This window comes from Medicago sativa, chromosome 7 (assembly GCF_051527215.1).
Source record: "Medicago sativa cultivar Bolivia chromosome 7, Bolivia_mono, whole genome shotgun sequence".
NCBI lineage: Eukaryota > Viridiplantae > Streptophyta > Magnoliopsida > Fabales > Fabaceae > Medicago > Medicago sativa.
Genome location: NC_140755.1, coordinates 24099979 through 24244157, shown reverse-complemented (window position 1 = coordinate 24244157; position 144179 = coordinate 24099979). Strand labels below are relative to the sequence as shown.

General features: G+C 34.4%; 8 protein-coding genes, 1 long non-coding RNA gene and 1 pseudogene across 16 annotated transcripts; 5 read left to right on the top strand and 5 right to left on the bottom strand.

Moving 5' to 3' along the window:
* The first annotated feature begins 27732 nt into the window (after nucleotides 1-27732).
* LOC146905051 (E3 ubiquitin-protein ligase SINA-like 10) lies at nucleotides 27733-30700 on the top strand. Of its 5 annotated transcripts, none has more exons than XM_085729565.1 (4): nucleotides 27733-27782; nucleotides 27904-27997; nucleotides 29160-29807; nucleotides 30158-30700. In XM_085729565.1, exons 2-4 carry the CDS (start codon nucleotides 27917-27919, stop codon nucleotides 30389-30391), a joined length of 963 nt encoding a protein of 320 aa, XP_085585691.1. In that variant the 5' UTR covers nucleotides 27733-27782; nucleotides 27904-27916; the 3' UTR covers nucleotides 30392-30700. The 5 variants fall into 5 exon arrangements, with proteins under 5 accessions (XP_085585691.1, XP_085585688.1, XP_085585689.1 ...); XM_085729562.1 differs by having other exon boundaries at nucleotides 27733-27783; nucleotides 27912-27997; XM_085729563.1 differs by having other exon boundaries at nucleotides 27733-27783; nucleotides 27912-27997; nucleotides 28152-29807.
* A 405-nt stretch (nucleotides 30701-31105) lies between these two features.
* Nucleotides 31106-31714, bottom strand: LOC146905050 (uncharacterized). The gene is made up of 2 exons (XR_015020283.1): nucleotides 31534-31714; nucleotides 31106-31319 (listed from the first exon to the last, which is right to left on the bottom strand). It is a non-coding gene; the product is annotated as an uncharacterized LOC146905050 (long non-coding RNA).
* A 138-nt stretch (nucleotides 31715-31852) lies between these two features.
* LOC146905049 (enoyl-CoA delta isomerase 1, peroxisomal pseudogene) lies at nucleotides 31853-32956 on the top strand (annotated as a pseudogene). Its single transcript, XR_015020282.1, has one exon. The product of XR_015020282.1 is annotated as an enoyl-CoA delta isomerase 1, peroxisomal pseudogene (transcript).
* Nucleotides 32957-50331: 17375 nt separating this feature from the next.
* Nucleotides 50332-68197, top strand: LOC146905048 (uncharacterized). 3 transcript variants are annotated; one of them, XM_085726179.1, is made up of 18 exons: nucleotides 50332-50673; nucleotides 53981-54060; nucleotides 55496-55546; nucleotides 56384-56908; nucleotides 57115-57366; nucleotides 57510-57575; nucleotides 58217-58396; nucleotides 59262-59313; nucleotides 59406-59690; nucleotides 60410-60520; nucleotides 62468-62659; nucleotides 63080-63355; nucleotides 63879-64502; nucleotides 65008-65510; nucleotides 65611-65671; nucleotides 65763-65831; nucleotides 66778-67305; nucleotides 67766-68197. In XM_085726179.1, exons 1-17 carry the CDS (start codon nucleotides 50503-50505, stop codon nucleotides 66862-66864), a joined length of 3585 nt encoding a protein of 1194 aa, XP_085582305.1. In that variant the 5' UTR covers nucleotides 50332-50502; the 3' UTR covers nucleotides 66865-67305; nucleotides 67766-68197. The 3 variants fall into 3 exon arrangements, with proteins under 3 accessions (XP_085582305.1, XP_085582307.1, XP_085582306.1); XM_085726181.1 differs by having other exon boundaries at nucleotides 67751-68197; XM_085726180.1 differs by having other exon boundaries at nucleotides 57115-57370; nucleotides 57514-57575.
* A 623-nt stretch (nucleotides 68198-68820) lies between these two features.
* LOC146905047 (protein MAINTENANCE OF MERISTEMS-like) lies at nucleotides 68821-72580 on the top strand. The gene is made up of 5 exons (XM_085726182.1): nucleotides 68821-69267; nucleotides 69343-69709; nucleotides 70129-70502; nucleotides 70812-71552; nucleotides 71645-72580. Exons 3-5 carry the CDS (start codon nucleotides 70131-70133, stop codon nucleotides 72401-72403), a joined length of 1872 nt encoding a protein of 623 aa, XP_085582308.1. The 5' UTR covers nucleotides 68821-69267; nucleotides 69343-69709; nucleotides 70129-70130; the 3' UTR covers nucleotides 72404-72580.
* A 1524-nt stretch (nucleotides 72581-74104) lies between these two features.
* Nucleotides 74105-78298, bottom strand: LOC146905046 (uncharacterized). Its single transcript, XM_085726178.1, has 3 exons — nucleotides 78169-78298; nucleotides 75792-77723; nucleotides 74105-74799 (listed from the first exon to the last, which is right to left on the bottom strand). The coding sequence occupies exon 2, from the start codon at nucleotides 77330-77332 to the stop codon at nucleotides 75959-75961; it is 1374 nt and encodes a 457-aa protein (XP_085582304.1). The 5' UTR covers nucleotides 77333-77723; nucleotides 78169-78298; the 3' UTR covers nucleotides 74105-74799; nucleotides 75792-75958.
* An 8510-nt stretch (nucleotides 78299-86808) lies between these two features.
* Nucleotides 86809-90878, bottom strand: LOC146905045 (THO complex subunit 4A-like). The gene is made up of 4 exons (XM_085726177.1): nucleotides 90672-90878; nucleotides 90444-90587; nucleotides 87446-87888; nucleotides 86809-87222 (listed from the first exon to the last, which is right to left on the bottom strand). Exons 1-4 carry the CDS (start codon nucleotides 90804-90806, stop codon nucleotides 87018-87020), a joined length of 927 nt encoding a protein of 308 aa, XP_085582303.1. The 5' UTR covers nucleotides 90807-90878; the 3' UTR covers nucleotides 86809-87017.
* Nucleotides 90879-98944: 8066 nt separating this feature from the next.
* LOC146905044 (heat shock 70 kDa protein 4-like) lies at nucleotides 98945-101582 on the bottom strand. The gene is made up of 3 exons (XM_085727474.1): nucleotides 101499-101582; nucleotides 101167-101410; nucleotides 98945-100831 (listed from the first exon to the last, which is right to left on the bottom strand). The coding sequence occupies exons 2-3, from the start codon at nucleotides 101384-101386 to the stop codon at nucleotides 99183-99185; spliced, it is 1869 nt and encodes a 622-aa protein (XP_085583600.1). The 5' UTR covers nucleotides 101387-101410; nucleotides 101499-101582; the 3' UTR covers nucleotides 98945-99182.
* Nucleotides 101583-108179: 6597 nt separating this feature from the next.
* LOC146905043 (zinc finger C3H1 domain protein) lies at nucleotides 108180-120042 on the top strand. Its single transcript, XM_085726176.1, has 10 exons — nucleotides 108180-108405; nucleotides 110302-110395; nucleotides 110680-111585; nucleotides 112254-112363; nucleotides 112975-113896; nucleotides 114582-115097; nucleotides 115502-115824; nucleotides 116962-117060; nucleotides 117149-117274; nucleotides 117865-120042. The coding sequence occupies exons 1-10, from the start codon at nucleotides 108268-108270 to the stop codon at nucleotides 119653-119655; spliced, it is 5025 nt and encodes a 1674-aa protein (XP_085582302.1). The 5' UTR covers nucleotides 108180-108267; the 3' UTR covers nucleotides 119656-120042.
* Nucleotides 120043-120371: 329 nt separating this feature from the next.
* LOC146905042 (uncharacterized) lies at nucleotides 120372-121955 on the bottom strand. The gene is made up of 2 exons (XM_085728431.1): nucleotides 121785-121955; nucleotides 120372-121733 (listed from the first exon to the last, which is right to left on the bottom strand). Exons 1-2 carry the CDS (start codon nucleotides 121953-121955, stop codon nucleotides 121098-121100), a joined length of 807 nt encoding a protein of 268 aa, XP_085584557.1. The 3' UTR covers nucleotides 120372-121097.
* Between the last annotated feature and the right edge of the window lie 22224 nt (nucleotides 121956-144179).

Below are 144179 nucleotides of genomic sequence, written 5' to 3'. Positions count from 1 at the left end.
TACTCCCCCTTTTTGATACACCCCTTTTTAGGTAAAACACAAAGGAGTTTCTCAATATTTTTCAAATATTATTAATGGGGCTCAGAGCCTTTAAATACTATCACATAATACTCCCCATTTTGTCATTAACAAAAAGAAATAAACAAAAGAAGAGATGAGAAAAAGCATAACATAAAGGTTCAGAGCATTATATAACCACATAATGAAAGCATATTAACCATCTTCTCAACCGTAAATACACTAAACAGAGCATATCAAACAATATTATCAGAGCATAAACTAGTATACATAAGATATAGACAAGTAATATCAATCAGAAGCAAAAAATCAATGTACACAAAGTTCAGAAGCAAGAAGTAAACAGGAGCGAAAAATTAAGTCAGAAGCAGAAATAAAACAACATGTATTTCAGAAGCATAAAGAAACAAAACAAGCTTTAGGTGTGCAACTAAGGGTTTGGCTTATTTTGATTCTCTAAAATCTTCTTCAGAATCTCTTGTGTCTCTGCATATTTCAGGTTCATTTCTGACTTGTATTGCTCCGTATCAGTTTCAAGCTTAATAATCTTCAGCTTCTGATCTTGTACTTCTCTTTCCAGCTCTCTGTTTCTTTCCTCCAACACCTTGTTCTTCTGAAATCAGATTGATGACCCTTTCCTTGATCCTCCTTCATTGCTTCTGATAGCTGACTTTGTGATCCAAGTCACTTTTGCTTTCAATCAGCCTGTGAGCTTCAAAAGTAATGTCTTCCCACACACCTTGCAATACATGAGAGTCTAGGAATATGGTGGGTGGTGAAGGTTGTTTGGAAGATTTAGGAGGGGCTATGGGTACAATGGCTTGGCTTGTTGTTGTTTGGTCATTTGTAGTTAGGGTGTTGCTGGTTGATGGTTGGTCAGGATCTATAGCCATGGCAGAGGCGTGATCATCTTGATTATCCTCAGAGTCAGTATCCATGTTTGTGGCTAGGGAGATCCCATCAAGGCGTGTTATCTGAAGGGGTACTGAAAATGGAAGAATTTGAGTTGGCTCAGGAGCAGGATGTTCAGGAGCAACAGTTTCAGTATCAGGCTTAGGTTTAGGTTCAGGAACGGGTTTAGTAACTGGTTGTTCAGAAACAATGTGTTCAGGAACGGTCTGTTTTGGACATGTTTGTTCAGGAACAGTGGGTTCAGGAACGGTTGGTTCAGGGACAATAGGTTGTTATTGTGGTGATGAAGTTTGAGGTTCAGGTTGTTGTTGTTGGGAGTTTTCTGAAATGACCTTTTCAGAAGCAGTTGCTTCAGAAGTCATTTCAGAGGCTGTTTGTGGGTTTAGGTTATCCTTATCAGGTGCAATCATGTTAAGAGGTTGGATGTTTAGAGGTTGAGGGTGATGGCGAAGGATACTATCAATGACTTGGTCTCTTATTACAGCTATTTCAGCTAACTTTTCATTGATAATATGACCAACTGGCTCATAGGTGCTTGTCTGAGAAGGCTTTGTGTGAGTTTTGGCTGGTGTTGACTGGCTGTTTATTAGATTTGGGTAGCAGTGACCTATTGGTTTATCATCATCAGAATCAGAAGATGATGATGAGCTTTCTAAAGAGATAGAAGGGGAGTCACTGGATATCTCATGTACTACAGGTTCTTTGTGAGAAGGAACATTACCTGTTGTAGAAGGTTCTGAACATTCAGCGGTCCTCTTCTGATCATCGTTAGCAGTACCAGGTATTGTAAGAAGTTGTGAAGCTTCGGTCATTACCATCTCTTGAAGTTCAAAAGCAATCTCCATAGCTTTTCCAATAGCTTCAGATGCAGTAGCAGCAGCTTCTGCTTTCTCAGTAACATGAGGAAAGTCCTTGATTCTCCTTACTGCTGGCTTCCTCTTTTTCTTTGGTATTGCAGGTTGATCAGGAGCAATCCAAGAAGTAGGAGCTTCTTCAATTGATGGCATTGTAGAACCATCAATTTTGAGCTTGTCAGAAGCAACTTTTGCTTTCTTAACAGACTTTTCAACTTCCAGATACTCTTCTGCAGTCATCTTCCTTTTTGATCTTCTGCCTCTGGCTCGTGGCAGAGCACCACCATACATCTCTTCAGGTACATCTTCCAACCTGATGACCTTGTTGGTTGCCTCATAATGATCCTTGATGTAATACATCTGCACATCAAGAGGATCCTTCTTGCAGATGGGGGAAAGTCTCCCATAAGATCAGACTTGGCATTGGATTCACTCAAGTCAGTTACAAGCTTGGTGACCTCGCTGATTAGCTTCATATTCTTGAGTGTTTGAGCATTTATGAACTTCCCAGTCTTAGTGTCGAGCATCTTATCTATGTAGGCTTCAACATTACTTAATCAAGTTCACACACGTCGGCCCATTCAACATCTTGAAGTACTCAGAAAGCTTCTGAGCATCTACCAACGCCTTAATGTCCACATCATACTTCTTGAGTGAAACGAAGTCCACTGGTGATTCTATCTGGACGATCAGTGATTTAAGAGGAATAGACATTGTCCTCTGTTTGCAAACGGACCCAGATCCTGGTGCTTGTTTTTGTATACTTAAGGTTGATTCTGGAACGCTTGAGCTTGAGGTTGCCATTGATGAAGATTGAAGAAGATTGAAGAAGATTGTGGGTTCTAGGGTTTTTGCGCTTACTTCGCAAGAGGTTTGAAAGCAAATGTGTTTGTTGTGAGTGAGTAGTGTGTGAATTGACAAAGTGTTAAAAGTAAAACGATTGCAATTCAAAAGAGACAAACAAACATAACATTAATGACAAATTGGGGGCGCGTGAAAGTACTTTTCAAAGCTATTAAATCATCATTGCCCTTTTAAGTTATACACCAATACAGATAAGCCACGTTAGAAGTTCTCAGAGTAACTACCAAGTTAGTGGGCCAGAAGTTACCATAAAAAGTAACTCCCAACGTTTCCACTAATTCAACTATTCAGGAGCATAAAATCCAGCTTCTGAACTTCAGATTCTGACGTCAACATCAGAAGCGAGTTTTCCTCAGAACCTCAATGAAGAGCTTCTGATGGACTACTGCTTCTGAACTAACTTTAGAACCTAAAATCCTATCCAGGAGCAAGCAAGCATTTAATCAGACACAAAGTGCATGTTCAAATTTTTCTTTATAAAATCAAACCTTTCAACAGTTAAAGGCTTAGTAAATATATCAGCCCATTGATTCTCAGTATCAATGAATTGTATATCTAAAACTCCTTTTTGAACATAATCTCTGATAAAATGGTGTTTGATTTCAACATGCTTAGCTCTTGAATGCAAAATTGGATATTTAGACAAGCAAATAGCAGCAGTATTATCACAAATGATGGGAATACTGTTAGCAATTATCTGATAGTCTTCCAACTGATGTTTCATCCAAAGTAGTTGTGCACAACTACTTGCAGCTGAAATGTATTCTGCTTCTGCTGTAGACATAACAATGGTTGTTTGTCTTTTGCTAGCCCAGGATATAAGATTATCACCCAGAAATTGACAATTGCCACTGATTGACTTTCTTTCAATCCTATCACCAGCATAATCAGCATCACAGAATCCAATTAGCTTATAATCTAAGGATTTCCTATAAAGGAGTCCAAGATTAGTTGTTCCTTTCAAATACCTGAAGATTCTCTTGACAGCAGTCATATGAGATTCTCTAGGAACTGATTGGAATCTTGCACACAAGCATACACTGAATAAAATATCTGGCCTAGATGCAGTGAGGTATAACAAAGAGCCAATCATACCTCTATACAACTTCTGATCTACTTTAGCTCCTTCATCTTCTTTGCTTAAGGTGCACGTAGGATGCATTGGAGTGTTCATCACTTTACAGTCTTCAAGCTTGAACTTCTTCAGAAGCTCCTTTGTATACTTTGATTGATGAACATAGACTCCATCTTTGCATTGATTAATTTGAATGCCAAGGAAGAACTTCAGCTCTCCCATCATGATCATTTCAAATTCATCCTGCATTAACTTAGAAAATTCCTTGCAAAGAGATGCATTAGTAGAACCAAATATTATATCATCAACATATATTTGCACAACAAGAATATCTTTCTCAAGGGTCCTTCTGAAGAGTGTTGTATCAACTTGTCCTCTTTTAAAATCATTTTTGATTAAGAAATTACTTAGTCTATCATACCACGCTCTGGGAGCTTGTTTCAAGCCATATAGTGATTTCTTCAGTTTAAAAACATGGTCAGGATATTTAATATCCTCAAATCCAGGACGTTGCTTGACATACACTTCTTCTTCTATGACACCATTAAGAAATGCACTCTTGACATCCATTTGATATAATATTATGCCATGATTAACTGCATAGGAAAGAAGTAACCTGATTGCTTCCAATCTTGCAACTGGAGCAAATGTTTCAGTATAATCAATGCCTTCTTGTTGACTGTAGCCTTGTGCAACAAGTCTTGCTTTGTTTCTTGTTATTTCTCCTTGCTCATTCAACTTGTTTCTAAATACCCATTTTGTTCCAATAATGTTCTTGTGCTGAGGTTTGGGTACCAGATCCCACACATCATTTCTTTGAAATTGATTCAACTCTTCTTGCATAGCTAAGATCCATCCATCATCTGAAAGTACTTCATCAACTGTTGTAGGTTCAATCATTGAGATCAGTCCAATCATTGACTCTTCTTGTCTGAAGTAAGATTTTGTTCTTCTTGGACTATCTTTGTTTCCATTGATTAGCTCCTCGGGATGTGAAGACTTGTGCTTGAATGTGTTTCTGGGAGGATCTGCTTGATGTGAGCCATCTTGTGCTTCATCAGAAGAAATTTCATCATGCGCTTCTAATGTGGGTTCAGCTTCTGGACTTTCCTCAGATTCAGCTATCTGATCAGATTCTGGAGTAACTTCAGGAACCTGTATCTCTGCAAAACTTTCACCTTGCTTTGAAGTTTTATCTTCAAGCTCTTTGTCATCAAATTTCACATGCATAGACTCTTCAACACAAAGTGTTTCTGAATTATACACTCTGTATGCCTTTGACCTTTCAGAGTAACCTAAGAAGATTCCTCTTTGGGCCTTGGCATCAAATTTCTTTAGGTAGAGCTTGTTATTCAGAATGTAACATGTACATCCAAATTGATGAAAGTAAGAGATATTGGGTTTTCTTCCTTTAAAGAGTTCATATGTTGTTTTCTCCAAAATAGGTCTGATATAGATCCTGTTTTGAACATAACATGATGTATTCACTGCTTCTGCCCAAAAATGTTTTGCCAAATTGTTTTCATGGATCATGGTTTTGGCCATTTCTTGTAAATTTCTATTCTTTCTTTCTACAACCCCATTTTGTTGTGGAGTTTTAGGAGAAGAGAATTCATGGACAATTCCATGTTTTTCACAAAAAGCTTCAAATGACTCATTTTCAAATTCTCCACCATGATCATTTCTGATTTTCAAAATCTTTGACTCTTTTTCAGTTTGAATTTGTGTGCAGAAGTTACTGAATACATCATATGCATGATCTTTACTTTTCAGGAATTTCACCCATGTCCATCTGCTGTAATCATCAACAATGACTAATCCATATTTACTTCCATATAAAGATGCAGTACTTACTGGTCCAAATAAATCAATATGGAGTAATTCTAAGGGTCTGGAGGTTGAAACAATGTCTTTGGTTTTAAAAGATGATTTCACAATTTTCCCTCTCTGGCATGCACCACAGAGTGCATCTGAATGATAGTCAATGTCTAGTAGCCCTTTGACAAGTTGTAACTTACTAAGCTTAGAGATGAATCTCCAGTTAGCATGTCCCAACCTTCTGTGCCACATCCATTTCTTATCATTCACTGACAAAAGGCAAATTACCTTCTGGTCAGCCAGTTCAGAAAAATTGATTTTGTAAACATTTTCCACCTTCTTTCCCTTGAACACAATGGATTTGTCTTCCTTGTTGATTACAATACAATTGGTTTTCTCAAGAAGCACATCATAACCATTGTCACAAAATTGACTAATTCTCAAAAGGTTATGTTCAAGACCATCTACCAACCATACATTATTAATTGAGGTAGAGGAATTACCAATAGTTCCTGTACCTATGATCTTGCCAGACTGGTTGCCTCCAAATTTCACACTTCCTCCTTCCTTCATTGTTAGGCTGAGGAAGCTGGACTTCTCTCCTGTCATGTATCTTGAGCAACCACTGTCTAGGTACCATGACTTTTGCTTTGGCACTGCTCTTAGACATACCTTCATTTTTGACATTTTCAGATTTAGGTACCCATTGTCCTATGGGTCCTGGAAGGTTAGTACTTGAGGCTTTACTCTTCACTTCCTGTACCTTGTGCTGTGAGTTGGGTTGCTTCTGATTAACCATCACCTTAGATTTAACAACCTTTGGTTTTGGTACTTCAGAAGCAGCAACTGTCTTCTTCTGAAACTTAGACTTCAGAACCTCAGATTTTGGTTTCACCAGATTCTGAGGAACAGGTTCTGATCTTTTTAGGATCCTGATCTTTGAAGTCTTGGAATCAGATTTGATCATAGCCTTTGGCTTAGAGTTCTTTGGCTTTGAAGTAATCTTAGCCTTAGAGCTAGAAACTTCAGGTTCTGATTGAACAACAGTTTCCAACTCAGCACCTTCAGGTACAAAAACTGTTTTCAGACCTTCCTTGATGCATTCACAACAGGATTTTAGATTGGTTTTCTTAAGTTTCACTTCTGGAAAACCAATTCCTCTGCCATTGTTCTTGTAAATGCTATAAATCATAGAAGCCACTCTGCTTCTGTCAATGCCAGATATGATAAAATCTTCAAGAGCAATTTCATGGTTGCTTAAAGGTTTTTCCTTACACTTTTCTTGTAGCTTCTGACATAAGAACCTGAGCTGATCTTCATAAGTTTTACACATGAAGTCAAAGCCCCTAAGTCCTTGTTCAGAAGCTTTCAGATCCAATAGAGTTGATTTTTGCTGTTTTACCAAATCAGCATATTTTTCTTTTAAATCCTTCAACTCATTGGTTCTTACTTCAAAATGTATAAGAAGTTCTTTAAGTGACTCAACAAGTTCATCTCTGGGAATCTTAGAATATACCTCATTTTCATCGTCTGAGTCTGAATCTAATCCAGCTTCTGAAGTTGCTGTTGCTACCAACCCAACAACTATCTTTGCATCTTCATCAGCTTCCTTTTTATCCGATTCAGATTCACTTGCTAAATCATCCCAGGTTGCCATTAAACTCTGCTTAATCTGCTTCTTGAATTTGCTTGGATTGAATGTTGACTTCTTTGACTTGTCCTTTGACTTTTCCTTCTGAAGATCAGGGCAATCAACAATGAAGTGTCCAGGCTTCTTACAGTTGAAGCATCCCTTCTGATCTTCTTTCCTTGAGCTTCTGGAGTTACTCCTTCTAGTTAGAAACTTTCTATTCTTCTTGGCCAGATACTGAAGTCTGTTGGAGAGCATGACCATTTCAGCAGCATCTGGTTTAGAATCTGAACTTGATTATTCTTCCTCTTCAGATTCAACCACTTTGAGAGCTCTTGATGACTTGCCTTTGGATGGAAGAGCTATTGATTTACTCTTCTTAGTAGACTCATGTTCATTAAGACTTAACTCATGAACTTTAAGAAAACTAACAAGATCTTCGACACTTAAAGTGTTTAAATCTTTAGCTTCCTCAATGGCAGTCACCTATGGTCTCCATCTAGCAGGCAAGCTTCTGAGTATCTTGCTCACATGGTCAGAAGCAACATAGCTCTTCTTTAGAATTTGTAGCCCAGAGACAAAGGTTTGAAACCTTGTGTAACACCTCGTTTTCCCAACGTAAAAATTTCTTAAATAAAATCAGAGTTTTTCATCATAAAACGAAATGTCACATTTCTTAAAAAAACGTAAATGGAATAATAATTTATCCTTTAAAAATATAACAACATAATCTTTAAAACTTCGCAGCGGAATAGTTTGACAACTTAAATAATCTTTGGCACAAGGGCCTCAATATAAAATTTCATAAAACTTAGTTCAACATCAATTCTTGAAAGATTCATAAAGTAATACGTAAGGAACAGAAAGTAAAGACATAATCCCATCCCGTTACGTATCAGAGCACCTAAGACACACTTGTGAGGAGTCCACTCACGACCGCAACTAATCCTGGTTACCTGCAAGTTACCCATACGAAGAGCAACATTTCCAAGCAGAGGGGTGAGATTTCTCAAACAATAATATAAAGCATATAAATCATATAAAGTACATTCAACAACTTAAACATCTTATAATTCATTAATCATATCTAACAACTTAAACTTTCTTAACTAGTGTCACTATTCTTCCTATATTAGTCATATACTTCATCTTATATTATCAATAATATCACATACATCATCACATATCATCATTAGTAAACATGTAGCATCATATCATAAATCACATAACATCATACCATAAATCACATAGCATCTTATCATAAACAACTTCATAATCAATCATCATAAGCAACTTCGTAATCAATCATCATACACATCATAATCATTCATCATCTTAAGCATCATAATCATTCATAAAGCACTTCATTAATAGCTCATCAACTTGACATCTTAACACCTTAACATCTCGATAACTTGACATCTTAACAACTTGACCTGACAATGCATCTAGACTCGACTATGCAACTCTTAACGTCTTAAACCATCTTTGATCATCATGAAAATGCAAATGCATGTGGTACCATTTTAGGGCATAAGCCCTCATCATCGTGGTTGAGCATAAATATACTCCTAGGGCATAAGCCCTCATCGTCGTGGTTGAGCAAAAGCTCCATCGTCGTGGTTGAGCAAAAAGCTCCATCGTCGTGGTTGAGCAAAAGCTCCATCGTCGTGGTTGAGCAAAAGCTCCAGGGCATGAGCCCTCATCTTTAAATGAGTATGCATGGACTCAACATCTTACATCTTAGAAACTTTATGAACATCTATGACATCCTAACATCTTGATATCTTGACAACATAACATCTTAACAACTTGAAGACTTCATAACGACTCGACGACTTAACAACTCTTATCATCTTAACGTCTTAACATCTTAACATCTTGACAACATATGGATCACATAAATAATTCATGTCATATCATAATATAACAATATCAAATGATAATAAACAACATCTTAAAACATCATATTCATCAATCATAAACAACTTCATATAACATCGTATTTAAACATCGACAATAATTCACTATGTATCTTTGTAAAAACATAATAAATTATCCACAACATATTTTCATGTCAAACCAAAGCTACTGGAAAGATATCACAAATATCAACAACTTTCATGTTTAGAACAAAGATCAATTCAAAACAGAAACATATGAACAAAACGCAAAAACATGAAACAGAGAATGCTGTCACCGTACAATTTCGCTAAGACCTCCCTGTAGTATTTTAATCATAACTCAAAGACCAAACATTATTTTCACGTCAAACCTAAGCCACTAGAAATCTAACAAAATTATCTAAAACTTTCATGTTTACGCCTAAGACCAATTATGTACCGATCAGTACCAGTTTTTATTTTAAATTCAGAAAAGTTGTGCTGAAAGTCCATAAAAATTCATTGTGACCTACGTGCAGTAATTTGACCATAACTCAAGTTCTATATATTGTTTTAACGTGAGACCAACGACATTAGAAAGCTAACATCCATACCTACAACTTTCGTGTTTACACCTAAGACCAATTCCGCACCGATCAATACAGGTTTTAATATCAAAATTCGAGCAGAATGCAGATTTTCTCCAAGTTTCACCTAATCTCATGGTTCTAACCTCAAAACTACTTCCAATAATCATCCTATGGATTATCTAAGGTCTGTACACAATTTCTACATCAATTCAACAAGTTTTCATCATCTAATCATCAAAACTCTCTCAAAACCCTAATTCTCAAATTCTCACAAACTCTCCCCAACTTGTTAGATGTAATCTAATGATTTAACAACTTAATATTAATGCAAGATAGTCTCACCCTCACCTTAGATTAATTCCTGAATCAGCGGCAGCGTTCTTCTTTCCTAAGGTCTTCTCCTCTTCTCGTGACTTTTCTCTCCTCTTCTCTTCTTTCTTGTTCTCCTCTTTTCCAAAAAGCGGTTTCCGGTAAACTCTTTCTAACCTAAGCTTCTCTATTTATAATACTAAACGCTCTTCCTAAATCTATTTTGGCCCAACAACTTATTCTTCTTTCTATTCTAACCCCCTTCTTATTTCTCTTACACCTCAAAACTACTCTATTCCTCATAATCTTATTTATTTCTAAATTAAATATATCTCTCCCCCACTTAATAATAATAATACACCAATAACAAATATATCTCTAACAAATAACAAATATATTTCTACACCAAATAACAAATATATCTATAATAAATAACAAATATATTTCTACACCAAATAACAAATATATCTATAACAAATAACAAATATATTTCTACACCAAATAACAATTATATTATGCTAGTAAATACCAACATATAACATAAGAAAATATCACATAAATCATGTAAATCATACCAATCATATAAATATATTCTAAAACTAATTAAAATAATTAAATAAAAAGGAGGGCGTTACACCTTGAGTACATCTTCTCAATAGTTTCATCATCCTTCATCTTGAATAACTCGTACTGATGTACAAGCATGAGAGCTTTAGCTTCTTTGACCTTCTTGCTGCCTTCGTAGTTTGAACAGAGAGAAGCAAACATAGCTTTAGCAGTAGACTTGTCACTCATCTTCATGTACTCTGCTTTAGGAATAGCAGTGACAAGTGCTCCTCTGATAATATGATGCTTCTTGTAGAGTTTCTTCAGCTCAGGAGTATGTTTCTTTCTATCAACAACAGCTCCTTCTTCTTCAAGAACCAAGTCACCAACTCCTTCTTCTAGTATATCCCATAGTTCTTGATCTAAACTCATGATATAACTATAGAAGTTGGTTTTCCACCAAGAAAATTCTTCAGCATCTCCGTTGAACTTTGGAATCTTTCCAACACTTGATTTCTTACTGTCATTATAATCATGTGAGACATTATTACAGCTAGTATGACCAGATCCAGTAGGAGTAGGAGATTCACCAGACATGTTTTTCTCAGATCTTGGACTGTTACACTGTTAGGTGTTATCAACAGAACCAAGGCTCTAGATACCAATTGAAGGTGAGAAAAACACAAGAAGGGGGGATGAATTGTGTTTTGGAAAATTCTTCGTTTCTCCTAAAACTGAACACAGTGATCAGAAGCTAAGTGAAACAGCTTCTGAAGTGATAATCAGAATCTGAACGCAGCGGATAAAAACAGATAGAGAGAAGAAGAACGACACAAAGCAATTATACAGGTTCCTTCCACAAACCGGAAGTAGTCCTGTCCCCTTGCACTTCCAAGGAGAGTTCACTAGAATGTAATATCTGATTACAAATGTTCAAGCACACAGCAAGAGACTTCCTTTGCTCAAGCACACTTTGCAAGAGTCTTCCTATGCTCAAGAACACAATCAAGAGACTTCTATGCTCAAGCACAACTGCAAGAGACTTCTAGACAAACAAAATTACACAGAAAATTGTTTGAGGTTGAATACTTGATATACAATCAGAGGTGCTCACAATACAAATCAGATACAGACTCAATAACTTAAGAATTTCTAAGATATGACTTTGAGACACAAAAATTCTAAGTGAATGCAGAACAATTTCAGCAGAGGTTTGACACTTGTAACAATGTTGAGAGTCTTTCGTTCAGCATTACCAAATCTCTAAGTCTTTACTCCTTTATATAGAGGTGTGAAAGAGACGTTGTGAAATTGCCAGCACATCAAAGAGTCGTTGTTGAAGCTTGATCTTTCACCAATGATCTTTTGCCTGATTTGGTTGTTGTCCTATGAAGAACAAATTTGAAATCCATTCCTTATCCAAAGGAACATCTTTGCAGGCGAAGCCGTATTCTGGAGCTGTTTTCTTGTCTTGTAGCGTGGACATAAAACAGAGTAGTGGAGAATGTGGTTGTACAGTTCGTACAATAGTACAATGTTAACGCTTTCGTCCAAATTGCAAGCACATGCCTTCAAACACCTTTGAAATGACCGTTGCAAAGTTCCACTAATCTTCTGATGTCCTTTGATGAATTCCAATCCATAAAACAACTCTTGAATCCTTGAATTTCTCAAATTCAGTTGATCTTCAGCTTCTGGTGAAATGGCTTCTGATGAGGCAGCTTCTGATAACGTTGCTTCTGATGATGTCGCGGCGCTTCTGGACCTCTAGTCTTCAGGAGCACTAATCTTCAGGAGCACTTGACTTCAGGAGCGCTTTACTCTCTTCAGGAGCAGATTAACTTCAGGAGCGCTTTTTGTCTTCAGGAGCACTTAGCCTTTCTGGAGCGCCTAAGCTTCAATTCCGTTGATTCCTTTTGCTCTTTATTTGTTCTTCCGTACCAATAAATGATGTAAAAATTTAACTATGGTCCTGTACACTTGAACAAATATTAGCTAGTTCCAATTTACAATTTTTAATACCTTGTTATCATCAAAACTTTTTAAGGTTCATTGTTAAACACATTTTGTTCCAACAAACACTACTGGTACTTTCTAGGTGCCTATGAAGCTAAGTTCAGGCAAGGGTGTAATTCTCAATACAAATTACAAAAGAGTAGTAATCAAGCATTTGACAGTAGTGAAAAACAATGTTTTAATATAAACTCTTTTTTAAAGTAAAAAAATATATAAACTCTAAACATACGTGTTAGTTTTGTGCAGTAAAAGATAACTTTTGACGCAAAATAGTTTACATCGATGTATATTTGACCTAATTCATTTGACGAGGATATGTGGTATTTGACCTAATTCATTCTAACAAAGTGGATCTCTGTGATAATATTTATCGATTCAAATTAAAATAGCAAATCAATCTAAAAGTAAAAAGTTTAATATTTTTAGATGTAATTGAATATCTTTTTGTGGCCACTCTTAAAGACCGCTTTAGTGACTGATTATGTTAACAACTGCATTAGTGACCGATTCTAGCAACTGAGCTATTGACTGATTTTGACAAAACCGATCACTGATTCGGTTTTAATTTGTGTTCTCAAACAAAAAAAAATATAATGCTTTAAAATTCTTATTTTTTTTAAAGATGATAACTTTTTTTTTTCAATCAATTATACTGAACTATATAATTTGTGTGCTCATTGTACAAAAGGTGCGTTAGTCATAACAAATTAAGTGCTCATTGTTCTAAACTGAAACTACTACTAAGAATATTGTCTCTGCTCATAGTACATAACCAATTATACAACACATCAACACTAAAATTTATGTAACAACCTATAAATCACAAAAAGACATCCTTGGTAGGCCAAAACTTTGCAACAGAGCCACATAGCAGGGAATGCTTGATATTCCATTGAATGAGGAGCTCCCTGCACAACATTTTGTTGGGAAATTCCTGCATAATTTCCCTCCTCCGTGTACTCAAAATAGGCACTTTAGCGGAAACGTAAAATGACACACAACAAAATTTTAGCGTGGAAAACCTTCTCAACATGAGTAAGGAAAAACCACGGGACCCGTAGATCTCTTAAATCTCCACTATAATGATAATGGGAATACAAATCTTCACCCTCAGGTGGACCTAACTATGTATCTCAATTTGTAGATACAACTCTCACAAATTGGCTCACTGTATTTTTCTCTCACGCTCTTATAAGGAACTCTCTATTTTTCTCTCAACTCTCTGTCTTTTTTTTTAAATCGGCATATATTAAATGAAGCCACGCACCAGAAGTGCTAAAATGGCATGCTGTTACAAATCAAAGAAAGCCACTGCCTACTGCTAAAAAACAGCAGGAACACATGGCAAGTGCAGAAAAATCACGGCAACAGGAAGCACCAAATGGAACCATAAAACAGATATACAAAAGCCCTCCTAATACCGAATCAGCAATAAAAACCAGCACAAACAGCAGAGCTATCCGAATAACACAAACACCTCTAGCAGATCCAAAAAAACAGCTCCGTTCATCTCCTATTTAAGCACTCTCTAGGATTCCAAGTCCACTCATAAAAGAGGAAAGAAGCTATCTTTAGTCTACTCAACGTCCAAAACCAAGAAATAGCTTTGATCTCATCTACTAATTCCTCCACTTCTTTCACTTTGTTGTTGAAAATCCTTGCATTTCTTTCCTTCCAAATAGTCCAAATTGTCGCATGCCAAATCAACCAAAACCCCTTTTTAAGCCTTTTGGAGCTCACTTCACTATCCCAACAACCAAAATGAACAAACAAGTTTTGTGGAGTAATAAAATTGATCTCAAGCCAATTCAAAATACCACGCCAAATTAACGAGGTCACATCACAATGCAAGAAAAGATGTGTAGATGTCTCAACATACCTACCACACAACACACAAAGGAGCGATGAATCCGGATCCAAAATGTGTCGAATATCAAGATTTGCCCTCGTAGGTATACGATCAAGGAGTAAAGACCACAAGAATGCCACTACTTTGGATGGTGCCGGACTCTTCCAAAGTAAAGAGAAAATCCACTCATTGAAAACACTCACTCCCCCTTCCTCGAGAAAAAGTTTCTCCAAAATTGCATATGCGGATTTAACCGAGAAAACACCACCATCATCCGGAATCCACACCCACCTATCCTCCACACCTCCAAAAGTCACCCCCTCCAAAAGTGCCATCAAATTAACAATTTGATTAGCTTCCCAAATAAACGGATTTCTCCTCCAAGTTAAATTCCAAACTCGCCCCCCTTCATATACCTCCACCACCGAAAACACAAGCCTTCATCCACCTAACTCATTTCTCCTCCTTCCCCACTCTAATCATCATATATTCAAGAAACCCCCAATAAACCGAATCATAAGCCTTTTCAAAATCTACCTTAAAAATCAAGCACTCCCGCTTCGCCCTTTTCGCCAAATCCACCACCTCATTAACAATTAACACTCCATCCACCAATTGCCTCCCTTTCAAAAAAGCCGATTGAGAAACCAAAATAATTGAATTCATCACCTTTGAAAGCCGCTTCACAAGAACTTTGGCGAGAAGCTTGTATAAACTTCCCAAAAGAGAAATGGGTCGGTATTGACTTAGAGACAACGGGGAATCCACCTGATGACACTCTGTCATTACTAGTTTTGTAGACACTTTTTCATGTATTTTTAAGGTAATTCATCAAGGTATTCAAGCTGAAAGCACTCAAAAACGAAGATTTCAAGCAAATGGAACACTGGAAAAATCGGGCCCTGATTTGGTAAAATCGGGCGCCGATTTCAAGTTCGTCTGGACACGTTTTTCTTATATCGGGCCCCGATTTTGAGACTCGGTGGCCGATTTTAAGTTGCCTATTTATAGAAAAGTGCGTTTCTGAATTAAGGGTTCACGTTTTTGGAGATCTAAAGGCACAAAAACACATAGGAAGCAATTGGGAGCACAATTGGAGGAGATTCATCAAGAAAAGTTCATGAATTGTTCTTGTAATATCTCTTTTACCTTGTTTTCTTGTTTAATTACTATGTGTAACTAAACCTTCAATTGTTGGGGATGAGTAACCCTAGATGAACATGATTGTTATGACCTAATTATAATTATCGATGAAACTCATTGAATTGCTTTTCTTATCTCTGTTCTTAATGCTTTTATTGCTTGGCCACCTTTAAATTGATTTACGGTTTATATTGTGATACAGAAGTGGAATTTATAAACGCTTGAGATAAGAAATCCTTGCCTTTGTAATCTAGGAATAGATGCAAACCCTTGGAACCATTTGAGAATCCTTGTTCGTTCATGCTTAATTTTAATCTTAAAACTCACTAAGGAATTAGGTGTTTATTTTAGAATTAACGTTTCTGTCACTAAGGAATTAGGGCACGAATTTTATAGAGGATTTGGTAGCAACTAGATGAGTCGATTCATTAGCGATAATTAGGTTGTTAACATGAAATAGTCATCTAGTAAAACTCATCTCCAACACTTTTCTCCTATTAAAGTTTGAACCATAATATTTTGTTTACTTTTCAATATTGCGATAAAAAAACCTCGTAACCTTTTGTTCAATTAAGTTCTAAATACGATTCAACAGTATAAATCGATCCTCGAGTTCGACACTCGGTCTTACCGATTTAATTTTACTACTTGCACGATTTCGTACACTTGCGAAAATCGCCATCAAGTTTTTGGCGCCGTTGTCGGGGATTGCCAAATCACTGTGAATATTATTTTTCTTCTTAATTGAAATTTTTTGCTCTGCAATAAAATTTTTGTTTTTATTTTATTTTTATTTGTTAAGTTTTCTGATGTCGAGTTCTAGTGATTTTTTTCTTCTCCGTTGAGATAATTAACCACCGCATAGTATGGAAGAATTTGATGATTATCTTCTTCTACAACTTTCGGAAGAAACTGAAACTTGTCTTCTATCTGCACAATGTCGTATATTGGAGGGGCAGGTCATGAGAGATACATTTGAAAAGGACCTCCTTCGATTTTTACCTCATAGATTTGATTTTTGTATAGAAGGGCATAAGAGTGACACTTTTGATTGTTATGTCCCACCACCAGAAGGTGAAGATCTATTGGTTTTGGAAGCACAAGATGAGTTTCTCATGGAAAAAATTAATTGGGAGCAAATGCTACCTATTCAAATTCTTCCCAACGAATCATATGACAGAAATTTTCACATCAAGAATGTTTTGATTGAATTCATGAATAATAATCAAGGTTCAATTGAAAAATTTGAGCGTCAATGTGAAAGGTTATTTGAGCAAGTTGTTGAGTTTGAGAAGCTCAAGATTGTAGATAAATTCAGCATTGTGGAAAAGAAAGAAGATGAGGGGGAATCGCTAAACAATAAGGATGGTCTTGTTGGTAAGGAAACTCAAAAGTCCCAACTTTGGAGAGAGTTAGATGTCCAACCAGAAATTCCTCAACAAAACATTCCTAAAAAAAAATTAGCGACAAGGCAGGGAAAAAGGAAGAGATTGATGAAGTCTTAGATGCCATTTATGCCTTGTTCATTGTTGTCCACTCGAAAAGGATATGGAAGCAACATCATCTATTTTTCAAGTTCATGGAGTTCTTACCCAACAAAAGGAAGAAGAAGGATGATTCGTTCTTTGTATCATATTTGCCACCTTAACAGTGGTTGATGCGTCAAGCTCAATGACGTAAAAGAAAGCGCTTGATGGGAGGCAACCCATCCATTTCCCTGCTTTGTTATTTGCTTCTGTTATTTCCTTTGGTATGAACTTTTTTATGGAGTCAACATGAGAAGTGTCTAGTTTGTGATTTGATGATTCCCCTATTTTGTAATGCATTTGAACTTGTTTATTATTAATGAACTTACTTTTCTTGAAATTTACCAGTTCAGTAACAAAGACATCATCAACGGTCTGTCAAAAGTTCAAAAGGAGGTAGTGCTTGCATGATTCTATGAGGGAAGCGTACGGCATGAAAGATGCTTAGGTAGCCACAACTTCCAGAAACCTCAGCTTGTAAGGTTATGGCCTAAATTTATTTTTCAATTTTTGCAAATATGAGTGTTTCCATGTAGGTGCTATTTCTGAGATTTGCGATTTTTCTTTGTAATTAACTGGTCATATATTGTACACACTAAGGCAAATTGCTTGTACCTTGAGCCTTTGTAGCCCACCTTTGTTTATATTGAATTATCCTTTGTTTAAACCAAGTTGAGCCACTAGGATTTAGACCCCTTGTTTCGGTGACTAACCACATTACAAGCCTAGAGACCTTAGGAATGCACCCAAAATTTTGTTGGAGTTAGGCATGTTTATGTGTGTTATATTTAAAAAGTTCAAGTTTGGGGTTGCTTTTGGAACTAGCAACATTCTAAGTTTGGGGTAGGGGTACTAGAGAAAGAAAAAAATAAAGAGATCACTTTGTGCTAAAAAAAAGAATATAAGCATGATAAAAATAAGCTGAATTGTTAAATTTTCAGCTCAAAAAAAAAACAAAAAGAATGCTTCAAGATAAGTGATCTGTTGTTCAAGTTATTAATAGTTCTCTCTAGTCCCCGGATGTAATTGTGATTTGGTGTTATGGTGCGTTGTGTGTTTTAGATTCGTAGGATGATGTCTAACTCTGTGTTTTTCTTAAACCTACTTTCCAAATGATCCCACCCCTAACCTAAGCCCCGTTATAACCTGGAAAGTCCTTAAAAGTGTGTACAGAATATTGACTTTGATTGATTCTTAGAAATTTTTCAAGTTTTGGTAATATAATAGTTCTACATGTCGACTGAGTGAACCCTGTTATATTCAAAATTGTTGCGAGAAGTTGTGGAACGGATGTGTTACCAAGCAAGTTAGCTCATCATATTGCTAACAAGGGAGATGAACTTTTGACATGATCATTGGTGGGGTAAGTGTTACTTCTTAGTTATTTTTCATTTTAAGTTGGTTCCTTGAGGACAAGTAACGATGCAAGTTTGGGGTTGTGATGACACTCTGTCATTACTAGTTTTGTAGACACTTTTTCATGTATTTTTAAGGTAATTCATCAAGGTGTTCAAGCTGAAAGCACTCAAAAACGAAGATTTCAAGCAAATGGAACACTGGAAAAATCGGGCCCCGATTTCATGAGTTCGGACGCCGATTTTCAAGACTTTGAAATGGCTATTTTACTGGAAAAATCGGGCGCCGATTTTAGGTTCGTCTGGACGCATTTTTCTTATTTCGGGCCCCAATTTTGAGACTCGGTGGCCGATTTTAAGTTGCCTATTTATAGAAAAGTGCGTTTCTGAATTAAGGGTTCACGTTTTTGGAGATCTAAAGGCACAAAAACACATAGGAAGCAATCGGGAGCACAATTGGAGGAGATTCATCAAGAAAAGTTCATGAATTGTTCTTGTAATATCTCTTTTACCTTGTTTTCTTGTTTAATTACTATGTGTAACTAAACCTTCAATTGTTGGGGATGAGTAACCCTAGATGAACATGATTGTTATGACCTAATTTTAATTATCGATGAAACTCATTGAATTGCTTTTCTTATCTCTGTTCTTAATGCTTTTATTGCTTGGCCGCCTTTAAATTGATTTACGGTTTATATTGTGATACGGAAGTGGATTTTATAAACGCTTGAGATAAGAAATCCTTGCCTTTGTAATCTGGAATAGATGCAAACCCTTGGAACCATTTGAGAATCCTTGTTCGTTCATGCTTAATTTTAATCTTAAAACTCACTACTGAATTAGGTGTTTATTTTAGAATTAACGTTTCTGTCACTAAGGAATTAGGGCACGGATTTTATAGTGGATTCGGTAGCAACTAGATGAGTCGATTCATTAGCGATAATTAGGTTGTTAACATGAAATAGTCAACCAGTAAAACTCATCTCCAACACTTTTCTCCTATTAAAGTTTGAACCATAATATTTTGTTTACTTTTCATTATTGCGATAAAACAAACCTCGTAACCTTTTGTTCAATTAAGTTCTAAATACGATTCAACAGTATAACACGATCCTCGAGTTCGACACTCGGTCTTACCGATTTAATTTTACTACTTGCACGATTTCGTACACTTTCGAAAATCGCAATCACCACCTTTGGGATCAAAGTCACAAAATAAGAAAGAAAGCTCTTTGGAATCACTTCATTCGCATGAAATTGATCGAACAAGATGCGGATTTCATACTTCAAGAGGTACCAAAATTCTTTGAAAAAAGAAAAATTAAATCCGTCGGGATCCGGACTTTTATTACCATCACTATTCTTGATCACCTCTTCAATTTTCAACAAGGAGAACAGAGCAACAAGAGCGCTATTTTCCTCCAAGGAGAGCATTGCAAACTCCACCCCATCTAAAGTAGGCCTTTCACAACGAACATCCGCCACTTGAGAAGTAAAATAGTCCACCACCGCCCTTCTCACCTCCGTTGGAGTTTCCACCCAAATATCATCTACCTTAATCGCTTTAAGTGAGTTACGAGATGCCCTTGCCTTTACACACCTATGAAAGTATTTAGAATTTGCATCCCCCTCTTTAAGCCACTTAGATTTGGATATTTGGAATATACTAGCATCTTTACTTCTAAGTAGCCTCCACAATTCTCTCAACTCTCTGTGAGTGAGGATTGTGTTGTGTTGTGGTGTGTGTTTCATTGCTGAAACTCTTCTCTATTTATAGAGGGTTTTGAACCCTGTGCATTAAATGCTTGGTTCTTATTTTCCAATCCTTGCTGCACCATCTTTGACAATAGTTACCAATTGCCAAGTTTGTCAATTTGTTACTGACATGGTAGAATTTTTACCACCGCAAGCTATTGTCTATAGGCATGCTAGTGGAGAAAAATTCAACACTTCACATTTGTGCACCATTGTGCACTATTGTTGGCTGGACCCAACAATTCTCCCCCTCCAGCCAAAGGGAAACTATCCTTTGATTAGTTTGGGATTGCTGCTATGCATGCAGCCTTTTTACAAAACTCTATCTTCTCTTTTGGTAGAGCTTTTGTCATCATATCTGCTCCATTGTCATTGGTGTGAATTTTCTCTATTTGCCGCAGTTTATTCTCCAACACATCACGTATCCAATGATACCTCATATCGATGGAAACACATGTTCTAAGTTCTTCACTTGTTCAACTAAATCCTTCTCTTTTTGAATACCCAAACTGACAACAGTTTCCCCCCCATGTGAAACTTCCAACATTTGTGTTGTTGATGGAGCCAAAGGTTGGAGTAGACAAACCAACTTCCAAGGAAGAGAGCTTGATGAAGAGTACAACGAAGACTTCCAAGCTTGAGAAGCCAAACAAGATCAGATGATGGAATCATCAAGGATCATAATATATGAAACCTTGGTTTCATCTGGAAACAACTTCTTAGAGAAGATGACCAAAAATTGTTGATCTTGTGGCATGAGAAGAACTTGTTGCTCAAAGTCATCAAAATCTGACGCCTTGGAAGGATTAAGGTTTGGGGTAAAAGGATTAGGGTTACACTAACAATTTTGAAAATGAGTCTTTCTGAGGAGGAGAGAAATTGAAAGTGGGATACTTTTCATAACTGCTTATTACACTTTTCCACAACATCACTAACTAGAAGTTCTAAATACCTCATGAGTCAACATATATGATCCACGTCACCACGAAGTCACTATGCTCTAGAGTTTCATTAGGCCAGAGGGTTAAGGAGTCGAGAGGATCAATACTTCAACAATGCTTACACTACACCTGAGATTAACAATTTCACTTAAACCTCTTAATCTTTTGATAAAATGCATATTCAAATTTTTCTTTATAAAATTGGGTCTATCCTAAGCAAGGGGTTTTGTATAAATATCAATCCATTGATGGTATGTATCAACAAATTTTATATCAAGAATATCCTTCTGAATATAATCTCTGATAAAATTATGTTTAATTTCAATGTCCTTTGCTCTTGAGCGCTGATGGAAAATTTTGACAAATGTATCAAATCGTTATCAAGTAATAAAGTGATAAATGAGTATCATATCTACAAAGATTGTCGTTCCAATTAGGATTGCCAAAGTGCAACAATAGTTGCAAAACTTTTTAAAGAGTAAGAACCTTTGCGTGTGCATCAATCATGATGAGGATGTTGCTTATGGTGCAGCTGTTCAGGCTGCTTTGCTTTCTGAAGGCATTAAGAATGTTCCAAACTTGGTGTTGCAAGATGTTACACCTTTGTCTCTAGGTATGATTATAAAAGGATATTTAATGGATGTGATGGTTTCTAGAAACACCTCTATTCCTCAAGAGGACAAAAACTTAGTGTCTTAATTCCTCCTACTCCTCGAGACCATATTCCTTTCAAAGTATGCTTTTCTATAGATGTGGATGGTAGTTTAAACTCTTAGAAATTGTTATTGGACCTAACTCATTCTTACAAGAAAATTGTTGTTGACACATTTGAGAGGGCTGAAAAACACATGTAAAAGACGAAAACCACCGGCTGCAGTTAACTGCCGAGGAATAAAAGAACCGACGGCAGTTAATTGCCGAGTAATCCGGCAGTTAACTGCCGATGCGCTCCTGCTACAAATCTGGCAGAAGCTCTCTCATCCATTTTTACTCTCATTTTACCAAAAAAATTCAAATCTCTCTCAAAATCTCTCTAAAAAACCCAACCAAATTTATTCAACAAAATCACAAGTAAGTACTCATAATGCTATTAACTTACATTTTAGTTGTTATAAATGTTTTTCTTTTTTTTTTTTTAGTTTTTGAGTAGATTTAATTTATTTTAGTTTTTGAGTAGATTTACACGTTATAATTCATTTTTAGAGTAGATGTTAGTTGATTAATTTAGTTAAAATGTTGCATAATGTTTATGTTATAGTTTAAAATTTTAGGGTTATTTTTTATTTTGGTGTTTTATATTTATTTTTTTTATTTTAGTTTTTAAGTAGATTTACATGTAAGAGTATATGATTTATTTTAAGAGTAGATATAAGTTGAATAATTTTGTTATATTTTACATTTTTTTTTATGTTTTTTTAGAGTAAAACATTTTAGGGTTATTTTTATGATTTTTAGGGTTTATGTATAATTTGCACATCAAGTGTTTGATGAAATGTTTGAATATCATTGATTGTTTTTAATTTATTATTGTGTAGATCTGAAACAATGGTCGGGTGGATCGACGTTCATGCACAATTCAACGGTGGAGAACCTCAGTGGTTGAAGGTTCGGTGCCTTGGTGTAACGTTAAGATGTCTCAAGGATGAACTGAATGAATTCAACCAAGGAGTCAACCCCGGAGACACAAGGAGGGTGGAATACGTTCGGTACAAACGTCCAACACTCGACGAGGGGAGAGTATCATTCAGTTGGGTGGAATTAACGAACGACGAAAACGTGACGAGCATGTTTAGGGAGCACAACATGTTCCAGTGGATCGACATGCGGGTAACATTGCTGAGATCAACTGAAGATATTATCAAGAGTCTGATTCCGCCAGAAGATCGTGATTAGGTAGGGAAATGCACCTTCCAACTACAACAATTGTCTTACTCTGAAATGGGGTAATTCAAACTTGTTAAACGGCAGTTCTCAAACATTCACCCGACATTCCTATTGTTTCTTACAAAAGATTAAATTCTTGTTAGGCTGGTTTAGATGAAGGTATTGAAGTGTCAAGGAATGAACCTCATTCTTTTGACACTTGAATACCATCATTTAAACCAAGCATACCAATAATTTAATCTTTTAAATGGAACAATAGAGATGTCGGATGAATGTTTGAGTCCTGCTGTTTAGCAAGTTTGAATTTATCCCATTTGAGAGGTAAGACAATTGTTGTAGTTGGAAGGCTCTACCCGAATGTAATGTAATGATAGGACATATTTAGGAGCTTGAATGGAACAATAATTTATTTATTCACTATTCAAATTTATTTATTCATTACACAATTTTTATTCCAATTCACGTTAGATTTAATCAGTCTTTATTCGAATATACAATTTTTAATCGAAATTATTCAAAACATGATTTTATTCAAAGTACCATAATGTCATATAAAAAAAACAGAAAAAAAGATCCAAAACAATTAGGCATTAGAAGCCATTACATTCATTCATCTTCCTCGTCACACAAGTCAATCGGGTTGCCCGCTACAGTCCCCGAGACACCTGCTTTTGGTTGAGGACCAAAATAACATGTCCTCCCGCTCCTTCTCAACCTCAACTGATTGTACACCAGCACCTTCAAATCCTTCTTTTTTTCAGAACCATCACAAACAATTATGTGCCATGTCATAGGCGATTTTTTTTTCTTCTTCTCATCACCCTGATTCTGATTCTGAGACATACCTATATAAAAAAAATTGGCGATCAAAACCTAAACTAAACAACAATGCTATAAAATCATAAAATCAAAACCTAAACCTAAACTATCATCAAAACCTACACCTAAACCTACACAATTCGAAAAATTCTACAACAATTCATCAAAACCTAAACCTAACAATTCAATAAAACTTCTATAACAATTCTAACAGTTCTAACAATTCATAACAACCTAAACCTAAACCTAAACAATTCTAACAATTCTTACCTAAACTATCCTAAAATCATAAAATCAAAACCTAAACCTAACAATTCTAACAATTTTAACAATTCTACAACAAATCGTCAAAACATAAATCTAAACTATCATAAAATCATAAAATCAATAAAACCTCTATAATCGAAATTTAATAAAAAAAAAACAAACAATTCAATCACAAAACAACAATGCAATAGGATTCAAAAAACTTACTTGTTTTTGTGCTTGAAATTGACTTGGAATGGCTTAAGCTTGGTGAAAATCGCACCTAGGAATATCAAAAACGTAACAATGGAGTTTTGGAAACTCCTATGTCTGTTCTGTTCTTATAACAGATCATCGACAGTTAACTGCCGAGGTTTTCCTCATTTTTATGGGTTGATGGTTGTAAAGAAGGTGTTGGGGGGTCATAAAATGGATATGTAATCACAAATGCCTTTTTTTTAGCCACTAACACTCATTTTTATTGTGTTTATTTCCATGTTTGATTACTTTCACATAATTTAATTTATGACTTTGATTCCATATTCATTTTTGTTGATGCAAACTAATGTTTTTAATTTGCTTTTTTGAGATTTTGCATGTCGACCACATCTTCATCCATAAGCATGTGTTTGGTATAGAGGTTACAACCCCAAAAGCACGTCTGGCGTGAATATCAAAGCAAAACTGCCGTGACTTTATGAAGCTAGCCTTTGGAGCTTTTGTGCCAACGTGATAAATTCCGTGGTTTTGTATAAAACGTGGTTTGACAAACGCAATGGCAAAAAGGCTATAATCGGTTGAATAACTTATAGTTAAATTTATAGTTTAACTTATTAAATTAGTTAAATTTATAGTGTTTAGTTAATTAATAGTTGAAGTAGTTTATAAATATGAATTAAAATAAAAAGATATGTTTAGTTAGTAAAAAAAAATTCAAATAAGATGATAGAGGTAAAATTGAGAGAAAAAAAGATAAGTTATAAGTTAATTGACTTGACTTACTAAAATAAGCTATAATCTAGTAAGGGTAAGCTATGAACAGATTTAGATTAGAAGACTTGCTTTGATTGAGAAAGGAAGGGGGAAGACCGTTGGAGGAAATAATTGTGTCACCAGAGGTTGCGGCGACGGAGAGGATGAGTTTGTTGTAGTGGTGGGAGGTGAAAGGTGGATTTATTAGGAAGAAGAGACTGGTTGAGTTAGGTTATGGAGGAGATGGAGAATGAGAATGTGTGGATTTAAAGGTTTAAATTGGAGTTTGTTTGGACGTCATGCTGATGATGATGCAAAGAAGAAGCAAATTGAAATGATGAATCATTGGTGCTGTGGCCGGAGCTTTGAGTGTTTGTATAATAGAAAAACTTTGCTACCAAAGGCATAGAATTTTTTCTAGAACACTTGTAAACTAATCCAATTATCAAATAAATTAATCCTTTATATTTACGGAAAAGCAAATATCAAGGATTTCTGCTTGGATATTTGTTAGGTTTGTGAATTAGTTCCTTGATGTAAGTTTATTCATTTTGTGTAGTGTCTTGGTTGTATGTCATAATTCCTTATATGTTAGGTTGCGGAAAAAGAATTTGCTTTTCCGCATTTTCTTAGTGTTATGAATTAGAGGATTCCATGGTTCTAGATCAAATGCAATGGAGAGATAGATTGTATAGTTCTCTCTAGGAGTCATCACAAAGATGTAATTGAATAAAAGATGTGAAATAGTACATAGGTGAAGCTTATTTATAGAGTTGAGTTAGTGTAACTAACTCCTAACTAACTTGCTTGCTCTCCAAGCTATCTAGATAGCTTGCTCTCCAAGCTATCTTCTTCACTATACTCTAATACTTAGTCAGACCGATAATTGTTTGTGGCAAGGAGTGAGACCTAAGATGTCTGATTTTATTCTCTTATCTCATAGGACTGGTTTGCAATGCAGTGTAGTGCAGTGCAGTTTGTTGTCATATTGTAATGCAGTGTATTCATTCAAGCCGTCATACTAAAAAGTTTAGATCTTTAGGGTTTGAGTCTTCATGTATTCTGTTCTTGTATCGTTTGTGATGCAAGTCTAGAATCTATTGTGTGTTCTTTCATGTATCGCATGTGATACTTGTGTGGGACTGAGTTTGTGAGTATTGATACTCTTGTGCACCAAACCGAAGTTGTGAAACAAGGTTTGGTTGTTTGTGTTGGAAGGTAACTTCTATCTTGTTGTGTTTGAGGTCTGATAGGTCACTGGGGCAGTGACTGACCATTAGGATAGTGAGATGGGATCTCAGATCTAGGAGTTCCTAGGTTGAAGTCTATATGGGTAGGTCCTAGGTCATATAGTGTAAACGAGGAGTTTGCTGAGAGCTATTGAATAAGGACTACACTAGTGGATTTCCTTCCTGGCTTGGTAGCCCCCAAATGTAAGTGTGTTGTGCTGAACTGAGTCAACAAACTGTCTGTGTTCTTTACTTTTCTGTTCTTTATTTTTCTTGTTTTTATTTCTGTTTTATCGCTCGATGTTGAAACATTAACTGGAACATTGCAAACGTTAAAACATCTGACAGAACATATAAAACAAGTACGCTAGAATTTCATATTGTATCTGTGATCGTCGAAATAAAGCATTAGTATCTCTCTCGCCAAGGTTTTGGTGGCTGCAGCTGTGTTTTAAAACTCTAGTGGTAGTTTTATCCTAGTATTCAAGGGCATTGCCCTTCATATGGGAGGGGTAGTCTTGGCTACCCAAAAAAAATATTATTCATGAAGCGGTCGGTATGTATTTATATCCGGCTACCCCAAATAATAAACATTGAGCTACCCCAAATAAATTTAGTTGCAAAAATTAGCATAAATAATAAAGTAAAAAAATTACTACAAGATTGATATATTTATTTGTATTGGTTTGATACTTTCGGTCTCAATAACAACAATAGAGAAACCTTTTTCAACAATAAAAATTATCAAGACAATAATTATAGACAAATTAAATGGATAATGAGTTTCTTGCAAATAACTTATTTATTTACATTTGAAAAGACAATATTAATATATTATTAAACAGACAATTATTGATGAAATTGGGTTCTTGAAACGCATTTTTGTTAGAGATTGATTAAATTCAAGACTAAAACCAATTTTTCTTTTTTGTAAAATTTTAAAAAACTGAGACAAAAATTGGATAATTTTTTTAAGGACTAAACCTAAAAAATTATAATTTATGGGACTACAAATATATTTTATCCTTAAATTTAATATGTTTGTTTTAAAAAAAAAATTCTTCTTTATAGTTGGCCCCTGTATAAATTTTTTTCGAGCTTCGCCGCTGCTAGTATTGAACTTTGTTTTGGTTTAGTAAGGGATAGTTGATTGGTATCAGGTTCAGGGGTCTAAAGTTTGTATCGAGTTTCAGGAGTTTTTGGTTTCTGTATCAGGTTCAAATTTGTTTATTAGGCTTGGTCATGTTTTGTATTGTTTTTGTGTTGGGGGTAGACTGTTGTGTCGTTTTGGTTTGTGCCTCTTATTTCTTAATAAAAGTTTTTTCTTATCTTTTCTAAAAAAAAAAAACAAACAGAGCCTAATAGTGCCCATAGATTCCTTCATAACTAAGATTACAAACATGATAGAAAAAAAATGGTGCCCACATTTTCTTTTTACGTGTCATTGCCTTTAAAAAAGGAAGGGATTATAAAAGTACCAAACGTCCACCAACTATATGAAAGACCAAAAATCAACACATCAAGCCACCAAGGATTCTACAACTTCTCAGTGAGTATTTTGTTAAATGTTATTTTTAGCAGCTTAATTTGACTAGTTTAACTTGTTATTTTTTTAGACATAAACATGATTTTGATTATATAAAGTTGTAATGGTTTTTAATCACTATTGGTCAAAAGGTGCAATGGAGCCTCTAACGATTTCAAACTCTAAATTGCTTGATTGCTGCAATTGTTTTCAACCTCTAAGTATTCCTGTCTTTCAGGTATGCATTTGATTGTATTAATTGTTTTCTACATGTGAGAAAATTTTATTTCTTGTCATATATATGCAATATGTATCTGGTCATTTAATTTAAATATTTAATACTCTTTTGTAGTATGTTTCAAACTTTATATTCAATAGTGTCTGCTATACAGTTCGCGCACGACGTGAAACACAAGGGTATGACTCTTAACACAACCCCACGTCGTGAACCGGACATCTTGAGCGTAATCCGATTGGCTAATAGTGGTGATCTGGTAGCAGGTGGTCCAACGGATTTTTTTGGATAGATTCTGATAATATCTTAGGATTTGTGTTGAACCTAACTCAACTTTACAAAACTGACTTGTAAGGTGAGGAATGCCCCCAATTATATACTCATATTTAGGCTTTATTTCATTTAATGCAATTAACATAGAATTCACTTCAAGTATTATCAACTATTAATTAGAAAATACAGGATTGATATTGGAGGTACATCATTACAATCAAGAGTTTTTAAATTAGCAACACTTGATTTTCTCACTTCAAAGGAGATTTTCCATCCTCATCTTATGCGGCTTAGTAGGAAACAGAAAAGAATGGAGAAGCAAGATGTCCCTATAGAGACACAAAACATTTGGGGAGAAAAGAGATAGATGCATAACAAATGAGGTCTAGTAGTGAAGAGCGTGATCATGATGATGAATAAGTGGTTAAAATAGAGATAGTGATACTATTTTACGAATCACTTTTATTTATTTTAATTGCTTAGATGTGTTTTTTAAGCCTTAGAGGCAAAGACTTGTTTGATTTACATTGGGTTTGAATATAAGTTACAATGATCTCTCATAAATAATGATGAATGTCTTTAATTTTGTATATCCTTCTATTTTGGAGCTTTTATATGTGTATGTAATGAACCTGTATTGTTTCTCTAAACTTTGGTATTGTGGCCATATTGCTACCTGCTATACCGCTATAGTATTTTGGGTGTCAGCTGCAATCCGTCTTTGAGTACATTGATTTTGAGAATAATAAATTAAGAATGATTAGCTTTATGTTTATTATACTTATGATTGCATAACTTGATAACAAGCTTTACAAAAAATCTCTTACTTTATTTGATTCTAGCAAATGGTTCAAAGTTTAATTTGATGGTTTTCTTTTTTGTTGTAATTCAGTGTAATAATGGTCATATTGTTTGCTCTACCTGCTGTCCTAAACTTAGGAACAAGTGTCAGAAGTGCTTGTTGCACATTAGCTCAAAACGTTGTAAAGCCATTGAGAATCTATTGCAATCTATCGAAATGCCATGTCCGAATGCAAAACATGGTTGCAGGGAGAAAATGAGTTACACTGGAAATAGGAAGCATGAAGAAGAATGCATCTATGTACCATGTTACTGTCCCCTTTCAGGTTGTGACTTTGTTGCAGCATCAGAACTGTTGTCCAACCATTTCAGCCATAAACATGGGGATTCTCAAATCAAATTTTCTTATGGTCACTCCTTCATTGTCTCTTTGAAGTCTAATGGTGAAACTGGTGAAACCATTGTTCTTCAAGAGGAAAATGACGGCAAACTATTTATTCTCAATAATAATACTATGAGTTTGGGAAATGCAGTCAATATTTGCTGCATTGGTCCTAACTCTTCTGGGTCCGAGTATAGTTATGATATATTGGCTAGGTCTGAGATATGCAAACTGAAATTACAGTCTTTTGCAAAGAATGTCCAACAGTTTACTTTAGCAACTCTTTCATCAGAGTTCCTTGTGATTCCTTTTCGTTCTTCTGAACCTCTCAAGCTAGAAATTTGCATAACACCCATGGTACCTCCTATCTCCTTTTCTCTGTTTTTTTTTTTCTTCTTCCAATTAAAGTCTTATTATTTTCTTTTGTGTTTTGAATTTATACTCTAGCGTTTTATCTCAAATTCATCGGTTTTGCATATCCCAAAATAAGGTTATTAGTCTTTTCTATTTTTGTATCAGTTCTTAAAATATCTGTCTCAATTTCTTAAATTGATTTTGATCATGAATTTCTTTTGCCCAGTTGTACCGTGATAAATTTTGCAAGGGGTTTTGCTTTCTATATGATGCTTTTATCATTGATTAATGTGTTGTCAATTGCGGTGCATATGCAAATATTCTTTTATTGATTTAATGGCAATGGTGTACAGATGCAAATCTACGTAATCACCCCGACTAGGAAGACTATCCCCCTGAGGGTTAAGAGTTCAGACACAATAGCCAATGTGAAGGAGATGATTTTTGACAAGGCAGAAGAGTACCAGGTGCACGTGCAACGTCTGATCTTTGATGGTAAGCAACTAGATGATAGCCTGACCCTTGCCAATTACAACATCCAAGAGAAGTCAACCCTCCACCTCGTCCGCCGCCTCATTGGGGACTAGATGACCACCGCACCATCACCGATTACTAAATCCAAGAGCAGGCAATCATCCACCTTATCATCTGCCGCCGTTGGCAACCCTTATCATGAAGACAATCGCCCTATGAGTGGAGAAATAATACATTATTGTTCTTTCTGTTTTGTCTTGAGCCGTATAGTAATTTGTATTCTTATTAAGGATTTGACTTTGAGAATTGAACAAGAAGGAACTGTTGTGATGATAGTATCTATGTTGAAAAAGGATAGTGATGATGGCATATTGTAGTTAAAAGTGTGACTATGCTAAAATCTTAGTTGTTGATTCATGCAATAGTATATGGCAACACAGTTGGATTTGGAGGCCCTGCAGTATGCTAAAAATTGATAGGAGAAATTATAAGAGTTACTTGTTACCTCAATGAAAACTGAAACATAAACACTACTAGTACTTTCAGGATGCCTATGAAGCTAAGTTCAAGTAAGGGTGTAATTCACAATACAAATTACAAAAGAGTAGTAATCAAGCATTTGACAGTAGTGAAAAACAATGTTTTAATATAAACTCTCTTTTTTTAAAGAAAAAAAATATAAACTCTAAACATACGTGTTAGTTTTGTGCAGTAAAAGATAACCTTTGACGCAAAATAGTTTACATTGATGTATATTTGACCTAATTCATTTGACGAGGATATGTGGCATTTGACCTAAAGGTGTGTTAGTCATAACAATTAAGTGCTCATTGTTCAAAACCGAGACTACTTCTAAGAATTTTGTCTCTGCTATAGTACATAACCAATTATACAACACATCAACACTAAAATTTATGTAACAACCTATAAATCACAAAAAGACACCATTGGTAGGCCCGAATTTTGCAACACAGAGCCACATAACAGGGAATGCTTGATATTCCCTTGAATATGGGTTTGCACATGCATCAGCCATGATCCCTGCACAACATTTTAGATTATCACTCAAAACTCATAGTAGCATGATATAGTCTATATTGTACGCTATTAAGGTCATGTTTGCATGAATGGCTTAATTAAATGTTTATAGCATAAGCGCTTATCATATAAATGTTTAAGTATAAACAGTTTCTATAACAAAAAATAAAATAAAATAAAGTCATTGCTTTCATAAACTAAAAAAAGTATCTTTCACCTTGAGAGCATTGTTGTAAACGTCAATATTTCCTTTCTCAGTCTCAGCAATTTCTTTTCTAATTTCTAATGGGAACAAGAGCATCACAAAAGCTATCCAACTCAACCTGCAATAATGTTTAGTTGAATCAGAGAAGAAATTATAGGAGAAATCACAAAGCAAAAGAGATACAAACAAGGATAATATAGTTTCTTCCTAGGAAGGTCCATATACACACACACACAAATAATAATTTCTTTTCAATAACAAACGGATCCACACTATTTTTTTTGGGGGAAATAGGTCCAAAATTATAGAAAGACTTTTCCATCATTTATACAAAGACTTTTCCATCTCATGTATTTTTTTTGTTAGAAAATTCCTCACTCTTCTTGAAATTAATTTGCTTTGTACAAAAAATCATGAAAAAGTCTTGGTCCAAAAATGATAAAGTTGGACTAATCAACTATGAAATTATTGATATTCAAACTTATAATATCTTCTCACCCAATGTTCATACCAAAATTTTGTATCATTTCATTTCATATAGTATATACTCGAATAATCACGTAAACTCAAAATCGGATTATTTGACTAAAAAATGTGCAGTATACGTAAGAAAGGCAACATCTTCTTCATGACAATAAACAACGACGAACGCTGTCTCCACCCGACACTTCTCAATTCCATCAAATCCACTCTCCACCGTATCCGTCAACAAGCCACCACTTCCTCCGTCCTCATCACCACCGCACAAGCAAAATTCTTTTCCAACGGCTACGACATCGACTGGGCACAATCCAACAAATCTCGCTTCATCCTCATCGACGATTCACTCCGTTCCGTCGTCTCTGAACTCATTTCTCTCCCTATGCCTACCATCGCTGTTGTCACCGGTCACGCCTCCACCGCTGGTTACATCTTCGCATTATCTCACGACTACGTTTTAATGAGCTCCGATCGTGAATTTCATTACAAGAAGGAGCTTGATATTGATATTGATATTGATATTGATCATGTTATTCCAGCGTCGTTTGTTGCTGTTTGGAGATGCGGCAGCGATGAGGAGGATTGTGAAGGAGGCGGAGAAGGTGACTGCGGAGGAGGCGGTGAGATTGGGGATCGTTGACTCGGCGCATGATAGCGCTGAGGAAACGGTTAAGGCTGCAGTTGAATTGAGTGGTAATTTGGTGAAGCGTGGATTGAATGGAGACATGTATGCTGCGAATAGGAAGAAGCTTTTGGGTCATGTGATTGGGACTGTTGAAGATAACCCGTTTACAAAACAACCATCGATGTTGGTTTTACTCATGCTACAATTAGCACAAGCAGTAGTTTCTTGTTTTTCTACAATGTAAGGGATGAACAATCATTTTAAATAAAACACACCATTTTGTTGTTGTTAGGGAGTGTACTTACAAGAACATCTTGTAGTTTTCAAATAGGCATGGCAACAAAACCCCGTACCCGTGGTTACCCACCCGAACCAAACCCAATTTGACGGGTTTTCCCCATTTTGACTGGGTTTGGGTATGGGTTTGGATTTTCCCCGATTTCAAAACACGAGTATGGGACGGGTAACGGGTATATAGGTACCCACCCCGAACCCATACCCAAACCCGTCCTGAATGCAGAAAATTACTTTATGTTAATATGCCATGTTATTTTGTTTAATAATGGTCGTGTTATAAAAACTACCATTGATATTTAAAGGAGCAACTAAATCAATCGGTCTAACAAATGTTCAAGTAAGCATATTATTGGATAATGCATTACAACATTTCTCTAGGGGTTTAAAAAAACTACTATTTTTTATTAAAACAAATTATTCAATGCGGGGACGGGGATGGGGCGGGGATACCCGAACCCGTCGAGGATGGGGATGAGGTTCAATTTCTCATCCCCGTTGGGTATGGGTAGGGTAACGGGTAAATATATGAGAATCGGGTATGGGGACGGGGAATGTAAAACCCGTCCCCACCCCGCCCCATTGCCATGCCTGTTTTCAAATAAAGAAAAAACTTTTCCCACGCATTGAAATTCTTACTCACTTTTGTGTGGACGAACCTATGAAGCTCAAATACATACATGATTTAGGATACTATATGACTTAGATATGTTTACAATTTTTTTATTTATATAGACACAGACGCGCATAAAATATAAATAAGTAAGAAGTTTTTATATACAAACAGAACGCGTAAAATATAAATAGTAGCAAGTTTTTCTCTTTTGAGTTGGCAAATTTTATTTAAAAAGTCTCGGCTCAAAGCATAAGGAGTACCTTTGAAATCAGCCAAATATTCAGCATTAACTTCTTTACAAGTAAAAAAAATAAGATTGTCTTCCTTCATGTAGAGTCTTATGAATTTTTTCAGCCCATTCACTCTTTCCGTTTGTATCCACCATGAACATACAATGGCTTCTGCATCTGATAGCCTTTGCAACAATAGCTTATGTGATGGTAATCTTGATCCCCATCACTGCAGACTTGATTTCAGTACCTTTAAATTCCTCTAATCCCACCTCAGTTCTTGTCTTTATCAGATTGTCTGTCTTCATGTAGAGTCTTACATGTCAAGCATTTACAGTGGAGGGTAGTTTACCCTTACATTCAAGAGCACGACACTTTCTAGGGCTTGCTACTTAAGGTACTTATAGGATCACCATCTCTTTTTTGAATAGCATAACCGGTGAGATTCAAAGCCAAATATTTTCATATCCATTCTAGGTTGTTTATATACTTAAATACTTCCAATATATGAGTGTTCCATATGAATGCTATTTTTCCTCAAATTTGCAGTCATTCTTTACGGATTAGATTATAATACACACGAGACATTTTTTCTTTGGTACCTTGAGCCTTTCTAGCCACCCTTTTATATTCTTATTATCCTTTGTGAAACCACTTTGAGCCTCCAGATGAAAATTTCTTTTCTGTTACTTAGTGACGAATCATGTCATAGTCCTAAACCTTAAATGTACCCGGTTTGATTTCTCTTGGAGTTAGATAGGGATTATTTTTACTGAGTATGGTTTAAAGCTAAGTTTGGAGTTGCTCTTTGGAATTAACAACATTTTAAGTTTGGGGTGGGGTAACAGTAGAATATATTTGTCAGAAAAAGAAAAAAGAAAAAATGTAGATTGCCATGGGTCTACACACAAAAAAAAATAGAAAAAAGAAAAAAAAATCAAGTGCTAATTTTTTTTTTAGTCTCTTCAAAAAAATATGTTTATGTTTCTGTCATGAAAAGATAAATTGTTCTACTGATACCCATCTTTCACTATTTCAAGGAAGGAGAGGTTGGCAGCACATTAATGCTTAGTAGGAATCTCTAGGTTAGTGAACTAACTCCAAGTTTCATTGTTAGCCTACTTTCCCAAATTTATCCACCCTTAAACTAAGCCAAGTTATAACCCTTAAAGTCATCAAAGTGTGTATATAGTTTAACTTTGACTGTCTGTTTAGAATTGTTTCAAATTTACAGCAAGGTACATTCATGTGACGACTGGAGTAGGCAAATGTCGCGATCATGCCCTAATGGCTTTAGGTGATACATAAGTGTATCATAGAAAACAGAGTGGTTGAGAGTATAGGACTTTCTCCTAGCCGGACCCGCTTGAATGTAGCGTGGTAAGTTGATGAAAGTCGTTTTTAGCATCAAACAAGATAAGTATTTGTATATCGTCTCCACAGGGAATAGTGCGTTATCAAGGACAGTTTAACATCAATTATCATTCCAAGTATTAAGAGTACTTGTTTGTTTGAATTGAAATGTAACTAGCTAAACTAATTGCAAAAAGTAAAAGTTGAGATAAATAAGGATTGAAACTTGTTAGGAGTAGAGTTCCTTAACCAAGCGTCACACGTAACCTAATGATCCATACGAATTCTAGCTTTATAAACAACATTATCACAATCAATTCTAAACTATCCTTCGTGTCCAAAGTGATATAATTAACTCTAAGGTATCGTTTAAACATTCGTGTCCAAATCCCTTAAACGATAACAAAGTTGATCAAATAACCTAATCGACCGTGTCCAGCCTGATTAAGTATCCGAAAGCATTTAACTCTTGATTATGGTGATTATCACAAGATTAACAAAGATGTCAAGTAAGTTAACCTAAGATATATTGCTACTCTAGCTCTAGATTCAAGAGTTTGTGTCCAAAGCATCTTGAATCTCATTGAAAGCATTAACACAAGAATAACAACAATATTGAATATAAATTGCTAGAACCATATATTGCAAGATCAAAAGATTACATGTTTAGCAAGGATCAAGTACCTCTCATCCCAACAAAGGGTATTTAGCTACACATCATCATGGAAGCCTTGCAAGGATGGATTGAAAAGGAAGGAACCATTACACTTGTGATGTCTCAACAAAGGAATAAAGATCCAACTTCCAAAACCACTCTCACTCTATATGATCTACCTTACTTCTCTCTATAAAATATCTAAAGCTAAAACCTAAGAGAGAAACTAAAAATATCAAGCTAAGATCCCAACATAATAATATCTTCAAGGAATAGCAAGTGGGCTATTTATAGAGGTCTGCCATGCCTGAGGTCGCAGCTGCGAGCTACACCACTCGCCGATGCGAGTTGAGAAAATACAAAGGATTCTAGAGAGATACGCTATTGGCGTATCTGGGCAAACCGCCCTTACTCGCAGTTGCGAGTAAATGAGCTCGCAGATGCGAGCACACATTTCCTCATGCTGATGAACTTTTGCCAATTGTACTTTTTCATGATTTTTGGTCTTCGCTCAGTGTCTTGGGGTAAATTCCTGCATAAAAGGATAGAGTAAGATATATAAAGCGTAATAAGGCATTTCACACTTATTTCTCGGCTTTTCCTTCAATAACTTGCAAAACAAGCAACAAAAAGTGCATGAAATACAACATGAAATTAACACTTCTTGGCACTTATCAAACTCTCCCCAACTTAACTCTTTGTTTGTCCTCAAACAAAAGATTGAAAATCAAACAAGTAAATGACAAGACACAAGTACAAAAGGCTTTGAAAACATCTTCAGATGAATGATTTAAAAGTGAATGCGCGGGCAAGTCTAAGTTTCCAACTAATCTAAAATTCTACTACTAACATGAGATGAGTCCTAAGTACAAAGTTCATGTCAAATATTTCAAAACAATAATACATTTATTTACGAACCACACCTAACACACTTCTTTGAAAGTAGATAAACAATTGAAAACATATCAATGAGGGTTATGAACACACATCCGGAAATCAAGTTAACATTCCAATCAAGTTATGTGTCCATCCAAATATCATTTCAAACGGCATAAAAACATGGATCAAAAGGTCTTTGAGGGTTATAACTTGGCTTGGCTACAAAAGAAATGTCATATGTGGGGCAATTGAAATCAAAAAGCCTATCAAAGAGGAACATTCCTTGTATCAACCATTAAAATTCACAATCTTATCTACCAATCATTACAATCCCTTGGTGCTTAAACATGACAAACTTTGATCTTGACAACTTATTTTCTTTTTGGATTTTTCTTTCTTTTTCTCTTTTTCTTTTTCTCTTCATGTACACATTGTTTTTCTTTTCTTTTTGTATTTACAACAACATGTTGTCTTGATCAAAGATAAAATTACACCATTATACTTGACATAAGATTTACATCTACCTTCTCTCCCCAACTTGAATCAAAATACCCTATTTGAATGTTCCCTTACTCTAAGGCAAAAGGGACAAATAAACAATGAAATTTTAGGGTTCAACAATTAAAAACATATCAGAGTTCTAAAGTGCGTCAAAGATGAACTGAATTTTGAAAAAATTAAAGGCAACTTCATCAAGCATTGTGCTTATGAATTAACAGTTCATAATTGATGACTCCAATTTATTTGGCTCAAGTGGGTTAGCAAGTACTCGCTCTTCTCACAAGGTAGGCTATTTGTGGTCAAGTATGTTTCACTCATTAACAAAAATGTGCCTTGATCACTTCCATGCCTTCACACAATTAAAAACAATTATTAGATTTAAAATAACAAAATCGAGTTAAACAATGAATTCCGGTCTCCTTGCATATGTACAAACACTTGAGGTTTCCTCACTTTTAGGCTAGAACTAAGTGGTTCAAAAATAAATAAATTATTGCGAAAAACTAAATGAAATGAAATTTGTACAAAGTACTCGTTCCATATTCGAGTAAAAACCTAGAAAAGCTGGAAACTTGTACCTTGGCTTTGCGCTTTAATCATAACTATGAATCATTATCAATCATCTGAGATTTGAAATTAAGCAAGAGTGATACGCAAGAAACTTCCACAATTTTTAAATTAAAACCAAATGAAGTACTTGAAAAACGCTAACACATTATTTTACTACAAAATAAAATTAAACCATACTAATATAAATACGACCATCACAATACTAATTAAAACGAAACAAAAGTTACCATTCATCAATATCCAAAATACTTAAACAAAGTACTAAATAAGTAACAAAGTACGAGTACATGTGCTAAAATAAAAATAACCAACAAAATATTGTTCAAAGCTAACAAAAGAGAAAGCAAAATAAAAATAAGGAAGACAGCAAGAATTGATTGAAAGCTTGATAAAATATCATTCAAAAAGGATGAGCTTTCAAATCTTTTCTTCCTCCTCAAGACTGCATATCATCATCATCTGACCCATGGGGGGTTGAAGTGGCACTTGGAACATTTGCCGGATCATCATCATCATCACCTACACCACCTATATCTTCCTCCATGCTCGCATCCCCCTGACCTCTAAAGTCTCCACCCCCTCCAAAAGGTTTTGGCGTGTCCTCAGGCCAATTAGCATACTCTTGAAAAGCTGGAGGTGCCATGAATTGTGCCATAATCTCCGGAGGGTATCCAGATTGCTGCTGCATAAGGTATTGAGATTGCTGAAAGTACATGTTTTCCCGATGAATGGCTGACATCATATTATAATTAAGCACATTATTCTCATGTTGCCATTGAACATAGCTAGCAAAATCAAAACCAGCTGCTGGTGGGAATGGAAAAGGTGCATCTTGAGGCTCGGATTGTGAGGGAGGTGCCCTAGAAGATGAAGCTTGCTTACCCTTACCCTTTTTAGATTGACCCATGATGTAACAGGTAATGAAGGCATCATCAATGGGGTTTTTTATTATTTCATGATAATCAGTGGGCATCCTCATGTGGGTGTCTTTGATCAAACCCATGATCAAACCAGGAAAAGATAGGCGAGTTTTTGGCTCACCATGGCCTTGAAACACCACCTTTTTCAGTTGCCAAGCAATAGTTTGGGCTATATCCACCTTGATGCCTTTGAGAATGTAAAAAATTAATGGGCAGACATCAATGGTACAATCGAGCATATGACTATTAAGCTTGACATTATGGAGGATGAATCGAAACATCAGTTTGGCTGGTGGTTTCATCAGTTTATATTGGGCAATGTCTTCTCTACCCGCATCACTTTTGTCATAGGTTTCCCCCTCTAGCATTATGAATTTTTTTATCTCATCGTGGATATTATCAAGGAGAAAGTGACCTAGGTTTTGTTTCTTGTGGAAATCATCAATCCCATCCTCAGTCTCAACATCTAGGTCGAAAGGATCTCCTAGGAATGTGTTTATGGCATCACGATCAAACTTGATTGTCCTACCCCTCACAAAGGTTTCAAAAGTGAAAGGGTCGGTTTGAGGGTTTTGAGGAAGGGCATTGGCATAGAATTTTCTCACCAACTCTTGGTTGATTTTGGTTATTGGGTTTAAGAGCCTGGTCCACCCTTGATCAAGGAAAAGTTTGTGAAAGTTGCCATATGGTCCATCCGGTTTAATGTGAACAACTCTCTCAGTCTACAAGGACTGTTTAAGCAAGGCATTGTATCTGTTTTGGTGGTACCTAGACCTAAATTTTTCCTGATCATAGGACTGGTTTTGGGGTGGGGGTTGAGATACGGATGACTCGCCTTGCTTTCTCTTACCGGTGTTAATTCTTTTTGGTGCCATGCCTGCAAAACAACCAGAAAAATACCATACAACATAGACTATACAATTAATACCAGTATGGAACATTATAAAACAAATGCAGGCTCAAAAAGTTGAAAATCACAGAAACATGCAGCAAGTTCTGCTGCAACTCGCAGTTGCGAGCAGTTCATTCGCAGTTGCGAGTTTATGAAGATACTCGCAGATGCGAGTTGATTCACTCGCAGATGCGAGTTGCCCAGAAAATGGCAAAACTCAATCCTTTTCAAAATTTATTCAGTGCCATGGTTCCCTAACTCTAATTAAAGTCTTTGCGACCCTTGTATTTACAAAGAGATGATCAAAATCATGCTTTAAGTTGGAAATTTGAATTGGTCCACAAACCCTAATTTTATTTAAAAAGTTTTTACAGAAAGGTTAACCAAAAACTGTGAATTCAATGGGAAAGGATTACGAAAATGTGCATGATTTTACTCATCTCAAACAAGTGGGTAACAAATTAGAACAACAATCAGCAGAACAATCATCTACTATCCTAGAGTTTGAAACATGCACTGGAAAGGTAAATGAAAGCAAGGGCTCATAACACAAACCTGATTGAAAAGCAATCAAAGTGCAGAAATGAAAATGCAATGCAACTTGACTTGGATTGACTTGAATGAATCTTTGAATGATTTAGGGTTTGTGTTGCCAAAGGTGTGTGTTGAGAGAAGAAAGTTTTGGAATTTTTGTGGTGAGAGAAACAAAACCGAAAAATGAAGGAGATAATGAGTGGGTGAGGAGAGTTAGTGGCATTGATTTTCGTAACTGCCCAAAACTGCTGCTACTCGCAGATGCGAGCAGCTTTACTCGCAGATGCGAGTGAATTGGCAGTCAACATGGTCAAAGGCCATTAGCTCGCAGTTGCGAGCTCTTTTACTCGCAGTTGCGAGTTAAGACATTCCAGCATTCTACTCTCTGTTTGGCTTTTGTTTTGGGATGTTTAGGCTCATGCACAAGACTCTAATATCTAATTATGCATTAAAACAATAAATAGACTTACAAAATTGGGTTGCCTCCCAACAAGCGCTTGTTTTACGTCGTTAGCTCGACGCCTTTTTGGTTAGGGCGGCCAAAATGAAACGGAAAGCACATCATCTTTTGTACTCCTTCGCTTTGGGAGAAATTCCATGAACTTTAGGAACAAATGACTTGGAATCCATGACCTCCCTAACTTTGGTTTATTGAACAAGGTGCAAATTTCATCAATTACCCGATCGATTTCTACCTTGTTCACTTTCTTCCCTCTTGCTTCCATTAAATCTTCCTTGATTAGTAACCGTTCCTTTTTGTCAACCACCATGACTTCTTCAATATCAACAATTTTGACCACTTCAATAAGTGTCCTTTCTTGAGGAAGTTCTATTTCATGTGATGCACCACATTCTAATGTTGTAACTTCCTCATTTTTCAAAACAACTTCTTCAACAATCTCTCCAACTCTCTCAAACGTATTTGGATTATTTTCTTGTTCTCCAAGAGTGGATTGATTGTTGGCTTGTTTATCCATGATTTGTGCTTGAATCAACCCAATTTGAAGTGATAAATTCTTCAATCTTTGGTTGGTATCTTGCATGTTTATCATGGATTGTTGCATGAAGACATTCAAAGTATTTTCAATCACCGAATATCTCTCATCTTCATAAGAACGTTGCTGATACTGTTGATAGGATTCATACTCGGGTGGAGTATAGAAGTTGCTATAACCATGATCAGCCATGATTGTGGCTAGGTGATGATCCTAAAACGGAAACAACTAACAAGAAACTTTTCTTTGTTTATCAACAAGGGGTTAGTACAAACAACTATCAAATAAAGAAAAATATTTACGGATTATATACAAATGCTTAAAATGATAAATCAATCATTCTATCTATGATAACTAAACACCATTCCCCGACAACGGCGCCATTTTGATGAAAGTCGTTTTTAGCATCAAACAAGATAAGTATTTGTATATCGTCTCCACAGGGAATAGTGCGTTATCAAGGACAGTTTAACATCAATTATCATTCCAAGTATTAAGAGTACTTGTTTGTTTGAATTGAAATGTAACTAGCTAAACTAATTGCAAAAAGTAAAAGTTGAGATAAATAAGGATTGAAACTTGTTAGGAGTAGAGTTCCTTAACCAAGCGTCACACGTAACCTAATGATCCATACGAATTCTAGCTTTATAAACAACATTATCACAATCAATTCTAAACTATCCTTCGTGTTCAAAGTGATATAATTAACTCTAAGGTATCGTTTAAACATTCGTGTCCAAATCCCTTAAACGATAACAAAGTCGATCAAATAACCTAATCGACCGTGTCCAGCCTGATTAAGTATCCGAAAGCATTTAACTCTTGATTATGGTGATTATCACAAGATTAACAAAGATGTCAAGTAAGTTAACCTAAGATATATTGCTACTCTAGCTCTAGATTCAAGAGTTTGTGTCCAAAGCATCTTGAATCTCATTGAAAGCATTAACACAAGAATAACAACAATATTGAATATAAATTGCTAGAACCATATATTGCAAGATCAAAAGATTACATGTTTAGCAAGGATCAAGTACCTCTCATCCCAACAAAGGGTATTTAGCTACACATCATCATGGAAGCCTTGCAAGGATGGATTGAAAAGGAAGGAACCATTACACTTGTGATGTCTCAACAAAGGAATAAAGATCCAACTTCCAAAACCACTCTCACTCTATATGATCTACCTTACTTCTCTCTATAAAATATCTAAAGCTAAAACCTAAGAGAGAAACTAAAAATATCAAGCTAAGATCCCAACATAATAATATCTTCAAGGAATAGCAAGTGGGCTATTTATAGAGGTTTGCCCTGCCTGAGGTCGCAGCTGCGAGCTACACCACTCGCAGATGCGAGTTGAGAAAATACAAAGGATTCCAGAGAGATACGCTATTGGCGTATCTGGGCAAACCTCCCTTACTCGCAGTTGCGAGTAAATGAGCTCGCAGATGCGAGCACACATTTCCTCATGCTGATGAACTTTTGCCATTTGCACTTTTTCATGATTTTTGGTCTTCGCTCAGTGTCTTGGGGTAAATTCCTGCATAAAAGGATAGAGTAAGATATATAAAGCGTAATAAGGCATTTCACACTTATTTCTCGGCTTTTCCTTCAATAACTTGCAAAACAAGCAACAAAAAGTGCATGAAATACAACATGAAATTAACACTTCTTGGCACTTATCATAAGTTAGTTGTTGCTTTGCGGTAGCTGTGATGAAAGACGTCTTGAGCACAATTCCAGGAAAGGTATGTTTTTCTTTAAAAAAATGCAAAGAATAACTTATATTTTTTCTTTCGTTACTTGAGGACAAACAACATTTTAAGTTTAGGGTTGTGATGTGATGACAGGTCATCTTACGTGGAGATTTGTTGCGTGGAGTTGTGAATTGGTGGATGCAAACAAGTCAAACTAGCTCATCTTTAGTTAGTCGGGAGTTGAACTTTTGGGCACTATCGCTTGATCAGGTATTTGTTATTTTATTGTCGATTGTCAATGTTACAAATAAATTCCTTGAGGACAAGGAATGGTTCAAGTTTGGGGTTGTGATGACACTCTGTCATTACTAGTTTATTAGACATTTTTTCATGTAATTTTGAGGATATTCATTGTGATTTATGGAGCTGCAAGCTACAAAAGAACAAGAAATTGAAGTTTGGAAGACTGGAAATCGGCCACCGAATGCTTGAATTCGGCCACCGATTTTGCTGCCAGTTTAAACCTTGTAGTTACTGGAAAAATTGGCCACCGAGTGAAGAATATCGGCCACCGATTTTGGCATCTTGACCAACACATTTTTTGAGTTCGGCCACCGATTTTGGAGCACGGTGGCCGATTTTTATCAGCTTATAAATATAAAGGTGCTTTTTCATATTAAGGGTTCACGATTTTGGAGAGAAAATGCATATTTTGGAGCAGAGGCTTTGCAGATCTGGTGGGCAACCATCACAACTCATAGTCAATCATCCAGCACATGTATGAATCCTTGTTTTTTATGTTGGTTATCTTGTACTTTAGCTATGAGTAACTAATTCCTTTGTGGTTGAGACTTAGATGAATCTGATGTAATCTTATGGGAAACCTAATTTATTGAACTCCTTTGAATATCAACGAAAGTCTAGTTTTAATTCATATTACTTTATGTTTATGCTTTTTGTATGTTTATCATCGACTACTAACCCTAGCTTTATGAACATGCAAATTGATCTTAGAGATTGAATGACCACTAACCCTGACTTTTGACTCTGATCTAGGTAATAAGTTTAACCTAAGTAATCAAGCTAGAGATAGATCATTATTAGGTTATGACATAGGGATTAACGTTCTGTTAAAACCTCCAACGGTTTCGAATTCACTTAAGAGATTAAGGATTAAGGGGTTGTCACTTGCGGGGAGAATTCTAGGTCAAGAGATTGGGTAGAATTACTTTGTTAATCTGTCGTTGAACTAGATAATCATTGCTTGAATTAGGAGTGCAAATTACCATAGGAGAACTTCGGAGGATTCGAAGGTCTTGACCATATTTCTCTTTAATTTCCAGAACCAAGCTTTTATCGTTTTTAAATAGTTTATTTTTAAAAAATCAATCCAACTACCTAGGGTAATCAATAGAAATTTGCACATCCTTTTTAATAAGGAAATTGCTGAGTAGAAGTTCACAACGATCCTCGTGGATTCGATCTTATTTATTACTTCGATAGTTTTGGTTCACTTGCCAAATCTCTATCATGGTGCAAGTGTGGTGAACCATGTAAAGACATTTTTTGTCTGAGAATTTGGTAAAAAATTTAATCCCAAATTCAAATTATTTTCTATGTCTCCAACCACATACAAATAAAGTGTTATATGTTTGACAGTAGATTCACTGGTATCACCAGCAAACTTAGTGAACTCAGGGATTTTCCAACCCTTGGGAAGTTCAGTTTGTAAAACATACTTTGAAAGAGCAGAAACAAAGTTTGGCCTATTTAACCCTATGTTTAGGCCATTCTGAGCCATAATGGTTTTGACCAAATTGACTATATTATTATGTGCCCCTAAGTTTTGTTGTTGGACATTCCTAACAACTTCATCTGCATCATGATTCCTATTTACCAAAATCACTTCTGGTTGTGCCTGGACTACTGGTTTGACAGGTTGGAGTTGAGGCACAAATTGTTGTCTTTGAACCACAAGTTCAACAATTTGCAAAGGCTGAGGATTTTGGATTTGTGGAATTTGTTGATGACCAGGTTGCGTAGGGGCAAAGAAATCTGCTATTCTCCTCATTTGAGTGACTAAGGCTTGATAACTTAGGTTTATGTTTTGAATCAAAGGATTGAAAATTGTACCAATTTGTTGTGTTAACATATTAACCATATCATGATTTCTCTCATCCATTTGTCGCCTTAAAGAAATCATGGATTCTTTAATTAAGGCTGGTGGAGCATTTTGACCAAAAACGCTAGAACCTGAAGGACTGATTGCATTATGTGGTGTGAATGGAATTGCATGATATGCAAATGTAGATGCATTGTTATCAAACTTGCCATCATAGAAGTTGGCATACCACAAGGTTGTTCCCTATTGGTCATGGGCATATTGAAGTTTTGCATTACTTTAATCCTATCATGGAGAATAGCCTTAACTTTAGGATGAGGACATATGAATAGTAGTAGACACATGAATAGTGGTAGTGAATGGTGGCACAAAAGTCCCTATTTCTGGTTGTGTCATTGCAGCAGCAGTTGTCGAAACAGTTGCAGGAGTGCTATTCTTCCTTAGTAATGGTTCAAAATAAATCAAAATTTGGTGAATTTAGTTAGATGTATATGTGTTGTGGTTTTTCTCGGTTTTGAGACAAAAACCATTTTATCCAAAGATTAAAATACTTGCATTTCGATTTGGTTTAGATATCTCTCTTAAGAAAATTAATCCGCTCCAATTTAGCGCGTTTAAATTGGATTAGTATTCGGCTATCCAAATTGAAATTTTAATTTTTTTTAAATTATTTTAATACTTATATAATAAAACCACATACTAGTATATTTTATGAAAAATAAAAATACATCAATTCAAGAATATTGTAACACTGTAAGCATACTCATCGTGGACACTTAAATGACACTATGACATATTTAATAGCATTCAAGCTTAAGGTAAGTCCTTCAAAAAAATAAAAAGTAACTGAATAACTCCAACGTTGAATTTTAATCCAAATACAAAGTTATTTGAATGACAATTAACCTGATATTCTTTACTCCTTTCATGTCTACCATTTCAAAGATTTCTCTAGATATTCTTTCAAAAAAAAAAAGATTTCTCTAATTTTTTATTTTCCTATTTTGGAAAATAAAGATCGGCTTTCAAATTAAAAAAACAAAATCCATAATAGTAGTTTTAAGGGAATATGAAATGAAGCCTCACAATCTTAAGCTACTAAATTTATGTAGGTTTCAGTTCGCTTTGGCTCGATTTTTTAGTTGTGGTCTAAAAACCAAATTGAAGCAATCGTTTCTTGTTCAAAGTGGACCAAACACATCCTGGAGTTTCTATTTGAGCTATCATAGGTTTCAAATCATTCACATATTGTAATCTTGTTTGAGCATAAAGTTAAGTAACACATCAAGTAGCTATATGAATGGAAAAGCTTCAAATAAATTACAATTCATCCACCAATCGCATTCAATCAAACCTATAAATAAACATTCTAGATTCGATCAATCTCCATTCAAATTAACCAAACAAGCAATTCCAAATAATGTCTAATTATATTTATAATGCAATGAATTAGTCATCAATAACTAAATATTGAAACTGAAGTTCAACCAACTCTAAATCCCAAACTAGAAATTAAAAATAAAATTTTACTTGCCTTCACCTAGAGCTTTCTGAACCAAATCCCTGAAAAGAACACATTGTGAGGTCTATGTTCTGAAAAATTATGAAATTTACAAAAACCTATCTTTTACATTGCTCTAGTGGTGGAATTTTTAGACTTTAGGCACTACCACTTGACCATCATCAATTAAGGGATAAAAAATCTCATCACATTCTGTTACATCAAATGTATAGGTTTTAGGAACATAATTTTCATTTTTTGTTTCGACAGGATTCCTCCCATCAGATGGCCTCAACAATTTACATGTTTAAGGAGCCCATGTTTTAATTCAACAACATTAACCTCACAATCTTCGACATCTACAAAGGTTATGTCGAACTCTTGGTCCCTATCATTGGTTTCAACATTAGCAATCTTTTCTCTTTTATGATATTTATGAGTTCTGGCTTTTACAACCTTCAGCCTTTCGACCTGTCGAACTCCATCAGCCAACTGGGCCATATCCCTCAAGTGTTGAGTGTCTAATTTCTTCCTAATGGAATAATCTAGGCCACCAACAACCATTTCGACTGACTCATGTTCAGGAACCGGAGTAAAACATCTAGCCTTTAACAATCTAAATCTATTCAGATAATCATCAATAGACTCAAGGGTTTTCCTCCTAACACTATCCAATTCTTTCAGACTTATCTTAGATTGGCCCATATAGAATTGTTCATGAAATAAACCTTTCTAATTGAGTCCAATGTTGTATTGAATGTGGTGCAGGTGTGGTGAACCATGTAAAGACATTTTTTGTCAGAGAATTTGGTAAAAATTTCAATCTCAAATTCTCATTATTTTCTATGTCTCCAACCACATACAAATAAAGTGTTGACAGTAGATTCACTGGTATCACCAACAAACTTAGTGAACTTAGGGATTTTACAACCCCTGAGAAGTTCAGTTTGTAAAACATACTTTGAAAGAGCAAAAACAAAGTTTGGCCTATGTAACCCTATGTTTAGGCCATTCTGAGCCATAATGGTTTTGACCAAATTGACTATATTATTATGTGCCCCCAAGTTTTGTTGTTGGACATTCCTAACAACTTCATCTGCATCATGATTCATATTTACCAAAATCACTTCTGGTTATGCCTGGACTACTGGTTTGATAGGTTTGAGTTGAGGCACGGATTGTTGTCTTTGAACCACAAGTTCAACAATTTGCAAAGGCTGAGGATTTTGGATTTGTGGAATTTGTTGATGACCAGGTTGCGTAAGGGCAAAAAAATCTGCTATTCTCCTCATTTGAGTGACTAAGACTTGATAACTTTGGTTTGTGTTTTGAATCAAAGGATTGAAAATTGTACCAATTTGTTGTGTTAACATATTAACCATATCATGATTGCTCTCATCCATATGTTGCCTTAAAGAAATCATGGATTCTTTAATTAAGGCTGGTGGAGCATTTTGACCAAAAATGCTAGAACCTGAAGGACTGATTGCATTATATGGTGTGAATGGAATTGCATGATATGCAAATGTAGATGCATTGTTATGCAAACTTGCCATCATAGAAGTTGGCATACCATAAGGTTGTTCCCTATTGATCATGGGCATATTGAAGTTTTGCATTACTATAAACCTATCATCGAGAATAGCCTTAACTTTAGGATGAGGAGACATATGAATAGTAGTAGACACAAGAATAGTGGTAGTGAATGGTGGCACAAAAGTCCCTCATTTCGGTCGAAACTGGCATTGCCATGCACACATGGCAGTTGATACATTGCCACCTATTGTAGGGGCAAATACCTGTGCGGATTGTGCTTGTGATGAAAATTGTGATGATGAAGAAGTACCGCTATTGGTGGGTCGAACCATTTCTTTCAAGGCTTTACCACTTCTTAAATGCATGCACAAACAAATATTTTTCCAGAAAAAAGTTTACTAAAAGCAGTTATAAATTTTACAGAAATTTTCACAAGAACACTTAGAAAAATTTTAAATTTTTTTATGGAAATTTTTTCCAAAAATTGCACAAACAGGGTCCCACTAGGCGTGGCTATTTGTTTACTCGTGTTTTTGGTAAACAATAGTATTACTTTGATTATTACAATCAGGATCAAACCAGAAATTCTAGGACATGGTGTGCAATCTTTTTCCAGAAAATACATGAATGTTCATCATATGCATATGTTACTTTATGAACAAGATGAAGACAACTGTTTTTGTATGAAGATAACTGCCTTTTGACAGCAAATAATGTAGAAAATGCAATTAAAAGACTTAAAAGTTTAAAGAAAAAGTAAATTGCATTGCATTAATGTAAAGGTGGTTCGAAAAATTAGATTACATACATTCTGTGACTCCTTTCTCTGGACGTTGGTACTTTGAGTGCTAGAATTCTATAAGTGATTTGCAATCCTTTTTCCTTATGAAAAACTACTATATATACATAGAAGAAAATAACTGCATAACCTAAACTGCTAAAAACTGCATTTCTTCGACAAGAAACTACATGCCTTCCACGTGTCTGGACGCTTGAAGCTTGCCTCTTTACTCTAATTGCCTGTGAGTTTCCACCTTTCTGTCGAAAACTTCCAATGCCTATCAAACTTAACAACTTCCAACATGGACTTAGAGATTTTTTCAACTTTGAACCTTCTTTCTCCCTGTCGAAAAGCACCAGATAAAATACATGCTAACAGTATTATGAAGAAAAATGAACTCCTAAAGTCTTTCCTTCTCAATGTCATCTATTTCTTCTAACCGCTCCTTCCCTCTTTTTTTTAAACTCCTCCTCTCCCCCTTCCAAGCCCGCAACACAAAGGGTAAAATACCTAAGTGATAAGAAAACAAATAAAGGGTTAAATATATTTTTTTGAACCCTATAAATGTCAACTTTTCGTTTTAGTCCCTCTAAACAATTTCTTCAACTTTTAGTCCTCCAAAAGTTTTTAAGCTTCATTTTTTATCCCTCTTTTAAAATAAACTCATATGTAGAATTCATATTTTTGAATAAAATTTTGCAAAAAAAGTTATAATATTAAAAGAATCTCTCCTAAAATAAATTAGAATTTTTTTATCATAACATCATGAATTAAATATGAATTTTTATGTTTTTGGAGGTTGAAAATTCATATTGAATTTATGTTTTGTTGAAAAAATTTAATTTTTTTAGGAGTGATTTTTATAATATTCTACACATTTCATTAAAAAAAATAAAAAAACTTAAAAATAGAGATCAAAAGTAGTGATTGAAAATTTTATAGGGACTAAAAGTTGAAGAAATTTTTTAGAGGGATTAAAACAAAAAATTGATATATTTATAGAGATAAAAAACGTATTTAACCCAAAAATAAAAAAAACCATTGATTTTTTTTTTTACATAATAAAAGACGAAGTGCTACAATTAAATATCTTAAAATGACATTTGATGTAATTTAACAAAAAAAATGACATAATAAAAGACCAACTGATACAATTAAATATCTTTTTTTAATTAAATATCTTAAAATAATATTTGATGTAATTTTTTATTATGGTACCCGGAATTCGAAACGTTACACATTATGCATAATCCTACCAACTGAGTTAATGTAATTTTTTTTTTTTTAAATGTACTACCCGAACATCCACCATTCCATTGACAATTTCCAAACATGGAAATCATCGGGCAAGAGAATAAACACGAGTTTTATTACCTAAACTACCCTTATTCAAGTGGAAACTAATCTAATCCATTTATCAATTTAATTAATTAATATTACCATATATAATGATGTAATGTAATACGATGAATGATTATTTATAAAGTTTTGCGCATGCCAGCTAAGTTCATCACACCATATATAACTACTGCGTTACATTACGTACGATACAGCTATTACAACACTCGAAACAAAAAATAACATTCAACTTTATAAACTTTTAATAATTATTTTCCCCTTTATTTTTTCATTCACTCTCAAATCTCAAATTAACGCACGCAAACGCAAAATCACAATTCATTCACACAATTTTCAAATGTAGAAGAACGAAAACACTTTCGAAACTTCGTTATTTATATGCGATTTCTCATTTTTCAGATTCATTTCTTGTTGTTATAACTGTTTTTTGACCCGACCCGAATGGAATCGAATCCAATGTCTTTTACTCCGCCGCAGTTAATCGGCGCCGTTTCTAGGTTGAGATCTTCGTCGGTGAAGAAGTTACCGGAACCTTTACGTCGCGCCGTCGCTGATTGCCTTTCCTCTCCTTCCTCCTCCGCCGCCGCTAATGAACCTTCCAGAATTCTTCGGGTATTACGCTTCTTCTTACTCCTCTTCGCTTTTGATTTTCGATTTCGATTTGGTTTTTCAGTAGTGTTAGTAGAAATTGAATTTGAATTTCGTAATTCGATGTCATATTGTTGAAGAAAAATCACTGAATCATGTCCAATTTTTATTTTTTGTTATTATTATGATTATGATTTGTTTATGACAATGCAATTGCGACTTAGCTGATTTTCAGTTTCAGTAGTGTTAGTAGAAATTGAATATTCATCATAATTTCGTATTATATAGTTGAAGAAAATTCTGGTCCTATTTATCTTTTATTTATTTTTAATATTTTTGTTATTATTAGTATGATTATGAGTTTTTTATGACATTGTGATGGAGATTAAATCACTGAATCGGGTCCTATTTATTTATTTTTTTAATTTTGGTAATCATTATGATTATGATTTTTTTATGGGAATGCGATTATTATCTTGTTTGTTTGGTAGAAAAATATGAAGTTATGTATATTTTTAATTTGGTGAAATAATAGCTTTATGGTTGAGAATGGAATTTGGATTTTTTGAAGTGAAATGTGGGAGGGGTAGTTTAGTCAATGTAATGTGATATGGTTTGTTTTAATGAACTTGTTTGAAAGAGGTATTACTCAATGATATAGTTTAGTCTATGTAACGTGATTATGAAGCATTCAAGGGTTATAGATTTTATATTTAATAGTGTTCTTAGTTTTAAGCATTCATTGTAAAATTAGTGTATTCAATAAATGCTTCGCAACCAAAATTAGTTTAATGGCTTATATTCATGAGGGCAAGCTTTAAAGTTCTGGTAACGGCCACCGTTGCGGTTTTCGGTATTGTGGGGTGCCGACAAATTTAGCCTCAATCCCGGTCACTCATCATCATTTAGACGTTGATGAGTGATAAGGTTGGCTTGGTGGTTGGGGTGAGAAGTTAAAGAGTGGAGTGGTAAGGATGTCGAGAGTTTTGTTCCCACCCACAACATAATATTAACAATACTAACATTTTCCGTTTATAAAAAAACTATGATTTTGCAGACCACTCTTTGAAACCTTGCTCGTGGGTACGCCATAGCGACTCCCTGTTGGAAGTCTGAAACTTAATTTTTTGCTAGTCTTGTCTTAATGTGACATGGTTTGTTTTAAGAGGCGTTACTCAATGGTACTACTTACTCATGTATGTACAAGCATTTAAGGATTTTTGTCAAGAAGGATGGTTTTATATTTAATAGTGTTTTTATAACATTCGTTGGAAAATTAGTGTATTCAATAAATGCTTCATGACTTAAACTGGTTTAATGCCATATATTTGTACGCGCAGGCTTTTAAGCTGTGGTAACAGTTTCTGTCGGGGTTTTTGATTTTGCCTCAATCGCAGTCGCACATCATAAACTATGATGTTGCGGAGTGATAAGGTTTGCTTGGTGATTGGGAGTGAGGAGTTAAGAAGTGGAGTGATAAGGAGGTTGAGAGTTCCATTCCCACCCACAGCATAATATTAACAATACTGACATTTTCCGTTTAAAAAAAGACTGTTGCGAACCGTTCTTTAAGGCCTTGCACAGGTGTTAACCATAGCGACTCTGTTGGAAGTTCTGAAACTTAAGTTTGCGATAGTCTTGTCTTAATGTGATATGGTTTTTTAGATGAACTTGTTTGGAATAGGCGTTACTCAATGATACTACTCAGCCCTGTGTGTACTTGTCAAGCATTTATGGATTATAGGTCTTATATATTTAATAGTGTTTTTAAACATTCATTGTAAAGTTAGTGTATTCAGTAAATGCTTCGCAACCGAATCTGGTTTAATGTCGTATATTTGTACGGTCAGGCTTTGAAGTTGCGGTAACGGCCGCTGTTGTGGTCTATGATATTGCGGAGAGCTGACAAATGTGGCTGATTCGGCCTCAATTGCGATGAACATTGTAAAATATAATGTTGCCGAGTGATAAGGTTGGCTTGGTGGTTGGGGGTGAGGAGTTAAGGAGTGGAATGATAAGGAGGTTGAGAGGTTGATTCAACCACAACATAATACTCCCTCCTATCTCAATTATAAACAAAAAATCACTTTTTAGGTTCATTGAATAAATATTGTATCTGGTCTGTAATATAGATCGAACCGAATACATCAGTTATTCAATGAACCTAAAAAGTGAAATGTTGCTAATAATTGAGACCATGGGGAGTATTAAGAATTAAGAATAATAACATTTTCCGCTTAAATAAAGACCGATGTGGCAAACATTTCTTTGCAACATTTAAGGACTCTAGATTTTATATATTCAATTATGTTTTTAAACATTCGTCGTAAAGTTAGTCTATTCAATAAATGCTTCACTACTCAAGCTGGCTTAATGCCGTATATTTGTGAGGGCAGGCTTTTAATTGCAATAATGGTCGTGGTCACGGTTTTTATATTGCAGAGTGCCGACAAATGTGGCCTCAATTACATGCATAGTAAACTATGATGCTGCAGATTTTTCTTTATAAAATCCTTCACGAGGGTATACAATAGCAACCCCTTGATGGAAATTCTGAAACTTAATATGCTGCTAGTCTCATCTTTTAATTTTTAAGTTTAGTCTGAGATGGACTCACGGTGTGGTTTCTTAATTAATGTAATAGTTTCTTCTTTACTTTGTGTGATTAAGAATTTTTCCGACCCGTAAGTACAGCTACAACTAAGCTGGTAGCTGCAGGGACATTTGCTATGCTGGGCACGGGTTCAAACCCGCGATTCCCCACTTATCAACACTTGGTGTGTGTGAGTTTTGTTCGTAGCTCTTTTGAAACAGAGTTTTTCCTTTGGTTTGTTTTTGTTTATAAATTATAAGTTACTAATATTAAATGGAATGATGCATACGGTTTCTAGAAGTTTTAGAAGTTCTGTCTAAATTAAACGAGTATTTCTTATTTTTGTTTATAAATCATCGCATAACTTTTAGAGTAAATGTAGCTTTGCTTATTTTCTCACAATTATTAATATATCATCTGTATACAGTGATTTCTAACTAGCATATCTTGTAGGGGAAAAATATGTTAGTTGTCCATAGTTAGTCCAGTATTTCTACGCAGAATATACAAGCACTAGCTTCATCTTTTAGGGATTCCTTACTATCTGCAATATAACTAGTGTATCTCATAACACAGCCCCATTTTAATGCCGCCATAACCTGTAATTATCTATGGTTTATCATGACCAAAGTTTGAATTGGTTGCAAATTATGATGCCATGATATTTGATTTTGATGCTCAGTGACCAAAGTCTCAGCTTTACCAATTTTATTTTATGGCTTCAATATGTGATTGCAGGACTATTTGAAAGGCCCTACAACCACAGACATGGCTTATAGTGCAATTCTGGAGCATACTATTGCGGAGAGGGAGCGCAGGTAATTGTCAATTATAGGTTTAGGGCACTTGTTAAGGATTCAAAAGAGGAAATGATTTATAAATCTTAGGTAGAAAAAGTTTATTTTTGAAGTTTCAATGTGTTGAATACACAATTCCCAAAAAAAAGTTTCTTTTTTGGACTTCTAAACACAGTTGTTAGCATTTTCCAATTTATTTCTTGACATGGTGTAGTTGGTGATACCATTCAGATGGCTTTAAGACCATTGCTGTATATCAATTTGCAGTATACTTCAGTCAATGTCATGCATTTAGTGAACTAATAATGTTGGATGAAGCATGCAGAGTGCATCCTTATAATTTAGATCTGTAGTGTACTAATCAATCTCTGAGAACCTATTATGTGTCTGGGTTTAGAATCTAGTGCATCTATTTGTCTGTGGGATTAGAATCTAGTGTATCTATTTGTGTCTGTGGAATTGGATGCTGTCGTATTTTGAAATTTGAGGTGCTATTGTGATTTTAAGACCTTGATAGAAAATATGCAATAATAAGATGCTAATACATAGTTTGTATTATGACCTCTGTTACTAATATCAGTAACGGCAACAAAAATTACATAGAAGACAAACTGGAAAATTAAGATCAAACATAGATAACCCAAGGCTTTCAATCCTCACTCCAATCTCCCTCAATTCAGTCTTGGCTTGTCTCCTTATTTCTTCCTTTTAATCTCGTATCCTCTCCTATAACCAACTGAACCTTACTGTGTGCATCCATTCCTCCTGCTACCTGTACAGGCAGTTTTAACACCTTTCTATGTATAATGCACTCATTTACTTGTTTTATTTTTAATAGCATGCATTACCACTCCCATCAAGGAATTTCCAGTCTCACGTTGTCCTATAGATGGAAGTTAGGAAATTGCTATTGGATTGCTGTGAAGGATGAATTCCCATTAGTTTGGGCGGTACTTTCATCAACTAATGACTCCATTGGTCTTCTCTAGGTTAGTCCTGGGGTTTAAGACCTCAGGAGGCTGAACTTGAACCATTAGTTCCCATTCTTAGAAAGCGTATTGGCTAGAAGCAGATTTAAAGCAGAGGCGGAAACTTTATTTTACACCAAGAAAACACGTAAAGTTTCAGCCTTTATACCACTTCTCGTACTTTTTTCCACGTCCAGCCAAGGACCAGAGGTACCAGGCTTTTCATTCGCTCTTTTTTATTAGTGACCAAAGTCTGGAGGATTGGAGCTTCGAGCACGAGTCTGTTACCAGAGTGGAACTGGAAGGAGCTTTGGTTCCTTTGTGTAGGATTTGTGGATGTTTGCCATATACACGGCTACATATGCAGAGAGTTTAGTTTAGTTAGATACCTCAATTATTGTTTTCTCTTTTTATTGCTTTAGCTTGTTAGTATTATGTTAACCATTTCAAAGTTCTGCTTTTTCTGACATTGACACTATTTTCACCAGTCCTGCAGTAGTTGCAAGGTGTGTGGCACTATTAAAGCGGTATCTTCTAAGGTATGTTACCAGTTATTTGAATATGTAGATGTTCAGTATTTTCTCAAATTTTTATCTGAGCATTATCTATCTCTTTTCCATCCTCATTTCATAGATTTGCATGTTACTATAATATTGGAATCTAAATGTCCATGGTCTCTCTAATAGATAAACCTTCAGTTGGAATAGTTGGTTAGTTTAATAGTTAGTTAAAGAGTGAACTCACAGGCTATAAATAATGTGAAGGAGAGACTAAAGAGGGTTATCTTTGGTTTTAGAAATGAATTTATGGTAGGGGAGAGCTAGGGATCACAAATACCTTAAATATAATAGGTTTTGTAGCAATAAAAACTATTTTCTTCTGTATTTTGAACCAGCACCAACAACTTTTATTGCTCAAGATGTGTGGGAATTATTGAAATTTATTTAGTAGCATCACTTTCGTTTTTTTGGGGATAAAATATAGAATAGAAAGAACTACAAAAGTGAACCATAAAATGTCATATTCTGAATAGAAATCCAAAAAAATTCAAACTCAGAAAAAAGAAGATGGTCGGGTCATGTTTCCAAAAATATATTTTGATATATACTGACGGGTTTGCCTTGTAGTGACAAACCTCTTTATATTCTCATGGGTAAAAAGAGAATAGGTTGGTGAGTCCTTATAGTATTGTGCTAATTTGTTTTCTATTGAAGGTTCTTCTATCTATTGATTTGTTAATTGATTGCATTTTACTTAGATTCATTTAATGTATGGAATATGCAGCTGGTTATCTTTCCTTGTATGATGTCATATTACATCTTGTTTTGTTGCTATTTTGCCATTTCCAAGGGTTCTGAGCTTGTTGATTAATACAGATACAAACCGAGCGAGGAGACATTACTTCAGATAGATCGTTTTTGTTCAGCAGTAATTGCTGAATGTGTTATTAACCCAAATCAGCCATGGTCGCAGTCTCTGAATCGTCAATCTGGTGCATCCACAACCCCATCTCCTTTACTTGTATCTAGCATTGCTTCTGAGGCACATGTGAAGTCATTGAGTTATGTGCGTTCCCTAGTGGCTCGACACATTCCGAAACGGCTTTTTCAACCAGCTTCATTTACTGGACCATCATCTTCATCGGGAAAATCACTGCCAACATTGTCATCTTTACTGAGTAAATCTTTCAATTCCCAACTTAGTCCTGCTAGTGTTCCAGAAATGCCAAGTCCTGCAAGTGTTCCAGAAACATTAAAGAAAGATTCAACTGTCTTATCTGTGTCAAAGTCCTTAAAACGTGAAAAAGGTGATGAAAATGATGAACTAAGGTTCATTGCCCATGATGTTCTGAAATGGCGCTGGCTTGAGACAACACAGTCGTCATCTGTCGGGACTGAAAGGTAAATATTCTTTCAGCATTTTATTCACAGCTTATTTTGAGAAAATAATTTTTTTTTTAAAGCCGACTATGGAAGCTATTGTGGTCTCAACATGAGCTCATCAAAACTTGCATTCCATGCTTGGTTTTGGTTTTGGTTTGGGTCTCTTGGGTTATCTCTTACAGTGCTTAAAAAATTGACTCTATTATTTAACTTGATTTATGCAGTGATCGTGGTCAGTATATGACATCACATAGTAGTTTCTTAGAAGTAGGTGCAGCAGCTTTACTTGTAGGAGATATTGAATCTAAGATGAAGGGGAAACCATGGAAATTTTTTGGAACTGATGATATGCCTTACCTGGATCAGCTGTTGCAGTCTTCTCCTGTAACACCAATTACAAATTCCGTCTCTGCTCGTTGCCACCTGAGAGCAATAACAGCATCTAAACGCAAAAAAGCAGGCTCTCGTCAGATATGGCATGTTCTCGTATAACTTGAGTCCCTATTATTTTTTTTCCTCACAAGGCCGACTAAAAGTCTGATAATTTTTTTTACAACTTTGGCTTGTTGAAGGCTTTTCATAATTTGATTTGCTGTTCTGAACATTGCTATTTCTCCAGGGAGGATTATCCCGTGATTACATTTCGTCCCCGAGCTCGACAGCTTTTCCAGTATCGCCATTACAGGTATTGATCATGTTCACTTGAGATACTTCAAAGGAATTTGATAGCAAATTTTTGCAACCATAACACAGGCTTTGTCGTCAATCTTATATTACAGAATTTCAATTGCCATAATTGCCTTGCTATTTGGATTCCAAATTGTTCTCATCATTCGATTAGAGAAACTATAATACGTGTAAAAATATGTGAACTCTGTAAATTCTACGTGTCTGTAATGAGATCACACACCTTGTATTTATAATGATTTTACAATAAATTAATTGAATGCTTAATGAGTAAGCACTAGCCTAGGAAGTTGTATACTCTAGGAGTAGTGACAATCAATCTAGGAAGTTGTACAATTAAAGGAATATCTAATAGTTCTTAATTTTAATGATAAAAATACAATAATGTAATGATGGGCAATGCTTTTCAAACAAATGATCTCATGATTCTAAAGCTTACAAGTTTCCTTAAAGTGATTCCCAGGATAAAATACCTATCAACATACCTGTTTATTATGCTCTGGTTTTTATTGCATCCTTTGTTGATTATAAAATACCTTGGCTTGCAACTTTTTTTTTTATCGTACAATAGTTTTTAATTATTGATATATTTGTTTTTATCATTTTACACCTCACAAAATGATCTCTTTCGCTGACCAGTGAGCAACAACCTCTACGATTAAACCCTGCCGAGGTACAAGAAGTTATTGCTGCAGTTTGCTCCGAGGCTTCTTCCCCAAGCACCAATGTTATGACAGTGTCAACTAGACTAGGCAATAGCAGTGGAAAACCATCGACAGATGTGGCTGTTAGCGTCCTTATTAAATTAGTTATTGACATGTATGTTTCAATTAATTATTGTCGTCTTTGTTTTTATCATCTCTTGTTATCCTTTGATTACCCCAAGTCATGACATTCTCTCAGTTTTACTATATATTCATGATTCCCATGATTAAAATTTTAATATTTTTAGTTACAGACAACTTTAAAAATAGGATGAGTTAAATTAATTTTTCAAAGAGGAAAGAGGAGGGGTTGATACTGGACATTGATGAAAAAATGGTGACGGACCACTGCTTATTTCAAAAAGAAATTGTCGAGCAAAAATTTAGGATTAGTAAATATTTTTATTGAAGCTGGCATCCCTGTTCCAAATTAATATAAACATATATTCGAATAGTTGGCCAGAAGTTCTTTGGCATCTGGCACCAATTTAAGGAAGGCCAGTTTAGAAGCTGTTGCAATGAGGTGTGTGAACTGCAAATGTTTTGACCTATAGTGAACTATAGATTCACGGGCTAAACAGATCAAATTCACTGTGTTATACACCAAAATGATTGCATTGGTCATACTATATACATAGTCATACATATATACACGTGCGTGTGTGTATAATTTTTTGACTGGTATTTTGATAATGTCTGTTTAATTATATCTTGGGTCTCCAGATTATTTATTGTTAACATAGTGTTATATGAAAGCAATACCGAGATATCATTACATAGTGTTTTCAAACGGAGATATTGAACTTTTTAATGTCAGGAGTTATATTAGGTTGAGTGCTGGATCCCTCCACAACAGATTAACTTTCTGTCCATCTACTTGATTGAAATTTTCTGATTATTTCACCTATCTGTAGTTGTTGCGTAGTTCTGTGAGTTTATTGTGTATTGTGTATGATGGTCATAAAAATATTGTTCTGTAGGTATGTTTTAGATTCTCAGACAGCTGCTCCTCTCATTCTTTCTATGCTTGAGGTGATACATTAAAAAGTACATTTTTCTTTTTTTTTTTTTATAACTACATCTGTTTTATTTTTACTAATTTGTATTTCAAATGTATCTTTCAGGATATTCTTAGTTCTTCTGAAACAGCTTGCAGGATCCGCGCTTTCGATTTGATTCTAAATCTAGGGGTTCATTCACATCTCCTAGAACCGATGATTGTTGACGATGCTTCCACTATTGAAGAAGAATATTCTCAAGAATCCTACTATGACAGCAACACTCAAGTTATGATGGAAGATAGCAGAAAAGGAAATTCTCATGACAAATCAGACACAGTCTCTGCAATTGATAGTTTTGAGCCATGGATTATAAATATTCTGTATGAGATACTGCTTCTACTTGTTCAGGTACTGATCAGAAAAATAAATTGTTAAACAAGATAGATTATTGCTTGTGCTATGTAATGATTTTCTTTGGTGGGATCATCTGATTGACAGGTGTCAATATTTTGTTTTCCATTCCACAATATATTGATACCTGTAATACATGATATGATGTAGATGCTTTGTCATTTCAAATGCGGCAGGTGTGTGTGTGTGTATTTTTTTTTTTGTTAATGACAATTGATTGATAACAAGGATACAAGACAAGATTGCAATCTCGTATCTTATACGGAATTCTCATATCAAGATGAACACTGCTTAGTTGGACTAAGAAAAACTTTTATCATCTACTCCATCCGTCTCAAAATAGGTGTCCCTTTTGGGTTTTACACGGTTATTAAGGAAATGATTAGTAGTGTTGATTTCAATGGAAAAATATGGTTCATTTACTAAAACACCCTTGTTAATTATAGTTAGTGAAATAGTTGGATGATTAAAATGCAAGAAATAGGGGTATGCTGGTTTAAAAAAATAATAAATGTTGTATTAGTATTGTAAAAGGGACAAATAAATTGAGACAAAGAAAAATAGTAAAGAGGACACTATTTTGAGACGGAGGGAGTATTTCATAAGATTCTCAAGAAAATTATGTTGTCATTCTTTCAACATTTTCTTAGAAATGGTTCATTCACACTGTTCTCTTAACTTCTTACACTTCTATGGTGATCAATTACATTTTACAGACTGAAGAAAAGGAAGAATCTGTTTGGGCATCTGCACTCAGCTGTTTGCTTTATTTTGTCTGTGATAGAGGAAAGATCAGGAGAAATCGTTTACAGGGACTCGACATAAGGGTGAGAAATAATATTCCTCTCCTACTTTTCACTCTACTAGTGTTCATGGAAATCTTATTATTTGTTTCGTACTGCAATCTGCAGGGTAAGTTTTTTGCTTCACTTTTTGTAATATTGGACAGGGTGTCTGGAAAGAGAGGATGCTTAATGATTAGTGAATATGGGGAGCTTCCATGTTTGCTCTTGCTAAAAAGTTTACATTTAAGAACGTGAAAGCACAGGGATGTGAGATAATTTGTTGAACAAAATAATTAAAAGAATCAGAAATAGCATTGTTCCTCTTACTTTTAGAAAAAAAATATGGAAGGAAAAAAGAAAAAGCATGAGCCTATTTATTTATTTATTTATTCTGTTCTGAATACAAAACAAAGTAAAACCTTTTCAAGGGGAGAGTTGTACTTTTGCTCCCTCAGGTACCACGTTTGTGCAATTTTGGTTCTCCGGTTTCAATTGTGCAAAATCAGGTCTCAAGATATCCGTCAACCAATCGTTGCAATTTGTATACTATTACTTGTTTAATTTGTAATCCGGAAGCCTGCGTAGCCAACATGGACCTATGTTGGAACTAAATTAAGCCAACTTGGCAAGTTGATGTTGCCAAAAAAGTATCGTTGTGACAAGATAAAGAGGCTCTTTGGGAAAGCTTATAATCTAACTATTACCATGCCTGAGGGGCCTTTTTGGGTACATCAGCTTGCCAGGATGGCCCAAGTTAGTACCAATACAAACCTAAATGGACCACGTAGGCTCATGACATTAAAAATTAGTGTTGATGGACAGAACTAAAATTGCACACTCGTGATACCCGGGGAACCAGAAGTGTAAAGAAGCCTTAAAATCAAGTAGGGCTTTTCATTACTATCAATCTCATTATGGATGGTGGTTGAGTCCCAACCTTTTTTCTATCAAGAAATGGAGAAGGTCATAAATGGAGAGGATCCTAACTCTTTCAGTTTCTCTATAATTCACCGTTCTCTTTAACTTTGACATTCTCTTAACTAACAAATTGTTCCAACTAACTATTGATACTCTACTGTAACTTTAATGTCTATTAACTAACGAATTGCTCCATTTCCTTTCAGTTTCATTACTATCAATCTCTTTATGGATGGCAGTCGAATCCTAACCTTTTTTAAAACCCCTCTAAAGGCTTCCGGATAATACATATGTAACTATTAACCATTAGGCTGCTGCACTGATAGTTATCTGTTCAGTTACAACTACCACTAACTATTCCTGATGCCTACCGTGTAACAGACTTGAGTGATTTCTGATTTTTTTTTTTTAATACAGACAGTTGTGCACACTGTTAGTTAGTGATATCGTATTCTCTCTCTTCTCTATCTCTTCTAATCTTGTCAATCATTTTCCACCACTTTCTCAGTTTTTCTCTGGTTGACTGGTTCACAAATTCTTTTGGTTTAGAAGCACACACTTCACGTCTTCACCAGTACTCACTCTGTTTGGTTGGAATTATTGAGTATCTCGCAACTTATTAAGGAAGAGTGATAAAGGAGGTGTTCATCATGGAATATTTATTTTCTTGCTTATAAATCCTATATATAAAATTAAGTTACATAACTGTTGCCTTTATTTTACTTAGTACTGTTATTGGGTTATGTTTTAGAATTTCTCAGAAGACCAAAAATCACGCATGCAAAGAGGTTCTAAAATTGCAGATCCATACTATAAACATTCTTTGTTTCCATCTGTGTTTTCATTTATTTATAAAATACTGCCAGTGTTCAATAGAAGGCTGGATAGTTTAAGTTGTGTGGTTTTATGCATTTCAGTTATGAACAATTCTTACTACAGTAGTTTGTGATTCCTGACCTTTTTTATCTTGGGTTTTTATGCAGTCATTCGTTCACTGTTTTATTTTCTATTGGCAGTATGTGATTAATTATGATATCTGTGTATAATTTAGTTACTCCCAATTTGCTTTAGGTTCTGAAGCAACTTATAAGAACCAGCAGGGAGAACTCCTGGGCAGAATTAGTTCATTGCAAGCTGATTTCCATGTTAACCAACATGTTTTATGAAGTTCCTGATGAAGTTACAGAGCTTGTCTCTAGAAAACCAAAGTTTCTTGTGGACCAACTTGATCTGATTGGAGGAGTTCAATTTATTTTCATTGAGGTATGCCTATATTTTAACACTCTAACATACTTCCCAAATTCCAATATAGTTCATTTTACAGTATCATTGTTGTCCCTTTAAGAGTGAATACTGATAATATTGTTTTGTATTATATAGTACTGCTATATATGAACTTATGTTTGTCATACATGACATTATATATTTAGACTTTGTATTGCTCCTTAATCTCAAGAGTTTGAAACTCTCCATCAAATTTTTATTGACTTTTGCGCTTGCGTAATGTGCCCAACATAAATTTTCCATATCATCTAATTGATAAGATTCTAGCTTCTTTTTTTTTTTCCTTCCATTAGTCAGAATAGTATAATTGTAGATAAAATTCTGAACCAGCATCCTACTCTTAGTGTTGCTTAGTTTCAAATTGCATGACTTCCCCCATATTTATCTATGTTGGTGCAGTATTCCCTTGCAAACTCAAGAGAAGAAAGGAAAAATCTGTATTCGGTGCTTTTTGAGTACATTCTCCATCAAATAAATGAAAAATGTATAGCTACAGGAGTAAATGAATACAGTGATGATGAGATCCAACCTATTGCTTCTCTACTTGCTCAAGCAAATGCAGCTGAGGCATTTTATATTTCTGTCAAACTTGGAGTAGAATGCATTGGGGAGATTTTGAGAAGATCAATTGCATCTACTTTGTCCAGATATCCTAACAGTGAACGGCTAAATGCGGTATGTCGACATTATCCTTCTCTTGTTTATTGATACCCCCACTCTCTCCTCCACTACTTTGATGAATGTTTATTATCTTAGTTGGCGTGGCCATAAGAGAACCTTCAAATTGTTTCATAAATATCAAAAACACAATAGGTTTCTTTGTAAAATATAGAAAAAAGAATCCCAACATGCATTTTGGTTTGTAAAGGACATTTTACCATTTATACCCTGGAGAAGATGTGCAAAGGAGTTCATCTAGTATTCTTTTTATGGTTATGTTATGTGTATAGCCTTATGTAGCTCCTTCAGAAAAATGCGAGAGTTCATCTAGTATTTATATAAGGTTTTGAATGCTGCTTTTGCTTTGTCCAAGTATAGGCTTATTTTCCATTTATATTGCCTCCAATGTTTAAAAATCAGGAAGTTGTTGTAACTTTCTATTTGAGTTGTATTTTTTTGCATTTGTGGCTTATAAATTAAGCTTGTTTTGAACTTTACATTCAATTATATCTTGCATGTTTCTTTTAAATCTTTGCAGCTACTGGAAATTGTAGCAGAGAAGTTTGACACCGTAATAAGTTCATTCACTCATCTGGACAAAGAATTCTCTCATATGACTCTGATAACCAAATCTCACAAGTTTTCTGAAAATATGGATGGTGCGGCTCTGCAAAATGGCATTGATTTGCAAGCAAAGCATTCATGGGTGACTTTACATTCCCTACTTCACTCTGAAAGAATTTCGTACCGTCAAAATGGGTATATCTGGTTAGGTGATCTGCTTATTGCTGAAATTAGTGAGGAAAGAGATGGAGATATATGGTCAAGTATCAAATACTTCCAGCATAAAATTACTCAAGCAGGAACTCAAGATTCTTTGGATACATCAAATATTCCTCTGTCCATTTTACTTATGTGTGGCCTTTTAAAGTCCAAAATCAACTACATTAGATGGGGATTTTTGTTTGTTCTTGAAAGGCTTCTTATGAGATTCAAATTTTTGCTAGATGAACATGAAATGCAGCTATCAAACAGCAAAGATCTGCAGCATGGGAAGAAAGGTTGGCACCTTGAGAAAGCCAATGCAGTAATTGACACAATGAGCAGTGCTTTGTCTCTGGCGTTTCAGATAAATGAAACAGACCGTATCAATATTCTGAAGGTAATCGATTCTGAATCCAAAATACTCTTTTGCTAAATATCCTCATATCATAACATTAAATGCGTATAAAAGAATGGCAAGCAACAATAGTTGTAGCAAAATGCAGCATTTAATTATGCATGTTCTTTAACTTATCATCAAGAGAAAAAACCACAGTTTTCCAATTGAATTTGTTAGGGGAACTGTTAGAAGTTTTTGGTCTTCATGATAGAGCATGGTCTTTTATGAGATGTAATAAAATGAGTTCAATTGTCAAGTGCAGATGGTATGTTATCATAAATGAAATTACTTTATACAAATCTGAAATCACATAGACCTTTAAGTAGCTGAAGTGTTTGTTTTGTTATAGATGAAATCTTATTTCAGAATTATCAATGTAAACACAAATCCTTGGAGGAATGTTTAGAGAATGTTCTATTTGGGATGACAGTTAGAATGCTGCTGGTTTAAATGTTTGTCATATTTGTTACCTATTTTGCTCAACACTTTGTCTATTTCTAAACAGATGTGTGACATACTATTCTCTCAATTGTGCCTAAGAGTTCCTCCGGCGACAGCTCTACCGTTTGGTGATGACGTGCAACACGACAGAAATTTAAATCTCACTAGTGTAAACAAAAAAACTGACATTGATAATCATGTCCTCAAACAAGATAGTTTCCGCTGGGATGAACGCAAGGAAGAATCTAATAGAAGACCTAGATACCCTAATAACTACCATCCAGATCATGAGACTGCATCAATGGCAGCTCTTCTCCAAGGACGAGCTATTGTCCCCATGCAATTAATTGCACGTATTCCTGCTGCTTTACTATATTGGCCACTCATTCAATTGGCAGGAGCAGCAACAGATGATATTGCTTTGGGAGTTTCTGTTGGAAGTAAAGGAAGAGGAAACCTGCCTGGTGCCACATCCGATATTCGGGCCATACTTATCCTCCTTCTTATTGGTAAATGCTCAGCAGATCCTGTTGCTTTCAAGGAAGTAGGCCAGGAACAATTTTTCAGGTGATCCAAAATTTCTGTATTCTTTGTAAAATTGCCGCCCTTCTTCTTTGTAACTTTTACGTATTGAAATATAAAACATGAGTTTTCTTGTATCTGGCAGGGAACTTTTGGATGACACAGATTCAAGAGTGGCATATTATTCTTCCGCTTTTCTTCTGAAGGCATGGATTTTAATTGATTTGTAGTGTTGAATGTGTTGTGGCATTAGATATCATTTTTTCTTAATTTTGTTGTAATTTGGCATTGCTGCAGCGAATGATGACAGAGAAGCCAGAGAAATATCAACACATGCTTCAGAATCTTGTTGTTAAAGCTCAACAGGTACTGTTGTTCTTTAATGAAACCCCATATTAACATTTTAATCTTGCATTTAGATAAGATTCATATTCAAATTCTGTCTTTTATATTAGTTAGATGTAAGTTCTCAATTTGACGTTCCCATGTTAGAGAGTGTGAATCTTTCATTCCCATGGATAAAGAACACGACTAACAATAACTTTCCACTAGACTCTATTTATTTGTTCTTAATTTTCAAACTACTAAATTTTTAATAGTTTATAGTAATATCAAGCACTTACCAAACATAGTGTGGTAAATGGTAATACTGTTCTTGGTGATAGGATTCTTAGGAACATCATTCCTGGATATATAATACAAGAGTACGCTATTTATGACGAAATCTACATCACGAAACTGTTGCAGAATTGTTTTTGACCAGTAACCGTCATTTATAATCATACATGGTCGTTATAAATGTAATATGTGAGAAAGAAAATAATCTGCGAAAATGTATTCTTGCACTTTGCACTGCTCTTTATTTTTAACAATTAGTATTTCTCATAGTTCTATACCTTGAAACAAGCCCCCTTAAAGATTAATTAATAGTGTGCTAGGAAAGTCTACATATGTGGGAAAGTTCTGACACCTGAAGATATGGTATGATGAGCTGTACAAATTAATTCTGACTTCATGAATGTTATGTCTTGCTATTAATATCTCTATGGAGTTCTGTCAAGAAAAAACTCTTATGGAGTTTATGATGTTCGTTTCGTTGTGTTTAAAAAATGCAACCTGGTGTATAAAACTCTTGATAGGGTTGGGTTCAGGGAAGGGCTGAACCCATTGTGTTGTTGAAATCAAAATAATCTTCCTTTCAAATCTCTAGATTTTTGTTCCCTTTGCAATTTTCTTAATGTTTTTGTTTTAGTTTTGGTGATATAATATTAACTCTTCACTTATATGATTATGCCTTACATTTGCAATGCAGAGTAACAATGAAAAACTATTGGAAAATCCATACCTTCAAATGCGTGGCATAATTCAACTGGCAAATGATCTTGGAATTGACTTGTGATGTTCATGGTATGGTTTTCTGGAGGGATATATTGTTTGGAGTAGGAGATGTGTGTTGGTTTGACATCATTCAATTGGCTTAGATTTCGAAACGCGTATATCCAGGACATGTTTCCTTCCATAAACAAAATTGTGATTTATTTTTGTACATGGCCAAGGAGGGCACACGTGGGGCCTGAGAATGAGAGCTAGTGGAGTCGGGCTGCTCAAAAATACTGATTGATTATTCTGAAATAATTAACAGAACTCAACACACTGCTTGCTCTAAATGCCTGTTGGTTTCTTCAGTGATATTACTCTTTTGGAGAGCCATGTTTTATCTGCCATCATGACTTCATCTTTCCTGTGTATTTATTGTCAACAATAACTGAGAGAAGGCAGAGTTCCGTTGAGGAATAATTTTGAATGCACCTGATTTTGACCCAGCTACTGATTATTGCTGGTATGCACATCTCTCTCCCTTACTATCTTGCTTTGGTTGTGTTAAAAAAATGCATCTAAAAGTTTATGATGTTCGTTTCGTTGTGTTTAAAAAATGCATCTAAAAGTAATGTTCTTATTGTTCCTCTCAGTCTTTTCTTTTCAAAAGGCAGTTTTTGTACACCCTTTTGTATATTTATTAGGGATAGTTGTACTATTTTTTTCATTGAGAACAATAGGAACAGTGACAATAACACTATACCTAATTTTTATCCTTTCTTGGAAACCTAGTCTTGAGCTGAATTGAGACAATTAACACTGGCCTTGGTAGGCGGACAAGCTAAACTTTGTGATAGTCAAGACATTTCTGTATTTAACAAACTCATGTCTTTAAAAAGAAAAAGAAAGAAAGCTTTACACAATCCATCACTTACTTGAGTTTTACTGACATTTATTAACTTGATCAGTTTGTGTACCTGCAGTTGCTGGCTGGTGTGCATTATATTCCGTGGAAAATAAGTGCAGAACTCCACAAGATTCTTTTGTACAGGATTTAGATTTAGATTCCCACCGGGCCTTCATTTTTTTCACTTATGAAGGCTGCCTCTATGCTTGCTTATTTTTACTTGGCATACAGCACCTTTCATGGGAAAAGATAGAACTCAGTTTTGCAAGTTGTTAATATATATTTATCACAGGTCACAAGGAGATCCTTTGATGAGGGGTATCCTGGGATGTTCACTTTTAGATGCATCCCTAGCTGCCGTCCTTGTTTTCTGTAAAATGTGTGGTTTAATATTTTTCTTTTCCTTTATGATCCATTCCATTTTTGCGAAAATTGTAACATGTAGTGAGAAATTAGTGTGTACATTATCTATTTGACTTTATTATAGGAATCGTTTTGTGTAACAAAATCATCACAACAACCCCGTATTTATTCCTTGTATTAAGATATAAAAACTACGCAGACTCTAGATATTTTTAGCTCAAGTCGATGGCTGAGTAGTTATAGCGCACTTGTAATCGCACCTCTTCTGTCAATAAATGGAAAGAGATTGTGTAGACACTGACATGGTTTGAAATACCATAAAATTACTTTTTTCAATGAAATACTTCCTAGGGGTTGTTATTGTACACCCAAATAGTTTATCGAGAGCAATTTTTGTAATGAGGAGTAATTTGTAAATAGTTATAATAGCTTTATAATGAGGAATAATTGAACTTACAAAAATGATTATAATAACCTTATAACTTTAGTTGAAAGTTTTATTTAGACTATAGTAAAAATAATAATAATACTTTATCTTTTACGAAAGAAAATTAACTCATCTTTTAATCAAATATTACTCAATACAAGGACATATTCTCAAAATAATGGTTACTAGTCCAAGGAATGACCGCATGTACGAACAACAAAAGTCATTTGTTAGTCACTGCAAGTATGAACAACCATAAATCTTACCTCGGTATTAAGCTACTAAATTTGGAAACCTTGACTCAACTACTACATGGGAATCACTCTCACATCATGTGCCCTAACACCATGTTAATAGCCATCTTTATTGATTGGAGTATAGCAGTAGCCTCACCTTCAATAGTAGACATTTTAGCATATCTCCAATTTGCATGTGCCGTTATAAAACCTTGGTCGTTGTTCCTAACACAATAACCTATAGATCTAATGCCTTGTTTCTCAGAAAAGGTTGTGTCCACGTTGCACTTAAGATATCCCCATTCATGGTGTTTCCACCTCAGAAGTGGTTGATTTTGGACTGGATTGTTGTTGTTGTTGTTCAACTGCTTCTGTTGGAGGTCGAACTAATCCTTCTGCAGTATAAAAGCTTGCATCCAAATCTTCTCAGTCGTGCTTGATTTGTCATTCATACTTTGTTGTTTTGTTAAATGCTTGCCATATGATCCACATCATAACTTCTACCCGATCTGCCACATTCCTATCCTCCAATCTGCAGATGTCAAGTAGAAGGTATGCAACATCATTAAATTGAGAAAAAAACTACTGCACAACAGATGATAAACCTGACCCATCCAAAACTTACAGGTTTTTTCACGGTGAAAGAACATGTTCCACTCATTTTCAACATCTACCTTCACACAGTTGATAAGGAACTAGACATTGTAAAAATCTGCCAAGATGGCGTGTCCTAGGCAGAGTATGGACTCTGCACAACTGTTCCAATAGACATCTACTAATAATTCAGGAATTCTGCTCTTTACCCAACAAAAATTGCTCGCTCCCAACTGAAAAGTCGATATTGCCTAACTCATGGTGCGTGAGTTAACTCACGATGTGTTCTCTGCGTGACTTAGGTCATATATCAGCAAAACAGAAACACAATTCCTCATTTTCTAAATCCGAATTATATCATTCTTGCACGATTCAAAACCAATTTCTCCCACAATATCTAGTAAGTGATGATTATCCTACTTCATTGCATTATTTTGGTTGAAATTTTAGATTTTTGTGAGAAATTTATCATTTTTAGGTTTTTATAAATTTGTTTTGCATGTTAGTTTTTATGATTGTTAGTCATGAATTAAGTTAGGAATTGTATTTTAGATGTTGTTTAGAGTGAAATGTGATAGTTTTAGGTATTTGAAATTGTTTGATTTTAAGTTGATTGAAAGTTGCACGGTAGGTGTTTGATAAAATGTCTCAATGAATTTTGTTTTGTTTTTTGGATTGTTAACGATGAAATTTGTTAGAAATATGTTTGTTAATGTTGATTATAGTTAGTTTGACCGCAATGTGATAGTTTACGGATTGAAATGACACTGCCGAAATTTAAGTGTTGTTGTTGGATTGTCTGTATGAAATGTTGTGCAGATATGTCTCAGATGCCTGACAGGCCTGACAAACTTGGGTTTGGGAGGCAGCAGAATTCTACTAGTAGTGCACGGAGGGAGAAGCAACCAGTGCACCGTCCTTTGGCTGGTCGAGCGAGAGGAGAGGGCACTAGACTTGCTAGGGTTGATGCTGCGGGAGCCTCATCGTCACAGACGGGTGCATCCCAATTGGTGGACCCGACACAGTACCAGCATGAGCAGCTTCCTCAGCAGAATTATGAGCAATATCCTCAGCAGCAGGCTGAGCCTGGTATGGAGGATGAGGATGGAGGCTTTCCAGGGGGGCCTTATGAGTTGTCTCTTTTACCGAACTTCGGTAAACACGTGGCATACAAGCTTTGGAACGATAAAGTAGTAAGTATAACAGCTTTATTTAATTTAATGATATTTTGCTATTTATTTTACTAATTACTTTTACTTAGAATATTTCATGTTTATTTTACGTATTATTTTTTCAAAAGGTGTTTGTTAGAATACGTGACATCTATTTTTTTACGTAGAGTATTTCATGTTTATTTTACGTATTATTTTTTTTAAAAGTTGTTTGTTAGAATACGTGACATTTATTTTTTACGTAGAATATTTCATGTTTATTTTACGAATTATTTTTTTAAAAGGTGTTTGTTACAATACGTGACATTTAATTTTTATTTTGTATTTCAGTTGCAAGCGGAGCGTAAGGTGACCGGCGTCTCGCACGGGAAGAAACTTAAGCTTTCAGCCTTGTCACTTCCGTTGCCGGTAGATGATAACCCTTGGTTCTGGGGCCCGGTGGGTACATCCGGTCTAAGGTCCCTCCTTCTGACTGGGTACGAAAGCATCTCTCACGGGCTAGTTTGTGCTATGACTGAGAGATGGCATGAGGAGACCAGCAGCTTCCATCTGCCTGTTGGGGAGATGACCATCACACTTGATGATGTGGCTTGTCTTCTAAACATCCCCATCGTTGGACGGCTCATTGAGGAGGATGATTTAGATCATGACCATGGTGTAGGGCTGATGGTGAATCACCTATTGTTTCCGGTGGAGGAAGCGGTGGAGCAGGTGAATAATAATTCTGGTGCTTATGTCAGTTACACAGCCCTGAAAAAGCGTTATGAGGAGCTGTTGAATAGGTGTAACCAGTTGATGGGGGAGGATTTATCAGAGGAGGAGAAGGAGGAGCAGAGTCGCGTTAGGCCCGCTTGTGTTAAGGCGTTTTTGTTGCTCTTGCTTGGCTACACCCTTTTTGCCGGCAAAAACAGCAAAACCATTAATCTGTTGTGGATGCTTGCGATTCGGAATTTGGATGAGTTAGGCGAGTGGTCATGGGGCGGGATGGGACTTGCTTTCTTGTATGAGCAACTTTCTCTTACCTCCAGCTCACATGTTGGCGCCATTGGTGGTTACATGACCTTGCTTGTGGTAATTTTTTTTTTTTTTAAGTTAACCGTAAATGTATAGTTTTTTGTATGATATTTGTGTGCTGATATAAATTTGTCTCTTTGTGTGTGCAGGGATGGGTTATAGCTCACTTCAGACATGTCGTTCCGAGGAAGAAATATGAAGATTACGAACGAGAGAACCCGTATGTAGGTAGATGGAGACCTAAAAGGGGGTTTGCTGATGCTGATCATTTCAGAGGCTTGATGGATTCGATGGAGCATTGTCATGTCATCTGGAAGCCATACGAGCACCGACGAGACGTGACGCCTTTTCAGGACGTGTGCTGGTACTCCGGATGGATCATGGCCGGCAAACAAAAGATGGTGCGCCATTTGCCGGAGCGAGTTCTGAGGCAGTACGGATATGTTCAGACTGTTCCCCGATCTCCTACGACGATTGTGCCTCTTGCCCCAGCAGAGGTGGCTACTGCCTTTTTGGAGTTTGTTGTCCATGTCCTTAGCCAGCAGGAGAGGGGTGAGCCGGTCCCGGATGACGAGGGGTGGAAGCATTCAGATGGGTACATTAAATGGTTCTACAGTGTATCTCATCCTCTTATCGTCAACCCTGCTCCCATTCCTGAGTACATAGCTCCCAGACCTGTCTACCAGGATGTTATTGTTGAGCAAGAGTGGGCAAGACATCCTTTCAATCCATTGCAGGTCATCAGCAGCATGAGAGCCAGAGTGGAGCATGCGATGGAGATTCCAGAGGTGGCTTCAAATCCACTCTTTTTCAGCATTTTGGAGGGCCTCCGGTCCGATTATATCGTGTTTGACGAGGAGCCGGTTCCACGGAGGAGGAGTAGGAGTCCGCGGGAGCAGCATCAGTAGAGTCTTATTTTATGACTTTTTAATATTTGTAGTATTTTTATAACATTTTGTCGGATTTGGATGTAAAATATCTACATTTGAGCATTTGCACTTATTTATGAGTTTTTAGTTAATTTTCGTTAATATTGTGTATCTAAATTATGAATGAATGAATGCATGATTTAATGAATTGTTGAATGAATGTTCTTTAAATTCTGAGTTTTGGTTGAATGAATTAATGATTGTACCTATGTATATGAAGTAATAAAGGAAAACATGGAACAAGGCACTACCGCCTGTTCTGGTACGAGCACAAAAGCTGCAGGAGTTAACTCATGCTGAAATTAACACTATTGTGACTTAACTCACGCAGCGTGACTCAAGTCACGCAGAATTTTGCACTAACGTGAGTTAACTCACGTAGGGGTAAAATTATCATTTCTGTTGGGATTGAGCAAAAACTGTTGGGTAAAGAGCAGAATTCATAATTAGTCCGTTGAGAAAATAACACTAACTAATTCCAATTCTTTCACTCAATTAGTAACCGTTAGTAACGTTGTTGCCTCGCCCACCGACATTGTAACTAGTGGTTCCGACCACAAGGTTTTCGCTCCAACGAAGAGTCCCGACTCATTTCTTAAACCGATTCCATTCCAACTCTATTAAAGAAGCATCAATATTACACTTTAGATAGCCTTGAAGAGGTCTCTTCCACTTAATTTGCATTGCATATTCAATCCTCTCTCCCCTACTCTGCTTGGAAAGTCTAGAGGCCTTCCATTCATAAAGCATCATCTTTCCTCTCTAAATTATTTCTGACGGCCTTCCCACAATACATTCCCATATCGAATTGTGTTACTCTTCCACAAACTTCACAGGGCAACACAAAAATTCTGTGATATTATCATTACTTAATAACATGTTTTCATATTTATTTTCCAGTAAGTAAGCGATTTTATCTAATCTTTTGGGACATCGTTGACCTTTCTATACTTTTGACGGTAATATTAGTTTTGATTTATATTCAGATTAAAACTAACGACTTCACTTGTGTTTAGTGCAATTGACAAACCTATGGCTTCATATGATTCCTCATTTTACATTAATTGCATTTTGCAGCTCCAGAAACTCAACTTACACTATTGAATAATCCAAATCCTTGTGATAGAACCAAAAAATTGGTTAGTTGAACAGTAGAGAAGAAGTCACTTCCAAAACAAAAGCGTGTTATTTTTAAAACAAAATACGTTTCTTTAATTCGATAGTTGAACAGTAAAAAAGACAGGAACAACTTATTTACAAAAATAATCTGGCATCTCAAAAGTGTTTACACATTCACATGACTTAACTGGTTTCCCTCAAATCACTTGCTTGATAGTGAAATGGGTTCGAATCTGGGCACCATCGATATTCATATGACAGAGAACTAAAGAAAATGACTGTATTGATGTAGGCAGGAGGAACTGATGGGTGCGAAAGAGTTATATTTTTCTGTTGTTACTAACTCTAAATATCAAGTCATTCTCTTAATTCCAACCCATTCTTAGAACCAAACAAATCGAAAACTCTCCGAGTCTATTTAAGTGGAGAAGTTATTACAGATGATAACAACTCCTTTAAGCTAAGCGTTAAGAAGTTCGGTCCGGCCAGGAATAATGATCAATTGAGATCACAGGTTCAAACTCGAGCAAGAGAGTAAATATTAACTACTAACATTTGTCATTAAAAAAAAAAATCATTCAATTTTGATTAGAAGTTAAAATTGAAAGGTTAACTTTTTTAGTATTTTACATTGTATTCAAATTCAACATATAACTCATTACTAACACAATAGAGCTAACAATTAGGGAACATAGGCAAGGAAGGGACGGGTTATACCCATACTACTACATTGACCTACAAACTATTATTCGGCACCAAGCAAATATGTCCTGGCAATTTTGATTTTCTAGTAAATGAAAATAATCTCCACTGAACCATCTGAAACAAGTAAAAAGCATGGAAGATATTGGCTTTGGTTGGCCAAACTTGACGGGCTTGAACCAAATTTGGTAACCAAGTCTGATCAAAGTTTCGAAATGACAAGAACAAAGTGCACACCAGTATTAACATAAGTGAAGTCATGCAAATCAGAACTCAGACATATGATCATTATCCTGTATTCAATACTTTTCCAACCTATTTACTCAAATAATAGAAAACTTGGGTATTTTTGTAGGAGCAGGGGTAACCAAACTTGTTCCAACAAGCTCAATTTACAATGTCTTTCCATAAAGCTTAGTATTGTTGTACCTCCTGTGGGCTGCTAGAGCATCAGACTCCCTAGCAAAGAAAACTTCTGCTGTTCCTTTTGATTCCCCAAACTGATCATAATGAATGGAATGCCCTTCCAACTCACCTTTTTTCGAGAACAACAGCTGTAAAAGGCAGACAAGAGATTTCAATTTCTCATATTATCTGAATGACATAAAAACATAGCATATTTTACCCCAAAAAAAAGGTTCTAAAAAAAGACAGGGTGAGGCAAATATATCTTCGATGAAGATCATTATATGGGCGTAGCATTGGTGTTAGCGGCGAGTTTGGTGTTTGGGTACATGTCATATCTTAAAATTGCAATAATGACTTTGATTTACCTCAAAAGAGAACATAAAAGTAAAAATAAACACTTTCAAAATAAGATTCAGAAATCAGATTGATATGGGGTTGTCATCGTCAGAAATAGTATTTACTAATGACGCTAATTGAATATACTTACCAAACAGCTACGAGCAGCAAGATTCTCATAACCAATATCTCCAAAGTAAACTATACGTTCTAGTCAACAGAACATAGACATGAACATCCAATAATGTTGAGAAACTTAAAAGTATAGCTAGCATGTACATGAAGGGGAAAAGCTTAACGGCAGGAGAAAATTGTTGCACCAACAAAGGGAAAAGATATGATACACTAACACTACCACACTACACAGAATCAAAATGTCACAAATTATACTATAGTAAGTGCATGTTATTATGAAAGAAAATCTAGTAGCATATGAAATGCACAATTAAAAATTATGCAGGAAATATCCATGCCATGATGTACTGCTACTACTTAATTCTCAAATTTCAACTGTGTCCATCTACTTCATATATTCTCAAATTTCAACTGTGACCGTCTACTTCATTCGTCAAGCTTTATGTCCACATGATGATATATATAAGCCAGAGCTATTAACAATTAACATCATAAATTCAAAGACTGATATTAGAAACTTGAACCAAAGGCTCAACTGAAGGGATCAAGTTACTCTAAGAGTCACTTTAAGCAAAGTTATTTCGCTCAAAACTCATTATAAACAATAAATTGTAACAATCCAAAAATCAAAAGATATAACAGCTGGCGTAGTTTAACTGTAAATTACCAAAGGCCTTGTGGCATGATGATAACAGTCTCCCTTTGAATGACAGTTACCGCGATCAAACCACCGGACTAATGTATCAGAATCAGAGTCTCATTCTTTTGTTAGCTCAACATATTTCGAAATTTTCAATGCACACCCCGAAGTTCAACACAGCAACTTCTATGTAATCAACGCACCAATCGAGCCTCCCGGATTTTCAACTTAACTTTTCTGGCTTCATAGACAAGACCAGAGGTAGTGAGACCATCAATAACAGCTCTTTGAGTAGCCCTTAAGATCTTAAAGCCATGTTTAATAGAAGCAACCAAAAGCTTGGAAGCAATTCGGAACTTCTTAGCCCTGCAAAGGTTGTGCAGCATGATAGTATAAGTGAACGAATCTTTAACCTCCATATCATCAAAAACCTTCACTGCTTCATCAATATCACCCGCTTTACCCAAACAATCAAGAATAGAGTTAAATGCCACCAAATTAAAACCAAAACCCAACGTGTTCATGTAATCCAAATGCTTCACGGCACCTGCAAAATTGCCACCCTTACATAATCCATGGATTATAATTGTGTGTGTATACTGATCACATTTCATTCCTTGTTTCTCTATCTCATCCACCAACCTCAACGCCTCATCAAACCTCGCTTGCCTGCAGAACAAATTTATCATTGTATTATAAGAAGCAAGATCCGGCACCAAATCATTACTCATCATCTTCTCAGCAATCTTATCCGCTTCTTTGATCTTCCCCGTTTTCACCAACGCAGCAACCACCGTACAATACGCAAACCCATCAAACGTAAAACCTTTCCTCCTCATATCCGACAAAATCTCCAACCCTTGCTTCAACTTCCCACACCTAAAACAACACTTCATAACCGTGGTATAGGTAATCGCATTAGGCACAAAACCAAAATCACAAAACTCATCCAGCACCCTCCTTGCATCTGCGAACCTCCTTGCCTTACACAGCCCATTAATCGTCGCATTATAAGTCAAAACCTCCGGAACAAATCCACGACGCTGCAAATTCCTAAACAACATCAACGCGTTATTCACATAACCATTCTTACACAGACCATTAATCATAACATTATAACTCGCCATACTCGGAAAAAACTCCCCTCTCTCAACAATATCCCGAAAAACACCGTTCGCTTCCTCCGGTTTCCCTAACCTAAAATAACAATGCATTTTAATATTATAACTCCACACATCAGGCCTTATTCCTGATCGAAGCATTTCATCAAACAGATGCTGTGACTTTTGTAACAAACATTTTCGAACCGCACCAGACATTAATGAATTGTAGGAAACAACATCAGGATTAATTCCAGCTTCTTTCATTCTGTTGAGAATGTTGTAAGCGGCGTCGATGCTGACGAAACGACAATAGCCATCGATTAATATGTTGTAAGTGATAATGTCAGGGTTTAGTCCTAATTTGATTCCGTCTATTAAAACGGTTTCGGCTTTTGCGATTTGGTTTGATTTGCACATTGTGGATATGGTTATGTTCATGAATTTCGTTGATAATCGAGTGATCATGGTTTTTTTTTTTTTTTTTTTTTATCATTTGGGTTTAATCATGAATGAAATGAGTTTTGAAGTGAAGTTTAGTGTAACGTGCAGTGGGTTAGTGTTGTTGAATCCGGTTGGGTCAGACCAGGCGGTCCAACCGTTAGGGTGGTTTTTCTTGAACCAGGATTTGTGAAGCAATGTGGGAGGAGGAAGAAAGAGTGTGAATGTGAAGGACTAGGATAGCGACCCGTGCAATGCACTGCTAGAAAGGAATCCTCTATCAGAAGTTACCCGAGAAACCTGGATAAAGAATTTCCTCCTTTTAACAATAGTGTTGTGGTGAGATCTGTCGGAACCGTTATACGTAAACTTGTGACGTTATACGTAAACTTGTGACGGTAAAGAGATACTTCAAGATCTGCAAATTCAATATTACTTTCAGTTAAAAAAAAAAAAATAAAAAAAAAAATAAAACTCAGAGACATAGTATGCATTTGGTACTACACTTATTGAGCAGATAGTAAAAGAGATAGATCATTAACAAACATTATCAACATCACATCTTCATTATCAAACTAACAGATTCTCATCCAGGGACCCTATAAGGCTGTAAATAACCATCATCTCGTTGACTCAATTCATTCGTTAAATTGCATCATCATTTTCATTTTCCAGTAACAATAATAAATTGAAGTGGGTCTACTCTATCATCATGATTTGTTTGGGTGAAATTTCACAACAACAGAATAGTAATGAAATTAGCAAATTAGAATACTAATGGGGCTTATAGACATCATGATTTTGCATTGCAGCGAGATTATACGGCAATTTTTGAAAATAGAGAGAGAGAGAGAGAGACATACCTGAAGAATGGATTGGATGATAGATAGATAGAGCTGAACAAAGCATCAGTGAATACGAACCAGATGGACGGGTTCGATTGTTCTGTAACGCCGGAGGAGGCTTATGCCAATTGATTCTGGGTTTCGTAACACTGTTTTTGAAACTCAACTTCTCTTTTTAAAATGGTTTTTGTCAAATGTTTTTTTAATCCATCTCTGACATTTTTGGTTGTTTTGTATTTTAAACAATTAACGTATTAAATAAGATCTAAAAAAACATTATGTCATTAACCACTAAATAATATCCAAAGACAAATAGAATTAGGGACCAATTTGATGGTTTACTCATAATCAATTCTATTTTTTTGTCATCATAGAAAAGTGATTTATTTTGGTTCCTATAGAAAAATTTGGTGCACACTTTTAGTCTTCGTAAAATTAAAATTTGTTTTATTACTTTTAGGTCCAAATTTTCATCACTTTAATTTTAAAATTCTTGCATTTAGAAAAATTCATAATTAATTCATTATATGTTAACAAAATATATATATTTTTCTAATAAGTTTAAGAATAATTAAACAAATTTTAATTTATTAAAAGCTAAAACTGATTTTTTTTATAAGGATCAAAATATGTTACTTTTTTATGAGAACTAAAAACAAAATTCACTTTAGTTATAGGGACCAAAAACATATTTAACCCTATGAAGAAATACAATGATTAGATAAACTTTTATAAAGTTGAATATTTCTCCCGGTCAGTTAATCACCTACTTAAATTTCACGTTTCTGTGAAATATATATGAATCGTTTCTGAATTATAGTTAGAACTTTTTTAATTTTGGATTCATCTCATATCAATAACTCGGCCCCTACCACCTATAGGTAGTTTTAGACAAATTTTCTTCGAGGTCGATACCTGAATTCCAAGTATAGCTCGCAATAATCTATCTTCCGGAGCATATGAGGATTCTTTCGCCATTTGAGGCGTTAGATAGATAGATAGATAGATAGATAGATAGATAGATATACAATAGAATAAAATTCGCGTACTGATCGAATCTTTCCAGTTCTTTTTTGCAGTATAATAATGTAAGTAGATTTCGTTTCATTTATCATATTTCTTATTGAGGTTAATTAGAATAGACTGACAGTTACACTGTCAACCAATTAAAATCATCTAATTAAACACTTCATTTTAAGTGTTAAACAAAGAAAAAATCAAATAAAATCTTATAATAAATGCATTCAACCCACATTTCTAATTTTGACATTTGATTTCCTTACAATCTGCATCACACATACAACATCCTTCTCCCACCTTCTCCCAATAAATCAATCGCAAAATCATGTTACTTCAAACGAAGCAACTTGTAATTGTCACAAGTTTGATTTTTTGGTATTCTTTGTAGACACGTCTTAAGTGCATTCCTTTAGAAAAATGTTTATACTCTCCCATCACAGTATGTTCCACAGAGATGGACCCTTAATGACAAGAAAGAAAAAGTAAAAGGATCGATAATTGAAGAGTTATTGGAAGGAAGAAACAAAGCTTCAAGCACTTCTCTCAAAAAAAAAGAAAAGCTTCAAGCACTTCATTATTTAATAGCATTATGGCTCACTCCCTTGAACCATATGAAAGAGGTTTGCGGTTCGAAAAACATCATGATTTTGCGATTCAACGTCTGAATAGTGCAATTGCAAAACTTGATTTATTGGGAGAAGGTGGGAGAAGGATGTAGTAGGTGTGATGCAAATTTTAAACTAGGAAATCAAATGCCAAAATTAGAAACGTGGGTTGAATGCATTTATTATAAGATTTTATTTGATTTTTTTTTGACAAAATAATATTTGATTTGATTGTTTCTTTGTTTAACACTTAAGATGAGGTGTTTAATTAGATGATTTTAATTGGTTGACAGTGTAAACTTGTTTTACACTGTCAGTCTATTCCAATTAATCTCTTTCTTATTTAGTTTAGTTTTAATTTAACTTTATGAGATTTTCCATTTTAAATTAAAAAGGAGTGTTTATGTCACGTTATAAAGAGCCTCGTTTCAAAATTACTTAATAATTTAACGAGATTTGATTTATTTATTTTTCCAAAATGTTAGGTGGTTTTAAACGCAATTATTAGTTTTGGTGTTTTTAGATCAAGAGTGTTAAGATCAATTTTCAACAATTGAATGAAATCTATGTGGATCCCACAATTTTATGTGAGATCTATTTTTAAAGTGTGAGACCTATATTTGAATTTGATCCAATAAAAGAGTGAGTGATAGAGAAGAGTGAGTGATAGAGAGTAGTCATAACGCTCTTCATTAAACTTGGTTGGGAAGATAGGTTTACCCGGACGTGTCCAACGGATTTTTCAGCTTAAGCTAGCCACTGTTGCACTTCATGATGCCCTGATGTACTGCTACTTAATTGTCAAATTTCAATTGTCCGTGTACTTCATTCATCAAGATTTATTTCTATGTTTAACATGATGAGCTAGTAACACCATAAAACCAAAGACTGATATGACTTCAGAGAAACTTGGACTGAATAACATAAATAGATGAAAATATTAACAATAGAGGAGACATGAAGTTACTCTAAGTGTACCTTTAAGCCAAGGGTAGAAAGGTAGGGACATCTTTTTGACAAAAATATAAACTGGCATCTCAAAAGTGTTTACACATTCACATGACTTAACCGGTTTCCCTCAAATCACTTATTTGACAGTAAACTGGGTTCGAATTTGGGCACCTCCGATATTCATATAACAGAGAACTAAAGAAAATGATTGTATTGATGTAAGCAGGAGGAAGTGATGGGTTGGAAAGAGTTATATTTTTTCTGTTGTTCCTAACTCTAAATATCAAGTCATTCTCTTAATTCCAACCCATTCTTAGAACCAAACAAATCCAATACTCTCCAAGTCTATTTAAGCGGGGAAGTTAATACAGATGATAACAACTGCTTTAAGCTAAGGGTTAAGAAGTTCGGTCCAACCTGGAATGATGACCAATTGAGATCACGGGTTCAAACTCGAGCAACAAAGTAAATATTAATATAATAACTAGCTACTAACATTTGTCATTAAAAAAATATCATTCAATTATGATTAGAAGTTAAAATTGAAAGGTTAACCTTTTTAGTATTTCACAATGTATTCAAATTCAAACATATAACTCATTTACTAACACAATAGAGCTAAAAATTAGGGAACATAGGTGAGGAAGGTTATTCCAACTACTACATTGACCAAGCAAATATGTCTTGGCAATTTTGATTTTCTAGTAAATGAAAATAATCTCCACTGAACCATCTGAAACAAGTAAAAAGCGTGGAAGATATTGGCTTTGGTTGGCCAAACTTGACAGGGGCTTGAACCAAATTTGGTAACCAAGTCTGATCAAAGTTTCGAAATGACAAGTACAAAGTGAACACCAGTATTAACATAAGTAAAGTCATGCAAATCAGAACTCAGACATATGATCATTCTCCTGTATTCAATACTTTTCCAACCTATTTACTCAAATAATAGAAAACCTTGGTATTTCTGTGGGAGCAGGGGTAACCAATCTTGTTCTAACAAGCTCAATTTGCAATGTCTTTCCATAAAGCTTCATTTGGTTACACCTCCTGAGGGCTGCTAGAGCATCAGACTCCCTAGTAAAGAAAACTTGTGCGGTTCCTTTGGATTTTCCAAACTGATCATAATGAATGGAGTGCCCTTCCAACTCACCTCCTTCAGAGAACAACAGCTGTAAAAGGCAGACAAGAGATTTCAATTTCTCATATTATCTGAATGACGAAAAAACATAGCATATTTTACCCAAAAAAAAAGTTCTAAAAAAAGACGGTGTGAGGCAAATATATATATTCGATGAATATCATTATATGGGCGTAGCATTGGTGTTAGGAGTGAGTTTGGTGTCAGGGTACATGTCATACCTTAAAATTGCAATAAGGACTCTTTGATTTACCTCAAAAGAGAACATAAAAGGAAAGGGGAAAAAAAAAAAACTACCAAAATAAGATTCAGAAATCAGATTGTTATGGGGTTGTCATCATCAAAAATAGTATTTACTAACGACGCTAATTGAATATACTTACCAAACAGTAGCAAGCAGGAAGATTCTCATAACCAATATCTCCAAAGTAAACTATATGTTCTAGACAACAGAACATGGACATGAACATCCAACAATGCAGAGAAACTTAAAAGTAAAGCTAGCATGCTCATGAAGGGGAAAAGGCGAAAAGCTTAACAGACAGGGCAAATTGTTGCACCAACAAAGGGAAAAGATATGATACACAAACACTACACGCTACACATAATCAAAATGTCACAAATTATACTATAGTATGTGCATGTTATTACTTCGCTCAAAATCATTATAAACAATAAATTATAACAATCCAACCATTAAATTACTACGAGTTTCGTTGTGTTAGTATCGTGTCTGGTGTGAGTGTTTCATATGATAATAATACTAAAAAAAAAATATGACAATGATGAAAAATTAAGAAAAATAAAAATAGTAATAGTAAGTAATACACGAATGTCTTCATTTGAAACCCTTAAGTTTCGGTTCGTGATGAACAATAGCGCCATGCTCATAAAAAAAGTTCCTCATTGCTTCTCTTTCCATCTCCTGTATTTTCATTTAAAAATCAAAATCAAAAGCAATAAAATTAAAATTAAAATTGTTAAAAAATAGTTGAATCGCAAAATAATGTAATGTACCATAAGCATAAGCTCATGCTGAGAAAGAAATCTGGCAGGATTGTGAACAGTGTGGTGGTGCGGGGTTGGTCCGTAAGGGAGGCTCCTCCTAGCTTCTCTTTCCAACTCCTACATTTTCATTTCAAAATCAAAATTGTTTCAGTTAATTTTGTGTTATGTGTAAAATATTTGAATCGCAAAATGATGTACCATAAGAGTGATTCCGGCAGCGTGGTGGCGGGTTGGTACGTTAGGGAGGTTGTTACGGTGGTGAGAGTTGGACATTTTGGAGCGTTTGTTTTACTTTTGAGAGAGTGAGAAATAAGAGAGAAAAATAGAGGGAAATGGGAGAGAGAGTAGCTATGATCGACAACACAACAACACTGTTCTATTTTATCAAGGCATGTTTGGATTTTCGGAATATAAGTTGTCTTGTTTTCATGAGCTAACTTATATATGCTTTTCAAATATAATTTACAACTTGTTTTAATTTTTGTCTCAAAAAAAATTAAAAGTTGTTTTCGTGAGCTATTTAAGAGAGGTTTGGAGAATAAGCTAAAAATATCTTATAAACTTGTCATAAGTTATTTTCATAATTTCTCTATAAATATCATTAAATGTTTATGTCAATAGATAAGTTCGAATAATACAAACACATTTTTAATATATGATGATAAATTAATTAAAGCGTAATGATATGATGAAAAATTATTCTCCTTCAAAAAAATTGATAAAAAATTATTTTTTTATTAATATTATTGTTATTAAATTGTATTCAAAACAAATAACATGCTATCAAAACTCAAGAAACACATGGAGAAAGGCAATTGGTAAATCGTTCGGAACCAAGGAACTATTTTGATAAAAGTGTTTTATGTCTCGGTTTGATTTCTTCAAAAGATCTATAAAATAGACGAGTAAATAAGGAACCCAGACACCTGATTGAGAAAAATTATCATCTTTGATATGGAGGTGGATGTCTAGTGATCATCGTGTTGCTTATGAGATCTTGAGGCTTATGTCAGTTTTATTAGACCCCATGGTGGACGCCATCTATACTAGTGTTCGGTACATAGTCTACAACCTCCTCTCCCATGACGGTGAGAGGAACTTCAAGTTAAAAAGACATCGCCGGCTACGAGCCAGAAGGTCGGGGTGTTTTTATTATAACTTGACAGGGGAGGACCTCGAGTCCTACGTATCCCTAAGTGATTAGGAAATTAGAGCTATGCAGTTCCCTCGGTAAGATTGTGAAGTGGGGATAGAAGAAGTGAATGAGTTATGGAGAGTTGGTGCAGAGTAATGGAGATCATGATGAATCCCATACTCCACCTCTCCAGCCTGAGTCAAAGGCTAATGTGTTTCATGTGGGGACTTAGTTAAGGTGTCGCGTATACAAGTGTTCCTCCTACTCGTGGCGAGCACATGCTTGACTCGCTTGTCACTCATATTATTTATAGCGGTGCAAAGTTCTTGAGGAACTATACACCAGATTTAAACAATAAAATTGAGACTTTTTATACAATCCTTCAGCGATGTAAAACTTTTGAATTCTTCCGGATTTCATTGTGAATAAAAATTGAGTTCTTCAGGAGCTATATAACAGGACTCTATAATTATCAATGTTTATGTAATACTTCAGGGATGCATATCATATAATAACACACTAATAGAATATGATTCACATAAAAACGATTAAATATATCTATAATCACCATTTTCAATTGATGGAATTGTAACATGATAACTTACAAAGGTAAAACTTATTTACATATTAAAAGTAGATTAGGAAAAATTGCATACCTCAATTGGTAAGATTGTGTTGATAACGTATTATGAAACTCTTTGAATAGAAAAAATAGAGAGAATGAGTGGAAAAGAGAAGAGAGAAAGAGAGGTGAGTATTCTCTTATTTCCATTAAGTGTACATTTATATTATTTCATCCGTTTTAAAATGAGTGTTGTTTAAGGTTTTTACACGTATATTAATAAGAGTTAAATAAGTTTTTGATCCCTATAAATATAATCAATTTTGCTTTTGGTCATCATAAAAAAAGTGACATGTTTTGGTCCCTATCAAAATTTTGAGCACATACTTTCAGTCTTTGTAAAATTAAAATGTGTTTGATTATGCTTAAACTTTTACATTTTTGAATGATTTTTAAAATACTTATTTAAAACATTATACAAACTTTCTCCACTAAAAATTAGCTCAAAATTTGATTTTTAGGTCCAAATTTCCATTACTTTAATTTAAAAGTTTTATGTTTAGAAAAATTCATATTTAATTCGTTACATTTTTTTTATAAGTTTAAGCATAATTATATAAATTTTAATTTAAAAGACACTAAAACTGAGATTTTTTATAGGGATCAAGATATGTTACTTTTTTATCGTAAAAAAAAAAGTTACTTTTTTTATGAGGACTTAAAACAAAATTCACTATATTTATAGAAACCAAAAACATATTTAACCATATTAAAAAAATACAATGATTAAATGAAAAAGAATACTTATTTTACCAAATTATTCTTACTAACTATTGGAGGATACAATTAAAAATTAGTAGTTAATATTGCATTGAAAACTTAAAGTAACATTTATTTTAAAATAATTTTTTTTACGCTAAAATGACACCCATTTATTATAAAACAGATAGAGTGCATATAAACTTTAAGTATTTTTTATTTTTTTTGAGAGAAACTTCAAGTATGTTAATCAATGAACTTTTGCTTACTCAACTCACATGAATTCTACACATCGTATTTATCGTTAGTCTACTTCAGCTTTCTCCTATGTTTAAGTTTGTGCTTGACAAACTTCATACCATACGTTGGTGCAGCCAACACTACAACAAACCTTTCTTTTGACACAAACTTTTCTCTCCTTTGTTCATCGATTGCACAAAACTTCAATGGATATTTCATCCTTGCTATTGGGTATGTCATCTGAAGGAACAACCTACAGATAATCTAAGACCACGACATTCGCTTTATCCGGTCTATAACCTTGGAAATATGCACCACGTCGTTGTTAATCAAATTAGATTGTGAATTAAAGAGTAGTAAATTATCAACCAATTCAACCCCCCAATCTATTGCGCTCCAGTCCAACCATTTGAAAATTTGATCCTTCTCCACAACTCCGCCCGCCTTGGTACTTGTCTTAGAGTAATTGACATCCAAACACATTTATCTTCGACAGTACAGCGGTATTCCACAGTCGTTGCACCACTGCAAGGAAATCATCGTCAAAATTGTCATGCACCTGCAAACTGCATAACAAGTAACAACCTCTGACAATAAATCTGATGCCTTCCTCCTGTGTCCAGCAGAACGCGTCTGCCACACCATTCTGCAGCTCCACACCAGACAATTTTGTTGTCATCTCTGCTACCGGTCTTCATTCAGATACAAAATTAATGAGCGTGATTTTTCAGAAGCTTTTTTGAACTTTTAAAATACAAAATTACTTACTAATTTAACGATTTTTGATTTTTTTTCCCTCACATGTTAGATGGTTTAATCTAATGTTTGTGGACATTGTTGATCTCTAGATTTTAAATGCAATTATTAGTTTTGATAAAACTTAGTAATCCAAATGCTCATGATAAAACTGAGGGTGAAGAATTTTTTATAAAGATAGCATTATCAACGTTTCTTTAATTGGTCAGCCAAACCGTAAATCAAGTGGCAAATTTACTTTTTAACAACAGTAAACTGGGCACTCAAAACTATTTATTTTTGAACTGAGGCAAACAGCTACAGATTATTATTCACCATCCAAGCACATATGTCATCGAAATTTTGGTTTTCTACTAAAAAAAAACACAACTATGTATCTTTTGGAATCTGCAGTTCTGCACTGAACCGTCACAAACAAGTAAAAGCAGCAAACATATTGGCTTTAGCTGGCCAAATATACCTTTTAAGCGCCCGAACCAAATTCGGTAACTAATAGCATGTTTGTTAATATTAATTTCCAAAGACATTAAATCTGCCAAAACTTTGAAGTTTCAAGTGACATGTACAAAGAGCATACTAATATTTGTTTAAGTAACCTCATGTAAATCAGAATCCAAAACATATGACCATAATCCTTTATCCAATACTTTTCTGACCTATTTACTCATATAATCGGAATCATTATAGCTATCAATCATGATTTCCCTTTCCTTTTCCTTTGTTTTCCTTTATAGCCTCTGAGCGATACCTCTCCAAGTCTTCATCAAGATCTTTCGCAGACACCGTTGGAATCTGGCGTTTTGCTTTTCGTGTATGGTCATTCTTTCTTGGAAGATGGCCATGTGTTGGTGTAAAGCTATTATTGTACCTGCTACCTCCAAATTTCCTTTCTTCCCTGTAAAAAAAAATAGTATCAAACTAGTGACTAATTTCAACTAATTTAACACCTTATCCATGACACACACATGAACAGAACTTGAGATTTCATGGAGCAAAATGTAACATTTAACTGAAGTTTATTAGATGTTACACAAGGTACTACAAATTTACATATCAGACTAAATATATGATATTTAGAGAGCTAAGAGCTCATAAGATCAGGAATTAGAATTTCGCACCTTACAAAGACATCATTTGGTCGAGTAACCAAACTTGTTCCATAGCTCATGAAACCAGGAGTCGGAATTTGACACCTTGCAAAGACATCATTTGGCTTTCCCAGTAAGCTACTTTGACCAAGAGGCATATCAGCAGGAGTAACCAAATTTGTTCCAGAGCTCATAAGACCAGGACTTGGAATTTTGCACCTTGCAAAGACATCATTTGGTTTTCCTAGTAAGCTACTTTGTCCAAGAGGCGCAGCAGCAGGAGTAACCAAACTTGCTCCAACAAGCTCAATTTGCAATGTCTTTCCATCAAGCTTCATATTGTTGTACCTCTTGAGAGCTGCTAAAGCCTCAGACTGCCTTGTAAAGACAACTTCTGCTGTTCCTTTTGATCTCCCAAATTGATCATAATGAATGGAGTAACTTTCCAACTCACCCTCTTCCGAGAACAACAGCTGTAAAATACAGAGAAGAGTTTTAAATTATTCACATTATCTGAATGACAAAAAAACATAGTATTTTTTTACAACAAAAAAAAAAGGTTCTGAAAAGAAAGGGGTGAGGAAAAAATATCTTTGATGAAGATGAAGATCAATTGGGTGTAACATTAGTGGTAGGGGTGAATTTGGTGTTTGGGTACATGTCATACCTTCTAATTGCAATAATGACTCTTTGATTTACCTTTAAAAGAGGACATAAAAGAAAATAAAACACTTTTGAGACCCAAATTAAGATTCATACACCAGATTGATATGGGGTTGACATCATCAGAAATAGTATTTACAAATGAGACTAATTGAATATACTTGCCAAACAGTAGCAAGCATCAACATTCTCAGAACAATATCTTCAAAACAAACGATATGTTCTAGACAACATAACATAGACATGAACTTCCAATAATGCAGAGAAACTAAAATGTAAAGCTAGCATGCGCATGAACTTCAAATAATGAAGAGAAACTATAAAGTAAATCTAACATGCACATGAACTACCAATAATGCAGAGAAGCTAAAAGTAAAGATAGTGTACGCTCACAAAAGCTTGGCAGCAGGAGCAAATTGTTGCAGTAACAAGGGCTGAAAATATGAGACACACACACTACAATCTACATACTATGCACAATGAAAATGACAAAAAATATACCAGAGTATGTGGATTATCCTTATGAAAGAAAATCTATTAACATATGAAATGCTCAGTTAAAATTTATGCTGAAAATGACCACGCCCTGATGTACTACTACTTGTCAAATTTCAACTGTCCGTGTACTTCATTCATCAAGATTTATTTCCACGTTTTACATGATGAGCTAGTAACACCATAAAACCAAAGACTGATATGACTTATGAGAAATTTGGACTGAATAACATAAATAGATGAAAATAATAAAAATAAAGGATATGAAGTTACTCTAAGTGTACCTTTAAGCCAAGTTATTTTGGCTCAATAACTCTATAAACACTAAACTTTACCAATCCAACTACTAAAATCTTATTAAGTGGATAAGCTATTTGATACTTCACCAAAAAATGTATCATAAGCTTCTTAATTTTTAAAACATAGCAAATTATATGAAATTTTGTGGACTTGACCATCAATATAATATGAAAAATAACCAGTGTTGTTAAATAGCATCTATAGCGGCACAGTAGGTAAGTAACTTAGCTTAAAGTTACTCATAGAGTCTCTTTGACCCCTCTCACATAATAAAAACTATATTACAATAGCAATCTATGATGCACGGACACCAAACACGACATGGACATTGACGCGTTGAAACCGATAATGTGAAACCGATAATGTGAAACCGATAGTGTACGCTCACAAAAGCTTGACAGCAGGAGCAAATTGTTGCATTAACAAGTGAAAATATGAGAGACACACACACACACTACACACTATGCAGAATCAAAACGACAAATTATACTAGAGTATGTGCATTGTCCTTATGAAAGAAAACCATTAGAATATGAAATGCACAGTTAAACTTTATGCAGAAAATGACCATGCCCTGATGTACTACTACTTAATTGTCAAATTCAACTGTCAGTGTACTTCATTCATCAAGATTTATTTCCACGTTTTACATGATGAGCTAGTAACGCCATAAAACCAAAGACTGGTATGACTTATGAGAAATTTGGACTGAATAACACAAATAGATGGAAATAATAAAAATAGAGGAGATATGAAGTTACTAAGTGCACCTTTAAGCCAAGTTACTTAGCTCAAGGACTCTTTATAAATACTAAACTTTACCATTCCAGCTACTAAATAAAATCTTATCAAGTGGATAAAGCTATTTGATACTTCACCAAAAATGTATCATAAGTTTCTTAATTTTTAAAACAAAATAAATGTAAACCACAATATTACTTAGTTGTAGATTTCAAATTTATATGAAATTTTGTGGACTTGATCATCAATATAATATGAAAAATAATCAGTGTTGTTAAATAGCATCCATAGCGGCGCAATAGGTAAGTAACTTAGCTTAAAGTTTCTCATAGAGTCTCTTTGATCCCTCTCACAAAATAACAACAATATTACAATAGCAATCTATCATCTATGATACACGGACACCATACACGACATGGACATTGACACGTTGACACTAACACAATTCAATGCAATCACATGTATCTACTACAAAAAGAAAGAAAAAAATGTAATCATGTGTCAATGTCATGTCGGTGGCGGACACGTGTCATACATCAGACTCGCCTTCAATCAGAAGTGTCTGTGCTAAAGAGATAGCAATAATAATGATATTGCAACAACAACAACAACCAAAATTACAGATATAAATAAGAGAAAAACAAATAACCTTTGTAGCACCGACACTTCTGATGAAAGACGTGAACAATGTTTAACACGACAACAAGTCATTTTTTTAACGGTGTTGACGTGTCCGTCTCAGTGTGTTTGTGTCTGGTGTTTGTGTTGGTACTTATAGCAAATAACAATCTTACAACAAAAATAGTAATGATAGTAAATTAGTAAATACATGAACGTCTTCGTTGGAAACCCTATCATCCAAGTTAGACAAATAGAGTTTGGTGATAGGATTTTTTGCTTGAGGTTGATCCAAAACCATTTCTTCACGAACATCATCAACACTGCTTCTTCGCAACGCTTCTCTTTCCAGCATCTGCATTTTCATGAATCAATCACTCATTCATTTTAATCAAAACAAAAAAAAAAACTCAAAACAACAAGACTCAAAATGAAGTACCTGAGAGTGAGAAATGGAGTACGGAGTGATTCTGATTGAGTTGCTGCGAACGCCGAGGTGGCGAGTTGGCCGGTTGGAGTTGGTGCGGCGGTGAGTGGTGATTTCGTCGAGTGACATGTCGAGGCCGGCTGGCATTTTGGAGGAGAACGGGAGTAAGAGTAGGGTTTGTTTTCAGAGAGTGAGTAGTGAGTGTAGTAGAGTGTGTGTGAGAGTGAGGGAAATGGAGAGAGAGAGAGAGGGTTTTGTAGTGTAGGCCTGTTTGGATTATTAAGAGATTATTAATTAATTCGTAACATAAGTCTCGTAACATAAGTCCTTATCACGATAAACCTTTATGTAAAACATCTCAAAGAGAAGAAAAACGTTCATATACAAAGTTACATAAAATATAGTTAATTATTTTCATATATAAATTATAATATTTATATTTATAAGTTAATTATTTTCATATATAAATTATAATATTTATAAATTATAATATTTATAAGTATGTTAAATTATAATTATAAGTATGTTAAATTAAATTTTGGTGGTGGCCGGGGTTTGAACCCCGACCCTTGCATATAATTATGCATTGTCCATACCAACTGAGCTAAGCTCACAAGGACAGATTAATTTTTGCTTTAAAAAAAATATAAGTTGTTTTCATGATTTTTTTTTACAGTAAATAAACTTTATTATTCATTCAATTGCTAAAATAGCAAAAATACAATCAAAATAATCATGATTGGGATAATCCCAATGAAGCTCGGATATGTGATACGGATGCACGTATGACACGATACAGATATGCAGATACGCAAAAAATTTAAATTTAAGATACGATACGGCTGAGATATGTTAGCAAAATTTTTATGCTAAAACTTATATGCATGTAAAATACTTGTAGAAAACAAGCTTCATCTATACTATATATAAAGAAAACTACCCCTTTCAGCACACTTTTGGGTTGGAATTTTCTTTCCAAAAATACACTTAATTTTTAATTTTAATTTTAAATATAAATAACACATGTAACAAATAGATAAGAATAAATTTAATTTAAGGAGAAAACTTACGCACAATTTCTTATGAATTGTTCTTACTGTTAGCCAATTATAAAATAACACATGGATTACTAATCCATGACACTAATCGTCCATGTTAACCCTCTTTTACCTCCGTTAACCACAAGTCAAACTCACAAAAAACTAACACAAAACAAAAACTCATGTTACATTTTTATCAGCCAATTTTATGTTGTACATCTATGTTGTTCCCCTCAATAAAACCGACAAAGATTGCCAAGTATTTTCATATCCCTTCCACAAAAAACAATATTTTCATATTATTTTATTACTTCAACAAAAAATAGTATTTCCATATTATTTTATTAATATAAGTTACTCTTCCTTAGCCTTTGATCAATTGTAACAAATGTGGGAAAAAATAATGGTAAAGATTTGACTTTAAATCCTCTAAAAAAAGATTAGTAACAAACGTGATATTGTTAAAGATTGGACTTTAAATCCTCTAAAAAGAAGATTAGTAACAAACGTGAGCAAAAAATAATGTTAAAGATTGGACTTTAAATCCTCTAAAAAAAAAGATTAGTAACAAACGTGAGCAAAAAATAATGTTAAATATTGAACTTTAAATCCTATAAAAAAAATATTAGTAACAAACGTGAGCAAAAAAAAATGTTAAAGATTGGACATTAAATCCTCTAAAAAAATATTAGTAACAAACATGAGTAAAAAATATTTAAATCCTCTAAACAAAGATTAGTAACAAATGTGACCAAAAATAATGTTAAAAATTGGACTTTAAATCCTCTAAAAAAATATTAGTAACAAACGTGAGCAAAAAATAATAGTGTTAAAGATTGAACTGTAAATACTTTAAAATCGTGAGCAAAAAATCAATAGTATATATATAAAGTAAGGTTTTTTATGCCACGTGTCACTTCCACGTTTATTCTCAATATTTTTATTATTTTTTATATTTTATTTGACATAAATATCTCAACAAACTTTTAATCTTATCCACTAAATATTTTATTTAATTTTATATTTAATTTCTAATTTCTAATATTTTATGTAGCCAAAATATCTAAAAAAACTATATATAATACTTTCAATATTATCCATTAAATCTTCCTTTTTTTAGGAAAAGAAGTTTCAATTAGTTATTATATAGTCTTTTAGCACCATATTATTCAATTAGTTTTTTCATGAGGAAAAAAAGGCTTCGGTTTGTTTTTTTTTTAACTATAAATAAATGAGATTTTGTTAATCACCAAAATCACATATTTCGAGCAGAAATCGAAACTCAAACCTTCTTTTGATCTAAGCTTTTTTTCCTTCATGTTTGACAAGCACCTATACTATCATTTCTTCTACTTATGCTTAGGTTTTTGTTTTTATATATATAATATAAGATGGAACTAACATCTACGAGTGAGTTTACTAATTGTTTTTTTCTTTCTTTCAGGTCCTTGAACTATTGTTTCTGGTATCCATTACAAACACCTACGAGTTTCAGGTCCTTGAACTAACACTTATACTATTGTTTCTGTTTCAGGTCCTTGAACTAACACCTATACTATTGTTTTCTTTTTCTTTTTCCGATTCAACAGTACCGCTCTTCTCTCCATTCTTATTCATAATTCATAATTGAGTTTGTGGCATCCATTCCTATTTTGTATTATTATTATTATTATTATTATTATTATTATTATTATTATTATTTTATTATTATTATTTCACCAGTTCCGTAGTTTAGCAATAGGTATTTTTGCTTATGTTGATCTTTTATGTTGTTTTGTGTGTGAACCCAGTATAGCGGACATTCATAATTGGTGTGTGCCGTTATAGCAATAGGTATTGGCATCCATTCATAATTGGTGCATGCCAATATAGCGGCCACCGTGAACCCGATAGTGTATAGGAACACACAGTCGTTTCTAAATAACAAACCAATCACAGTCGTTTGTATTTCTAAATCAATAGTGTATATATATAAAGTAAGATTTTTTTATGCCACATGTCACTTCCACATTCATTCTCAATATTTTTATTATTTTTTCTATTTTTAAAAACCAATATTTTATTTAACATAAATATCTCAACAACATTTTGATCTTATCCACTCAATATTTTCTTTAAATTTTTATTGAATTTCTAATATTTTATGTAGCAGAAATATCTCAACAAACTACTCATAATTTTTTCAACAAAGTTTACATATACGATCTTATTTTATGATTAAAAGACTCCAATTTGTTTATTTGTTTTTAGGAAAAGAAGCTTCAATTAGTTATCACTAATCTTTTAGCACTATATCATTCAATTAGTTTTTATGTTTGAGGAAAAAAAAGGTTCGATTAGTTTTTTTTTTGATAAAAAAAAGGTTCGATTAGTTTTTTTTTTGATAAAAAATGGTTCGATTAGTTATTATGTTATCTTTTAGCAGCATATTCTAATGCAAATGTTAACTATAAATAAATAAATTTTCGTTAATTACATAATTACATATTTTGAGCACAAGCAGAAACTCCAAACCTTCTTTTCATTTAACATTTTTCCTTCTTCAGGTTTGCCAAACACCAATTTTATTATTTCTCATACATATATTTTGATATATATATATATATATATATATATATATATATATATATATATATATATATATATATTTCAACCACTTTCTTCCCTTTCAGTCGATTTTTCTCTCTCATACGCATGGGCCACGAAACAAACCTATGACCACATGTTTAAAGGGACCCAAAACTATTACCACTTGAACTAATTCATTATTGATTTTGTTACACTTTTTATTCTTGCATTGGACATTCATCTCATCATTTATATTTATTTTTATAATATTATTATAATTGTAAATTTAAATAAATTCAATCTAATATACTGACACGTCTATTCGTGCACACAAACTTATAAAACTTATTTAATATTTAACCCGGGCAACGCCGGGTCTCTAAACTAGTAATGTTAGAGATTGGACTTTAAATCTTCAGATAAAATAATTAGTAACATACGTGAGCAAAATATAATGTTAAAAACTGAACTTTAAATCCTCTAAAAAAAATATTAGTAACAAACGTGAGCAAAATATAATGTTAAAGATTGAACTTTAAATCCTCTAAAAAAAGATTAGGACTCAAAATATTTTAGAAAAAGTTTTGTTAGCATTATATTAAATATTAATAAGTATGGTTCTCACAGTTAATAGTCTGTTCCCGCATTGTTTAGTTTTTCTCAATCTCTCTCAACCCTCTGCATCAGAATTCAAAATTAACCTGTTTAGTTTTTTTCTTTTTCTTTCATGTTACAACTAATCAAAGTCGATTAATTTTATGGATTATATATTTGACTTTGCTGGTTTATAAGAGATTATATGATTCAAATTTTTACGATTAATTTTAAGAATTATTCGACTTTACTGGTTTATAATTGCTTATACAAACTATGATAGTGTAACTTATTTTTTTATTTAAAGAGAACCGTGGTTTTTTATAATTATCAAATAAAGGGAATATAAGCAATAACATCAACTGCCGTTAAGCTCCTTCCAATGTCGTTTAAAGGAATAAAAGCATTGCTTTTTTCTTTGTGATTCCAAACGTTCTGCATGTAAACAATTGATAAAATGCTCTCATGCCCCATTCAATATCCAACAAAATATAGTGAAATCAAAGTGTTACAACCATTTAAACAATTCAAAATTGTTAAACGATAATCACACTCATGTTACCAACAACTAAAAACAGAAACACTAGAAAGCTTCAAACCACCATCTTTTGTTTTTTGTTACATTCAAACCACCATCTGAGATGCCATAAAAAGAGAGGACCGCTAAGAAGTATGGATACGAACACCGACACCAGATACAACACGGATACTGACACGTCAATAACGTTGATAATTTGAAAAAATCATAGAATTTAGGGTAATTATATTTGTGGATGTAGATGCAACACATGTTTAGACACATCTAATATGAGGAGTGTATGTGATTCATAGGCGAGGAGTAATATCGTAATTCATATATGGTTGAAAGAGCCATAATTACACCTACAAATGATGATGTTCAAAAATTGAATGACATAATTATCAATTAGTTTTCAGGAGAATAACATAATTTGTTGTCATTTAACGAGGTTGAAAGGGATACTCATAACTTATATTAACAAGAATTCCTAAAATCAACTGCTCAAGGAAGTATCCCACCACATATTTTAAAGGTAAAAAAAGGTGCACCTTTGATGTTGTTGCGAAACATAGACCCAAGATATGGCATGTGTAATGGAACACGATTGTTATGTCGTAGTTTATTTAAGAATATGTTGGATGTGGAAATCCTAACATGAAGCAATGCTGAAAAAAAGAGCATTCTTGCCCATAATTAAATTAAAAACAAATGCGAGTTTATGACTTCCCTTTGTGCTTAGTAGAAAATAGTTTTCCATTAGACTAATTAGTTTTGTTATTACCATTAATAAGTCACAAGGGCAGACAATTTCCAATGTCGGAATTTATCTTCCGCGACATGTTTTCAGCCATATGGTCAATTATATGTAGCTTTATCAAGAGGAGTTTCTCAAAATTCAACAAAAGTTCTCATTAAAGAAGGAAAAATAGAAGGAGAAGATAGAGACTTTGCGAAAAATGTAGTTTTTAAAGATATTCTTTTATCGCAATCATAACAATGTTTCTTTTACATAACATGTCATTTATACATTTATTTATGATGTTTCTCTTACATAACACACACATTTATGTTATGATGTTACTAATTACTATTATAATAAACAATAAATGATCATTATTTTACCTTAATTTTATGTGCAGGCAAACTAAAATATGTTGAGTTCAAAAATAATTTTGTTATATGCCTTGACAATATTTTGTTTGTAAATCAATATATCAATAATTTCCATAATATTTAAAAATTTAAAATTTTTAATCAAAATTATACAAACAAACATAATAAAATAATCGCATGCGTTAGCGCAGTAGAAAGAGCGGACAGACGGGCACGATAGTGCCCGTCTTTCCGTCTTTCCGCTAGTTATTATAGTATTATATATGTTAATTTTTTAAAAATAATACATGTGATCAAAATAAAATAAAATAAAATAAAATGTAAAGTTTTCTTATAAGCCATGCGCATCATTAAAACAACTCAACACAAATATTGACTAATGTTGATTCAATAGATGTTTATGGCACAAACATGACTCCGACGGCGCAAGGATTCTAGAATTGTCTAAATCATGCTCTTTTGACAAGAAGCATTAGAATTGTCGGAACAATTAGTTGATTCAAGAGAAGAAGATCCTGGTAGTTCAAGGGAAGATAACTGAACTTTAAGGTTGGCTTCGACCACATCTTGGGATGTAGCGGTAGATGGCGTGCATGGGAAACTTGAAGAAGGTAATTTTAGACGAAGCTCACTAGAGTAAGTTGAGTATTCATTCAAGGGAGACCAAGATGCATCAGGATTTGAAACAAAAAAGATTTTGGTGGCTTATATTAAAATAAATTTGGCAGAATATGTTGTATTATGCTTGACTTGTCAACGATATACCCGAGTGGAAGTGGAACAATACCTCTTATGGATTGTGCAAGACAAAGAGGAAGAATGATTCAATTTGGGTAATAGTGGACCGTTTTATGAAGTCTACTCATTTGCTACCAGTAAGGACTAAGGACCACTTACAATGTGGATCCACACAATAGGTGACAACGACTCAAGTTCAAAAATAGGACTTGAGGATTTAGGGGGGCTACAAATCAGAAACTCAAACCTCCCGTCAATGTCATTTATATTTTCCCTGTGAGGGCGTCAATCATATTTGTCTACTAATATATAAACACAAACGGTAGCATATTACATATAAGAAGTTACTGGAGGTCACAAATAATATATAAACACAATTTTTTATGATTGTTTTTAATAGATAATTATAGACATTGAAGGTCAAAACTGTGCATTGATATATATAAAACAGTCAACTGAGTGAGTCATTTTGGGACGGAAAAAATATGATCTTTAAAAAGTAAGTGCCCTACATTATACCAAGAATATTCTGCCATCCTCCAATGCATACAAACCCGTGTACATTTTTCTTCACATCAGCTAAATTAATTTTGCTTTTTGGAGTGCATTTCAACATTATATTTTTCCAAACCTCAGTGAATTTTGGTAACACCCAGCCAAATATAAAATGATACAGAAAGTGGTTTGTGGTAACAAGATCAATACCCATTTTGTCTTTATACTATATTATACTATATTTTATCTTCATATTTTATTATATAGTCCATATGCAAAGGTAGCATCTGTGAAAATATAGCCTCTAAATAAAGAGAAGGCTCCCCTTCCAAATGCCATGCAAAGTAACAAGTGAGCGAGAAAAGGATGCATATTGCTCATAATCATGCATAAATGCACACAGAAACAGAACCAAGAGGCAACAAAGTCCCCAAATCAACAGATGAAACTAAACAAATGAACCAACAACATGATGAGTTTCACCACTGTACACAAACAGAAAATATAATAGACTTATTAGTGAACCATACAAAAATTTAAAACACTTGTATAATTTAAAGCAATGTGAATGAAATGATAAAATGAGCTTGTATTATATATATGCAGTCATAAAGAAAAGTTTATGTACAAAGGCTGACTCAACCGATTAACAAATCCGTACTAACTAACTAACTCGAGATATAACTAACAATTAACTAACTTGGCTCGAAGTGAACAAATCTTATCTGATAGACTGATATATCACTTACCTAATTGAAGTTTATATATGGACAAGTAGCTATGATGTAGTGAAATCCACTAGTTGAATCCATCAACCGAAGAGCGCATGAAGAGAGTTAATCGCTGCTGGATCATGACGAGATTGCAAGATAAAGGTTTTGTTTCCAAACAATTCCTTCCCTCTTTAGTTTTCTTGTGATTTCTGGTTCAATCACAGTCGATTTGGTTCAATCACATCTGAAATTTTCTTCAATTTTGCTTTAAACAATAATGCGGCATTTAGATTAGTTTATAATCAAACTTGTTTAGATTAAGGATTCCATATGGAGATTTCAAAGTAATTTGGACAAGGGCTTCATTTTTGGATTTCAATATCCTGTTTCTATTTTGAACAATGTCTGTATAAATTTCAGTCACCTAATCTGAAGTATCTTTACTTATTTGATTAAAAAAAAGTTTTCAGTGTATTTCATGCTTAATCTCAAATCTACTGGCACTTTGAAACAAATATATAAGATTAAAAATAACAAGCCGAAATTGCATATTTTATCAAAATACATGATCCAATAAACAAAACAAACCCAGACGAAGGAGTAAATATTAATCTAACAACTAATTGCTAACATTTGTCATTCGGAAAATTAAAGAAAAAGAAAAAAAAGCTCCACATGAAGAATCTGAAGTTCATAACACAAATGAAATAACTAAAAATTGATCAATGGGAATCATTCAGAATCACTTCTCAGAGGAATCTGTATTGATCCTTTTCAAAGCTGATTCACATGTGCTCTCAAGCTCCCTCAGAAAGTCGACAAACACAAATGTCTCGTACTGCTGCTTGTCATCAATAAAATTTTCTCCCTTTATAATTGCAGAATTGATTTCCACTTTCTCAACAGGGGTGAGCTTTGAAGTAACACTATCATCCTTCATTACTTTCCTCATTCTATAAATGTAATCATCCAAAGCACTCACTGCTCTAACCTTCTCAATAAACTTCATGTCTTCAGACTTGAAGTACTCGGCTTTTTTAATTTTTTTCTTAATTTCTTCCCTTGATAGTCTTCCATCTTCATTCGTAATTGTAATTTCTTTCTTATTACCACTTGTTTCTTCCTCTGCGGAGACGTTTAATATACCATCAGCATCTATATCAAAGCATACCTGGATTTTATGTCCACGGGGTGCACGACGAACTTTGAGATCAAACAAACCAAGCAAATTGTTCTCACTTACAACCATTCTCTCACCCTCATAAACATCAATTTTGACAGCGGATTGGTCATCTGCAAGTGTGCAGAATGTTCGTTTCCTCTTTATTGGAAAAGAAGTGTTCTTAGGAATCATTACATCCATGATATCTATATCTACTGACGTGCCAAGAGACAGTGGAGTAACATCTTGCAGCACCAAATTAGGAACATTCTTAATGCCATCACAAAGCAAAGCAGCCTGAACAGCTGCACCATAAGCAACAGCTTCATCCGGGTTGATGCTGCTGCAAAGATCCTTCCCCTCAAAAAAGTCCTGCAATAGCTGCTGCACTTTGGGAATCCTAGAAGAACCACCAACAAGTACAACATCATCTACACTGCTCTTGTCCATCTTGGCATCAGTAAGACAACTCTTGACAATCGCCAAACAATTTTCAAAAAGATCCATATTGAGTTGCTCAAACTTGGCCCGACTTAATAACATATTGAAGTCAATTCCGTCGTGTATAGCATCTATGTCAATTGTAGTCTCGGTATCAAATGACAGTGTCCTTTTAGCCCTCTCACATGCAGTTCTCAACCTCCTAAGGGCCCTCGGGTTTCCACCAATGTCCACTTTGTTTTTCCTCTTAAACTCCATCACTAAATGGTTCAACATTCTGTTATCAAAGTCTTCTCCTCCTAGGTGAGTATCTCCGGCAGTGGCTATTACATCAAAGCTATCATCTTTGAGTGTGAGAAGAGACACATCAAAAGTGCCACCACCAAGATCAATGATGAACACATTTCGTTTTCCGACGTTATTTACTCTCTTTTGAAGGCCATATGCAAGGGCAGCAGCAGTTGGTTCATTAATTATCCGCATAACATTGAGGCCGGCGATTGCACCAGCATCTTTTGTGGCTTTTCGTTGAGAATCATTGAAATAAGCCGGCACAGTAACAACTGCATTTTCAACAGGGGATTCCAAAAATTTCACTGCAATCTCGCGCATCCTCGTGAGGACCATTGATGAGATTTCCTCAGCGCAAAAGCGTTTTTCCTCGCCCTTATACTTAACAATGATCTCAGGCTTGTTATCAGAACCAGCAACAACCTTAAATGGCCACAACAGAATATCATTTTGAATAACAGAATCGCTATATTTCCTTCCAATCAACCTCTTTGCATCTGCAACAACAAAATTGTTAACAATACCTATAAATTTCTAATGCACAAACTATGCAGTGACAATAAATAACAATAACTACAAATTTCTATAAATATGTTTTTGGTCCTATAAATATACAAACTTTTCGTTTTAGTCCCTCATGAAACGATTAAAAAGTTATGATGAGTATATATGACCTAATTTAAAAACAAGGATCAAAAGTTGTAAAAACTAAGTTATAATCGAAAACTTTTTGAAGCCTAAAAGTTGAAAATAAAAATTATGGCACTAAAACACAAGGTTGAGATATTTATAAAGACCAAAAATATACAATACTGATAAAAAGATAAGTTACCAAAGACAGTGTTGGATGGGTTAGAAGCAGCCTGATTTTTAGCAGCATCACCAATCAACCTTTGGTCATTAGTGAAGGCAACAAAAGAAGGTGTTGTTCTGTTGCCTTGTTCATTGTGAATAATTTCAACTCTATTCTGTTCATCAAGCCACACAGCAACACACGAATACGTTGTTCCAAGGTCTATTCCCACAGCACGTCCTTCGTATTTTTTCGCCATAATCTTTCAAGTAATCAAAATAAGCTGGAGGAAAAAATCAACAACAAAAACTTAGGTTAAGATTAGGAAGTTAATTTCCAAACAGTGGTATCGAAAACTCAAGAGTCTCTACCGTTAAGCAATTGTAGGAGAAGAATATATACTGGAGCGTGAGAGTGTGATTATTTGTTTCATTCAAGGCATATACTCTAGCGATGGAAATAAATATATATAGGTCACGCCAAGAAATAGGGTTTACTTCTTGTTTCAAAAAAAATAAAAATAAATAGGGTTTACTTCTCAACCAAGCGATGGAAATAAATATATATAGGTCACGCCAAGAAATAGGGTTTACTTCTTGTTTCAAAAAAATAAAAAATAAATAGGGTTTACTTCTCAACCAAGCTAGACTTTTACTTTCAACATGCAAACACTTAAAAAAATTATATATTTAACTAAAAGTTGTGGATTATAGACCAATTAAAATAATTTAAATCGTATACCAAATATATACCAAATACAGTATATAAAAAGGAATAAAAAAATTGTTTTTTTTTTGTGGTGGAATAAAAAAATTATTTAGTCCTTCTCTTTCAATTTTATTGTTCACTAGCTTCAATATAGGCACATTTTCACTTTTTTATTGTGTTTAATTGTATGCTTATGTTAGGCAGTATTATTCACGCCGTGTCCCTTAATTTAAGTAAAACATTTGTCCTTTATCTTTTTGCATGTCACTTTTATTTTAATTAAAAAAATAAAAAAAAGTCACGTGTGGCATCCTACTCACTTTTTAGATTTTTTTATTTTTAAATCAAAGCAATACACGTGTGCCATTTTTATTTACTTTTTAAATAAAAAATTGCACATGTGGCATCCTACTCACTTAAGTCAGGTGCCACGTGTGCGTTGACTGTGTCAAAATTGATTCAGAGGGTCAAAAGTGAAAAATGAGGTAAACTTAAGAGGTTGATTTGTTATTGTTTTTTATAGGGGACCAAAATCGCAAGATTGTGAAACATGGGGGTCAAAACTGCAATTAAGTTTTTATTATATTATTCCCAATGTGCCACATCTATCGAGTTCTATTTCTTCCTTACTTTTCTCTTCCTTAACATCCTCTTCAATATCATCATCACTCACTCCAAATTACTCATCATTACTTGTAACATTGTCTTGTTCGTGAGGAATGGTTTGAGCATTGGTTCAAACGTTCATGCTTTATGGTGCACAAGCTAGATGTGTACTCATTTGTCGTATTAGACATGCCAAGTTGTTTATTCTTTAATTATTTCTGCATTTAGCATAAGTGAGAGAGTTCTTGACCCATACTGTAGCTCTTTAACACTTACCATAATTGAGGCATTTATATGCACCCAAGATTGGCTCAAAGGAGCATCTTCATCCTTGATTAAAACTGAAGATTTTGAGAATCTTGAGTTGTTTGCGCAAGGTATGATATAACAAGTTGATACATGTTATTTTTGCATTTAGAAAAGTACCTTACTGAAAAAACGAAATCAACACCGAAGATATTACCGGGTTAAGTCATGACCAGGTCGTTTTCTTTAAGATGTTTCACATCACTACCTGAGTTTGTGCAAGGTAAACTAACAACTGTGTCGCCTCCAGGATAAAGTAGTCCAGTTCACCTGTTCGATTACATACTGCACCGTAAATAATCATTCGAGAAATAACACCCTTAAATATGGTTTGATTGTTCAATTAAACCACTCTATATGGTATGGAGGCCACCCGAAATCGAAGGGACAATATGAGTAGAAGAAAGAAGAAGGACTCGTCAACACAACTCGAAAGAGGGAGAAGAGAGGAAAAGCACATGAAGCATCAAATGTGTTTTTCAGAGTCAAGAATAAGTGAGGCGAGCTCTCCTTTTATAGGGAGAGTTCGTAACAAACCCAAAGTGACTTAATCTTTAAGCATTGACAGATCGATTCGTTCTCACGCGACTGGAGATATCCATAACCTTCCGGATACTCTGTTGGATCAGATCAGATTGTAACAAATTTATTTGTTACGAAAGTGCTTTCGGATAATGATTAAATTAACAAAAAATCAATTTAACATTTTCAAGTGATAAAAAAAATATTTCTTTTTAATCCAAGCCCATCCCCGCCGGCGCTGCCGGCTTCAACATGTGATATATATATATATATATATATATATATATATATATATATATATATATATATATATATATATATATATATATATTTCGTAAGCGCTCACCCATTCGCAAAAAAAGTGAGGTACCCTAAAGGCACACCCTTGGAGGTCACCTGCCTCACTTATATAAACTTCTACCAGAGGGTATGTATATCCGATGTGGGGCATTTTTCAATTCATACCAACACTAGTTCTTTCTAAAGGGGCATGTGTTTATTCTTTCCAACTTCCACTCAAATTCACAAGTGTTCCAACAATACATGAATTATTTAGATTATTACTTACTATACCTGAGCATAATGAAATGTTTTATATCTTTTGTAGACTTTTGTTATATGAAAGACGACCTTAATTATTCAACGTCGTCTACTTCTATTGCACTCGAAGATGATTGAATGGTAATTATTTATGTTTCGTATTTCTTTAAAAAGTTGGACTACACATTTAGGTAATTATGGCCTTCCAAAACCAAACTTGTGAACAAATATTGACTCGTTATTGATCTTCAACTGATAAATACTAATAATCAATTATGGCTACTGACCCTAATCTCAATTGGATAAGAATTAGCCGTAAAATCTGTATGTTCTTTTTGTCACAATTATGCAGTAATCTCCAATTTATTTGCTTGTATTAGCTGATATATAAACTAATATATAAAATAAACTACTTAGTTTTCATGGCGCACAATAGTCTTAAGGTGATGAGACATTTTGACCTTAGTTGTAGTTCTTTTTGTTTTAAATGATTTAGTAATAGTTTGCCTGGTGCTGCATGTAGACTGTGAAAAAACTTGTGTATAATAATGGAGATTGATGATGATTCTTTAGTCATATAGAAAGAGCAAGAGACATAGTTATTACACACTTTGCTATTGATGTGTTTTTTTGCACATGAATTATTGGTGCTGATAAGCGTGTGATATTTTGTGCTTTAATATGTGAAAAATTCAAATTGTAATTGCTTTAGAGGTTTACCCATTCACTTATAATTATAAATTTTTCCTAAAATTGTAATTGCTTTAGAGGCATTGTACAAAACTCATTTTGGTTCAATATATCATCCAAGTGAATGAAATACTTTAATTCTTGATGGTAATGGCTTGGAATTCCTCAAATATAGGAAGGATTATTCGTAAGATTTCAGGTAGTTTGCTGCAAAAAAAATCTTGGAAGAGATACCATAATTAATCGAAATCAATAGTTGATTGAAGGTTATGGGTTTGAAGTTAAGTTTAGAAAGAAGTGGATTTTTTTTTCAACCATGTGAGTGATTTAGAACTATAAAACTAAAACTACAATATCATCCTCTCGATCCACAAAAACCCAGCCCACATAAAAAAATAAAAAACATCACTCGCATACCAAAATCAGGTTGCGAAATAAAACACCACTTTTTGAATTGCAACAAAAGAAGGAAATGTTAAATTGCATATTAAACTCATGGAGGCGAAACTTAAAAATGCAAAAAATAAAAATAAAAAATAGATTCGTTATCTATGAAATTGATGAGAAATTTTAATGGAATATTTGACCTATAAGAGAACTTTGATATGTAAAACATTGAGACTCATTTTTCTCCTTCATATGTTTTTGATGGGTTTGGATTGTAGATGTTGGGGGCAAGATTAAGGTAAAAGAAGTGGTGAGGTGTATTGTGTAGGGTAACCAAGAGGATGAGAAAGAAGGCAGGGATGGTGAATGAATGTTTTTTGGATAAGATTAAAATTGGTATTTTTTATAATTTGTAGGGGTAGATGTATAATTGCAAGGATATGGGGTAAAAATTCCTCCCCACACTAATATCTCGTGTTAACCCATTTAAATTTCCTTTATTTGTTGCGGTGAACTTTTTCTGTAAATAGTTCTCCTTGTTTCCTTCTTTCCCTAAATGCACATCTATTGCAATCTATCTTTCCTATTTAATTTTCTCAACATTCAAGTCAGGAATCTCTTCACTTAATGTAGCAAAACGAGACCCTTGCATTTTTGCCTTTCCATTTTCAAGTTTCATTGATGCCGGACTACCACCACTACCATTATCAAAATCTTCTTTGTCTTTCATTCTTCGTGGCTTGGGCTACTTTTGGACTAGTGTCCAAGTAGGAGCGAGCCTACGCAGGGCAGGGTGTGGCAATAGCCACATCAACCCATACCCAATTGTTTTTTAATTTTTGTTATCAGTTCACTCACTCGATAGCCCAACCCATCACCTTTTCTTTTCTGATTTCTATAAGTATCAGTACGCGTTTCCTTTTCTTCTTCTTTCATAACCTCATGCTCACGTTTTCCTTCTGATTTATCACAACAACACACGAACTCTGCAGCAGCACCACCACCCACCAACCAACCGTGAACCGTCGCTCTCTTATCCTCTCTCAGCCCATCTACTATTGCTCTCGCTCTCACCCTCCTCTCCTCTCTCAGCTCATCTCGTCTCCTCTCCTTTTTCAGGTCAGTTTTGTAATTACTATACTGAAATTGATAGTAGTAGTGAGAGTAATTGAGTCAGGAAATTGAAATTGAAATTGAATCAAGATAGTGAGAGTAATAGTGATAGTAGTACTAAAATTGAACTTGATTTTAGCTTTTAGATTTTGGTTACTGAAATCTATTAAATTTAGTATTATTTATTTTTTTTTTATATTTTTTTTTGCCTCAATGATATTGTCGATCCATGTCCGCCCCAGTGCCCGTCACTTACTCCTTTGCTTTTGTTTCATGCTTCAGATTCTTCATTAGTACCACCATTCCATTACTGATTAGAAATCTTCTCAAAACACCTCTCCTTATAGTGACCAAATTTACTACATGAAGATCATAGAAAATGTAAATCTTCATACTCCACACTATACTATCGATCTTTAATGGTAAAGAATGCTGAAAGCGAGTTTATGAGAACAATCTCAAGGTGGCATTTACTATGCACACTACACAAATTTGTGCATGATATACAAAGATTCTCATAAATCAATATCAGCCATTGATATATATTAAATCTAATTGGACGGCTAGGATGTCTGATTGGCAACCTGCAAAATTCCTTTTACTTTTTACATGGAATCCAAGACATTACCCCACCAAAACATTATTTTATAGTTATTTTTGCTTGGGTTTGTGAGATGGGCCATTGAATTAAATTTTTCTATAGACCTATTAAATTTCACATTATGACCATGAGAAAACAAATTAAAAGTCTAATAAAAATAGTAGTTGTAGTATTTTATTTTCGACAATATTACACATACTTTGGACTAAATTAACGGATTGTGGTTATTTCACTGCTTCCCACAATCACGCTGCCTCCCATCTAAAGAATTTTAACATTTTTTTAATTACATATTAATTAATAACAGCAATTTATGTATAAATAAAACAATCCATAAATAACCAACGATTATTATAACTTACAATCTATGTTATCTTTTATACACAGTAAACCGAACTCTATGTTGGGAACAATGGCAAATAGGGTGTATGTCAAATCATGAAGAGAAGGATTATTACAATCCATGTTATTATAATCTACAATTATTATAACTCACAATTCCATGATATTAGCATCCAGAAAAATAGATCCAGAAAAAAACTGTTATAAGGTATTACTACAAATTCAAATGACAAGGGTTGTCTCTTTCTACATATATCTCTGTTGAAAGCAGAAAACAACCAACAATTTTTATCACTCTAGATCTAGAGAACAAACTATGAAGAAACTTTAAATTAGGAATGGACAGAAATTTAAGAAGTTTAATGATGATTAAGTTGTAATTTAAGGAGAATGAGAAATATGAGGTTGAATTGAAGGGAAGGGATGAAGGAAATGAGAAGGTTGAAGGGATTGGAAAAATTGTTGAATGAAGACCAGAAGTATATTGCTGGCTTTTTGTTTGTTTAAACAGGGGGTGCGTTTCTCAATTCGGTGGTGCGTTAGCAAAATTCCTATTCATTAATTCCAATTAAAATATGTTATGCCTTATTTTTTTGTTTTTTTTATCAGCAGGTGGTAAACTGACAGGTGGCCTTGGTTGTTGAATTTGTGCATGATACAAAAATTTGTGCAGTGTGTAGGCTAAATGCCACCCAATCTCAACACACATGACATTTACCTCTTTCTTGCATCAATGTATTTTTGTCCAATTTAACAATTATTATCCGATAAAATACAACAATTTCACATCATAGTATTCAATAGATAACCCATGGAATATCACCCAAACTTCCACATTATTAATAATAAATTAGTTATTTACCATTTACCAGGCCATGATAATGATCATCTGGATTAAATGCGGAAATCACACAAGGTAGCAAGTCATAACTAAGATCAATAAATTAATCATTGACCATTTACTATAACAGTAATAATGAAAATCCGAATGCGTAAGTTGCACCAAATAATAGTCGTAGCTAAGATCAATAGTACTAATGACTAGCCCTTAAACCAATCCTCATTCTCACAAAGAGTAATAATTTATCAATTAATTTAGAAAAATAATAGCCAAGTAAAATAAAAACTTAATTAAAAAAATGATAAATCAAGAAAATAAGAAAAATGAGGTGGAAGATAGTGATGATGACTAGTATTTGAAGGCTGTGGAAGAACGAAGAAAAGCATATATCTGAAAACAAGTCGCTTCATTTCTCTCTTACACATTAATGTGGAAAAAAACAAAAACGGTTAGAGAGAGAGAAACTTAGAGAGAGAGAGAAACGATGGAGGAAAATTCCATTGACCTCAAAACCACCACAACCATGGCGGTGGTTTCCGATAACCACCACAACACCAACCTTGTTACCAAAGCTAGAGAAGAAGGCGAACTCTCTTCTTCTCCCGATGTTGACGATGCCGAAGTATTCTTCTTCTCCTCAAAACTCTAACTACCGTATCCATTTCTCGCTTCTGCGATTTTTTTTTTCGTTTTTTTTGTTGAAGTTCTTCATTCTAATTTGTATGTTAACTTCTTGTTGATTTTGTTGTTGTTGGATCTGAGTTAACATGAATCGATTTTGTTCATTCAGCTTCAATTTGCGAAAACTAGGGTTTTATGCTTTTCTTGTGGTTTAATCAGTAGAAATGAAGAATGAGAGTGTATTGAAGTTTGAAATTATTTGGTGGAATCAATGCGTTGTTCTTGCATGTTGATTTGTTAATGATTAATTTAGTTGTTTAGCTAAACTAATTTAGTGTTAGCTGAACGAAAAATTAAGAGCATATAAATTTTTTGAAAGCATGTTGTGGAATCAATGCGTTATTATTTAGCTAAATTGACATGGATTTATTGATGAGTAGTTCAGCGGTTAATCTGAATTAGTTTGTAAATTTATTTTCTGTAAAACTGATATTACAACAATCGGTTTTTATTTAGATATTTATTATGGCCAACCCTGCGGTTTTGTTTAGTTTTGTATTATTATTATTATTGCAAACAATGAACTCTGACACTGACACGACACTGACACGATGACACCCGTAGTACTTTCAGTAAATGATATAATTGAATGTAATTAATTACACGTGTCAGACACAGACACATGAACACATGTTGGATTGACACACCTTCAATCAGAAGTGTTGGTGATCGCAAATACTGCGGTGGAGGGTTTTATTCTTTTCTGGTGGCTTAAATAGTCAAAATGAAAAAAATGAGAGCATATCGAAGTTTGTGGTTGAATTAATGCATTGTTTATGTAAATTTAGTTCAACTGATATGGATTTATTAATGAGTAATTTAGTAGTTAATCTGAACAGAACTGATGTTACAACAACGGTTTTGTTTAGCTTATATTGCCAACACTGAGGTGTAGGGTTTTATACTTGTATAGCTTAAACATTAGAAATGAAAAATAAGAGTGTTAGAATTTGAAATCATGTGGTAGAATCAATGCTTCGTTCTTGTATATGAATTCGTTAATGACTAAATTTAGTTGTTTATGGATTGTTTGGTTACATAGATTTGTTAATGAGTGAATTTAGTTGTTTATCTGAATTGGTTTGCAAATTTGTATGCTGTAGAACTTATATTCCAACAATCGGTTTTGTGTAGTTGTTGTTGTTATTATTATTATTATTATTATTATTATTATTATTATTATTATTATTATTATTATTATTATTATTATTATTATTATTGTCAGTACTGCGATGTCGGGCTTTATGCTTCTCATGTCTATTTGTTGAAGTGAAAAAACGAGAGTATTGAAATTCGAAAACTTGTGGTTGAATCAATGTGCCGTTCTTACAAAATTAGTTCAATTGATATGAATCTGTTAATGAGTAATTTAGCGGTTAATCTGAACTAGTTTGCGAATTTATTTGCTGTAGAACTTATATTGTAACAACAGTTTTGTTCGCTTATATTGCCAACACTGCGGTGTTTGGTTTTATACTTGTCGAGTGTAAACAGTTGAAATGAAAAATGCGAGCGTGTCAAAATTTGAAAGCTTGTTGTTGAATCAATGCACTGTACTTGCAAATTTACTTAAATTGATATGGATTTGATAATGAGTAATTTTGCAATTAATCTGAACTACCTTGCAAATGTATCTTCTGTAGAACACAGCAATTGGTTTTGTTTATTTTACGTTGCCAACACTGCGTAGGGTGTTATGCTAGTCCAGCTTAATTTTATCTGTAGAAATGAAAAATGAGCGTGTGTCAAAATTTCAACGTGATTGAATCAATGTGTTGTTCTTGCACATTCAATTCAACTGGTATGGATTTGCTGCTGACTAATTTTTTTCCTCCAGGAAAACCCTAATGGCTCTACTGTGCAAGCCACCCTTGCTACAGGGTCCGGATCTGTTCCTTTGGTGAAACAAAGTATCCAAGGCGTTCAGGGTGGTATGTCTTGTTAATTGTCGAATGAACTTGGTTTTGTTCAAATATATGCAATTGATCATCACTCATCATGTCATTTGTGTGAATATATATATTGGCTCTAATTTTATGCGTTGGATACAGCCTTTTCACTGTATTTTTTCTTTTATTACGGTTTTGGATTTTCTTACATGCATGGTAGTTCTCTTTTTAGTCTAAACATGTCGTGCACTCATATGTAAAACCATGTTAAGTTTAATTGCATGTAGAACTTATGGAGGGTAAATTCCGATGACAATGTTTTACAGGAGGCTCCAATAATATACAGACGCGAACAGCTATACAACCAATTTCACGGAAGATCATCATAAAAAAGAACCAATTACCCCCTAAATCTTCTCCATGGACTGGTCATGCAAGTGATGATAATAATCTTGTGATAAGCTTTTCTGATGATGACAGTGGTAGTGATATTGAAAATAAAGGTACCGATTCCAGGTTGGAAAGAAATAACAAGCGTCCTAGCTCTTCCTTGGAAAATTCAAACAAGTTACAGTTGCAACAAAATGCTAGAAGTTTGCACAACGAAACACCCATAAAATTTCCTTCGAAGCGCACATTTATCTCATCAGTGACCAAGAATCCTAGTTCTATTTCTAAGGGTGCTGGATCCTGGTCATTGGGACAAGGTCCGCGAGCTAGAAATTTCAAGTCAACGAACAAAACTTTAGCTAGCCAAGAGCGTGGACGTGACCAAGGAGCAGTATCAAACAACAATAAACTTCAGGATTTGCGGCATCAGATTGCACTTCGGGAAAGTGAACTTAAGTTGAAGGCAGCCCAGCAAATGAAGGAGTCTGCTTTAGTTTTGGATAGGGATCCGAAGAATGATACAACTAGGAAACATATTCCAGTTTCCTCAGGAGCTGCACAATTGGAGCTGAAAGGACCTGATAGGAAGCGCATGAAAATCAACACATCTCATGATACCCCTCAGGCTGTTGTTGGTCAGCAAGTTCCTGTTGTAAAATCTATATTACCATCTAAAGATTCTGTGTGTGGAAACATTTATCCCCAGGAGAGAAACAAGGTTGATCATAACCCGAAAGAGATTCCATTATGTAGAGGGGAGTCAATAATCATCAAATCACAAAGGGAAACTGGCAACCATCTCAGCAACTCAGTACAAAATATGCCTTGTGTATCAAGAGAAGGTAAATACTTTTTTTTTTTTTTTTTTATTTCGTCTGTAACTTACACGTTTTGGGGAACAAATTATCGGAAATATGTTGTACTATTCTGGATTTCAGAAGTTATAACATTGTTGTTAACTAACGGAGCTATAGTGCAGCGGAATTGTTCAAATTGTTATTGTTCTGCGATATGTTATTCAGTACAAAGTGTCGTCATATAGCGGAATTTGAACAAATTGCTATTTTCTGCAATTGGCAACATTGAATTAAAATATGTTTTAATGAAGTTGCCTGTAATCAGTAAAATTCCTTAATCTCTAAAATTAAGAATGTCCTTCAAATATATGCATGCGTGTGCACATGTGTATTCATTTAAATAAGTTATTAGCGTGTGTCACGTGGTGGTCTTATTTCTCGGTTTCTTGATCACACGTTCATGTAAGGCTGCTTCCAAGTGCTACTGCAAATTCGATGTCATATTTTTTGGTCAAAATATAAAATTATATTGCCTTGTCATTTTATTGTGTAATATATCGTTGTCTAATCTTACAGAACTTTGTTTTGGCTTAAATGATTTTTGTAAGTATGACAAAATGGTCTGCATGATTCCACCCACGCCCAAATACTTGTCACTAAAACATGTTTGTCCTTTTCTGGTTCGAATCTCATGGTCGCATCATACTTTGTAGGTGATGTCAATTATGATTGCAATCAGACTGACAAAAGTAGTAGGCCGGTTGACCCTTGTGCAGCTTTCATCCAAAGTTCAATGCCAGCTAGCAGCGTGCCGACTAATTTAGTGAGTTATAACTTGTTATTATTCACACCTTTATTTGTATTTGGGGTTTTTTGGTTTAATAACTGGTTGTAAGTCATAACTTTACATACATGAAAATTGCATGTACTGGGAGACTTCACTGAAAACTCGGTCTGATATTTTGTTGCTTGCTAATCAACCGTAGTTAATCTTCCTGCTCGTTATCATTTTAAATTCTTCAGAAATTATGAATGATCAGTCAAATATAATTTACTATGACTTATGGTTTGATTCATAAGCGATGCTCCAATTTTCTTAACGTGCAATTCTAGCGCCACTCTTGGTTGATGTTCTCTAAAGAGTGTAGTTAATAATAGGTCATAGATTAGCCAAGATAAACTTTTGTCATTACAATGTCAATCATTCTATATAAATCTGAAATTCTTGACATCATGTAATCTCTGTTGTCTTTATATTTCCAGAATAGTATAACACTATAGGGTTACCAAGTTTTTTCCTGAATTAACTACTGACAGTAAGCAATCCAAAGGGGTCCTATACCTTTGATAGTCATTTTTTTATTTTTTTGTTTTGTTGTCTAAGTGTTGTGAATTGTGTTGAATTTCCTCACTTTCTCCTGTCATCTGTCTCAGGAAGCATTAAGCAATGCTGTTCTTATGACTGATAATGGTAATGCAAATGTCTCCGAGCATAGCAACATTGAGTTACAGTCGTTTATTGATATGGAAGAATTGATAGATAAACTGGAGGAAGCTCAAGAACACAGGCATAATTGTGAAATTGAAGAAAGAAATGCATACAGAGCTTATGTTAAAGCTCAGAGGTCTTTGCTTGAGGCTAATGCTCGATGCAACGATCTTTATCACCAAAGGGAGTTGTATTCAGCTAAGCTACGATCCGGCTTCTCTTTGTCTTTAAGACAGCACCAACAACTTGGAATAGGTCTAGATTACTTACCTAAACTTGGATATGAAATACCCACATCAAGCTGTCTGAGGCAGGCTGAATATAATATTAATAATCCTAGTTTTGATTCTAATGATCAAGGCATCAATAATAGGCATTCTGATACTTCCTGTCACCACAAAAATGGAGCAAATTTAGGATCTGAGCCTTGCATTGAACCAGATGCTAGTACATCTGAGCCATTGTCTCAAAGGGGTAATCATGCAGCGGATGGAGTGTATTCTCCTATGGATGAGGTCGACACATCAGATAATGAAAATGAAGAGATTTCTCCAGCTGGACACACTTCTAATAATCTTGATGCTGAATATTGTAGAAAACAAGACTCCAAGGCGAAACAAACAGACTTAGACACTGCATCAAATGCTGATTATTCCACCGGAAGTCCTCAGGATTCTTTGCTTCTTGAAGCAACATTAAGGTCTGAATTATTTGCACGGTTAGGGAAAAGAGCTAAGAAGAGTAATATTCCATGCAACAACATTGAAACTACTGAACCAGGTTCTGAAAATGAGGTTGGAAGTGAGAAAAACCGAGTGCATCATGGCACAGTCCAATTGATTAATGCAGAAAACAGTGATCTTAAAGGTAATATATATATATATATATATATATATATATATATATATATATATATATATATATATATTTTTTTTTTTTTTTTTTTGTGGAATGAACATGTTGTGATGTGTTATTTTTATATCGGTCTTATTTTTAAGTCTGTAATGCCGATCCTTAATCCTGGAAAAACATAATAATGTACAACTTGGACAAACTGTATAATTTTGTTACTCTTATCAGCCTTCCCCATACATTTGGTTTACATGTTCTTAACTAAAATATATTCTCTTGCTCACTCAGTTTTATTACTTAAGTTTTTGTAACTGGAATAATTTTGGTGCTGCAGACAGTCATTGTTTCTTCTTTTAACTATGAACTGTTGATGGCAAAAGAGGTGTTGATATGTGTGTTGTGTGTGTAAGAATCAAACTTCATATACTTTCTAAATGCTTTAAAAATAAGGCTTTAAAATTGTGATACCAAGAGCCAAATACTCCTAAAATATTGCATATATTTTGGTAAAAATAACTCGAAGTACTGTTATGTCAATTCTGGTATATCGGCACAATTAGACACTGACCAATATTCAGGTTTCACATTCTTGGTCTTTATTGTGAGAAATCACAAGTTGAAGTTAGCTGTAGTTAGTTAAGTTGTGATGAACTTGCAAATTTATCACTACGTTCCTGATTATTTTGTTCTTTAAATCTAGGAAATGAAAGGAACATTCATATGGACTCCAATGAGATTCAAAGTCAGCAAAACATTGGTGCAAATACTGTGAATACCAACTGCAGTGCTGGTTTAGGCGATCAAGGAGATATGCCTTTTCAAGTTTATCACTCAACTAATCCAGTGAACATTCCACCTTTGATTTTTAGGAGTGCATTTAGTGAGCTGAGAGAAATGTCATCATTTAGTTCAAATCAATTACCAAATCAAAATAAATCCGCTCATGATAATGATGGTCAAAGTCAAAATTCTACTTGCCTCAGTTCTGATGAAGCAAAGAGGAACATGTTGGCAATCTCAATGGCAGTCACCATTGGGAACTCACTCTCGGAAGAAGGCTCTTATGGCTGCAGTCCTGAAGTTGATCCGTTTTGGCCGCTTTGCATGTATGAGCTGCGAGGAAAATGCAACAATGATGAGTGTCCTTGGCAGCATGCCAAGGACTATGGTGATGGAAACATTAATCAGCATCAGCACACTGATACTAATAATGGAGGTATAAAAAATTACAGTTGAAAACTTATATATTTTTGCCTTTCGTTTTTGTTGTATGATCGAACTTTATGAAAATATCCACGTCCATGTGATGATTGTTATTTGTATTTTTGGCATGTTTTCTGAAGCTGAACTAAATATTGACTGAATATTTAGGAGGTAGTTAGGCTAAGAAGGATGAATGGGATGATACAGAAAATAGGCTGTAGTCCTACTTTAGATTGGATTTAATGTTTTGAAAAAGTATTTCAGGTTCTGTAACTATTAGACATGTGGTGGTATTAATATACTAATATATGGATAGCAATTGCAATTTCGGAAGTATGATTTCTTTATGATAATAGCCACTATATATTATTGTTATTAAAATTATCTTCTCTAAAAAGACTTGTACTGTTTGAGCAGATTCTCAAGATAGATCGCCGTTGCAAGAACAAAACTGTAATGGTCTGATGAAAGTTACCAATTATCACAAAGCTACTGTTCTGCCAACATACCTTGTTAGTTTAGATGTTCTAAAAGCGGATCAATTTGCATATAAACCCATTGCTGCACATAGGATTGCTCAACACTGGCAGCAGCATTTCAGTAACACTTTGGCTACTTCAAATTTGCTACAAAATGGGTCACCCGAAGATGGTCCCTTATCACATGGTGGTGATGAACGCATTGAGGTCCGTGGGACATGGAGCAAGCAGTTATCTTTTCAGTGGAGAAATGGAGTTGGGGTTTGTTGCTTCTAACTAACATTACTTTTCTGGTTTATTTAAATAGTTTTTCCTTCAATTCTGTAAAGTCTAACACCACAATGCAGAAGTGAGCACAATGAGTCAATTATAACTATTTTTTTTTTTCGATTTTATTTTGTAGGAATGTTTTTGGATTCTATTATATTTGGTTATTTTATGTCGCATATAGTTATGATAGAAATAGTAAGCATACTAGATGGATTGGGAAACTCCTAGAAGAGTACTTGCTTACTACCAATTGAATTTTATTATGCCTATCGAGGGACCTAGAATCTAGAATCTGTTAAACTAGATCATTCTCTTATGTTTGGCAATCTATAAGTATTCCAATTTTCAATAACTTCTTATATCCTGGTATCCTTAGAAGTTCCTGCCTAGTGGATTAGGTTGTGTGACAGAACAATACTAAAATTCCTCACGTATTGATGTTCATGCCTTGGCCTTTGCATGGCAAGGCCTATAAGCTATACCTTACTTGATCAGCTTATTAACTTATTTCACTAATGTAGATGTTTTTGTAGTAAGGCTAGATGGGATAGAATTAGAAATGACGACATTAGAGAGAGAGAGAGAGTTGGGGTAACACCTATAGTAGAAAAAACGGTAAAAACTAGACTTAGGTGGTTTGGGCATGTAGAGAGAAGACCTGTGGATTCTATAGTAAGGAGAGTAGGTCAGATGGAGGGGAGTCAAATCACTAGAGAAACTAGAAAAACTAGAAGGCTTGGTTTTTGATAGAACTTGAAGAGAAACTATCAAGAAGGATCTATGGTTTTTGATAGAACACTATGGTATCGTTGATTCATGTAGCCGACTCCACGTAGTGGGATAAGGTTTGGTTGTTGTTGCTGTGTATATATATAGCTGACTCGTATCCTACACTAACAAATCTTGTCCTGCACCACAAAGGACAGCTGTCTTTAGCAAGGGCAGCTGTTGTTTAACACATTACTGACCATTACTGGGTTCTAAACTCTCATATAGTTTTCCTGGTGAACAGCTCTTGATTAATCTAACCTTGATTTTATGATTAACCTGTATAATATTGTTTGAAATACTGGATGTCTTGAGTTCGTTTATTCGTGCTAACTTCCCCTTTATTTATTGCATGCTTAGAATCAAATTAAACAGGCTATGACTGATAGTGAGCAAGCTGTTGAGATGGCCCTTCTTATTCTCAACCAGGAAATCCATAAGTTGCAGGGGGTGCGAAAGGTAACAGTTGTCAATGCATTTTCAGTCCTTGTGGTTAGTGTTTGAGTCTGCTTATGTATTTATTCTTTTCAAAAAATTGAATTTTTAGGCTCTATCTGTACTGTCCAAAGCTCTGGAGACTTATCCAACATCTGTGGTAATCTGGATAGTTTACTCACTCATTTACTATGGAAGTTTTGGGCCAAATGAAAAAGAGGACATGTTCTTGTGTGCGGTATGTTTTTTCTTCTTTTCTTTTACTAGGAGAAGGGGGAATATTTGATAATATAGGAAGAGTAGGAGTTACTATTAATGGTAAACCCCTGAAGTCCACTGGGCATTCTCAGTTATTTTGTAGCTTGATTCTTATACCAGCAGTATATATTCAGGTTTTTGTGACAAAGTAAGCATGTCTTTCTGACTTGCTTTTATATGCACATTATGTTCACTGTTTCACTATGAAATCTGTCATTTTAAAATGCTAAAGATTGAGAGCTGTTCTACCCATGGCTATTGACCTGCTTGTATCGTTAGATGGTTTTATACATTGTTTTAAGGCTGGTTGTTGTCGTGATATTCAGGCAGTGATGGGTGAATGGGGGAGATAAAAATATTTAAAGACCTAGTATTGGCAGGAATGTGGTATAGATAGGAGAGACCATTGCTTTCATAATTTTCTTATTTTGATTGAGAAGAAAGAGCCTTTTATAATTTATCTGAGACTCTACTTAAATTCCTTTTTAACTTCTTGTTAGTATGTTAAGCCCTCCTTATAAGGACTGATTATGTGCTTTACCTTGGGAATTTTCAACTGATATTTTCCAGGTTAAGCTCTATGAAGGATCTTATGTACTGTGGCTCATGTACATCAATAGTCGGAGAAAGCTTGATGATCGGATAGCTGCCTATGATTCTGCCATCTCAGCTCTCTGTCGGCATGCATCTGCTGCTCCTGAAGACAGAACGTACGAAAGTGCATGCATTTTAGATCTGTTTCTGCAGATGATGGATTGTTTATGCATGTCGAGGAATGTTGAGAGTGCCATTCAGCGAAGTTATGGAGTTTTTCCAGCTACAACTAAATCTGACGAGTCTAATCTTCTGTCACTCTCAGATTTACTCAATTGCTTAACAGTTTCTGACAAATGTGTGTTATGGGTTTGTTGTGTTTACTTAGTTATTTACAGGAAGCTGCCTGGTGCTATTGTTCAGAATTTTGAATGCACGAAAGATCTCCTTGACATTGAATGGCCCATTGTAAGTTTATCAGAGGATGAAAAGGAGAGGGCTGTTAAACTTATGGAAACAGCAGCTGAATATATAAACTCTCGTGTCTTCACAATGGAAAGTGAAGATGATCTCAAGTGTGCTCAGCATTTTGCTCTCAATCATCTCAGGTGCATGGTTGCTCTTGATGGATTAGAATGCGCAAGGAGTTTGTTTGATAGATATGTTAAGTTGTACCCTTTCTGCATAGAATTGGTCCTGGTCTCAGCTCAAATACAGAAACAAGATCTTGGTGCTGGTAATTTCATGGTATTTGAGGACACAATTAATAGATGGCCAAAAATAGTTCCAGGAATCCAGTGCATTTGGAATCAGTACATTGCAAATGCTATCCATAATCAAAGGATTGACCTTGCAAAAGAAATTACAGTCCGATGGTTCCATTCTGCATGGCAAGTGCAGGATCCCCCGTATGGCGGGACGGATGCCGCTGATGATGGTAATTCTTGTGGCTTAGTGGGATCAGGGTCAAAATTTGTTTCTGACACATCAAATTCTGGTCACAAACAAATGGATATGATGTTTGGATATCTTAATCTGTCCATTTATCATTTTTTCCAGAAGGATAAAACAGAAGCAAGCATAGCTGTTAATAAGGCTAGGAATACTGTCAGTTTTGTGGGTTTAGATCATTATATAAGAAAATATGCAATGTTTATGGTTTGTGATGCATCTAGCTTAAATGAGGGTGATCCTGAGAGTGTTGTCAAGAGGATGTTGGAAGTATATATGGATGGTTCCTCCCAGGCGTTGCTAGTCCCTAGAGTGCTAACAAGAAAATTTCTTGACAGTATCAAGAAGCCAATAGTACAGAATCTCATTGACAACATATTAAGGCCAGTTTCATTTGATTGTTCTGTACTAAATTTGATGCTTCAATCATGGTTTGGTTCATCTCTTTTACCTCATACTGTGAGTGACCCAAAACTTCTGGTGGATTTTGTTGAACGCATTATGGAGGTAGTTCCTCACAACTTTCAATTAGCTATTGCTGTTTGCAAACTTTTGAGCAAGGATTACAGTTCTTCTGATCTAAACTCAACCAGTCTGTGGTTTTGGTCTTGTTCAACCCTGGTTAATGCAATTACAGGTGCTATCCCGATACCACCAGAATATGTCTGGGTGGAAGCTGCAGTGTTTCTACAAAGTGCTATGGGCATTGAGGCAATATCCCAGAGGTTTTATAAAAAGGCTGTGTCAGTGTATCCATTTTCTATAATGTTGTGGAAATGTTACTATAAGTTGCTTTTGTCCAATGGAGATGCAAACAGTATTATTGAAGAAGCAAAAGAAAGGGGTATTAACCTTGATGATTTACTAATTGATTGAATGCCAGTTGGGAGGATCAACAACTTAGATGATTTTTTCACTCAATATATTTAGAATATTTGGATTTGGATGCAGTTCTGATGACAGAAATTTCTTAGAGTACAGGTAAGTAAAATGTGAATACACTAGCAATGTCAAGGTAACTTCTTAGGAATATAATATACAGTTGGGCTGAAGAAAATTTTGGATTACTGATCTTCCTTTTCCTGTCTTCATTTTTGGTTTTCATCACCTCCCATTCCCAGCAATTACATCTTTACTGAAACTGATGTTAGGTTGTTAGCATTTCTTCTTTTTCACATACTATGCTATGAATGTTGTAGTTTTCTTGACAGTTAATTACAGGTTGTTACATTACAATGAATGAAAGAATATTTTAGTTGCCTACCTATTAGTCTCAGTCTCGTGGTACTTAAAAGTTTTCACATACTATGCAATAAATGTTGTAGTTTTCTTGGGGTTATTTAGCGGTCATACACAATGCTGATAGGGCATTTGGATTCTTTCTATTGATAGTTCTCTCAAGTTTTCTTCATTTTAAATCTCTGCCATTATAATACAACAATTACTTTTCTTTATAATTTAATTCACTTTATAATTTAACCCACTCTAATTATGCTCTGACTCTCAATACGGACCCCAGGTTATCCTAAAGGCTTAGGCCATTGGGACCCACCATAGGACAAATTCTCAATTGTGGGCATCTGTTTTTTTTTTCTTTTCTTTTTTCTAATCTAGGAAGCTTAGATACATGATATGCGGATACACACATTTGTTAAAATTTAAGACACGATACGTTTTAGATACATTAACAAATTTTTTTATATTAAAACTTATATCCATGTAAAATACTTAAAAAAAATAAACATTATTCTCTTCACTCAAGAAGAATGAACTATCTTTAAATGGACAATTCTAAGAATAATCTCATTCAGCAAATTTAAAGAGTCATTCATAAAAATTGATCTCTCTACAACAAAATTTAAAGATCATTCATAAAAATCGATCTCTCTACTTCAAATTTTAAAGAGTCATTCAATGTCACTAATATTAGGCTACTAGTATATAAAATAACAATTATTTTGCCACACGGCATATCACACATACTATAAAAGAAACACTTCATTGCCAATAATAAAATCATCATCATCATGAGTCAATTTCTAAAACTTGCAAAGAAAATTAAACATTAAGAAAGAGACTATTTAATCTCGAGCAAATAAAAACTAAGTCAATTTCTAAAACTTGCAAAGAAAATTAAACATTAAGAAAGAGACTATTTAATCTCGAGCAAATAAAAACTAAACAGCCTATTTGATCTCAAAGTTAATCTGTTGGTTGCAATAAAAATACAAAAGGTTAAGAGGTTAAGTTGAGAGCGTCAATTCATTCAAAAAAGTACCGAGAGTTGACATCTTTTGTTTCTTCTGCTAGAGATTGAATCATTGTTGAACATTAGATGTTGGTAAAGGGTTGACTGAAACTTGACTCTTCTCACAAAACATAGCTTCACATATATCAGCAATTCCTCTCCCTTCATTCCCAAAATCGATGTTATGAATTTCCTCTGTATCAACATTATAAGATATCACTTTGTCAAACATTTTTAGAAGAAGCTCATTTCCCTTCCAAAAAACTAGTGGCACACAAGGTGAACTATGCTCTATAGTTCGAAGTTTGGTCCAACAAGAATCCACAGCACCACTCCCACCCAACACCCAGATGCCAAAGTTAGCATTTTGATCAAATAAATCACGACAAGCCAATGTTATGCATCCATGCAAAACACCCAAATATCTACCACTTGAAGGACTAATATCAACACCTTTTGGCAATGGCACCTTGTGAAGAAACCCACCTCCTACATCCAATGCAAGGATTGTTGTAGTCAAGCCTTTTATTTCCCCCCACCAATAATAAACTCCATTAAAATGCATTGCAAAACATGAAGTGTCAAACTCACAACACCATGGATTAACACTTTCAATTGTTCTCCAAGAATCACTTCTCAAATCATATTCTTCAACAGTATACTTCTTACAACGACAATTGTTGTAACTAACCCACATCCTAACAACCTTAATTAAATTGTTAGTACTATAATTTTGTCCCATTCCAACACCTAGTACCATCCCATCTTTTACTGTTGTGACCAAATTTGATGATGGAAGAAGCCTCACCTCCCTTGTTGTTGGGTTGCACAGAAAAACATCCCTTCCGCAAGACCAATCTGTATACAAACATACTAAGCCATTACAAGAATTGGAAACAACATGATATGATAGATAAGTACTACTCATGTTTGGCAAAGATATTGAGATTTGCTTAACTGAAGAGTCATGTTCTAAGGAAAATAGTCTGTGGGTATGAGGGGTTATCCAAAGACGTAGAAGCAAGTAGTAGCTTTGAGTCATGATGAAATTAAGGTTAAGTTCTGAAAGAGAACAAACCACCAAAATTTGTAATAATACTACTATCTCAGTGCTTTATGAGAAGCACTAAACCCTATTTTCTTTCAAATACAACTTGGGATTAACTTGCACAAGAGAGTTATATATAGACTCTCCCGAGTAACTTCTTCTTCCAACAATTTTTGTAGAAGATCTTTTCATGTTTCCTATTATAGTGATATATCTAAATCGAATTTTCGAACAAAATCTTATATACAATTTGTATAAAGAATAACCGTAAAAAACACTTACAAAGACTAAACCAGTAAATATTATATCGTCTTTTAAAAAAAAAAAGTAAATATTATATCGTATTAAATAAACTAAAACTACTTATAAAAAGTAAACTAAATTTATTTTCAAAACTGATGTGTGGAAAATGAGTTAAAAGAGTAAACACAAATTCCTATATTGGGTAGAAGTCGGGTATTGGATAGATTACAGGTTACACACATTAGTAGTATTTATATAGTGTGTTTGGATTGTGGGTTTGGGAGGCGAAGGGAGGGGAGGACTCACTTTTATTTTTTAAATTACGAACAATGTAAAATGTTTTTAAAAATAAATTACTACCTCCGTCTCAATTTAATTGACACAATTTTGTTTTTCACACATATTAAGAAAAATGTATAAATAAAGGGGAAAGTGGAATATATTGTATCGGGCATGATAAAAGTAGTATTATTTAGCGTTATATTGTATTGAGAATGATGAAAGTTGTATTGAAAATTGAAATGGGTCAGTTATTTTGGGACACTTTTTTTTAGAAAATGAGTCAGTTATTCCGGGACGGAGGGAGTAAGTGTTTTTGAATTATTATATGATTATTTATCATGTTGTTAATTCAATTTTCTAAAAATCATTTTATAATGTCCGTAATTTAAAAAATAAAACTAAGCCCTCCCCACACTTCCCCTCCTAAACCCTCAATCCAAACACACCCAAGGGGAGTACACATAATTATATGAATGGAGTAAACACTAGCGATATATTAATATATATTCCAAAATTTAATTTTAAACACTCGTGTTTTTTTTTTGTTGTTGATGTTTTAGCTCTTGACACAACTTTCTTATGAATGTCCGTATGAATGTCCTCGCGAGCATAGCTCAATTGGTATGAACAATGCATAATATATGCAAGATCCATGGTTCAAACCTCGGCCACCACAAAAAAAAAATAGATGTCCCTTTGAATTTAAAAATGGTCTTAATATAAGAACGATCTTATGATTTAACATCAAATACATTATTCTTTTCAAAATAAACAAAAAAACATAAAATATAGTCAATAAAAAAAAAAGAACAATTTCTCCTAAAAAGGATATATATATTTTTTTAATTTTTTTTGACAAAATATATATTTTTTAATTTGTAACTCAAATCTAATTACTATCATTATTCATTAGTTTCATCGACCAATCTTAATTTTTTTTGGTCAAGCAGCCTATTGGCTAGAATTCACATTTTTCAAGGTGAATAAGTGAGGTGTCCGAGGTTGCATATAACAATGCATGTCCCTGCTAACTGAGCTATGCTCACGGGGACATCGACCAATCTTAATTTAGCGTTAAGGTAAGAGGCATCATATATATATGTGATTTTTTTCCGGAGTATTGTTGTTTAGGGCATCAAATACAATTAAAATGGTGTTTTTGACAAATTATAATAAAAATTAGTTTAAACAACTTATTTTTTATTTTTTTAAATGATTTTTTTTATTAGTCTATCTACCAAAAAAAAATGTTTTTTTTTTTCTTTTTTCATATTGTACATATTTAATTAGTGGGAGGGATAGGACAAAAGGTGTAAGGAGGTTTGGATCCAAAAAAAATTCTTTGAAACTAATACGCAAAACATATTTAGCTTATGATATTATTCTCTAAATTGCATAATGTGTTTCTTTTGACAAAATTAATTCATGATTAATCAACGTATAAAAGTAGACAATTATTTTTTCTCAAATACAAATTTGAAGAATCAATAAAGTTAAATCAAATCTTTTTGAAAAAAATTAAATTAAATCAAATCTTTTATATTAGTGGGAGTGTCCCTCTAAAGGGGATACATAATTACGTGAATAAAGTAAATATTAGCGAAAATATATATATTTATATATTTTATTATTTGGAAATGTTAAATTAAATAATTAATTTAAACATTATTAGAAAATGTTTTCTTAGTCCCTGAGTTTTTCTAAAATATTTTGGTATGTAATCTGAAATATTTTGGTATGCAATCAATGTAGTTTGGTGCATGATTTGAAATATATTTTGATACATAATATAATGTATATTTTTTGCACTCAATATAATATATTGGCTTAAATGCGCTTTTGGTCCCTTAACTATTTATTTGGTATCGCTTTGGTCCCTTAACTAAAAAAAAGATTGTTTTGGTATTTTATCTTTATCTCCGTTACCTGTTTTGGTCCCTTCCGTTAAATAAATTCAAAAAAATGTTAGGGTTTGTACTATTCATCTTCTTCCTTCTCCTTCGATCCTGTTCTTCATGATCTTCATCATCACCAACACACCAACCCAGATTTTGGGACCAAAACGATACCAAATAAATACTTAAGGGACCAAAAGAACATTTAAGTTTTTTTTATCATCTTCTTCATCTTCATCAAAACTCATATTCATCAATTAAATCCGAAAAAAACACTAAATCCTCATATTTGGAAGAGTTATGCATAATGCTCAAATCAAAACTCATATTTGGCTTAAACTCATATGAAAATGAAAAAAAAAACACATAATGCTCAAATCAAAACTCAAATTTGGCTTAAACTCATATCAAAATCAAAACTTTAGAAGAGTTATGCATAATGCTCAAATTTGAAAAAACATCCTTTAGAAAAACCCATCCTTCAAAAAATCGAAACAGGAGAAAAGTAAGGTTCTGCAAAATGAATTTGAAACAGGAAAAGAGTATGATTATGCAGAATGAATTCGAAATGGGTGAAAATTAAGGTTCAAAAATTTCAGTTTTGCGAGAAGAGATTGAGGTTGTAAACAGGAGAAGATTTGAGTTTGAGATTCAACAAAGGATTACTCAAAGAAGGAGGTTTAAGTTTGAGATTTAACACAGGACACATAAGAGGAAAAGATTGAAGGATATGCTATTTTTTAGTTTTTTTTTGGATTATTTTCTGTGTTTTTTTTTTTTTTTGGATTTAATTGATGAATATGAGTTTTGATGAAGATGAAGAAGATGATAAAAAAAAAACTTAAATGTTCTTTTGGTCCCTTAAGTATTTATTTGGTATCGTTTTGGTCCCAAAATCTGGGTTTAGTTGATGAATGATGAAGGTCTGAGTTTAGTTGATGAATGATGAAGGTTTTGAGAAAGAAGAAGATGAATAGTACAAACCCTAACGTTTTTTTGAATTTATTTAACGGAAAGGACCAAAACAGGTAACGGAGATAAAGATAAAATACCAAAACAATCTTTTTTTTAATTAAGGGACCAAAGCGATACCAAATAAATAGTTAAGAGACCAAAAGCGCATTTAAGCCTAATATATTTTGGTACTCAATTTAAGATATTTTTGAATTTGATCTAATATATGAATTACTTGTTCTCAAATTAACATAATTACCAGTTCTCCAAGTTTCTCACATATTAGTTGTAAATTTTCTCTATTAAGTGTGATTTTTTTCTCCTATAAATAGAGAGCTTAGATAGTACATTCTATACACAAAAAAGTATTTCAAAATTTCTAATCATTTTCTTCTCTCTCTCTCTCCCTCTCCGACTTGTGTTGACGAGTTTTTCTTCTCGTATTCTCTTTTTTCCGTCCCTTCAAAATTAAGAGTGTTTGTAAGACAAAAAACATTTCTAGATATAATGTCCATTCGGAATGGTCTTAAGAGCATAATCCATTTGATAATTTATGTCCCTTCGACATAAGTAGTATTTTTAAGATCTTAGTCTCTTTTGAGGTATAATGTCCCCTCGAAAATTAAGAATGATCTTAAAAATGTATTCTTTTTCAATTTTTGTAGAAGTTAGATGTTAGAATGGTGATAACACCATATTTAAGTGGTCACAATATCATGCCTAGAATGAGGGTAGGAGTTTTTGAAACAATAAGAAGAGATGGAGAACTTTCAACATCCAACAAAAAGTTCAAACATCAAGGACAATAGACGGATATAATATATAAAACATCCTGATATCACCAAAAAAGCAATAAAAATAAACAATAGTATCAAACCATATTTATTCAAGTAGACGGGGAAACAAATACTGCACACTACATGTAGAAAGTAACCACACAACTTTTTACCATTATTATCGAACCGTAACTATATACATTGGCGTTTATCTTCAACATAATGCTAGAAGATACATGAACTAATTAATGATTCCAAAATCAGCAAGATTTTTCTTCTTCCATGACCTTCAAATGTCGAAGAATAATTCCAAAATCAGCAATGGAAAATTGCTTAGGCATATATACATAAGATACAATACCATGAATTTACAAACCATAAATATCAATCTAATAGAGAAGGAATTGAGGAGCCCTAGGAAGTTTAGACTGAATGTCCTCAAACATCTTCTCCACTCAAACCATTGGTGGGGCTCATCTAAACAAAGGATTTTAAACAAGCTCCACCCATGGTCAGAGTGGAGAAAATGTTTGAGGACATATTCAGTCTAAACTTCATGGTGCTCCCAAATTCCTTCTCTGTTAGCTTCCTGATCAAAAATAAAAACTATGATATTTATGATTTATAAATTGATGGTATTGTATCTTTTGGTATATATGCCTAAGCAATTTTCCAATGCTTATTTTGGAATTAAGCAAATTTTCAGTGTTGATTTTGGAACTATTCTTTTGCAACCAAGGGTCAAAGAAAAAAGAAGAATGTTGCTGATTTTGGAACATTAATAGGTACATGTGTCCCTCTAAGAGTCAATGACCAGTATGAGTCAATGACCAGTATTTGAGTAAATATTATGTCGAAGATAAACACCAAAGTATATAGTTATGATTCGGTATGGAAGATAAACGCCAAAGTATATAGTTATGATTCGGTATGGAGGGAGATGAGAGAAAGAGTTCTCGACAACTCAATAGAATTTTTTGGTGTGTAGAATGCACTATGTGAGTTCTCTATTTATATAGAAAATTCACAATTAATAAGCGAGAAACTTTGGGAACACGTAAGGATTAAGCAATTCACATCAAAATTCTAAATGGATCTCAAGATGTGCCCAATACCTATGTGGGAAATGTGATAAGAGGAATCCAAAGTAGAGCTATGAATTTTAGACATGTGGCTTACAGACATGTGGGTAGAAAGGATAATGGTGCAGCCCACAAGCTGGCCCATTATGCCCTTAGTGAGCCCAATATGATTTGGTTAGAGGAAGTTCCCCCATGTATTGTAACCGAAGTCCTTCGGGACAATTTTAATCGATAATATACCATAGTCTTTTTCAAAAAAAAAAGTAATTCTTATATTAGATCTAGTACAAAAATATATTATGTCGAGTACAAAAATATATTATATCATGTACCAAAATATATTTCAGATTGTGCACCAAAATATATTAGATTGCATACCAAAGTATTTCAGATTGTGTTCCAAAATATTCTGAATTGCGTTCCAAAATATTTTAGCAAAGCTTGGGGACTAAGAAAACACTTTCTAATAATGATTAAATTAATTATTTAATTCATTCACATAATTATGCAATACTTTATAGGTACACCCTAATTATATAAACACTACTAATATATTTAATTCATTCACATAATTATGCAATACTTTATAGGTACACCCTAATTATATAAACACTACTAATATGTGTGTTCCATCTGATGTGAGACTTTCACTTTTTTTCAATTCACACAACACGAGTTTTACCCAACGTTGGAATTTGTGTTTAGTCTTTTAACTAAATTTCCACACATATTTCAACAACAACAACAACAACAAGAAGCAGCCATCCAAACATAAATAATGGTAGAGTTTCATGTGATCTACTACATATGGGAGCATGTGTCGGGATATAGCACCAATATAATTTGGAAAGCTTTCTTGACGATTTTCTTACAAAGAGATCGAAAAAGAGCTACTAACATGTTTTCACATTTCTATTTTTTTTTTTTTTTTTGGCTGAAGGTGGATTTGATGTGGATCACAAAGGAATTACTTAAAGATGACTAAGCTATCGCAATGAAACAATTAAAATCTAGTGGCTATCAAGCAGATCTTGATTTCTCAAGGGAAGTTCACGTTTTGAGTTGTGCACATTACATAAATGTTGTGTTTGTTGAGGATTTTGTTAAACGAGTAATGTGAGTATCATATCATACAATATAATATAACAAGGTTAGTTCTTTGACAAGTTTGTCATTTGTCAGCTTTTGAGAGCCTTTCTAATTTAAAAATTTCTATTAATAGAATTATTCCTCAAGACCTCAATTGTTTTTTTATATATTTATTAATTATTTAATTTGTTCTTGACCAAAAAAAATATATTTTAATTTGTTAATTCTAAAAATATTAATTGCAAAATTGTTGGTAAGGGCCATTTTCAATGATAGTATTTTTTCCTTGTCTTCCACGTTTCTTCATCCAATTTTAATATTTTGCATGTGTTGTGTTGACCATCGTTTCTTCCTTCGTTCGTGCTCTTTGCTTCAAGGTGACTATATTTTTTCATTGCTTTGCTCAGTTCATTCATTAAAATCAAGAAGCCCCAACTTCATGTTAAAACTATAACCTTATGATGCTATCAAATTCAAAAATTAAGGAGAAAGACAATGATCCTTGGTTTCTTACTGTGGTATATGCGAGCCCGCGTGAAAATGAGAGAGTTGTAACATGGCATCAACTTAAGGTCCTTGCTGATGGTATTCAGGAGCCTTGGATGATGGTCGGAGATTTCAATGAGATTGCTAGCCCTGATGAGAAAAAAGGAGGAGCTCAACATGATCCTAGAAAATGTTTAAATTTTTCAAATTGGATTAACGAGTGTAAGTTGATAGAGGTCACTACTACTGGTACTAAATTTACTTGGAGAGGCCCTAAATGGAACGGTCGCGACAGGGTTTTTAAAAAATTAGACCGTGTTCTATGTAATGTAGAGTGGAGATTAAAATATCATGAGGGTTTTACAAAGGTTCTTCCCAGAGTTCAATCAGATCATCATCCTTTGCTAGTTGTTATGGAAGGACTACCGAACATTGGGGGGATTCGTCCTTTTAGATTTGAGGCTGCTTGGTTGTCCCATATGGATTTTCATAATTTTTTGAAGGCAAACTGGGAAAGAGGTAATGATTTTCTTCACCTGCTACATGATTTTACCCCTCAGCTAAAGGAATGGAATCAAGAGGTTTTTGGGAATATATTTAAACGTAAAAAGGAATTGCTTGCTCGTTTGAATGGTATACAAAATAGCCCCAGCTATGGTTATAGCAATTTTCTTGAATCTTTAGAGAAGGATCTACAAAATCAACTTGCCGTCACTTTATACCAGGAAGAGTGTCTATGGTTTCAGAAATCTCGAAGTCAATGGATTGAGGATGGGGATCGAAACACAAAATACTACCATTCCAAGACCATTATCAGACGTCGGAGGAATAAGATTATGACATTACGTGATAATGATGAGGTTTGGATAGAAGACTATAATAATCTTAAATCTTTGGTGCGTAATTTTTATGTGGATCTCTTTAAAGAGGACAAAACTAACCGTGATAATGTCATCTCCCGGAACACTTATCCTTCGATTATGGAAGAGCACCAAAATACTTTGAGTGCTAATATTCAGATAAAAGAATGTAAGAAAGCTTTGTTTGACATGGGACCTTATAAGGCGCCAGGGGAGGATGGGTACCCCGCCATCTTTTTCCAGAAATGTTGGGATACAACTGCAGAGTCTATGTTTCACTTTGTCAATCAGGTGTGGTCTAACCCTTCTTTTATATCTTACATTAACAATACTATGCTTGTGATGATTCCTAAAATTGATAAACCTGAATTTGTTTCTCAATTTAGACCCATAGCTTTATGTAATGTTATTTATAAAGTTATTTCTAAAGTTATTGTTAATAGAATCAAACCTTTACTTGATGAGATAATCTCTCCATACCAGTCTAGTTTTATTCCTGGTAGAAGCATCCACCATAACATCATTGTAGCCCAAGAGATGGTCCACTCTATGTCTAGAATGAAAGGTAATAAGATGTTTATGTCTGTTAAAATTGATTTGGAAAAAGCCTATGACCGTCTAAACTGGAATTTTGTGGAAAAATGTTTAGAGGAATGTAATTTCCCGCCTAAGCTCATTCAGGTAATTCATCATTGCATTTCTTCTCCCTCCTACAAAATATTGTGGAATGGAGAGAAAACTGACAGTTTTGTCCCCACTAGAGGTATTAGGCAAGGTGACCCCCTTTCCCCTTATCTTTTTGTCATATGCATGGAGAAATTGTCTCATATCATTGCAGATCAGGTGGATGCATGTTATTGGAAACCTATGAGAGCAGGCAGGTATGGACCTCAAATCTCTCATTTGCTTTTTGCTGATGATCTTCTTCTTTTTGCAGAGGCTTCTATTTAGCAAGCTCATTGTGTTTTACATTGTTTGGATATGTTTTGCCAAGCCTCGGGACAGCGAATAAATTACCAGAAGACCCAGGTGTTTTTTTCTAAGAATGTTGATAATCAACTCAGAGAGGATATTTTACATCATACGGGGTTCTCTGAAGCTAATAGTTTGGGCAAGTATCTTGGAGCAAACATAGCTCAGGGACGCACGTCTAGAGGACATTATAGTCATATTATCAACAAGATTCAAAAGAAACTGAGTGGTTGGAAGCATCAATGTTTAAGCTTAGCTGGTAGAATCACCCTTTCTAATTTGGTCCTTAGTTCAATACCTTACTACCATATGCAGTATGCTAAACTTCCTAGAACCATTTGTGTGGAGATGGAAAAAATTCAAAGGGGTTTTATTTGGGGAGATAGTGATCAGGGTCGTAAACCTCATTTAGTTCGGTGGGATGTTGTTTGTTTGCCTAAGGTGGATGGTGGGTTAGGCCTTAAGCACCCCCACCTTATGAATGAAGCCTTTTTAATGAAGATGCTTTGGAATCTAAATTCTAATCTAGATGATCTCTGGTGCAAAGTGCTTTATAGTAAGTATGGTCGAAATAATGATTTAAGTATGGCCATTCAATCCCAACCTTACGACTCTTCTTTGTGGAAAGCTCTTGCTGGAATTTGGGGGGAGTTTCAAAGAAATATTGTGTGGAAAATTGGAGATGGTCTTTGTACCAATTTTTGGATGGATAAATGGGGCTCCAACAACATTTCTCTTATTACAGTAGCTACTCAATCTTATATACATACCACTCTTAATGTTAAGGATGTGACGAATGACTATGGAAATTGGGATACTGATTTCTTGTTTCACAATCTTCCTGAAAACATTGCGAATAAAGTAATTGCACTCCCTGTGCCCATTGAGGCTGATGGGCCTGACAACATTGGGTGGGGAGGAACTAGTACTCAACATTTCTCTGTTAAAAGTGCGTACAATTCGCTCCTTCGTAACCAGACCAATGTGGAGGGGGATTGGAAAGTTCTTTGGAGATGGAGGGCTCCTCATCGTATTCAAACTTTCATGTGGTTAGTGGCTCATGGTCGTATTCTTACTAACTACCGTCGAAGTAGGTGGGGGACAGGAATTTCGCCTACTTGTCCTTGTTGTGGGAATGCAGATGAGACCGTTATTCATGTGCTTCGTGATTGCAGGCATGCATCTCAGGTATGGACTAGACTTGTGTCTCCAGATTATATAACTAATTTCTTTTCCTTTGTTGATTGCAGGGAATGAGTTTTTAAAAACCTCGGTAAAAGATGGAATGGAGTTATCAACTCTAGGTGGCAGACAACGTTCATGACTACCTGTTGGCATTTGTGGACATGGAGAAACAAAGCTATTTTTGAAGAAGGATTTCAAAGACCGGATAATCCAACTTTTGTAATCCAAAAGTTCATCATGTCCATTGAAGAAGTCTCTCATGATCAATTGAAAAACAATCCTCATCAAAGGGAAACTGTGTATATTGGATGGAAGAGACCTTCAAATGGTTGGGTGAAACTCAATTGTGATGGAGCGTGCAAAGGTAAAGGGGAGCTTGCTGGGTGTGGCGGAATTTTACGTCAATCTGATGGAAGATGGATCAAGGGATTTAGCCGGAAAATTGGAGCTTGTGATGCTCTGCATGCTGAGATGTGGGGTCTTTATTTGGGGCTTGATATGGCTTGGAGTGAGGGTTTATCTCACGTGATTGTTGAGAGTGACTCAAAAGTGCTTATCGATATGCTTACTAACAATTGCAAGATCAATGGAACCATCCCTTCTCTGGTTCGACGTATTCAGGAGATCCTTCAGCGAGATTGGCATACTCAGGTTATTCACACTTGGCGGGAAGGCAACAGATGTGCTGACTGGCTGGCAAATTTTAGCCTATCTTTGGATTCTTGGAATTTGGTAGTTTTGGAGTCTCCACCTAGTGAACTTCAAAGACTCATTTATGATGATATTTCTAGGGCGTGCATGCCTAGGAATCTGCGTGTAATTTAGTTTTTTGTTCTCTTTCTTTTGGGCTTAAGGCCCTCTTTTGTACCAAAAAAAAAAATTCAAAAATTAACCTCTTTTCTAGGGTATCTTCATTATTCAGTACACGCTAGAATTTGTTTGCATTGATGATTAATTGCGATTTCTATTTCCCAAGTTTACTGTTGCATTCTTCAATATGATGCATCCCTTCTTATTTAGGGGTCTCGTGTATAACAGCAACCCATTTGTTCTACAATGATTCACAACAGCAACATTGATTAAAGGAATATAAAATATTTAGCAAATTGAATATGCTTCAATTAGATTTAGCAGTTTGATTCAAGTTTCTTTGGTTAAATTTTATATATAAATTATCTGCAAAGTTTTTTTTTTTTTAAGGATGCTAAGTTGAATGTGATATAATCCATACCTTTAGTAGGAAATTTAGATTGCTATTAATTATTTGGGTTTGCTTTTGTTTGATGTATCTCGGGCATAGTTTTAAAACTCGGCTCGGCCATTGACTCGGCAGGGGTACTGGGTCGCTGGGTTAATGGTCGAACCATTGGGTCATTGGTTGAACCGCATGACTGAACCGAATCAACTCGGATGACTCGGTTAGATAACTCGGTCTTGATATCAAATCTATATATGCATTTAACCTGATTAAAAATCGGATTGAATTGACGACTTGGTCACTTTAAAAACTATAAAACCTACCAATTGTCATAACTCATCAAAATTAACCGTAATATGTGTGTTTTATACCTACACAAAATAATACTATATTTAAATAAATATTAAAAAATTATTTCAATTTTAATACACATATTTATAAAGAAACAATTGTATTAAAAATATGATATATATATATATATATATATATATATATATATATATATACACACACACACACACACACACTAATAAATTAGAAACATTAACGATATATTATAATTTAAAATAAGAGTTAAATTAACAAATTGAATCATGTGACCAATGATCTAATGGTTATGTTGTTTGTCATGGAGGAATGCTTTTATATTAGAAAATAAATTATAACTTTAAGAAAATAATAATAGTGTTGAGGGTACCAAAAAAAAAATGAATATTTTTGCATTGTTTCTGCACTAGATTTATTTATATATAAATGATGAAATCATAAAAAGCATGTTGGCGTGGTGGTTAAAGCTTCCTAGAAGCTCCATGTCGCGTGTTTGAATCCTTCTCATGCCAGTTTTCAGATTTCTTCTCAGGCTCTCAGGCCAGTTTTCAGATTTTTTTAACATTTAAGTAGAAGCGCGTAGTCAAAGCCTCAAGCCAATTTTCAGATTTTTTTTTAACATTTAAGTAGAAGCGCGCGGTCAAAGCAAGCCATTGACTCAGCCGGTTTGATCAAACCGCCGGGTCACCGGTTTTTACCGAGTTTGGCCGGATCCCACCGGTTTACACCGGTTTGACTACATAACCGATCCAATGAGCAGTTCGAACCGGTTACCCTACCGATTCTTGGCTGGACCGGTCCGACCGGCCGGTCCGGTTTTTAAAACTATGATCTCGGGTCATAACTCTATCTATATCTTTTATATTTTTTCTCTCTATCTTATCAGTTCGTTTTCTCTTTCTCACAATCAAGTGATTAATATTGTTTGATATGAATGAGAATGTGGTGCAGGGTGCAGATGATCATTTGATATGTGTGAGATGAAAGACAATGTAGTGGAGAATGATGTCAAACTTTCAAACAAAACATTTAAGTGCGGAAGTGAATATTTTCTTCAGTCCTTTAAGATAGGAATTACATTCATATTATGCATTGAATAAGTAGTTTTTTTTTTTTTTTAAGGAATGTATTGAATAAGTAGTTGAAAATCATCTTCTATTTTTTTTTTCTTTTCTGAATTAGATAGACCTGATAAATGATGATCAAATGTTAGACTTGATGTAAGGAAGTATTAGTGCAGTTGCAATATAATATGTTTTTTTTCTTTCCTACAACTATATGAATGATGATGCTTCAAATTGATGTAAGGAACTAACCTTGCTCTATTATATTGTATTTCTAACGGTCACTCATGATAAATAGGGATGACAAATATTTAAAGGCATGGTTAATAATTAACATATTATATACTTACCAATGGAATATGAGTGGAAATTGAATTAAAAGACTAAACACGAATTCATATATTGGGTAGAACTAATATTGTGTGAATTAAAAAAAAGTGGAAGTCCTGTATTAGATGGATCACACTTAGTAGTGCTTATATAGTGGGAGTGTCCCTCGAAGGGGGATACATTACTCGTAAAATGGTCAAAAACATCGAATCTATAAATATTCCACCATACCTCGTTGTGCATTATCAATTCTCCTGAGCAAAAAAAGAATTATAACAACAAAAGATAAGAAAGAAACTTAGTTATTTGTTTAAACAGTTTTTGCTTGTCTGATAATGGTTAATGCCTTCGGCAACTAAAAACTAACGATGCAACCTCTCCCTACCCTCTTGAGGTGGATCACAGGGGTTATCTAGCTTAGTCTTCTAATTCTAATCGTAAGCTCTTGTCCATGTTAGAAAGTGGAGTGAAACCCAATGCAATAATGATTAAAGACGGCAGTTGATCCAACAGAAAATTCTTCAAAACTAATACGAGAAACATATTTAAATTATGATATTATTCTCTTAATTGCATAATGTTTTTCTTTTGACAAAATTAATTCATGATTGATCAACGTATAAAAGTAGACAAATGTTTTTCCTCAATTACAAATTTGAAGAATCAATAAAATTAAATCAAATCGTTTTGATAAAAAATTAAATCAAATCATCTTTTATATTACGTGAAAATGGTCAAAAACATAGAATCTAAATATCTTTCATCAAACCTAAGTGTTCATCAAATAATTCTCATGAGTAGGTAAGAACACATCCTAGGAGAAAAATATCATAACAACAAAAGATTAGCAGAAACTTCGTCTTTGTTTCAACAATATTTGCTTGTCTCGTAGTGGTTAATGCCTTCAGGAACAAGAAGACCAAAGCAGCACTTGAGACCAACATAATATACTGTAAAAAGCGGCGGTTAAAGAAACCGTCGTAATACACTGGTTATAGTGGCGGTTAACATTAACCACTATAACAAAACCACCAGAATATATGCATTTTTCTTCAAATGTATGATATCAATACCACTGGTTTTCTTCGAATATCAATACGACTGTTTTTCTTCAAAGAAGTTCAATTAAAAATTTAATCATATGTAAAAGTGTAGACCTATTTCAATTTATAAGAAAAATTGTGAGACTCAATTTGATCATTGACAAAAATAAAAGTACGATGGTTACAACTACAAAGAAATATGTTAAGACACTAAATGCCACCAGAAAAGTATATTAAGATAGTTTAGTCCTTGCTTGAACAACTACAAAGAAATTGTGTTTTTAATAATGATATCCTTTTAATGAACAATAAGTTACTAATAATTAAAACAAATATAATTTGGTCATTGATAATAATTGGGACAAGTTTGATGCCAAAGTCAAGCAGTGTGCTAACAGGTAGCAAATGAATCAGTATCGTGAAAATATGGTGATCATACATATGAGGAGAAGATCTTTTATTTATAGTGTTGCTCCAAAGTGCTACACTCTGAGCTATTTAACGGCTCAGGCCGGGTCACAATCTGAGCTTTGATTGGCGGAGTATATTACAGGCTCACTTTATTGTTCAAGGGGATGCACGGTGGTGTATTGGTTCAGGTAGTTCTATTCCAATTCGTGATGAACTGTGGCTTATGGATGCTTGTCATATTGATGGTATTATTTTAGGCGCAAACCATGTCCGCCCTTTTTCTGTTATTAGTTTGATTAACGGTTTGAAACCAAGAGTTGGTTCAGAAGGTATTCAGTGTCGACATTGCCTCTATTATTTTGAGGACGCCACTACTTGAACAAGTTCCCGAGGACAAGTTGGTTTGGAAAGCTGAGAAACATGAGTTGTACTCTCTTAAAATGACTACCGACTTTGTGCGGAAGACTTGGTGACACCTCTCATATCAGAAGACCGGGTATTTGATCTTGTATTTGGTGTTTGAAATTTCCACCAAAAATCAAGAATCTAGTTTGCCGCATCTGTCGAGTGTGCCTGCCAGATAGGTGTGTTTAGTGCCAGACAAATTGTGTAAATATCACACGAGCAAGCTGTGTCGAGGGTTCCACCAATGTAGTGCGAGCTTTGCAACGTTCAACATATGTGTCGGGGCTGCCTTCCACTCCCAGAATAAGAAACCGGAATGTTCTTGCTCTGCCAACCGAATCATTTCATGCTCGTTGGCAATGTCCACAATGTGGTCTCCTTAAATGTAACATTGATGTCTCTTTTTCTACGTAACTGGACAAAAGATGTATTGGTATGTGTATAAGAGAAGAGGATGGTGCTTTTTATTAGTATACGAGTAGAAATTATTTCTCACTGATTTAAATCACTTTAAATCAATGAGAAGTAATGTCTACTCATAGACTAATATTGTGATCGGAATTGCTATCTTAATTTTATATTTTGTGTTGTATTTGCTTTTAATGATTTTTAGATCTATTGAATATGAAACCATTTTAGTTAAATATTTTGGAAACAAATACCATTAAATATGAAATTCAGTCAAAAATTTATATACATCACAAAAATGGAAAGGTTGATGGACGAAATTGACAAGTGCATCAAATCGTAACAAGTACTAAAGTAATATGTTTATTTTTCTCCACAAGGATTGTTGTTCAACTTAGTAATTAATAAAACTTATTTGAAAAAGGCGAAAGTAATAAAAAGTGAATAGAATTGCAGGGTGGAATTGCTATGCCCAATGCAAGATTAGGTTTTTGTGATCAAGATGAATAACATCAATTAGGGTTTCCTTGAATCCCCCCTTTCTCTTTATTGGAATTATCTTTTAAGAAACCAAACAACTTATGCGGTGCATCATTGATTTAATGAATCTCAACCTTAAAACCTGCACGAGTTTCTTCAAATAACTTGTGTAGGACGAACCAGAGTCGTGTACTACGTTTTACTAAAGAAAGGAGTAATGACGGAAAGAACTTAAACCTTAACTTCGTAACCTCTATAAGAAGTAGTAATTAGAAATGCCAATGAACTGATAAAATTTCAGGTTGTCTGGGCCTACTTTAATCCTACGGATCAATCCTCAAGGTTACGCACGAAGTTAACCAATTGACGAAGCATTAATGAATAGACATAATCTAATTTAAATCTTAGCACACTCAAAGCATAAACAGAATGAAAAACTTCATTAATAAATTCTAACAAATAAGAAGGGGTTCATCTTGGAACCCTAATAAAGAGGTTTAGTTGCTCATGGCAACATACATAACAAGAAAACAATAGAAAAACATATCCTAGAGTGAACAAAAGAAGGATGAATCATACCTTAGAACTCTGATGTTTGACCCTTGCCTTCACTGTCAAATGTTTCTTAATGAATAAAATAGCTTGCAAGGGTCTCTATTTATAGCATGAGCTTTCTTAGGGTTTAAGAGAAGAAGATTGGGCACCTGAGGCAGCAAGGAATGATGTCCCAGGTGCAGGGGCGCATGAGGCAGCCCCTGAGGTGCGATTAATTTCTTGCGTTTTCGTCCTATTTTCGTTTGTTCTTCCGTCTGAAAACTCCTATGAACTTGAAATGAATTTTCTTCACTTTGTATTGTCTCCATGAATTTTCGTTTGTTCTTCCGTCTGAAAACTCCTATGAACTTGAAATGAATTTTCCGTCTGAAAACAACCTTCTGTGCACTTTTGATCATCAATTCCATATCCTTGATCCTTCACGTGATGTCTTGATTTGTTGATTTATATGATTCCTCACTACAAAACACTCAAAACACCTATGAAGTTGCATGATCTAGAATAAAATTGAATTACAATGACTCGAGTGAAAAATATACCCTGTCATCAAAGATAAAATTGACAACCCCTCTAACTCTCATCTTATTTGTCTTCAAATGCAACAAAAAAGTACTAAAAACATAACCAAAATATCATATGATACTCTGTCATCAAAGGTAAAATTACTTTTTCTTAAAGATACATAAGTGTTCATTTTTCATTTGTCCCTTACAAGATTTGAACTTCGACTTTCGGTATTACAAGGTCAAAGTCTTACGACAAAGTTAATAATAAATCATAAACTTTTTAAAGATTTTTTTATTGCATAATACATATATACTTTAATTGGTGATGTTTAGTTAATTTTTCTTACTCACATGGAATACCCTAAAGGTACTAGCTTAGTGGTATGACTTTAACAATGTAACCTAAAGAAATTGAGTTCGAATCCACTTTTGTATGATTGTGAAATAGTCATTTGTTTCACTTGAATCAAAACTTCCCAATCCCTCAATTCTACTGTGAAATAGTCATTTGTTTCACTTGAATCAAAACTTCCCAATCCCTCAATTCTATAATAATAGAATAAATTAAATAAAGGAGAAAACTTAGGTACAGTACCACAAGTGCTGTTAGTACTGTTCCCAATCAAATTGTAACACATGGCTTGTTTTATTCCACGTCACTTCCCTGTTTGTTTCTATTTCACATTGAAATTAATTGAGTTTGAGGAATTGAGAATAACCACCGTGAATCATCTATAACAATTGCCTCACACACACCATTTTTGAGATTGTTTTTAGTTATAACCCACCATTCCAAGATTCCACCACCGTCACCTGAACCTTCACACCTCACTGCCATTGTGAAACCCAGTTGCACTCACCACCAACAATGCTTATTTCTGTATCTTTCCTATCTCCTCAATGAGTCTCATATGCAACACCAAAAAATGTTGGACTGAAATAAATTGGATACAGGAAAATTGGATCTCTCCAGATTCCGTTGATTGGGGTTTTCAATTCCATTGATCTCTCCAGATTCCATTGATTGGAGTTTTCAATTCCATTGATTATGAATTTGGATCTAAATTTTATATCTGGAATCGACAACAACGATGGCATCAAAGTTGGTGGTGAATCACGTTTTATAAACTTCAAGCTTTTATGGCAGAGAAGAAGGGACTTGGATCCACGTGGGTTGAAGAAGCTTATCGTCAAACACTGTATCATCCGTTTATACCTCTTAAATAGAAGGTGGGTTGACGTGGAATAAAAACAAGACAGATGTTACAATTTGATTGGGAACAGTACCAACAGCACTTGTGGTACTGTACCTAAGTTTTCTCCTTAAATAAATACTATTTGTAACAACTCCATTTTTACTAGCGAAAAACATACACCCATGTGTCCGTCTTTCCGCTCTCTTTATAGCGATACTGTTTGAAAATTACGAACAGTGTATTTTTTTAATAAGATTTTGATTAAAAGTATAAATATAAATACTTGTTACTTTCAAATTATAACAATTTTGCATTGTAACCAAAAAAAATTATAACAAACCAAACTAACCATTTTTTTTTTGAGGGAAAACCAAACTAACCATGTTTATCTATTTCAATGACACCAAGATTATAACAAAAAAATATAATATAAATTCTTATCTTTTTAATTACACCAACATCAATCATTATTACAGAAATATTGCTTAAATGTATAATTAGAATAATGAAAAGGTTTAGCCCAAAATCTTATATATTACTAGCGTTGACACCAATAGATTATAGATTACTAGCGTTGAGACAGATATTACGTGACCGTATGCACACTCTTCATATTGCGGAAATGCGTATAAATCATGAACAATAATATTTATGCAATTTTGATTAAAATTGTAGGTATAAATAATATATATTTTGTACTTCCATAGTGTAACAAACTATACTTATCTTTTTCAATGATACCAACAATGTAACAAATATAATATCTTTCAAAAATATATAACAAATATGATATAAACTCCAACATTTTGGTTCTTATAACAAACTAGCAACAGACCCGTGCTCCGCACGGGCTATTCCTTAAATCGTGATTTATACGTCACAACGCAGTTACAATATTATTTACATTGAGAAATAAGAAGAAAAAAATAATGATAAAGATGAAGATAATAATAAAATCATTGAAATAGTTGTTATTAAATATTATAAAGTGGTAGACTAAAAATATGTGAAAATATTATAAATGATAAAATCACAATAATGATAGCGGGGACATTAATAAGCCCCGTGATTTTTATATATCATTGAAAAATATTTGTAATTTTTTTAGCATTTTTATTTTATTTTTATGTGAATTTATAAACAATAAATATGTATATCGTGCAAGATTGTTATATCAAATTCTAATTAGTATATTATAATTACTCCCATTATTATTTAGAAGATACAATCAGGCATGGCAATGGGGCGGGTGGGGACAAGTTTTACCTTCCCCGTCCCCATACCCTACTACCATATACTTACCCGCTACCCTACCCATATCCAATGGGGATAAGAAATCGAATCTCATCTCCGTCTCCAACGGGTTCGGGTATCCCCACCCCATCCCCGCAATGGATAATATTCTTTTAATAAAATAGAGGTATTTTCTACCTCACACACAATGTTGCAATGTATTATCTTGCAAAGAAATGACGACGATAGCCGATAGATCATGGCGATGGTGTTGGAGAATAGAGAGAACTATAAGAAGTGAGTGTTGTCATACCCCAATTTTTGACCTAAGGTCCCACTGACACGTGTCCTCTGTCCCGGAATATTCTCTGACATTTCAGTTAAAATTTCGGCAGAGAGGTATTTTAAAATACCTCATATTTTAGTTCCGAGTCGGGCCCTCTTCTCTCAATTTTTTTTATTTTTTTATTTCATCCTTTAATTTTAGTTTATTAATTTCCATCTTTTATTTTTTCTTTTAAAATCCATTTTTTTTCATTTATTATTTAAGTCTTTTTTATTTATTTGTCCAAATTAGTGTCAAAAAAAAATGTCCAAAAATAGTCCAATAGGTCCGAAACTGCATCTGTCGAGGCTAAAAAAAAATTTCTCAGCTGCGCCACAATTCCAGGGATGTCGACACTATTTCCAGATCAAAACGACGCGCATACTTCCTCCCAAAGTTATGTCCTTTTTCAGCAAAACCCTCGTACTATAAATCAAAACCTACAATCACAGAAAACAGACAGAAAAATTTCACCAAACCCTAGCCGCAACAGACACAAGTTTTCACGATTTCACAACAATTTCATCACACAAATTCGGATCCAGTCCAAACAACACAACCCCAGTCACACCAATCGACCATAACCCAAACTGAAACCACATAAGGCCATCGCACCATTCACAGATCTAGAACAACATTCAGATTCAGAATCAATTCCAAATCCGAATTCAAAGCATCTAGTCGAAGGAAAACCGGATTCACAAAAGGTAGTATTTTCTATTTTTCGATCTAGGCCGATTGGTATTAGTATTGATAATTTTAGGGCTAAAAATCGGAAAGAGGAGAAGAAAACAAGTAGAATAGATCAAAAAAAAATAAAAAAAGGATTTGCAGATTCCGGTACGGCGGCGCAGCCGCCAACCGTCGCCGGAATCTGGGTTTTCGCGGCGGCCTTCATAAGGCTCGCCGAAAAACTCATCGGAGATGAAGGGAGAAGAGAGAGGGAGCGGTAGACAGAAAAAGAAGAGAGAGAACGGAGGAAGAAAAATGAATGAAATAGGAAACTCAAGCCTATTTATAGGCGCCTTCTAATCCTGTGAGCGAGGGTGCACGCTCTAACGTGTACCCTCACCTTCCAGATCATCTGATCCGAATCAAAGGGCCCAGATCGAATCTGGATAAGCCCAACGCGTCTTCTGTCTCTTTTAGGACCCGGTCTGCATTTTTAATTCCTGCGCCCCCTGTTTTAACTGTTTACACCCCCCCCTCTGCTTTCTATTCTCATTATCTCTCACGCATTTTTTAGTACTTTCCAGCAATTCAATTTTTATTTCTCATGCATTTTTATTAGCTTAGGTTTATTATCCTGCATCTTTATTAATTGTCCATGCATATTTATTTTTTGTTATTTATTTCATTGCAAGAATTAGCATGTAATTAGGTCGTTTGTAATATATAAATAAAAAAAATAGTGTGGGGGTGTGTGTGTTTTATTTATTGTTTTACATATTATTATTAGGGACTTTGTGGTGGTCCAACGCCACCATAAGTCCACGCGCATTTATTTCTACCGCTCCGTTAGTTTATTTCATGCTTTAATTAATCAAACATCAAACTTTTTTCACAATAAACCTTGGTTCCAAAAACCAAGTGATCTTTTCTTTTTTATTTTCTTAATCAAATTCTAAATCCACTTAACCATATTTCAAGTCTATTTTCTTTAAATTAAAAAACACAAACCAACTTACTTGCCACTTGGCTTTTCCTTTTAAAATCTTTTTTTCAAAAACTAATAAAAAATACAAAACCAACAAAAAAAAATCAATTTCTACCCGAACTACGTGATTTTGATCCTTCACGGGTACGTAGGCAGAGGACTCGTCCTTTCAAATCAAATTAAAATCAACATTTTCTTTTCTTTTTTTTCAATCATCATTTATGTTCATTTTTATTTTTATCTCTTTTAAATATAAGCAAGTCTAAAGCACAAAGTGTTAAATTAAACCAAAAGGTTCTCGTAGAGTACTACGAATATTTAGGGTGCTAATACCTTCCCTAAATATAACCAACCCCCGGACCCCCCAATTTAAATAAATTTTTTTCAAAGTCGTGAAATAAAAAGTGAGTCAAAAGCTAATCAAATAGCCTTGATCTCCGAAAAATGACGCGACAGAAATGGCGACTTCACTGGGGAATACCTTAAGAGGGTTAAGCCTAACTTGGTTTTGTTTAAAATTTTGTGCTTTAAACTTGCTTAAAAATCAAAAAATCAAAAATCAAAAAAATAAAAGATGGAAATTCGTGTATATATTTGTTCTTCCTTCTTCTTTCTCCTTTCTTAAACGTGAGTGGTGAGATAAGTCCTACACCCGGACTTGAGGGAAACATAAGATAGGATGGTGGTATAATCAAAGTCCCATACCGAGAGTAAGTTTCGGGATATGGCACATGTGATAACCCCACTCAACGGAGGTCTCTTGGAAGTAATTTATGTCGACATGAGTAGTCGTGATTGGCATTGCTATTTTCAAGTGACTGTTAATGTTGAGGACCTTTAGTTACCTTTAACCCATCTTGGCCTTTTAGGACGTAGTGCGGTGGCTAATCAAGAGTAGTCTTGAGTTGGTTGATACGCGATACTACACTCAGACGAGACTTTCTTACGAACGTTGTTGGACCGGAAGTAGTTCCGCAACCCGATAATGTTCGGAAGTGGTTGACAACTCTGGGAACTTGGTAGAACCCTTGTTACAAGTGAAAATAAAACCATAGTCCTTACCAAATGGCGTTGTTACCCTTGACTCCATCATCATGAACTTTAAACCTCACCATGTTTTCACCGTTTGTGTAGCATAATCA

Excerpts from the sequence above, each read along its gene's own strand:
- LOC146905043 (XM_085726176.1), top strand. The coding sequence starts at position 108,268 with ATGGAGGAAAATTCCATTGACCTCAAAACCACCACAACCATGGCGGTG. Across the intron at positions 108,406-110,301 it reads CCGATGTTGACGATGCCGAA|GAAAACCCTAATGGCTCTAC; the intron begins GTATTCTTCTTC and ends TTTTTCCTCCAG. Across the intron at positions 117,061-117,148 it reads AGTTGCAGGGGGTGCGAAAG|GCTCTATCTGTACTGTCCAA; the intron begins GTAACAGTTGTC and ends TTGAATTTTTAG.
- LOC146905044 (XM_085727474.1), bottom strand. The coding sequence starts at position 101,386 with ATGGCGAAAAAATACGAAGGACGTGCTGTGGGAATAGACCTTGGAACA. Across the intron at positions 100,832-101,166 it reads CCCATCCAACACTGTCTTTG|ATGCAAAGAGGTTGATTGGA; the intron begins GTAACTTATCTT and ends TTGTTGTTGCAG.
- LOC146905047 (XM_085726182.1), top strand. The coding sequence starts at position 70,131 with ATGTCTCAGATGCCTGACAGGCCTGACAAACTTGGGTTTGGGAGGCAG. Across the intron at positions 70,503-70,811 it reads AGCTTTGGAACGATAAAGTA|TTGCAAGCGGAGCGTAAGGT; the intron begins GTAAGTATAACA and ends TTTGTATTTCAG. Across the intron at positions 71,553-71,644 it reads GTTACATGACCTTGCTTGTG|GGATGGGTTATAGCTCACTT; the intron begins GTAATTTTTTTT and ends TTGTGTGTGCAG.
- LOC146905046 (XM_085726178.1), bottom strand. The coding sequence starts at position 77,332 with ATGATCACTCGATTATCAACGAAATTCATGAACATAACCATATCCACA.
- LOC146905048 (XM_085726179.1), top strand. The coding sequence starts at position 50,503 with ATGGAATCGAATCCAATGTCTTTTACTCCGCCGCAGTTAATCGGCGCC. Across the intron at positions 50,674-53,980 it reads AACCTTCCAGAATTCTTCGG|GACTATTTGAAAGGCCCTAC; the intron begins GTATTACGCTTC and ends ATGTGATTGCAG. Across the intron at positions 64,503-65,007 it reads ACCGTATCAATATTCTGAAG|ATGTGTGACATACTATTCTC; the intron begins GTAATCGATTCT and ends ATTTCTAAACAG.
- LOC146905045 (XM_085726177.1), bottom strand. The coding sequence starts at position 90,806 with ATGCCAGCCGGCCTCGACATGTCACTCGACGAAATCACCACTCACCGC. Across the intron at positions 90,588-90,671 it reads ACTCCATTTCTCACTCTCAG|ATGCTGGAAAGAGAAGCGTT; the intron begins GTACTTCATTTT and ends ATGAAAATGCAG. Across the intron at positions 87,889-90,443 it reads TTTCCAACGAAGACGTTCAT|CTGTTGTTCTCGGAAGAGGG; the intron begins GTATTTACTAAT and ends TGTATTTTACAG.
- LOC146905051 (XM_085729561.1), top strand. The coding sequence starts at position 27,884 with ATGGTTTTTAATCACTATTGGTCAAAAGGTGCAATGGAGCCTCTAACG. Across the intron at positions 27,998-29,159 it reads TAAGTATTCCTGTCTTTCAG|TGTAATAATGGTCATATTGT; the intron begins GTATGCATTTGA and ends GTTGTAATTCAG. Across the intron at positions 29,808-30,157 it reads AAATTTGCATAACACCCATG|ATGCAAATCTACGTAATCAC; the intron begins GTACCTCCTATC and ends AATGGTGTACAG.
- LOC146905042 (XM_085728431.1), bottom strand. The coding sequence starts at position 121,955 with ATGAGTAGTACTTATCTATCATATCATGTTGTTTCCAATTCTTGTAAT. Across the intron at positions 121,734-121,784 it reads CAACAGTAAAAGATGGGATG|GTTGTTAGGATGTGGGTTAG; the intron begins GTACTAGGTGTT and ends AATTTAATTAAG.